At 35.5% G+C, this 141,893-nt stretch overlaps 8 protein-coding genes and 1 pseudogene across 13 annotated transcripts; 6 read left to right on the forward strand and 3 right to left on the reverse strand.

Annotated features, from left to right (window-relative positions):
• Window positions 1–4,432: 4,432 nt before the first annotated feature.
• On the reverse strand, window positions 4,433–19,767 carry LOC126716822 (uncharacterized). Of its 2 annotated transcripts, XR_007652298.1 has the most exons (10): window positions 19,626–19,767; window positions 18,727–18,954; window positions 17,883–18,618; window positions 16,749–16,813; window positions 16,589–16,656; window positions 14,615–14,718; window positions 6,479–6,551; window positions 6,215–6,395; window positions 5,620–5,944; window positions 4,433–5,186 (listed from the first exon to the last, which is right to left on the reverse strand). XR_007652298.1 is itself a non-coding variant. In XM_050417813.1 (9 exons), exons 2-9 carry the CDS (start codon window positions 18,932–18,934, stop codon window positions 5,859–5,861), a joined length of 1,521 nt encoding a protein of 506 aa, XP_050273770.1. In that variant the 5' UTR covers window positions 18,935–18,954; window positions 19,626–19,767; the 3' UTR covers window positions 5,277–5,858. The 2 variants fall into 2 exon arrangements, 1 of the variants encoding a protein (XP_050273770.1); XM_050417813.1 differs by lacking the exon at window positions 4,433–5,186 and having other exon boundaries at window positions 5,277–5,944.
• A 3,985-nt stretch (window positions 19,768–23,752) lies between these two features.
• On the forward strand, window positions 23,753–27,334 carry LOC126716823 (uncharacterized). 2 transcript variants are annotated; one of them, XM_050417814.1, is made up of 2 exons: window positions 23,753–23,920; window positions 26,396–27,334. In XM_050417814.1, exon 2 carries the CDS (start codon window positions 26,422–26,424, stop codon window positions 26,965–26,967), a length of 546 nt encoding a protein of 181 aa, XP_050273771.1. In that variant the 5' UTR covers window positions 23,753–23,920; window positions 26,396–26,421; the 3' UTR covers window positions 26,968–27,334. The 2 variants fall into 2 exon arrangements, with proteins under 2 accessions (XP_050273771.1, XP_050273772.1); XM_050417815.1 differs by having other exon boundaries at window positions 23,801–23,931.
• A 7,014-nt stretch (window positions 27,335–34,348) lies between these two features.
• LOC126716824 (eukaryotic translation initiation factor 3 subunit A-like) lies at window positions 34,349–43,264 on the forward strand. The gene is made up of 14 exons (XM_050417816.1): window positions 34,349–34,513; window positions 35,738–35,811; window positions 36,344–36,825; window positions 38,189–38,404; window positions 38,540–38,908; window positions 38,993–39,022; window positions 39,592–39,819; window positions 39,927–40,088; window positions 40,550–40,771; window positions 40,872–41,078; window positions 41,155–41,361; window positions 41,730–41,810; window positions 41,990–42,191; window positions 42,520–43,264. The coding sequence occupies exons 2-14, from the start codon at window positions 35,766–35,768 to the stop codon at window positions 42,990–42,992; spliced, it is 2,925 nt and encodes a 974-aa protein (XP_050273773.1). The 5' UTR covers window positions 34,349–34,513; window positions 35,738–35,765; the 3' UTR covers window positions 42,993–43,264.
• Window positions 43,265–44,677: 1,413 nt separating this feature from the next.
• LOC126716825 (single-stranded DNA-binding protein, mitochondrial) lies at window positions 44,678–47,783 on the forward strand. The gene is made up of 6 exons (XM_050417817.1): window positions 44,678–44,879; window positions 45,395–45,576; window positions 46,228–46,436; window positions 46,513–46,613; window positions 47,207–47,266; window positions 47,463–47,783. Exons 1-6 carry the CDS (start codon window positions 44,807–44,809, stop codon window positions 47,477–47,479), a joined length of 642 nt encoding a protein of 213 aa, XP_050273774.1. The 5' UTR covers window positions 44,678–44,806; the 3' UTR covers window positions 47,480–47,783.
• A 26,274-nt stretch (window positions 47,784–74,057) lies between these two features.
• Window positions 74,058–74,690, forward strand: LOC126719135 (wall-associated receptor kinase-like 20). The gene has a single exon (XM_050421723.1). The coding sequence runs from the start codon at window positions 74,058–74,060 to the stop codon at window positions 74,688–74,690; it is 633 nt and encodes a 210-aa protein (XP_050277680.1).
• An 8,472-nt stretch (window positions 74,691–83,162) lies between these two features.
• On the forward strand, window positions 83,163–84,105 carry LOC126720028 (wall-associated receptor kinase-like 20). Its single transcript, XM_050422511.1, has one exon. It carries the CDS (start codon window positions 83,196–83,198, stop codon window positions 83,808–83,810), a length of 615 nt encoding a protein of 204 aa, XP_050278468.1. The 5' UTR covers window positions 83,163–83,195; the 3' UTR covers window positions 83,811–84,105.
• An 11,409-nt stretch (window positions 84,106–95,514) lies between these two features.
• Window positions 95,515–98,007, forward strand: LOC126719136 (wall-associated receptor kinase-like 20; annotated as a pseudogene).
• Window positions 98,008–103,465: 5,458 nt separating this feature from the next.
• LOC126716826 (probable protein phosphatase 2C 5) lies at window positions 103,466–107,298 on the reverse strand. Of its 4 annotated transcripts, none has more exons than XM_050417821.1 (8): window positions 107,124–107,298; window positions 105,979–106,242; window positions 105,521–105,692; window positions 105,207–105,424; window positions 104,990–105,097; window positions 104,778–104,903; window positions 104,454–104,686; window positions 103,466–104,017 (listed from the first exon to the last, which is right to left on the reverse strand). In XM_050417821.1, exons 2-8 carry the CDS (start codon window positions 106,186–106,188, stop codon window positions 103,798–103,800), a joined length of 1,287 nt encoding a protein of 428 aa, XP_050273778.1. In that variant the 5' UTR covers window positions 106,189–106,242; window positions 107,124–107,298; the 3' UTR covers window positions 103,466–103,797. The 4 variants fall into 4 exon arrangements, with proteins under 4 accessions (XP_050273778.1, XP_050273777.1, XP_050273779.1 ...); XM_050417820.1 differs by having other exon boundaries at window positions 105,979–106,205; window positions 107,031–107,298; XM_050417822.1 differs by having other exon boundaries at window positions 105,225–105,424; window positions 107,031–107,298.
• An 18,653-nt stretch (window positions 107,299–125,951) lies between these two features.
• LOC126716827 (kinesin-like protein KIN-14G) lies at window positions 125,952–133,898 on the reverse strand. The gene is made up of 19 exons (XM_050417823.1): window positions 133,444–133,898; window positions 132,537–132,703; window positions 132,296–132,439; window positions 131,742–132,002; window positions 131,576–131,647; window positions 131,129–131,197; window positions 130,832–130,906; window positions 130,563–130,694; window positions 130,397–130,478; window positions 130,225–130,320; window positions 129,941–130,117; window positions 129,755–129,861; window positions 129,447–129,627; window positions 128,988–129,147; window positions 128,533–128,786; window positions 128,270–128,433; window positions 127,827–128,015; window positions 126,593–127,107; window positions 125,952–126,401 (listed from the first exon to the last, which is right to left on the reverse strand). Exons 1-19 carry the CDS (start codon window positions 133,559–133,561, stop codon window positions 126,269–126,271), a joined length of 3,096 nt encoding a protein of 1,031 aa, XP_050273780.1. The 5' UTR covers window positions 133,562–133,898; the 3' UTR covers window positions 125,952–126,268.
• Window positions 133,899–141,893: the final 7,995 nt, after the last annotated feature.

Genomic DNA, 141,893 nt, shown 5'->3' on the forward strand with positions numbered 1-141,893 from the left:
GATATCAGTTGGATATTCTGTGATAAGCGCGCGAATATCGTCCAAGGCTGATGATTTCTAAGCAATCCATCTGAGCAATCGACTGGGATATAGGGAACTCCGATGATGCTTTTGTGTATTTGGTTTCCCCACAGGCTTGGGTCCGAGGACCATGCAAGGCCTTGGTTCTGTCCAAAACTTGTGAGGTATCTTGTTTGTACTTGGTTTCCCCATAGGCTTGGGTCCGAGGACCATGCAATGCCTTGGTTCTGTCCAAAACTTTTTTGTATTTGGTTTCCCCATAGGCTTGAGTCCGAGGACCATGCAATGCCTTGGTTCTGTCCAAAACTTATAAGATCTCTTTTTTGTACTTGGTTTCCCCATAGGCTTGGGTCCAAGGACCATGCAAGGCCTTGGTTCTGTCCAAAACTTATGAGATCTCTTTTTTGTACTTGGTTTCCCCATAGGCTTGGGTCTGAGGACCATGCAAGGCCTTGGTTCTGTCCAAAACTTTTTTGTATTTGGTTTCCCCATAGGCTTGAGTCCGAGGACCATGCAATGCCTTGGTTCTGTCCAAAACTTTTTTGTATTTGGTTTCCCCATAGGCTTGAGTCCGAGGACCATGCAAGGCCTTGGTTCTGTCCAAAACTTTTTTTTATTCGGTTTCCCCATAGGCTTGAGTCCGAGGACCATGCAAGGCCTTGGTTCTGTCCAAAACTTTTTTTTTGTATTTGGTTTCCCCATAGGCTTGGGTCTGAGGACCATGCAAGGCCTTGGTTCTGTCCAAAACTTTTTTGTATTTGGTTTCCCCATAGGCTTGAGTCCGAGGACCATGCAATGCCTTGGTTCTGTCCAAAACTTTTTTGTATTTGGTTTCCCCATAGGCTTGAGTCCGAGGACCATGCAATGCCTTGATTCTGTCCAAAACTTTTTGTATTTGGTTTCCCCATAGGCTTGAGTCCGAGGACCATGCAAGGCCTTGGTTCTGTCCAAAACTTTTTTGTATTTGGTTTCCCCATAGGCTTGAGTCCGAGGACCATGCAAGGCCTTGGTTCTGTCCAAAACTTTTTTTTTGTATTTGGTTTCCCCATAGGCTTGGGTCTGAAGACCATGCAATGCCTTGGTTCTGTCCAAAACTTATAAGATCTCTTTTTTGTACTTGGTTTCCCCATAGGCTTGGGTCCGAGGACCATGCAAGGCCTTGGTTCTGTCCAAAACTTGTGAGATATCTTGTTTGTGTACTTGGTTTCCCCATAGGCTTGGGTCTGAGGACCATGCAAGGCCTTGGTTCTGTCCAAAACTTTTTTGTATTTGGTTTCCCCATAGGCTTGAGTCCGAGGACCATGCAAGGCCTTGGTTCTGTCCAAAACTTTTTTTTTGTATTTGATTTCCCCATAGGCTTGAGTCCGAGGACCATGCAATGCCTTGGTTCTGTCCAAAACTTGTGAGATATCTTGTTTGTGTACTTGGTTTCCCCATAGGCTTGGGTCTGAAGACCATGCAAGGCCTTGGTTCTGTCCAAGACTTATAAGATATCTTTTTTATGTACTTGGTTTCCCCATAGGCTTGGGTCCGAGGACCATGCAAGGCCTTGGTTCTGTCCAAGACTTATAAGATATCTTTTTTATGTACTTGGTTTCCCCATAGGCTTGGGTCCGAGGACCATGCAAGGCCTTGGTTCTGTCCAAAACTTGTGAGATATCTTGTTTGGAGGTCAGCCCCTTGGCCATGACGGGGGGAGCAGATTTGGGGTCGGAAGCCCCTAGAGAAACCCACGCCGTTAGCGGTGCAAGGCGTAACCCCTAGCAGAAGTTTATGGCGGAGCAACAACTGCACGTCGCCGGAAATGAGAAAGACTCGTGAATCTCCGCTTGCTAGAGAGCTGACTTATGCGCCACTCGCGCCAACGCGCAAGCCTTCCCACAGACGGCGCCAATTGTAAGGACACGATTCTCGAGCGGCCCAACGGTGGCGTTGGGCTCGCGCGTGATGGATCCCTCACAATAAATTTTGTAGAGAGTGGGCTTGAAAGGCTGGAGTTGGGTCACGGGACGTTAGTACAGGCCGGACATGAGACAAACCTAGACTGGAAAAAGCTTTAGTCCGGTTATCTAACCCATTAACTTTATGAATTGAGGGATTGGGCTCCTCGGATAATGTCCGAGGAGCACTAATGTATCCTCCGGTTACCCGTCGATGGGTTATCCCTGGTGGAGCATATATACTTTCCGGGCATTCTCATTCCTGGAGTCTTTCTTAGATAATGAGATGGATCCCCCTACTTTGTTACCTTGCGTTTTCTTTTATACTAGTCTACGTTCATTATCCCCCGTCCACGTGTAGGGTCGACTTTTCCAGGACAGAGATTTGTCCCATCAGTCTAATCCTGAAATTGTGGGAGATGGTCCATAAAGCCTAAGAATCCGGCTCTGTTAGGTGCGATGTCATGTCAATGAAGGGTATTAAGGACTATTTCCCTGAGATATTTTCTGATCTTTTAAGTTTGCTTGTATTCCACTTTCGTCAATGGGATTCTGGGTCTTCCGAGGACCGAGCAGTCCTCGGACGTATCTTTGGGCCACATCAGGCTCACTATTTTTGGGCTTGGGCCCTGGCCTCCTTTAGTTTGGGGCCTGTGGACTCCCTATAAGCGAGCGAGCCGGGCCCATAAACTATTGGGCCCCACATCACTAATAATATGATGTATGTTAAAGAGTCATTAAAATTATTAAAGATTAAAGGAAAATAATAAATTTGACATATGAAGAGGAAGGAATGTAGAAGTGACAGATACATTTGGATGGGCTTGGCAGATCAAGATAAGTGGGCCCAAGGTGAACGAATCCAGTGTGAACGGATCAGGATGGACGGACCAAAATGCCACGTGGTGCTAAAGTGGTCATTATGAGGTCTCCAAGAAATCCTAAATGGAGAAGACTTGCGTCCCACGATTAAGCCTAAAATCCCAATATGAATAGAATTTTAACACGAGGAGGATTCTGGAAGATACGCACATTGATGAAGATCTTCCCTATAAGGAAAAGACTTGATATGCAAGCATAGAAGTATGGTTTGACACTATTATAAAAGCCCAAAGACCCTCAGAAAACAGGTACGCATAATTGACCCCAGCTCTGGCACTCTAGAGTTGTGAAAAAAGTTATAACTTGACCTTCGAAGGGTATTTGGCCGGCACCACACCGGTGACATCTGATAGGTCTTCTTTTTTTGTTGTGCAAGTGTCGTTGAAAACGTGCAAAGACAGTGTGACTCATTGGTGATTTTTTCGGCATCATCAACGTAATATACATCTCTAATAACTACAAATAATTTTATATTTCTCATCACAAATTAATTAGAAAATACCAAATTACCAATATATGAGAAAAGAGTAACGTTTCATACTTTAAATTTATAATACCATAAATAAATAAAAATCATATATACACAACCTTTAACTATTAGATAAAAAGAATTTGATTCTCAAAAAAAAAAAAAAAAAAGATAAAAAGAATTTTTTTTTTTTTTTTTTTTTTGAATAAGAGAAAAATTTTAACTATGGACTTATTACCAATAGAATAAAATAAAATAAAAAGGTGTAGTGGCTTTTTGTTTTTGTTTTTCAGATCAATGTGGCACTCTAAGCTTCATAATATAAAATGGTGGCTAACTAAGAAACCAAAACTGTCACCTACCTCCATTCTCTTTTTCTCCTCTTCAATTTTAACTTTTACCTCCGACTCTCTCTTCTGCAAATACAAAAGACTGGAGCATCAACGGAGATTTTGAGGTTCAAACTCAAAAATATTACCCTCTGATTATGAGAGTGTCATGTTCTATTTTCCTCAAATCCACATTTGAAACAAGCCAAATATATATTCAAAATTTAGTGTTTTTTTCAAAATGTGGCTCCATCCCTAGGTGGGGACATAGCTATTTAAGTTAAGTTTTCAATCATATATTGCATTTTCTAAACCAATAGCTTCATATGGGTTATAGGATATAAGGGCCGATGACTAATTTTCCTATCAGACTAATAATGCATCCCAATAATACACCGCATGCACCCTAGCAAGGGTGGATGATGAACTATGTTGCATGTTGTTAACTTGGCTTTGCCATGTTCATCGTATTCATATCCTTTATTTATTTGCATCCTTAGTATGGAACATAACCTAATTGGAGAGGAATTTATTATTATTATTATTATTATTATTATTTTGAAATAATGAGAACATGGTAGTCATTTTTGGATGTGACAAAATTTGTTTCTCAACTTTAATTTTTAAAAATCCATTCGAGAAATGCATTTTAAACAAGGGGGGAGGCGGTGACCTTTCTTGGACAATGACTTTCTTGCATAATAAGTCAGGGATCCAACATGGGCTTTCCAAATTGCCAATACGCCGAGTTTCATAGTGTAAGCTAGCGATCAAGACAGACCAACAAAATCTGAAATCAATCATGTTTTGTCTTGTTATAATTTTCAGTTATTTGGTCGGGGTTTTTAACAAGCATACAAAAAGGATTGCTTGTAAGCTTCATGTTTGAGAACAATATTCAAGGAAATTTGTGTCTGGCCTTCTCGCTTAAGCTTGACAGAGATCTTAGCCACTGATCTTGCATTTGCTAAGGTACACACCATTAGCCCCCACATGCCATACCCATATTCATTTTGCATAAAGCAGAAGCGACCTGGGCCACATTATCCAAGAGATCCAGCAAGCTCGAGACACATTTGAGAACTGCACTTTCAAGCACTTGAACAGAGACCATAATAAAGTTGCACACGAGCTTGCTCACTTTGCCCGTGGAAATGAAAAAACCTTTATTTGGAAAGGGGTTACACCCCCAGTTGTATCATCTTTAATCCAATCTGATCTGCTGTAATGGTCCCAGCTGCTTGCTGGCTCCCTTCTGATGTACTCCTTTCTATTTGGTTTATGCTATAAGTTCCATTTCAAAAAAAAAAAAAAAAAAAAAAAGCAGGAGATCATCACTGGAGTAGATACACAGTGTCTGACCACTGCGATCAAAGGAAAATGGAAAGTATTCTTTACTTCACACCCATAATAGTTTCAGCTGGTATCTACATCAAGCAATTCACATATCTGGACTTCATTAGTGAGAGGACTTGTCAGTCTTTAACTGCCTGCCGACTGAAAATTTTATAATCCTTATGGATCTACAGTAATCCATATAGCATCCTGGATGGAAATGAATCAAATTATGAGTACGTAGAATTCATGACAACTTCATATTTTGCCTTTCAGAATTCCTCCAAAGCAAAGTTAAAATGAGAAAATACTTTTTTATACCTTCGACTAAATTGTTATATGCCACTCGGTTACAAGAATGATACAAATCGTGAAAAATATTTGTTCAAGAGTCCAATTAACATGTGTCCTTAGGACATTTATTAATGAACCATTTAAGGAAAGTTTTAATACCACTTTCATGTAAAATATGAAAAAGCTATTAAAAAAAAAGTCAGTTTAAAGACCTTTTAGCCAAAAAAAGATTTCAGTTCTTTCAATAAGGCCATATGACATTCTAAAAGATCACTATGGTCACATGCCAGGACTATGTTTCTTTACAACAACATAGAGTTGAAATCCGCAGCCAAGCAACAAAAATTACCTGGATTGTTACAGCATCTCTGCAGAGTTGGAATTCTACAACTAAGCATCATGAGTACAGAATTTCAATTGCAAAGGAAACAGCTGCTGCTATTGAGCAGTAAAGGAAGCTCAACTGCACACCACTGCCACCAATTAATTTATGGAACATATTTTCAGTTGGTGCTGAGAATCCTTGGTGTCTTTTCCAGAAATGCATAAAAAGCATATTGCCATCATCTTAATCCATACACTTCCAAGTCACATATCGGAGACAGACCAAAGATATGCTTCTGTTTCTGTAGCTCGTTTCTCATTCATCCTTTTGAACAATCCCTTCTCAAATCCTACAAGAGGTAAAACAACAGAAATTAATCACTTCTGATAGCTAAACATACTTTTCAAAATAATTTTTTTGCTTCTTTAGTGCATAAGAATCTTCCTGTGGCCAATGATCTCTCTCTCTCTCTCACTCACACAAGTTCACTATAAAGGGAAATGAGTAAATGATTGGGATCACCACATCATGGCACACAGGAAGATGATAAGACAAGATCCATAGCTTCTTGAGAAAAATAAAGAAACATCTGACTAAAGGATGATGGAAATGAACCAACCATTACTACGGTCAACTCCATCCCAATGTCTTCCTGGTCTTATACCATATCTATTTGGAGCAGCATCTAATCTTCGTTTTAACCAGCTGTGATCAGGAATGTCCTGAGGAACAACAAACCCTGATTCCTTCATTTTCTCATTGTCCCCTAGGTTTGGGAGAACTAGTTCAGGATGCTTTTTCTGCACCATGTCAAAGAGATATGTCAAATGAGTATTAAATTCTTTGATTTCAACAACAAAAAATAAGCAAGTCAATTACTTGCCTTCACCAAATGTGCCATGGGATCGCCATCTCTTATTCTCTCCCTCAGCATTTTGTCGAGTTCAGGATCATCTCTGCAAACAGAGAACACAGATGTTATTTATTTTTATTTTTTGATAAGTAGAGAACACAGATGTTATTTTTTACAAGGCACTAGGTGTACACATAGTAAGACCGGGAAATGAAAGTAGTATGCTGTCTCTGCCAAACAGAAGATGGGTAGATCTGTAGTGAAACACAGTTAATGTATTATTCATCAAATGGACGATTTAGATTTTTTTTTTTTTCCCTTTTTTTGGGTCACATGAGTAATCTATAATCAGTAAAAAACCTTAAACCCAGAGACAAATTCAGACACCATGCATGTCAGGTGCTTCATAAATGAACACAAAGCCTTAATCCCAAAATTTTCGGGTCAGCTATGGATCCTTGACAAATTAATTATGGTCAATCATATGCTTTCCTTTCTTCTTTATCTAAAGTCATACTCTCTATTACTCCATTAATTGACATGTCATTTTTTTATTACTTCAACTAATGTGCTTTTATTTTCGTTCCCTTAACTTAGCCCAACTCACTCTTTCTTACTAGTACATTAGTCGCTCTCCTCTAAACATGACCGAACCATCTTAAGCAATCCTCCCTCATCTTTTCATCAATAGGCACTACACCTATTTTTAAGTGAATTTCCTCATTTTGAATCCTATCTTTCCATGTATTTCCACTTATCCATCTTAACATTCTCATTTCAACTATACTCATTTTACAAATATGTCGCTTCATAATAGCTCAACATTTAGCTAATCGTATAGCAGTTTTATAAAATTTTCTCTTTAGCTTAATAAGTATTATACGATCGCACAACATTCTTGATGCGCTTCTCCGCTTCATCCACCCTACTCTAATGAGTCTTATCCTACGACTCACATCCTCTGCAATCTCTTTTTTTTTTATAAATAACGTAAGAATATTATTAATAATAAAAAGATTGCCAAACCGAGTACATTGGGGATGTACTATGGGGGCACAAGTCAGGAAACAAAAGAACAACGGTCAAGAAACAAAGAAAAGGAAGAACAAGAAAAATGAGAAAAAACCACACTCCATTCAAAGAGAGTGTGTAGGAAAAAAGACTTAAGCTCCAGTAAAGAGCGTTCACAACCCTCAAAACTTCTATCATTCCTTTCACGCCAAATGCACCAAATCAAGCAATGAGGCACCATTCTCCAAACATCAATGTGGCGATGTCGCACAAACTTTCCTTGCCAAGCCTCAAACAACTCAAGAACAGTATGAGACATAACCCATTGAATACCAAACAAACAGAAAACCATGGACCACAACTCCCAAGCTATGGAGCAATGAAGTAGAAGATGATCCACCGACTCCCCACTCCTCTTACACATATAGCACTAGTCAAGCACCATCACTCGTCTTTTACGAAGGTTATCTGTTGTTAAGATCTTACCCAAGGAAGCAGACCAAGAAAAGAACGCCACCCTTAGGGGAACCTTTGATTGCCATATCATTCTCCATGGAAAAGAAACAAAAGTAGGAGGGTAGAATGAGTTATAATAACCTCTAACCTCAAAACCTCTATTCCTTGCAGGTTTCCAACAAACCTTATCAGGACCAAACCCTTGCACCGTCGAAGAATAGACCAATTCCATAAACCGGTCAAAGGCTTCTTCTTCCCAATCTTGTGGTGGTCGACGAAATTGCACATTCCAATGAAACCTCCCAGCAGACCAATCCATAACTTCAGCCACCGAGGAATCCTTTGACCTACTAAGACGATAAAGCTCTGGAAATGCCTCTTGAAGAGTACCATCCCCACACCACACATGCTTCCAAAATTTCACTCTAGTACCATCCCCCACATCATAAACAAGGAATTTAGAGAAGTTCAACCAGCCACTTCTAATGTATCTCCACAGGCTGACTCCATAAGGACTTGTCACCTTTTTCGTACACCAACCACCCCTAATATTCCCATATTTTGCCTCTACAACCCTCCTCCATAAAGCATCAGTCTCCATGCCATACCTCCACAACCATTTACCTAGCAAGGCAGAATTAAAGTTCCGCAACCGTCGTATACCCAACCCCCCCACCTGCAAAGGCCTACAAACCTTGGCCCAATTAACTAAATGTATTTTAGGTTCACCACCAATCCCATTCCACAGAAAGTCTCTCTGTAATTTCTCCATACGCTTTGCCACCTTCCCTGGTAAAGGAAAAAGGGAAAGAAAGTATGTAGGTAAAGACGAGAGTGAGCTTTTAATGAGAGTCACCTTAACCCCCTTTAGATAAATACATTCTCTTCCAACCTGCTAATCTCCTCTCCATTCTCTCTAGGATAGGATTCCAAACAGATAAATCCTTAAATTTGGCACCTAAAGGAAGACCCAAATATTTCAAGGGCAAAGAAGACTGCCCACACCCCAACAAACCCACCAAATCCTCCAAATTGTGTACCCCACCAACAGGAACCAACTCAGACTTCCCCAAATTAATATGAAGCCCTGAGACCTCCTCAAATCTAGCAAGTATCGCCCTCAAATTAGCAATCTGAGAAGGTTCAACATCACAAAAAATCAGAGTGTCATCTGCAAATAAAAGGTGAGACACCATCACTGATGAACCAGCCGTACTACCCACAGAAAAACCTGAGAATTGCCCAGCGGAGGCAGCCACATCCAACATACGGCTTAGTGCCTCCATCACAATATCAAACAACAACGGAGATAAAGGATCCCCTTACCGAAGCCCCCTAGAGCTACCAAAGAAATCAGATGGGCTACCATTGATCAGAATAGAAAACTTTACAGTTGAAATGCAATACCATATCCATTTTCTCCATTTCTCAGAGAAACCACAACGCTGCAGCATATACATTAAAAAATCCCAGCACACATGATCATATGCCTTTTCCACATCCAATTTACATAACACACCTGGAACTCTTGACTTCAATCTACTATCAATACATTCAGAAGCAATCAGGACGGAATCCAAAATCTGTCTACCCTTCACAAAAGCATTTTGTGAATCCGAAATAAGCCCATGCACCACCCTACGAAGGCGATTAGCCAACACCTTAGAGATAATCTTATAAATCCCGCCAACTAAGCTAATGGGCCGAAAGTCCTTGACCTCCACAGCATCCACTTTCTTAGGAATAAGGGCAAGGAATGAGGCATTAAGACTCTTCTCAAACACCGCCTGAGTATGGAAGTTGTGGAACACAGCCATAATTTCTGTTTTCAAAACGCCCCAACAAGACTGGAAGAATGCCATTGAAAAGCCATCTGGACCAGGTGCCTTGTCACCATTGAAACCATTAATCACCTCAACCACCTCTTCTTCCTCAAAAGGCCTATCTAGCCAACTTGCATCTTCCACCGAGATACTAGCAAACTCCACATCATCTAATACGGGTCTATTAGCCACACTCTCCAAATAAAGCTGCTTATAAAACTGAGAGATACAGTCTGCTATAGCAGCCGGGTCCGAAGACAATACCCTATCCATCATAAGCCTCTCAATAGAATTAACCCTCCTATGAGAGTTAGCTATGCAATGAAAAAATTTAGTGCTCCTGTCACCTTCCTTAACACAAAGAACTCTAGATTTTTGCCTCCAACTAATTTCTTCCAACAGAGTAGCTTGTTCTAACTCATCACGGATTCTACCCATTTCTACCCTTTCCTCTGCTGATAAACCCCGACTCTCCTCCATATTCTCAAAAACACTTAGGTCCTTCCACAATTTTTTAATCCGAACTTCAACATGACCAAACACCTCAACATTTCATCTTTTCAAATCATTTTTTAAGAGCTTCAATTTACTGGCCAGAATGAAACTCGGTGCACCATGAACCTGATAGGAATCCCACCAAGACCGAACCCTATCCACAAAACCTTCATCCTTGAGCCACATATTCTCAAATATAAACGGCATACTCCCTCTTTGGAAGGATCCACCCTCAAGGACAGTTGGAAAATGATCCGAGCACAACCTAGACATCCGTCTTTGAGAAACTGTTGGAAACCTATCCTCCCAATCTGCAGAAAACAAGAATCTATCCAGCCTAGCCTTCGAGACAACTTCTCTAGAATTTGACCAAGTAAAAGAACCCCCTTGCAATGGCAAGTCAATGAGACCCTGATCCGAAATAAAATTGGAGAACTCCCGCATAGCAGTAGTGAAAGAATTAGACCCCAATCGTTCGGAAGGGAACCTAACCACATTGAAGTCCCCACCCACACACCATGGGACACTCCACCAACTATTCAAGCCACAAAGTTCCTCCCATAAAAACCTCCTGTCTCTGTGTAAATTAGGACCATAAACACCAGAAAACGCCCAAACAAACTGATCTGACACATTTGTAAACTTACAAGAAACCGAAAATCTCCCCACTGCTTCCTCCATTTTATTCACAACCCGAGTGTCCCACATCACTAACACCCCACCAGAAGCTCCACAAGAACCTAAGTAAGACCAATCAACATGTTGTCCACCCCACAAGCTACGAATCACCGCTCTATTAATCAACCCCATTTTGGTTTCTTGAAGACAAACCACATCTGGCCCCCACTTTCTAATCAAGTTTCTAACCCTGAGCCTTTTATCCTGCTCATTCAACCCTCTTACATTCCAAGAAATAATCTTCACATTCATTGATAAGACACTAGAGCCCGCTCAGAACTTACACTCCTTGCTTTATTTGGATCATACTCAACCTTCAAAGATGTCAACAGATTCTTCAACTCCCGTTGCCCTTTCTGGCCTGACTTGACCAACTTCATCTGATCACCCTCCTCACGTTTCTTTTTATCTTTCTTTTTGGCCTCAATGGCTAATAACAAACCAGTAATCTGCTCCTCAAAACCTTCCAATGAAGTGCCCACAGATTTCTTGAAAGCCTTTATCCTATTGGTTACCCACTGTGATAGTTGGCAACTATCCACACTCTCCTTACACCCAATCTCCTGCACTTGACTAGACTCCAACTCCGTCGGACCTTCCGTGGCCAAAGGTAACACAACTAATGGCTCATCACCATCCTCACACAAATTCAACGTTTCACCAACTTCCCACAACTCACTCTCTGACCTAGGAAAATAATCTACTAGCCCCGCACAGTCATCTGCCCAACTAACCCTCTGCCCTTCATAAGTACAAGAGTCATTACCTGGTACACAATCTCCCTCCAAACTAGAACTGACTGAAATACTATCTGGAGAACGATACAGAGACAATGGGAGCACTAGTTGCCTGCCATCACGTAATTGTAAAATCCAGTCTCTGGAATTTCCCCAAGACTTATCTAAGTCTCCCACCAAATCCTTTATAGTTGGGCCAGGTAATTGAGCTCCCTCAAAAACAAATTTACCCGGACCTTCCAAACCCACAAAATCCTCCTCCCCAACCACCGATGCCTCTGGAATATCCAAAGAAGCTTTCGCCGGTACTATCGGATTCGTTGCCGGTTCCGATATCATGCCCGATGGCCCAACCGGCACCAGTTTCGACCCACCCAGCTCTTTGATCGGCGACGTCAGAACGTGGGAGGCTTGAGCCACCACCGCTGGTCCAGTCGACACAGTGGGTGGCTGGGCTAGAGGGATCGTGATGTCCTCTTCTCCCTTGCCCGCCACTTCCGTCACTGCTAAGGATGGATTCATGGCCACCGATACCCACAACGGCGTCGCATGTTGCTCCGATACGGTGGGTGTGGTCCTTGAGCTCTCAACTTCCTTCGTGGCACTCCTACCTGAGCTCGGCATACTTAATCCAGTCTGATATGAAGCCTCCAGAGCCTTAAGTCCAGAAGTTGAACTCTCGCCAGCCTCAAAAGATAGTGGGCTTGACAGACCCAGGCCCAAAGTGGGTTCTTTTTTGCCCAACAAGGCTTGGGCATTCTGTTTGGCTGAGCCCAGACCCACACTAATATTATGGGGAGTCTTACTCACCCATTTTCCAGCCTGTTTAACACCTTTAACACCATCCCAAGATACCCGCCTCTTTCCAAATTCATTCACATTCACAATCAAACCTCTCCCTAGCCAACGTCCCTTCCTCTTATCACGTAACTTTCCAAACTCAAACATATTTGAATTCAAATTGGGCTTCAAGGAAATATTGCATTTATTACCTTCCGGGATTTTCTCCTTAAAATTATTCTTACCGTTAATACCATCTTTCCATCCCTCACCACCACCCACGGCTGACTGTGAACAACTACCAGCCTGAGTTCCAGAAACTGCTACCTGTGTGCAAGAATAATCACTTGGAAACTCCACAGAATTCATCACAGTACCAGCCTGAACTATTTCTTTGCGGAGGGGCTGCTGAACCTGCTTCAACCTTGCCTGTACTGGAACTTTGACAGCCTCCACATAAGACCTGGCAGGTTGATATTTTGGGGTTTGCTTAAACCTGAACGGTACAAATTTCGATCCACCCAACGCATATTGAGAAGGTTCCAGTAGCCTTCTTAATTCAATCCCAAAGGTTCTCCATCCTTGTTGTAATTTTCCGGCAGGAATAATAATAGTTCGCCGCAGCCCACCTAACTTAAGCTCTGTCACTGATAAGTACTGCCCATACGAGTTGGACCCCCGCTGCATCGTGTAAGCAATATCCCCTTCCCTGAACGTAAAGAATTGTTTAGGACTAACCCCACTCACGGTGTGTTCCAGATTCCGCATTGTCCAAAGAGCTGCACTCTTGCCCATAAACACCGATTGCATGTAGTATTTACCCCGTTCAAGAATCTTAAGGGAGAAAAAATTCCCACCTTCCTCAATCACCAACTGGAACAGCTTAGATTCAATAAAGAAACTACGAAATCCCCCCATACTATCCCTAGGAAATAAAACTAAAACAGGATTTGTGGCTAATTCGAGGTAGCCGGGCCTCCTCTCAAATCAGAGAGAGAGAGAGCATTTTTCTTGTTATCTATCTTTGTTCTAAATGGGATATATCCTCTGCAATCTCTCAATCTTTATGAATTATTGATCCAAGATATCAAAGACTATCGCTCTTTAGTATCTCTTGGCCATCAAGTCTTACCACCCCAATGTTTTTGTTTCTACTTTTACTAAACTTATATTCCATGTACTCTATTTTAGTCCTACTTAATCAAAAGCCTTTAGATTCTAGAGCGTCTCATCAAATTTCTAACTTGGCATTAATTCCACTTCTAATTTCATCCACTAAAATTATATCATTTGCAACCATCACTAGTGCAAAGAGATATAGACTTAATGCCAATCCTTATTTTTTCTGCATACCTATAATGATGGGAAACCCGATTGCGATTCCTCCAATTGTTCTCACACTAATCAACTTAACACTCAGTAAACTACCATTAAACAAAATATGTATTTCTAAAGCCAGAGGAAGACAGTTCCACTACAGAGAGGTCTACCAATTATAACAGCAAGCCCCGCCCCACCCCACCCCGCCCAAAAAAAAAAAAAAAAACTCAACTGATTGAAACGATGCAAGGGGAAATTAGGATGCGGTTAAACCAGCACTAACATTCTTGCATCTGCAGTTACCATCAAGTGACATTCCTTTTATGAGTAATCATAAATAAAATATCATATGTAAGACAGAAGGTGCCAAAAACCCTACTAGAAATCATAATAATAATAACAACGAAAAGTTCTATGGTTAATTTCATAGGCAAGTGGATTTCCACAATACCCTATGATTACAGCATCATTTGGAAATCAAAACCATAAAGATAGCACAACCCAATTGACTATCACCATGCCATTGTAAATCTCAAATTTGGTGAGGCACAATAGAGGAACAGACCACTGCAGGTCAGCACCTATATGCTTACCCACTTATTGTGCTGGATTATATTACACACTGAGAAAATCCATTTATCACAACTACTCAAGCAAAAAAAAAGAATCCTCTAAACATATTGTCAACCAAGATGCCCAAATGTCTGTGGCACAATAAAATGTATAGGAATTGGAAAAAAAAATTAACATGAAAGACACTAGAAAAAGAAACCTACAGCTACATCTATCAGAATATAGAACACATGTAAATATTTAAAATATATATTAATATATTACAATATGATATCTTGTATCATTAGTTTTACCTGGTCCGCGCAAATGGTTTGTCCTTCTCAGATTCCAATTCCTGCAGCCTAGCTTCGGCTTCCCGCTTTTGAGCCAAGCCCTTGCCCCACTCCAACTTAATCTCCTGACAAAAACATGCAGCAAATGCATATTAACTATCTACTAAATCCAGGAAAGAAGCCTATAAAAAATTTTCTAAAAGCCTTTGAAAACTTTACTTATCAATGAAAGAAGCTTTAAATACAAGCTAAAACATTTCAGAAAGAAAATAAATTAAAATTGCTCACTATTATCCCTAAGATCCTCAACCATGATGCAACCAATATGCCTAAAAGCCTTTACTTCTCAAATTTATGCAAGTTTTTATCTCCTCCTCTACAATATCACATTTTAAGCCTTTGAAAACAGAACTCAACCTCTGCCAAGCTTTGTAATAGTTTTTTTTTTTTGGGGGGCAGTCAGTAGTATTTGTAACCACCAACTTTTTTTTGACAACTTACAAACAACTATTACAATATTAATAAAATCTCACAAAAGATGAAAAAGGGATGACATAAAGTAAAATTTTCACAGCATCGATGAACATCATCAGCTTGCAATCAGTACAAGACTGGCTCTCTCCATAAACAATTTAGTTCTTACAAGAGATGAGAAATGTAAAGGGGGGAAAAAGAGGAAGAGAGAAGGGAAAACTATCATAGCTAGACAGCCTCATTTCTTTTTTTTCTTTTTTCTTTTTTCTTTTTTAACCAATCTCTCTACCATTTTAACTAAACATTAGTCAAAACCACAGATCTTTTGATTTTTCAGGAAAAAAAAAAATTAATAGATTATTCAGCCAAAGCCTAAATAGACATCACTTAAGCGAGCCAAAGCTAAAATAGGCATCACATAACTGAAGAAAACCTAGGAGCATGAATTACATTTCCCAAATTGTTGTGCAGACAACTACTCAACAGAAATAAATAGACAGTAAACTTTCTGCAAAGCCACATCTATAGCATTTAATTTGTGAATGAATGCAAAATATTTTATTTAGGGAATAAACATTAACATTATGATGCAAAAATATAATATAAAACCTAGTGAATTCAGAAGGGAAGCTTCCTACGGTCCTCCGAATTAGATCAGAATTAGATCACTCCAATGACACAACAAAAGAGCGACGGTAAAATATAACTAACGCAGAAAATTTGGGTAAGAAGGAAATTTAAAGTTGAATAGACTGTAGCTGATACTCATTGGCACTAATACTTTATCCTAAACAATTTAAAGCATGGAAACTTTGCAATTGCCATCAGAACAAGATTATGCAACATTTCTTGCTTGACCACCAAAATATGGGGAAAAAAGATACAGAAATTTTCATCAGCCACAGGGATGAACAATAAACACATAAATGAACTCTTGGACTCCTACATTATCAGTTAGAAACACAAATTTCATTCACTCACAAGAATCTAATTATTTTACTAAAACGAAATTCTTTTGACTATTTAGTACGACAAACACTGCAGAGCCACGGTTGCGCCAAAAGGTATTTTATGAGACCACCCTCTCACGTGTGAGTCCCATATGCTATGAGAGGGTGATAGTACCACAGTGCTGGCATAGCATCAAGCAGGCTTAAGATCAAGAAACGCTTGTTTTCATCTGTAGCTTTTTCAATGAAATTTGACACCTCCCTCACCAAAAAAAAAAAATCCAGAAATAATACCACGCACCACTCCCCGCAGCAAGCAAAGGAAGAAATTGTGACCCTAGTAGATAATAATAATTATTATTATAATAGTAGCAATAGTACTAGAAACAATAATAAATGATGACGATGACACCAATGAGCTCTAGCTCAAATGGCACTTCCTACACCCTCAGTAATGGGAAGAAGGGTAAGCTCACGTTTCAACTTTCAAGACAAACAAGATGCATGTAACTTACTAATCAAGTGTGTGTGTGTATAGGTATAACAAATTCAAGGTTTTTTTCCAAAGTACCTTGGGCTTCTCTTCTACTTTTACTTTCTTTCGCAGTTTTAAGAATTCCTCCTTCGATATACGTTCTCCTGCAGCATTAAGGAGTGAGACCCAATCAAGCATGTAAACATTATTAAGGAAGACATAACCTTATAATATTAAGAAATTTGTTTTTCTTCACCTTTCTTATCCCGATATGTAGGCTCCGCACCCCGACCACTTATAGAAGGATCCATCTCATTAAACCTACACAGGAATAATTATTGTTTAATAAGCACACAGGAATAAATATCAGACAATACACATCTTTGAACCAAAAATTAAACAAAAGCAGAATCATATAGCCTGAAACCTACATCTTATTTGTCCACCAAAACACCAAAATGATAAAAACTAATCATCGCCTATACTAATATAAATCGGTGATTCTATCACCTTGGACCCACCAAAAGAAAGACACATTATAAACAAAAAAAAATAATCACAGACCAAAACACCAACAAGGAGATAGATCTTCCAAAGAGCATGGTTTTTTTCCAAATAAGTTGATACATTTGGGCTTCTACAGATTCACCTTTTTTCCTATCAAAGATCAGCCCTTTGTATTTGTGTAATTCAAATCACATACGTGGAATGAGATGGGCCTTACATACTGTGAAGATTGTAAATCATGAGTATGTCACTTAATGCCTATGCACATATACACTCAGACAAAAGTAGACACTATACAAAATCATTTGTATGCTGTAACAGTTCCCTGGGGTTAGAGAAACCAAAAGAGTTAGAGAGAAATATCCCTAATTTTCAATTATAAAAGGAGAAGCCAATGTTTGGCAATTGCAGACTACATAGCCAACCCATGCATGCACAAGCTTAATACCGAGAATTCCATATATCACACAAGATCATAAGTGCAACCTCATGGAAGCCTGAATTAGGATACCGTACAGCTGACCAAGCTTCCTAGTTTGAGAACAACAAACTGAGTCCCTGTTACTAAGCTTGATAAATGGGAACTCGACCTGAGGTGTACACAGCCATGTTCATCGAGAATAACTCAAATGACTCCCTACTGGAGTATAGTATGGCCAAACACTTGAACCATAATATCATCAAAAGCACAATATCATTTTTGGCTACAGTAGAGCAGAAAAGGTCCCATATAAAACACAACTAATCAAAAATAAGCAACTACGTTCACAACTGATCAGGTTGTGAATGTGCATATAATAAAGATGGCAAACACAATTCATCAACCTTAAAAGTGGAAAAAGGAGGGTGGGGCAGTATTTTAACAGCTTAATGTAATTGTTACCTCAACAAATCATTCTTCTTAGTTCTGGCAATCTCTTCCCTCATATCTTTGCCAGAAATCAGACCTGTTTTTCGCTGTTCTTCCACAGTAGCTTCCTTTCGACTTTTCCTTGGTGGAGAAAGGTCAGGAAGCAAAGATGCATGTGAAGCATTGGTTTCAGTTGAGCGTCTACGTGGTGGTGAAAGGTCAGGTGACCCAGGTCTCCCAAGATCCTTCCTGCTTTTCCTTGGGGGTGAAAGGTCTGACCCCAGGGGAGCATGGAAGACATCTTGATATGGAGAACCACGACGACCCCGTCGTGGAGGAGAAATGTCAGGGTTACTCCTATCATTGTCTGCCAATACTTGGCGTCGACGAGGTGGAGACATATCAGAATTCAGCAAATCAGTTGAAAGCTTCACTCCAGGTTCTGGTGAAGGGCTATCATTTCGAACCCTCCGTTTCCGAGGTGGAGACATATCATTGTTCAGGTTTGGTCGTGGAGGAGACAAATCAATGTTATCTCTGCCAGAATCCTGCTCAGGTTCTGGTGAAGGTGTGTCATTTCGAATCCTCTGTTTACGAGGTGGAGACATATCAGAATTTGGGTCGTTAGAATTCAAGCATTTAGGAGAGAGCGAAACCCAACCACTGCCATCCTCTGATATGGCATTATATGCACGTCTGGCCCTCAACTGTTCAAGCCTCCTCATCCGCTTAACCTCAATGTCTTCATTAACTTGTGGCTTCTCTTCATCTACATGTTCAATAACATAATAATAGAACAATTAACCCAAAGTGGAAAAGGAAAACCATCAACTAGGAAAAAATTAAAAATCAAAATTTCAAAATGTTATTGATTTACCAGCTGAATCGCCGCTGTTTTCCTCTTCGAGATTGACTGTTTTCTGCCAAACTGGATCTTCATCCACAACTAAAAGACCCGTTGCATCTGGCTTACTTTGGACCTTCTTCTTCTTCTTCTTTTTCTTTTTATCCTCTTCATCATTGATTCCATATCTTTTCAGATATTCTTTAAGAGAGTTGGATCCCGAAGATGCAGCTGCCGCCATTATTCAATATCAATACCTCCCTAAAACAAAATTTAAACAAAATTCTTATTACCCCCAATTTGCTTTTATCAAACTCAACCCAAATACAAAAATTACTCCTTCATTAGATTCTAATTCTAGCAACATCAAAAGGGTTTTAGAGTTATGGCTCCATCACAATTATCTGCACAATAGCAAAGTCTAATACTGCTAAAATCAACTGTAACTAAATTTTTACAGTTTCCAAGTTTCCTAAGAAAAAAAAATCAAAAACACAAACCCGGCAATAAGGGTTCTAAGCTCAACCCCAATAAAACGTTACTCCAATAGATTCTACTTCTAACAACATCAAAAGGGTTTTAGAGTTTTAGCTCCAGCACAATAACGGCAAAGTCTAATAAAATTCAACAGTCTCCTAGGCAAAAAATCAAACACAAACCGGGCAATAACGAGTTCAAGTTGCACCCATGCTGATTCTAAGATTGAAATTTCATGGGTCTTGAAAAATCAGCAAAACCCTGACTAAGCCCCCAAAATTGAGCCTTTTAGAACAATCTAATTGCAATATGAATAGAGCATATCATTCATAATTCAACAACAACAACAATTCGTTTTTTCCTAAATGTTGATGCAATTAAGTTAATCCACACACATATATCTATAATGTCTCCATATATAAGAGAGAAGAGTGAGAAAGAGAGAAAGATCGTACCTGATACAGAGCTCTAGGGTTTTGGACTCTGCTCTACACGCTAACTTTCTTTTTCTCGCCGACTTTCAGATTTGCATTTGGTACAAATGGGTCGGATTAAGGTGGTTCCTTGGCTGGGTTTGTTTCGGTTTAAAAAAATATTTTATAAGTAAAAAGTAACTGATTTAAAAAAAAAAAATTTAAAAACTTTTTATATTTTCTTTAAAAATAGAATAAAAATTTCCTTAAAATTGTCCATTAATATAAAATATCATTTTATTTTCTTACATAAGAGAAGTGAAAACTTTACGTATGAATTATTTTAAAAAATTATGAAGTTAATGTACAATATTTTTAAAATTATTAATTAAATTATTTATGACATTATCATTTCAACTATTAATCTCACCAAAAAACCGATTCACTTTTCAGTTCTTTGTTCCCTCCGGTCTTTATGGTTTGAAAAAATGGTGATTATGTTTGCAATTTTGAGTTTGATTCATTATTTTGATAAATTAAGTATCTTCTTTGTGGCACAATCATCTTGTAATGAGTGTGAATATTTTTACTGTTCTAAATTGTTCATTTGCTTAGAAACTTTGTGCTCAAACTTTGTTAATGAAGAAAAGGAATGAAGGTAATAGAATGGTGGAAGTAAATTTTTAGTAGATTTTATTGAAGAAAGATGTAGTTCTCATTTTTTATATTTGAGACCTAGTGTTGTTTGGTTAGCTTATTTTTTGCCAACATATTTTATTATTTAGCTTAATTTTGCTACTATTCATGAGTCCCACTGCACTTTTTGGTACTATTTATGAGTCACACTGTGCTATTTTAACTAATATTTACCTTTCGCTATAATACTTTCAGCAAAAAAATTTCAATTTTCAGTAAAATAAGTGAATTTCAAACAGACTCCTATTATATATTAAATTATGTAACAAGAATATGGGTTGTTTCGATTCATCTTAATTTAGTTATTGAGGTTTCAAAATGATGGAACAACTATGCCTAGAGAGTATCTTTCTTTAGTGATCTACTAAGCAAGCATGGATATTTGATTCATCATATGTAGGTTGTGTTTGAGAACAGCTTATTTATCTGAAACTGAAAATTTTTTGCTGAAAGTACTGTAGATAAAACTAAAAGGTAACTAAAATAATACAGTGTAATCTATGAATAGTATCAAAAAGTACAATAGAACCCATGAATAGTAGTAAAAATAAGCTAAATAGTAAAAAAAAAAAAGGATTTTTAAGCCAATGCCAAACATACACATAGTCACTTTATGTTGGTTTCTTGCTATTCAGCGTATATTGCTAATTTTATGTTATGTTTGAACTGTGTAACCCTAGGCTAAACTTGGAGTCTTAATGTGGTTCTTTTGATTTTAGTAGGGGTTAAAACTACAAAGTTAAGCACCAATTGAGTTCTTACGTTGGCTTTTATGTTTGCGCTTGGTTTCTTAAATAAGAATTGTCTAGTCCATGTGTATGTGTGTATGTATGTATGTATATAGAGGGAACAAAATATTTGCATTTTTTTATGGTCCGGAGAGATCTGTGATTGACCTTAAGTTTTTTTTTTTTTTTTTTGGTGTTCTTTATTTCAATAAAATCTCTCATTATTTTATTATTATTTTTTTTAAATGGTGATTACCATGTTTTATGATGTACATTGAAAGTTTGTGAAATACTTTACCATTTTTTTTTTTTTTTGGAAATTGATCTCCTCGTACCTTTTCCTTTTGCATTTCTAGAGGCTATTTCTTAAAAATTTTATATTCTTGAAGATATGTACAAATTGGAAAATTTGTTTATGTGTGCCTATGATAGGTTAACGTTCAGGAAAATTTGTAGATCTAGGGTTTAGGAAGACCCCTTCTTTCTTTCTTTTTTATCATGAACGCTGTGATAAAGCGATCATGATATAGCGGTTATATATTTTTTCAATATGTGATTAAAGTTGACTTACTTGAGGTGTGATTCAATTTTTGGAACACAAAAATGTATCCTATCATGCATTTGAGGTTCAGGAAAGATAAATTAAAAGATAAACTTTTGGACTAATATGTTCAAATTTGAAGCAAGCATTTCACAGATACGGGCACGTGTACAAACACAAATAAAGTACGACAACACAACAATTTTAAAAAAACTAGGACATCAATAAGGTAGGAATACGTATAATTTTATTTATACATATATAATTTCAAAAATTTCAAAATTTGTTTTATAACAAAAATATTATTATTTTTACATAATTATTAAAAATTATTTTTAAAGCATATTAAAGCCTAGCCATTATATATATAATATATGCGCCTACTGTCTATCTAAATAGTGAAAAAAGAATTGTAAACAGATATTATTACTTGGTTTGATGGGCTGGATTTTAACTCGTAAAAGACAAAATTGAAAAGAAGCTAAAAGGGGAGAGCTTGCATACGGACATAATTTTTGTACATGTGTCTTCCTTGAGTTTTGTATGTGAAAAGTATCTCAGGAAAGTTTATTAAGTTGGCATTCTTAGAGCATTCACATACATGGATCTAAAAAAATACATATTTTACATTCTAAAAAATTATTTTATCTATTTTACCAACTCACTTGTTTTATAAAAAAAAAAGAAAAAAAACTCGCATGTGGCAGTCATTGTCTCATACCCCACTATACATTTGGGTAATCCCATGGGTACTACTAGCTCGAACTAGAGCTTGAAGACCTTGAACTCACACGCACCCCAAACTCTATTGGTTTATGGGACTTACTAGAAATTGCAATTACAATCCCTGCAAGAACTCGAACCTGGGATGTGGTGAAGTCTCAGTAGTCACTTACCAGTTGTACCACATCCACTGGTGGTATTTTACCAACTCACTTAACAATACATCAAAGTTCTTATTTTTACATTCAACCCAATCAAATAATAGAAACTAAAAAAATAATAACAAAAAACCACTCGGCTCTCTCTCTCGCTCGCGCTCGCTCGGTCGCTCTCTCTCTCTCTCTGGCTCTCTCTCTCTCTCCACAGCAACCAAAATCACTAACCACCATTGAAACACCAAACAACCAACCATCACACCAAAATTCCAAATCCACTAGACCTAAATCAGCCAGCCAAACCAAACCCAAATAACACACCCACCAAACAAATCACACCTAAAGAACTAAGCCAACTACCAATCCATCGCTGCCACAACCTCTCTGATCCACTGACACCATAGCTTCATCAAGCCACCACAGCCTTGCCAATCCACTGCCACCCAAAATCGAGAGAGAGAGAGAGTCAGGAATAAGAGAGAGAAAGCTAAGAGTAGAGAGAGTCAGAGAGTGTCTGAAAGTGAGGAAGAGAGAAGATAAGATTGAGAAAGTTTGAAAGTGTTTATAAGAAAGGAGAAATAGAAGAGAGAAAGAAAATAAAATATTTTTTTTTTTAGTTTTACATCCTTGCTATAGTGATTCCTATATATAGGATTTCACTGTTCATAGTCGCTAAAAGATTTAAACACCCAAGTAAAGCTCTTTTTAGTGTGTTTGTTACTAAAATAGCAAATTCAGGGATTTTACATCCCCATTGCTAATGCTTTCAGTAAGTGCTTTTGTCTGTTTGGTTAAATAAAATTTCAGACAAATTTTAGATACAAAATTACAACTTCCTTAAAAAAAGAACATTATTACATATTTTGAAAATCTAACCGTTGGATTCCATCATGCTTTTAATATATATGTCAAATTTTGTGCTAATTGTATATTATATATGCTTATATTTTATACATTTTTTTAGGGGAAAACATAATGCATTTCATTAAGAAAAACTAGCCATGTCAACATGGACAACATAAAGAAAACGTGGTAGCAAATTTTATGCATAATATTAAAGTGTAAAAACTTGCAATTTAAACAATTTATTAATGACATAACTATTGATCTTTAATTTTCTAAAATTTTTGCAAGCATGAAGAGTTATTAGAAGAAAATATAATCTAATAATAAATTTATCAAAATTTACTTCTAATAAAAAAATATTAAGTAAAATTGTAGCATAATTTTATAGTTTTTTTTTTTTTTTTTTTTTAAGGAACAGCATAGTTTTATAGTTAAAATTTCCCGTTTGTACTAAAACAAATAAAGATAAAAAAGCACACACACGGACAAAACAAAGCAAGGGAAAAGGGCAAAAGGGGAAAATAAAAAGGTCTGGCCCGAGCGATATAAGAAGAAGAAAGAGAAAAAGAAGAAGACAAGGGAGGAGATCGATCGGCGTGAGAAGAAGAAGAAGAAGAAGAAGAGGGAGGAAATCGACCGGCGCGAGAGGTGCGTTTCAGGTTTTCAGCTCTTACGTTTTTGAATTTTATACGCAAGTAAAGATTTGGAGGAGTCGTGGCAAAGAGATAGTGTTTTTATATTTTGCGAGGCCTCTGGGTTATGGATTTCAATTACATTGTTAAATTGGTTGAGACTTTAAAAAGATACACTTTTTTTTTACTTACTATGGAGGTAATTTTATTTTTGTGACCATCATGTGGCTTCTATTATGTGCTTTGTATGTTTTTTTTTTTACGTGGAATAGTTTCATAGGTTTTGAGTTGTTGGTTTTGTCATGTGCTTGAGTTCATAATAAGGCTATGGATTTTGGGTCATGACAATTTTGTTGAGATTTTTTATGCTTATTTGATAGGAAAAAAAATACTTGGGGTTTTAGGGATTGATAGTTAAGAGTAGTAAGAGTTTGACTTAAGGTTGTAAGGAAGAAGGAAATTATAGTGTTTAGGATGTGAATGATCTGCACTCGTGAACAGTAGCACAAGAAAGAGAAATGAAGAAAAGAACATATTTTTGCCTCCTGAGGATAAGCTACTTAGCCCATCAAGGGTGAAAAGCCGCTGGATTATCCGGAAACTGGTTCTGGCGGGTGGGGTCAGTTGCCCGTAGGAGTTTGATTAATAGTGAGGATTGTTGTACAATATGTTTTGTAACGTGCAACTAATCTAAGTAAAGCTAATTGGAGTGAAGTTCTCCTACATCATCCAAAAAAAAACATTTTTTTTTTATGGGTAATAAAACTTTTATTCAAGAAACTGAAAATTTTCACTATGGTGAACATTCTGAAGAAGAAACAAATACAACAAGTTCAAGAACTTAAGCTAACACTGTGTAAGAATTCATAAATGAAATACAACTCGGAAAACCCCCAAATACAAGCCCACTGAAACAAAGTACCGAAGAGAAGTGATTTTAAGAGGAAATGAAGAAAAGAACATAAAAAGACACAAGGAATGTTTCTTGTACTAGTGATATTACTAGTTAAGTAAAAAATTCTGTTAAGGTAATGATTGATAAAGACTTAACTCGGACTCAATAAAAAAGAAAAAGCTAAGATACTTAGGATTTCCTATAAAATTACCTAAGATACCCTATAATTCCTGCAACCCCCTTCAAATGAAGGAATTTGGGCCTTGACAGATCAAGCAGCTTGGATGGAGGAATTGGTTTGGTAAGCATTCTTCAGACATTTGGAATTTTAGTACTACCATGTTTGATGTGGTTAATGTGGAAGGAACGCAACTCTCAAACATTTAAAGACACTAAGAGAGATCCCTAGATCAATTAAAATGCTTATTGATTCATTCCTTGTTTAGTTGGTCTCGGGTTTGGGGTTTCACATGCTGAACTTCAATTTTTTACTTTCAAAATTCTCTTAAGAGTTTCGGTTTGATTCTACTTTGTGTTCCATCCTCATGAACATGAAGTAATTTCTCTTTTTCAATAGAACTTCTTTATTTACTCATCAAAAATAAATAAAAACCGGAATCAGAAATTGTTTTAACCTAGGAGAGACTTATAACTAGACTTTAAACCACATGACTTTTTACTTCAATTGGACTTCGCATGTGGATCCCATAAAATAAATCTTGAATAGTCGCATTTGCGTAATAACAAATTAATCTTCCTTCCATTGTTGCATCAATATGACTTACTAATAAATGCATTTTATTCACTCTGATAGATTTTCTGCTCTGAATTGTAGATTGTTATGTTGGGGAAGACTAATGGTGTAATATCCTAGCTCTGTGATTCATGAGACATAGGATACCCTCTACATGCATGCACATGTAAACTGCCATTATATGTCAATGACAGAGCAACATTGCCAGTTAACATTCATTTACCTCATGTAAAGTTTTGGCATGATATAATGTTCCGTTTTAAAAGTTCAGGTCTGATGGGATTGCCAATGATTTACCTTTCTTTTGTGCATTTAGAGACACCTGGATTATTTGACATTAATGATCAAAATGTACATCTGAGCATAGGGAATCATCAATGTTGGCCTCCTTTTGCCAAACTTAGTGAAGTCTTTTTCTTTCCCAATTTTCTGCGGTTTATGTTTGATTGGATGTGTGCCCTAGGCAGCATCCCTTTGATGTCTTTTGTAGATTTTATTGAATTCCTTTCTTTCTGATTTGTATTCTTTGAAAAGGGTCTGTTCATATCTATTTATGTGACATTCCCTTTTCCTTTTCTAATAAGATTTTTTACTTATAAAAAAAGGGTCGATTTCTTTCCCAATTACTCCTTGTAATGGTCACTACTCATTGCAAAGTTTCCTATGCATTTTGTGGGCTTGACTCTTGAGTCTTGAGGGCAGCTGTTTAATGTTCATTTTTCACTCTCTATATAATATGAGCTAAATTCCTAATGAAAGAATTCATAGCTGACAACAACATAATGAAAAGCTTGCATTATATGTTTCTAATACAACACAATCACTTGCTTGAATGTTTTCAGGTGCCTTTTGTGGGAGTTGCTTTGTTATGGGTGAGTTTTCAATTCAGATTAGCAGCGACCTTCTTAATCGGCTTTCTGATGACACTGAAAAGTTGAAGAAGAAAACTAAAAAATCTAAAAAAGCTAAGGTACCCCGAGAGCCTAGACAGCCCTCAGCTAAGGTAGATCAGAAGCAGATTTCTGATGAATCTGAAACATTTAAGGGGGCTGCTACTACAGGATGGCCACTGCAGACTCCATTATTTGTACCTGTAAACACTCCTGCACAATCTGCCTACACAGAGTTGGATGCAATTCGATCTGTCCTTCAAGATGGTGAGAGGGTTCTGGACAGGTTGCAGAAGCAGGAGGAAAATATGGTGCAGGAAGTAACACAAAGAGCCAAGGATCTCCGAGAAAAGGAGTTCAAGCTTCCATACCAGAAGCCTATGCCTTGCTTGGCTGAGAATAATGCTTGGTTGGAATGCTACAAGGAACATGCAAAAGACATCCTGAAATGTTCTCCTCTAGTTAAAAGCTTCGAAGATTGTATTCGCCGAGCTAGGCAGAACGTGAGTTCAGAAATGAAGTAGACATTCCTAGAAGAAATTTTTTCTGTTCACATACATGAGTGCAAGCTAATGTCCGGTTTAAGTGACACCTAGATTTTTGTGGTACAAATAATCACACACTCATCGATATCTCCATTAATGGATTGCATGGTTTTTTTTTTTTTTTTTTTTTTTTTTTTTAATTTTTAATAATAATATTAAAGAGTCATTAACAATTTTGTCAAATCTATTTCTCCTCATTTCTAAACTGTGTTATTGTTCATAAGCATAAGGTGACATGTTCACTGGAGGTCGACCTTTATTTAGACCAAGATGATGTGAAAAATGTTTCATTAGAGGTCTATCTATTTTAACTTAAGCCATCCATGATATGACTGTCATTAAATCTTTATCAGCAATTGTTTATTTCATTATATGCTATTATTCTCTAATCAGATATACCTTAATTCTTTGAATCTAATAGACAATTATTCGTCTGCCATTATCTTCAAGAAAAGATTTCTTCTGAACTCATATATCTTTTTTTCTGTTTTATTATGTGTCAGATTATTCTTGTGATTCAACATCTCATGTATTGGCTTCTCAAAAAAAAAAAAAAAAAAAAACTCTTGTTTTGAACTGCTATGCCTTCTTCTTCATTTTTTTGGAATCAGTGTGGGGATGGGTCTTAAAAGCACCAGCCCCGGGTGCTACTTTTTTTGGTAGCAAGTAAAAAAATTGTTGTTATAGAGGGATCCTGTGCTAAGAATTTAATTCCACTGGAATTTTGTCAAAATGTCAGCTAAAGTTTCTATATTCAGCTATCTCAGCGAAGTGTTTTTAAATTCTTATTAATTTCTGTCATTATTTGCTTCATGATGAGAAGAAGGCTGAAATATGGGCCGTGAAAGGAACAAAAATTAGGTTAAGTCAAAGGTAATGGTAATCTGTAGCTTCACAATTTCTTGAAAGTATGGATTGCATCACCGAATGCATAATGCCATTTGATAGTTGATACTAGATGGTAGTACTAATATAGAAGCATTAACCTTGTTCATAATGTCAAACGAGACTATGTGAGGCTAGATTGATTTAGTGGTGTCCTCAGGAAGTGGGTTCTCATGAATTGTTGTGCTTATGAACCCCAGCCATTAGTTAGAAAAATTAAAATGGGAGATGGCTGTGAGTGATACTTTGAGAGTCAAGTATACTTTCAAGATCCTTTATTTTTTTTTTTTTGTTTATAAAAAAGAGTATACTTTCTAGTTTCTAGTTTGAAATTATGCTTATATCTCACCTTGGTCTTCCTTCTTTCTTTTACTAAGCAAAAAATAAATAGAAAGTTGAAAACTAGGAAAAAATAAATAGAAAGTTAAGAAAGTAGAGCAAAAGTGATTGTCATGTACCCAAGTTGAACCGAGTATTAAAAACTCAAGTTATTCATTAAATTTTGTCTTTTTAGTTACAATTAGAACTTTATTCATTTTATTTTTTAAATTTAATAAACTCTTCCTAACAAGTAACAAGTGTTAAATAAAGTAATGGAAACAAAATTGTCAAAGAAAAAAAAAAAGAATCTCATGAAGGTGTTCATTTGGGAATTGTTTATTTCCTATAACTTATTTGTATAATACGAGACAAAAAGCTAAAAACTAGTTTGTTTCAAAAGGCTAGAAGTAAAATTATTTGAAGTAAAAAAAAACAAAACAAAAAGTAGTGTGGAATCCTATAAATAATAGATAATTTAAGCAAAATGCCAACTTATAATTTGGTTTCTAAGTCCACACTGTACTCATTATATCATCTTTTTTTTTTTTTTTTTTTTTTTTTTCTAGGTAATTGTTTATGCGGGTGCAGGAGCTCGAACTCCTGAGCTAAAGGTCACCATGGAGACCGGGTACCACTTGGGCCAAGAGGCCCGGTTACTCATTATATCATCTATTAGTGCATATTTGGTTCATCTTCTCGAACACAAATGCGTTTTTTAACTCCTATCATTATTATTATTATTTTATCTTTTTGTGTTTCGTGAGCATTTGAAATGGTGCGTTTTGGGTATAATTTAATTTCGTAGTTCAAAATTTTGATAATTCAAAATTTCAGATACATTGTGTGGGTATTGCATTATTCCGAATGACTAATTATTTAACTAATTTATTTATCTAAAAAAATATATATATTCCGAGTGGTTGATGACTCGATGTGAGAACATAAAGCCCACGCACGGATGAGGTCATGTGAAATAGAATAGTAGACAATTTCCATGCCTCCACCTACAGTCCTCGGACAGGCTAACAAGCAGCACAAATTTATCACCGTGTTTTCCCATTTCCTTAGCTCCTTTCCTTCCTCCAAATCTCTGATCTTAAAATTTGCCCAGATTTCAATAACTCCAACCTTTTCTCTCTCCACTCTTAAATCCTGACAACAACAATTTCTTCCTCATATCCCTCTCAAACTAGGTAATCTCTCTCTAATAATTTCAACCACAAATTATGGCCTTTTTGCCAACTAGCATAATTTTAGGGCAAAAAAAAAAAAGGAGAAACGCATCTTGGCAAACTTAGACTATGTTTGGTAACAATTTTTATTTTCTATTTTCAAAAACTTGTTTTTGGGAATATGAAGAAAAAACAATTTTCTTGTATTTTTAAAATCAAAAACATGTTTGGTTAGTTGAAATTTATAATATAGTTTTTTGAAAAAAAAAATAGAAAATACTAAAATAAGTTGTTACTAGGATTTGAATTCTAATACTAACTCATTAAATGAGACAGATTCATTAAATTAAATGCGTGCTTTCATTGACTTTTGAAAATTAGAAACTGAAAACAGCATTTTGCATGTTTTCAGTTTCTTTCACAAATTGAGTTTTGAGACAGTTTTTGTTTTTTATTCATTTTGAGTTGCCAAACAAGCTTTTTAGTCTCAAAAATAGAAAATTATTTTTTGAAACAAAAAATAAGGGAAAAAACAGTTACCAAACATACTCTTAATTAGTTATGTAGAACTTTTTTAGAACTTGAGTTTGTCGAACTCGAGTTCTAAGTAAAATTATGCTATTTGGCAAAATTCACTTCAATAACTCCAACCTTTTCTCTCTCCACTCTCAAATCCTGGCAACAACAATTTCTTTGTCATATCCCTCTCAAACTAGGTAATCTCTCTCTCTCTAATAATTTCAACCACAAATTATGGCCTTTTTGCCGAATAGCATAATTTTAGAAAAAAAAAAAAAAAAAAAAAAGGAGAAATGCATCTTGGCAAACTTATTTAGTTATGTAGAACTTTTTTGGAACTTGAGTTTGTCAAACTCAAGTTCTAAGTGAAATTATGCTATTTGGCAAAATTCACCTACAAATTATAGTTTAACTTTCTTTTTTCTTGGCTTAAAAAAAAAAAACTTTCCTTTTTCTTTAATTTGATGAGCTTTTATGTTTGAGCTTATTAATAACACTACCTCATTTCTGATTTGTTTCCTATTTTTTGGGTGGTTTGTTAGGCCGTTGATGATTTATATATTTGGCTACGAATGTAATAATGCTAACATGTTAGTGATAGTTTAACTTAGATATGTACACTAGTATGTCAATCAAGTACTTACTACTCATATGATCAAAAAATGTGGATTCTCAAAATAAATAAATAAATAAAAAGTTGACAAAAAATTGTAGTAACTTAGAATTGAGAGTTGTAGTAAAGAGTCTTGTAGCTCAACTAGTTGACACCTCTAAAGTTTTTAACGGTTTCATATAGGGTTCAAATCTCATCTCCTCATTGTAACTATCGAATTATCAAAAAAAAAAAAAAATCGATAATTTTATTTATAGTGAGAATATACGGGGGAACTTATCAAGGAATTAAAAAAAAATTAAAGAAAGAAGACGATAAGGAACCCAATTTGAGGGGTGGAACCTCTTGCTAGTTGCTAGCTAAGACCATATAGGGTCCGTTTGGATTGAGCTTATTTTTGCTGAAACTGAAAATTGAAACTGAAAATACTGTAGCAAAATAATTTTTAAATATGTAAATAGTATCATGAGACCCATTTTTAATGAAAAAGTTACTGAAAAGTGAAATTTGTGGGTCTATAAACAGTACACGAATGCACTGTTCACAGTGGACTTGGTCAAATAGTGCGGCTGAAAGATTAAAAAAAAAAAAAAAAAACTGGAAAACGCAACAAGGCATTCAGCCACTTTCAGCAATCCAAACGCCCTCAGCATTTGCAATACTTTATGGAGTTACTTTTCTTTCCCTTGATCGTATTTCCATATTTATGTTATAGCTGCATGTTACAATTATCGAAGTGTGCGAGTTTCTTAAGCATTATAATAATTGAAATTCTCTTCTTCAAACATATGTTTCTGTGTGTTAGTCTTTGTGCTTTGTGAGCACTCAAGGGCAAAACAGAGAATCTAACTGAATTTCTTACTTTCAAAGACAATGGCTCGAGGAAGAGATGCATGTTGGGAAAATTGCGTGCTTGTTGATGCAACCAGACGGAAGGTTAGGATGAAGTTTCACTTGGCTCAAATAAAGAACAGAGATATAGTCCCCTGTACAGAAACATAAGGTCAAGAAAATAGCCCTTCCATGGATATTTAGTGGACAGAATGGAAGCACCTGTCCATCTTTGTTATCTCCATGCCCTTAACGAGTGGACAGCCTACAGGCTACAGTAGATGATGCTCAAAAGCAAAAGCAGGATGATGCTGACAAAAGAATTGCTGTTTTTTTCTTCCACAATTCTATTCCTTTCGGTGCTGCTAAATCCATGTATTATCAGGATATGGTAAATGCCATAGCAGAGTGTGGGGTTGGCTACAATGCTCAGTTAGGAAACAAAGCAATGTAATTTATTTCTTATATTGTATCCAGGGCTAAAGCATTAAAATTGTAGTCAATTGACACACATATCAAATATCAATAATACAAAAGTACCTTTTTACAAAAAAAAAAAAAAAAAAAAAGAAGAAGAAAAGTTTTCTTATTTTCCCTCGTACTTAAATAAGTGGCGATTCCACATAAAATCCTTGATTCAGGGGCAAATACAGTTTTACAGTGAACTTGATATTTTGAGCATCACGATCCCATCCGTTTGTGCGGGTTAGGCTCAATTTGAGAAAAATTGGTGGGCCGGGTTGCAATTACTCACAATATGTACATACTTTTACCCAATTTCCATGACTTATCAAGATTTTAAAACCTTAATCCTTGACGGTAATAGATATGATACAAATTTTAATTTTTTATGAATCAATAACTATGAATTTTTTCCCTGTTTATGAATCAATGATGTGGAGCCTAAGCTTTTGATTTAATCTGATTGTCACAACTAATTTTGTAATGAATGGAAAGTAAATAATTCACTAAGAGATTTGAATAGGAGAATAAATTGAATAATATGGGTTTGTTATTGATAAAATATGTAGCTCTATTCTTGTCGAGGATACATCCAAAGGCAGACACAAAGAGCACGTTTGGTTTGTCAGTTTAAACATTAGTGTTCAGTGTTTAAACACTGAACACTAGTGTCCAAAAACAAAAAAAGGCGTTTGGTATGCCATTCCTGTTCAGGCGTTTGGAAAACATTGTTCAAAAATCAGTGTTCAAAATGATGGTTTTTGAAATCATCTCCGGCCTGTTTTTAAACAACAAAAATTAGTGTTCAGTGGTAGTTGTGTAATTATCTTGAACACTGTATGGCCCACTTGCTCAAACATCAAAAGCTGTATTGTCTCCTCAATCTCACCCACATAGTCCCACTGGCATTAAAAAAATGTTTTTTGAATAAACAAAATGTTTATTTTGGTCAAAGGTGTCAGTTTTTTTTTTTAAATCAAACACACATACCAAACACATTTTTATGTTTTTTGAACACTAAAACATGTTATTTAAACCATGATACCAAACATATTTTTTGTTTTATAAACATTAAAAATACGTTTTTCAACAATATTTTTTAAACTACAATTTTCACATCTTTTTAAATAACAATTTTTGAACTCCATGACCAAACGGGCCCAAATTCTTTAAACTCTTTTACTCTAATATTTTCACATGCCCCCTTTAAGTGTGTGTGAAGGCTCTATTTATACTAAAGGGCCTTCTTCTCAGTAGAAGGCGGTCACGATAAGGATTAGAAGATACTTGTCCTATCAAATATCTCCTCCCCCATTTTGATGATGAAAATGGACTTTTGGGATGTGAAGTACCATTTAGGTCGATCATTCAGTAATAAATGCGGTTTATGTCAGGTGGAAACACCTAATTAATGCAGAGGTGATTGTTGTTTGGTTTAGGAGTTACCTTCCCAAGTTCCTTGGACATCTTTGATGAGTTTGGGCTTGCTACCTTCCCAGAACTCCTTGGTTGACGTTTTCCGAGGGGTTATATCTTATCGGTGTCAATCAGAGGACGTGGGGTCACTTCCTTGGTTGGGCCCTTGGTCCATTTACCAGGTCTAGGACCTTTTTCCCAGTGTATCTGGATTTAACCTATTCTCTCGATTCACCTTATCTCTCAATGGGCTTCTAGTCCATGGCCCGTGGAGCCCTACTAGAAGACCACCCCCTACAAATGACTATGGATTATAATATTCATAATGGACCACAATATTTGCGGATTTTGCAAAATACTAGAATGTCCACCTTAATATTATAGAATATGATTTTAGAGTGTTTTCGGGTGGGGGGATTGTTGTTAAATTTTTGAATTTGGCCTTGGCCCTTGGGAGTTGAGGGTTGGTACTTCGAAGCGAGAAACTATGCTTAGGCATAACAATTGGCAATCGTGCTCGAGCTGAGTTATGGGTAAATAGTTTAGTTTAACATGTGATGTGTTTACTAGTTTTCTCTTAGAAAAAAAAGTGTTTATTAGTCAATTTAGTGTCAGTTTGGGAATAACTTATTTAGTTTTAATTATTTTTTTTTCCTAAAAGTTTGCTAAAGTATACTTATATGGTAATATTATGAAAAAAGTGAGAAGAAAAAGATAAAAAATGAAAATTTTAAAAGCTCGACATAAAAGTTAAAAGTTAATGCTAAAAACCGATGCCAAACAGAGCTGAATTTGACAGGGTAACCTAAGTGGAAAAAAAAAACTTATATTATCTTTTGAGTTGTGTTAACGGGCACCGTAAGGTGTCTGTTAACAACAACTTTTGACTTTTTTTAGTACATTTTTTTGTCTTTTTCTGCAGTTTTATGTCATTTTTTTCCAGTGTAAGACCAACTTTATAGAAAGAAAAAAATATTAAAATAACCAAAAACACTAGTTTTATGTCATTTTCTTTTATTTATTTAATTTTTTTATTAAATAGGACCTATTTTAATACAACCTTAACAAGCACCAAGCCGTGCTTGTTAACGTTTGCCTTATCTTTTTTTTTTCTTTTTTTTTAAGGAACAAAAACATGTCGGTCTAGAAGCCCAATTCATCACTGCGCCAAGGGCCCAATAAAGCTCACCTCCGTCTTTTTGAGTTATCCATCCGAACAAAACCCAACAAAGCTAAAACCCTAAGAAAAACGTTCTCTGCTCTCCCATTGAGAAAGATTGCGGCCACTGAAATCTCTAGCTTCCAGGTACTCTCTCTCTCTCTCGCTCTCGCTATCTTAGTATTCGGAGAATTTGGATCGTACATATGTGTGTGTAAAGTGATTGTTTTTTGTTTTGCTGAGTATTTTTATAGAACCGTTGGTTTGAAACGATTTATGGATTGCTGATATACGTGTTGGTTGCAAAATTGATTGAATATCTTAGTGTTTTGGTTTAAATTTGGATCTGGGTTTGGCTTGGTTAGTGTGGATTCGATGTAAAAATTAAAAATTTGTGAAATTTTTTTGGGGTTGGAGAGTGGGGATAGATTTGTGTGGTGGTGAGTGAGGAACTGTTTGATTTGGCATGTTGAGGGTATTTGGTTTTGTTCTGGTGAAAGATCGGGGCTGACCCGGAATTGGGTTAATTGGTAATTTGGATGGTATTGTTGTGTTGGATGTGAATTGTATGAGAGAGTGTAGGAAATACGTTGATGGTTTCGGTTGAAAGTTGTGATTTTTGAAAGAGGAAAAGACACCGATTTGGCCGAAAAATTTGGTGTGTGTGTGCATGTGTGTAGTTTTTAAACTTTGAAGAAGAAAAAAGACAACTATGTATGAAAAATTCTGATGCTTCTGGTTGAAATTTGTAATTTTTGAAGAAGAAAAAGGAATTGGATTTAGGTATGTAATGTGGTGTGTGTGCGTGTGAGGATATATGTAAAATTCTGATGCTTAAGTTATTATTTAAAAAATAAAAATAAAAACTGTATGCATGCTTTAGGTCAATTTTTATTTTTTATTATATTATATTTGAAAATAAAGAGCCATTCACCCATCCCTTTTGCTATGAAACGCGCACACACACACACACACACACACACACACACACACACACACACACACACACACACACACACACACACACACACACATACACATACACATACACAAATGTATAGGTTAGAAATAAGAAAAATATACTTTTGCTGGCATCATGAGTCATGACTCTTTGGTTGGTACAGAAGGACGTTTAGACTAAGTGCAGGCTTTTAGCTTTTGGTGATTTCTTATTACAATTGTAGAAATGATGAAAATCTTCACTCTTTTTTTTGGAGCTTTGATATTTAGTTTATGATGTGATACCGTGCTTCTATGCACTTGCCTTTGAGTTTGGGTCTGCTGGTAGATAAATAAATTTAGATTTTACTTTCCTTTTTATCTTTTTTTTTTTGCTCCCGAAAACTTGATTTATATTCATCTTTCTTTCAGGTGATTGCTGATTTGATATTGTGATGATATGACGACTTTTGCCAAACCAGAGAATGCTTTAAAGCGAGCTGAAGGTGACTTGAAATCTTTTACCTCTCTTTTTAAGTGTTGATACCATTTTTTTTTCTTTAAAAAATGGATGCTATCATGATGTGCAAGCGTTGCATGTATCTGCCTGGAACTTGGATTGAGTAAAAAATTTCTCTTCATCTTTCTTTGCATTACTCTCTTTAACAAGTTGAGTTTAACATTCAACCCAAAATAAATCCCCTTAGCTGGTTTCAGCTTAAGTTGTCTGAAAAATAATGTTGAATGCTGACCGTGTGTCAGTAATATTTTTTTTGGTGGTGGGTGTGAGGAGGGTGTGAAATTTTTGTTGTTAAACACTGTGGGTTGATCAATTTCAAATGCTATGTTGCTGATGTATGTTATACAAATGGGAAAGATATCATGTAAAGTAGGAGAATGCATATTGGCTTTATGCTTTCAGCATTTTTATCACATGTATTGTTGTCAATACTTTAAAAAATACTGTCATACTTATGTCGCTTCTGTCTTGATCCTGTGTGAGATATTTGGACTGACTTTTGTTATCCATGGATGCAGAGCTGATAAATGTTGGGCAGAAACAAAATGCCTTGCAAGCCCTTCATGACCTTATAACATCAAGGAGGTATCGAGCATGGCAAAAGACACTTGAAAGGATTATGTTTAAATATGTAGAGCTCTGTGTTGACATGCGGAGGGGTAGGTTTGCCAAGGATGGTCTGATTCAATACCGCATTGTGTGTCAGCAAGTCAATGTTAATTCTTTGGAGGAGGTGATAAAACACTTCATGCACCTGTCCACTGAGAAAGCTGAGCAGGCTCGTAGTCAGGCAGAAGCCCTAGAAGAAGCTCTAGATGTAGATGACCTAGAAGCAGATAAAAGGCCAGAAGATTTGATGCTAAGTTATGTCAGTGGAGAGAAGGGAAAGGATAGGTCTGATCGCGAACTTGTTACCCCTTGGTTCAAGTTTTTGTGGGAGACCTATAGAACAGTGCTTGAAATCTTACGTAACAACTCAAAGTTGGAAGCACTTTACGCGGTAGTTCCTGCCTCAAACAGAATTTCTCTTAAAGCTTTATTTCACTCATATAAATATTCATGTGTGAATTTTGGCATGGTATTATCATTGAATTTAATAATTCAATAATATGATAGATGTCCTTTAGAATTATGTTAATTGTTGGGATTCTATAGCATTTTACTTCTGGCATAGAAGATTTGAGTTTCTTGTAGTTTATCCATGGGTACTTTGTCTTAATGACCGAGCAAGAGGGAGTAGTATAGACTCTAGTAGGTCCCACCTCAAACAGAATTTCTTTTGGCATGGTGTTGTCAACGAATTTAAGAAATTCAATAGTGTGATAGTTTTATTTATATTTGTGATAATGTTTTTTTTTGGGGGGGGGATTCTTTAGCATTTATATATGGTTTAGAAGATTTTTGTTTCTTGTAGTTTATCCATGGGTAACTTTGGGGGTGTTTGGTAGTGTATTTTGAACAACAATTTTCAGTGTTTAAACAACATTACACGTATTTCTACACACTTTTTCACCAACACGTATTTCCAAAAAATACAAACAACATTACTAGAACAACATTATCAAACGGGCCCTTTGTCTGAATGACTAATCAAGAAGGAGTAGTCTAGATGTATTTGAAAGCCTGTTCTTGTGGGAATTTGCCAAATTAACACTGCAGACGGTAGTATATTATTTTAGAATTTGTTCCCCTTATTTCTCTCTTTTCTTTCTTGAACACTGCCAGACAATAATATATTATGTTATGGTTAAATTTTAAATAATTTGAGGGTTTCTTTGCTTCCCATTGATAAATTTATTCAGATATATTTTGGACTTATATTTGTGCTATTGCACAATAAATCAATATTTTTTATTTTTTAAAACTTTTCTTCTTCTTGCATCTTTCTCTTGGAAACAATTTATACATTGCTTTTCAAAAACACTTGCTTTAACTTGTTCTGGCATGCCTGGGCTTTTTACCTAGGCTCCATGAGGCCTCTGCCCCAAAGTGCACCTATGAGCTTTTAGGTCTTTATTTTGCCAGACTCTACTAGATTTCTCAGGCATGATATTTTTGTTTGTAATTTGTTGGCAGATGAAAAGTATTGGGTAAAAAAAAAAGTGATGTTGACTTTCTGTTCCTCTCAATATATTTTATTCTTATACCAGGTCTTCTCTCATATTCTTATTGGACGGTGGGTTGTCCATCACTAAACTACTGCCATATTTATTACTATGAATGAGCATTACATACATTCATTGTTGAGTGTGGTTTTATGGTTTGTGTCATGAACATTACATGCCATATTGATGTAAAAAAAATACGCGTCTTATTAATGGAAAAAGAGATGTTATCTTAGAGTTTTCAAATGTGGTCTGTAGATGACAGCACACCGGGCTTTCCAGTTTTGCAAGCAATACAAACGGACAACAGAGTTTCGTAGGTTGTGTGAAATTATCAGGAATCATCTATCTAATCTTAACAAATACAGAGACCAAAGGGACCGGCCTGACCTGTCTGCACCTGAGAGCTTGCAGCTGTATCTTGATACAAGATTTGAACAGCTAAAGATTGCTACTGAACTTGAACTGTGGCAGGTATCTGTTATTTTTCTGTTTGTATTTCTGTATTTTTAGAGGGGAGACAATAATTCATGCACAAAATTGTCAATTTGTATTTTGTGATGGGCACGTCTTATCTCTCTCACAATATTGTCATTTTGTTTGCTGCAGGAAGCTTTTCGTTCTGTGGAAGATATTCATGGATTGATGTGCATGGTTAAGAAAACCCCCAAGTCATCTTTAATGGTGGTTTATTATGCCAAGCTAACAGAAATTTTCTGGATCTCATCTAGCCATCTATATCATGCTTATGCGTGGTTGAAGCTTTTTACCCTTCAGAAAAGCTTCAATAAGAATTTAAGTCAGAAGGATTTGCAATTGATAGCATCATCTGTTGTATTGGCTGCACTCTCAGTGCCGCCCTATACTCACAGACGCGGTTCATCCCATTTGGAACTTCAAAATGAGAAGGAACGCAACTTGAGGATGGCTAATCTTATAGGATTCAATCTTGATCCTAAAGTTGATGGTGGAGAAGTGGTAATCTGATTTGTTCCATTGAATTTGCTTTCATTTGATATCTATTATCAACATTTTCTCATCCTGACAATGTACTCTTTGCAGCTATCACGGTCAAACATTCTCTCAGAACTGGTAAGCTCGAAATAATTGCTTTACTGAGGTGTAGTTTTGTTTGGTGTTATTTATTGTTTCTCTCGATTATGGTCTTCTTATGCATGTTCAAAATGCTTAATTGTCCAAGACCTTTGATTTCTTTAGTTTATGGAATCAACTTCTTTAGTTATGTAATTTATTAGGTGATAGATTTGTATTTTCTAAATTGCCAGCCGAACATGTAGATTATCTTTTTATTCCATATTCTACTCACCTATATCCTGATTATTTTTTTGTGCTATCATCTCCTCAGCCAATCATTATAAATTCCTTGATATTTTAATTTTCTTTTAGAGAAAAAACAATGTCTATATATGTTGTCATTAATGTTTGAAGAATAGGTATTGATAAGTTATTTTTCATGGTTACAATCATAAGTATCTAGACAGATCTGTCACTATTGACATATGAAATTTTGGAATATCTTGTTTGAGTTATTGAAATGCATCTGTCGTGCATGTGTTGGTACGTTTTATAAGATATCTTGGATGAATATTCTGTACATGATGGTTTGCTTTCAATATTTCTGATTTTGCTGATGATTTCAGGTGTTGAAAGGTGTATTGAGCTGTGCTACTCAGGAAGTAAAAGATCTTTATCATCTACTGGAGCATGAGTTTCTCCCTTTGGATCTTGCATCAAAGATACAGCCCTTGTTGGTTAAAATTTCAAAGCTTGGGGGTAAGCTTTCTTCAGCTTCCTCTGTTCATGAAGTTCAACTGTCTCAATATGCTCCTGCCCTGGAAAAGCTTGCTACCTTGAGGTTGCTTCAGCAGGTGCACTCTTGTGTTTAGTGTCTTGTTGTTTTTATGTGCATTATACCCAACCTCGTGCTCAGAATTTTAGTTTTCCTTTTACTAATTTTTCTCTGGTTTTTCCCCAGGTGTCTCGGGTGTATCAAACACTGAAAATTGAGAGTTTATCTCAGATGATCCCCTTTTTTGATTTTCCCGTTGTTGAGAAGATCTCTGTAGATGCTGTTAAACATAATTTCATAGCTATGAAAGTTGACCATATTAAGGGTGTTGTATTGTTTGGTAATTTGGTAAGTTAACACTTAACAACCAAACTCTGTCTCTGCTAATTTCTTTTCCTGACAACAATATACATTTGCTAATTAACTATATATATATCATTAGAACTTAGAAATATATTTTGGAAAACTCAGATTTTGACTGACCCAAGTATTAGAATCTGATTCTGATGAAATATCTTTTAATATTGTTACTTGGGATATTCATCGAGGAGTTTAAAACAGGTGATAGAATTCTTTCAGCTAAACAGTTCTCTAATCAGCTTGTTTCTTAAGTTTCTGCCATTTGGTTGGGTTCTAATAAACATATTTTAATGCTAATATTGGTAATTGGCACGTGAAATAATTATTTTAGCGTTACCAAGCTCCATCTGATTTGCTTTTTGGGTGATATTTCTTTCGTTCTTGCTGACAAAGGTAGTGTAATAGTTCTGGTTAGAATTTGATTGATCTCATTGGATTTAATCTTGCAGGGCCTTGAATCTGATGGCTTCCAGGATCACTTGACAGTCTTTGCTGGTTCATTAGATAAAGCAAGGACCATGATTTATCCACCTGTAAAGAAGGCATCAAAGCTAGGAGAAATGTTGCCTGGTTTGGCGGATCTTGTGGATAAGGAACACAAGAGACTTCTTGCTCGAAAATCAATCATTGAGAAAAGGAAGGAAGAGCAAGAACTTCTACTTTTGGAAATGGTACATCAAAACTGCTATCTGAGATGGTGTGTTTAATTTGAATCATTTTTCCAAATCTGAAAATGAGTTAAATTTTTGTTAAATTTTGTGTGCTTCCAAGGAACGAAATGCAGAGTTGAAAAGGAGAAAGCAACAGCAGATTGCTGAAGAGGAAGAGAAGAAGAGGCTTGCATCTGAGGTTGAAAAGAGGAAGAATCAAATGATCCTTGAGGAAATTAGAGACAAGGAGCTTGAGCAAGCAAAAGCTCTACTTGAGGATGTTGGAAAGCAGCGCAAGAAGAAGATAAAGAAGTCATTTTTAGACGGAGTGAGTTAAAATTTGGTCTCATGTTATCTGTATGTGGCTGGTATGAGCATATGTTAATGATTGTATGTGTACACAGGAAAATGTTACAAAGCAAGCTATAATGGAGATGGCCCTGAGTGAACAGCTGAGGGAGAGACAGGAAACAGAGAAGAAATTACTAAAACTAGCTAAAACCATGGATCATTTAGAAAGAGCAAAAAGAGAAGAGGCAGCTCCCTTGATTGAAGCTGCATTTCAGCAGCGTTTGGTGGAAGAGAAGGTGCTTCATGAACGTGAGCAGCAGGTACTTTAATTCTCTCTCTCTCTCTCTCTCTCTCTCTCTCTCTATATATATATATATATATATATATATATATGGGATGGGAATAAAAAATTTCCTCTCCCAAACCCCACAGAAGGGGAGCCTTGTGCATTGTATATAACTTTTATATGTACGAATGTACACATATATGCTTGCACACAGTAGTAGCCTTTATCTCAATAATTTAGTCATTCCTCCACTTCCCAGTCCTTTTGCCCTAGCTGCTTGTAGATATGTACTGTATATGAAGAAGCTGTCTTTTCATTTGTTGTGATATTTTATGTTCCAGGTTGCAATATAAAAGATTGTTGTCCAATATACTCACTTTAATTCTTTGTGCTGCTTTGCAGCTAGAGGTTGAACTTAGCAGGCAGCACCATGATGGGGACCTCAAGGAGAAGAATAGGTTGGCAAGGATGTTGGAGAATAAGGTCAGTTGAGTTTTAACTGATCTGTCTAGTCCTGATATCGGTGGAAATATGCTTTTAGTCTGCTTGCGTGCATGTTCATATCTGGCCTTTGTGTTGGCATGCCATCTTTCTGATAATGTTTTTCAGCATGAGTGACTTTGACGCTCAGTAAAATTCAATATTTATCCTTTCTTGCACAGACAATATTCCAGGAAAAGGTGGTGCAACGTCGGCAATCAGAGTTTGACCGACTTAGGGAGGAGAGAGACAGGCAAATCCAGCAAATGCTTCAGGCCCGTCGGCAGGAGAGGGATGCTATTAGAAAGAAAATATTTTATGTGCGGACTGAGGAGGAAAAACAGAGAAAGCTGCAGGAAGAGGAGGAAGCTCGCAAGCGGGAAGGTAGTTTTTTATACAAAATAATATATATGTTGATGAAAACTTTCTGAGAAGAATTTAAAACTTCTTATGGGAGCGATTTTGCTTCAGAGAAGTCTTAACAGTTACTTTTCATTAATTCAATTGCTGCATTCCCTAATTATTTTCAGGGAATGCTTTCCCTTCGAAAATCCTGAGATTTTCCAAGTAAATACTGTGTTAGATTATTTGGCGCTGAATGATTCTCTAATACTCGAACTGTTAATAGGATTCTCACACTGTCTAGGTTTTTTTTTTTTTTTTTTTTCCTGTGTTTTGAATGTATTTTTAACTGGCATCATCAAACATGCAGAGGCTGAGAGGCAAAGGAAGATAGAAGAGGAACGCAGGGCAAAATTGGACGAGATTGCTGAGAAGCAAAGGCAAAGAGAGCGGGAATTAGAGGAAAAAGAAAGGCAGAGGAGAGAAGCTCTCTTGGGTAGATCAACTGACGGGCCTTCTAGGCCTTCTGAGCCTGTTGGCTCCCACCCATCTGAGCCAGTAGCTACAGCTCCCGCTGCTGCTGCTGCAGCTGCAACGGGTGCTGGTGCTCCACCATCTGCTGGAAAATATGTGCCTAGGTTCCGGAGACCTGAAGTCTCTGCGCAGGCTCCTCCTCCAGAACCAGATCGATGGGGCAGCAGCCGGCCGGATGATCGCACGTCCCAACCTGGTGATAGGTGGCGGAGTGATGACCGCAGGCCCTCTTTTGGTGCTGGTGGTGGCTCAAAGTCCACTTGGTCCTCATCTAGAGTCCCTCCACGTGGCGGTGGATCAGCACGCTGATCATTGAGGATCTTATTTGATTTGCATGAACAAAGGTCAATTTTGATTCCATCAACACATGGACGGTTTATTGCAAGCCAGAGAAAATAATCCCTGTGCTTTATTTTTAGCACCTCCAGACCTGGTTGAGTTGTTTCATCTCTTTGTTTTTACAATGTAGTTATCTTTCCCTCGCTGTTTTCATGTCAAGGCAACCTACTGAAATATTTATTGTAATCTTGAAGCTTCAAACTTGATAGAGTTATCTATTTTAATTATTATTTTCATCCTTATTTTCTTCTCTTTCTTATTGGGTTCATATATCTCTGTATTATTTCATTTTATGTGCCATTGGAAAGAGCGAACTTCTTGTCAGCCATTTCTTGTAATTTTATGAATTTATATGGGGGGAGGGAGATTTGAATCTTGGTTCTCCTCATAAAGGAAGGAGACTAGATAATCAAGTGCCTTTTACTTCCAGCATTAATCTGCTACATGCTTGAACCTTGCGCTATATAATTCAACCTCTAAATCACATAATCCTAATCAATAAGCAAGTTAATGGCACAAATCATAGATACTTGAGGATCATTGTTCCCTCACAATGAGTGGAGATGATAAACTTCTAATTAATGATTCTTCCATCTCTATGCACAAAAAAAAAAAACATTTTTCTTTCCACTTGAGGATCATTTTGTTTCCAACTAGTAAAAAAAAAGGAAAGAAAGAGAGATGGTTCTTTTTCTATTGATGGTCCATTTCGCCTATAGGCTTACTATACGATGGGAGCTGAGCCTTTTTCCTTTTCCCAAAGCCTCCATTATTGGATGATGTAAAGTTGTAAACCCGTCATATGTCAATTGCCTGGTGCTCTTCAACTTATTGTGAATCAATGTTGGGTTATTAATGCATACGTAAAGGATGCAAAAAATGTGGAAAACCAAAATGTCTTTCTTATGTGACTTCTTTCGAATTATTTGACTACAATGTCCACGGAAAATATGTCAGTAAGTACAAATGTACTAGAAAAATTAGAAACAATTCAAGTACTTGAAAAGACCAGTTACATTAAAGCAGTTTTTTTTTTAAAGGTATATACTATAGTTTTGTTGGATAAACAAGATTCGATTTTATTTGTCCCACTCTTTTGGGTTGGTAGAGCATATTTTCATTAATTTATTGGGCTTAAGTAATTATACTGAGCAAAAATATAACTGTACTTATAAAAAAGAAAAAAGAATAAAGCCTAAAGAGTTATAAGTTCAATAAACTAACTTTTAGCCCTTTTTTTTAAAATAAAGTTGTTCTTAGTATTTTTTCACACATTTAGCATTAAACGCAGTAAAATATTTTATTTTTTTTATCTCATATTTAACAAATAAGCAAATAAATTTAATAAACTAACTTTTAGTCTTTTTTTTATTATTAAATAAAGTTGTTTTTAGCATTTGTCCTATATAGTTTATCTCATATTTAACAAATAAGCGACTGGGATACTAAAATAGCCTACCAACTAAAGATAAGATTTTAAGAAATGCCTGCAATCCCTTTCAAAAAAAGAAAAAGAAGAAATGCCTGCAATCTATATTGATTGTACTTGGCCCAATTTTAATTGAAAATTGGGTCCATATAAGAGGCCTATAAATGGTCCAAATTTCACTAGAGCCCTGGCTGATTCTTAAAACTTAAAAGTTAAAAACTCAAAATCCGGGTAAGAACAAACCCATACCCAATACAAAACGGGCCATCCATGACCCGAAACTCTCCACCCAAAACCCTCCTTCAACCCTTCGCTCTTTTGGCACTGCCACTGAGCTGAGTTCTTTGCTGAAAAAATGAGTTCACTCGCTGTTCGATTCTCAAAGCTTCTCAGACCCTCTAATTCTACCACACCCACTTCTTCTCTTGGTTCTCTCTCTCTCTCTCTCTCTCTCTCTCTCTCTCTCATTTTTATATACATGTTTGTTTGTATGTTACATATATATGAAATGGGTAGCTTTTGTTTTGATCATTTAGGTGATATAGACTTGATTATGATACTTTTTGTGTAAATGGCTGTCTTTTGTTTTACATTGAAAGCACCATTTTACGTGAAAATTTCAACTCAAACACACACAATACATGTATGTAGAAGTGGATGACTTTGTTTGTTAATTAAATGATAAAAAGTTGAAATTCGTGTACTTTTCTTCACGGGGGTTTTTTGGGTTTAGCTCAAATTTCTTTTTTAAGTTAAGTCTTTTGTAGTGTTGGACATAATCATCATGTTGGTACTTAGAGGACTTTTATCAAGTACTTGATACGCACAAAAAAAAAATATTGAGGTTTTCTTTTAAATTTTGGTAATGCGCTGAAATTTGAGAATTATTGGAAATGAGTGTGTTGGGTTGACATTGTATGATGTTTATGTCTTATGGCTTTAGTTGTTAGCATGCAAGGATGCTCAAAGTCCTGGTATTCGACTATGTCATTTGATGGTGATAATGATGGTGGAAAGAAGGATGAACTGGAAGAAGATTTTGATGACTTGCTTGGTGACAAGACAGAGTTACAACCCCAAGGTGTGGATCCTAGAAGGGGTTGGGGCTTCCGCGGCGTGCACAAGGTATTTGATATTAATTTTCAGTTAAGAAATAGAAATGGTTTATCTAGAAATTGAATGGCTCTATTGCATTTTACTTAACCTTTGAGAGTGTAAAATAAAAGCCTTGTGTTGGAAACTGTTGAAAAATATGATTTGTGGACACTAAGGATGGTAGGAGATAATTATTGGGTTGCCATGGGGTGATCAAAATACTGTTTCATTTGTGTGTGTGTATACATATTTGCCATTGTGTTCATGATTTGTGACAAAGACAACTGTTTTCTGTGATTGGACCACTCTTAGATCTGATCTGTACAAAAGTGATACATAAAGCATGAAAAATAATTCCATTTTTATGGGTCATAGGAATATGTCCTTATCCCTTTTGCTGGTTGCTAAGAAAATTGTGGAAAAGATAAGCATTGAATATTGTGAAATTTCCTTTGCTTTAGAAGTTAGAACCTTAACAAAGAGAATTACACTAAATCAAACCTAAGAAATTTTTTTTTTTGGCCATTTGAGTTGTTAGGACACCAAAACCACATAAGACATGAGACATGATATTTGATATTCACTCTTTTTTCCCTCATGTTTGAAAATGGGTTAGGCATTCTGCTCACATGTGTTCTATCCAGTGGATAATTTGACCCACTATGTAGTGTTTGTATACAGGCAATTATATGTGGAAAAGTTGGGCAAGCCCCTGTGCAGAAGATCTTGAGAAATGGTCGAATGGTAACTATCTTTACGGTTGGTACGGGGGGCATGTTTGACCAAAGAATTGTAGGAACAAAAGACTTGCCTAAACCAGCACAGTGGCATCGAATTGCTGTGCATAATGAACCACTGGGGGCTTATGCGGTACAACAACTTGTTAAAAAGTATGCACCCATTCTTTTGAGAAAAACTGAATTCATCATTTAATGTGTCTATCTAATGCTTGGATCTTTAATGCAGCTCTTCAGTTTATGTTGAGGGGGATATTGAGACTAGAGTGTACAATGATAGCATCAATGGCGAGGTTAAAAACATCCCAGAGATATGTATTCGTCGTGATGGTATGTAAACCTGTATGCATTTGTTTTCTTCTATTGATTCTATTTCTTGGTAATTTAACTCACACCCCACTGGATACAAACCTGTGAACTCTAACCCGCCGTCTCATACCTAATGGGGGCAGAAGTGCCATTCAGGCTAAAGCCCATTGGCTGCTCTGTTATTCCTTTATAAGAGACAAATTTTGATTGTTCTCAGTTTTCTATGGTCTAATTTGATGTCTCTGGTGCCCCTTTCATACATGATATACCCATTTGTTCATTATCTTATTGGAAGGGAAAAAAAACACGTATACATCCATTTTGCTTATGTTTATCTAACTGTTATTCTCGCCAAAGAAACTAGGGATAAAGAGTTTATGAATTTACTTTAACTATTGTGGATCTTTGAAGTGTGTCAATACTAAACATGTTTGACAAATGCATATTGAAGGACAAAACATGTTTTACACACACAGACACACACAAAAGAAGAGAAAAGAAAAGGAAGACAAAGTTTAAGAGTGTCCTTGGGTTGTCGATGGAACTCATTCATTTATTCTCTTTGATATTAAAAAGTAACATGGAAGTCCTTATCATGTGGTTTTACCCTACAGGGAAGATTCGCCTTATAAAGACCGGTGAAAGTCTCAGCAGTATATCCTTGGATGATCTTCGTAAGCTTTCTTGTTTTACCTAATGTTCACTTTGTGAAATGCTCCACTAGTACTGTGAAACTTACTCAATTATGATATCTATATTGGGAAATAAATATTCTGCGGAAGACTTTTTTAGTTTTTATTCCATTATTGTTGTTGTGTGGCATAACTTCTGTTTATATATATAATCAACGTCTCCATCCGTTGCCGACAGGAGAAGGATTGCTTTAGTTTAGAGCCAATATGCATGTTCTGGATACGACATTCTTGGAAAAGTGAGCAGTTGAAGCCTCTAACTTCTGTAAGAAGCATTCTGTAACCAGGGTCTCTGACCTGGTTTTTAAGCTGGTCCCTTTTTTTCCTGACTATTTAATGAACGCTTTGTTTAAGTTAATAGAAACCTCAAGAGCTTGAAAGAACATTGGATTTCTGGCTGAGATTACCAGTTTGACCCCCGTTTTACACCTCTATGTAATGCTTTGATTCTCTGTAAATTATATCTTATACTATTTCCTTACACAGTTCTGCATTTTTATGTGTAATGCCTTAAATTGTGTGAATTGGATTGTATGACTGTTTGTTGCGTTGAACGTGTGTTGAGTCCTAGGAGTACTAATTTGACTTTTCCTTTTTGAGGTACAAGGTAGATATGGTTTGAGTCATGGCAAATAGAGTATAGAGCTAACATGGTAAAACCGTGTGGCTCAGGGACACTAAGTGCAACGTGGCCCCTGATGAGGAAGTCTAGGATTAAGTAAGGGGGATTGTGATACATAGACTGGATTGTTTGTATTTTGTAACTTCGATCCTTTGTGTCCAGCATCGTGAACTCAAAGCTCTTTTCTTTCTAATTAATAAAAGTGCAGTACTTACCTATAATAAAAATAAACAAAAAAATCTAGACTGTGTGGATTGGATTGGGTTGTATGAGTGTGTTGCACAAGTGTGTAGAGTTACACATTGGACATGTACTAGATTAATTTGAGCTAAAAAAACGATTATTAGGACCCCCTAAGTTGACTAGTCCTAGGGTATAGGCTATAGTGTAGATGAGGCCAATGCTTTCTTCGGGTCATAACAATAAGCTTTTTGGTTAGTTTAATGTGGAATCAACCTTTTCCTAGTATAATATAGTTGAGATGTATGCAGTTTGGATTGAACAAGAATGAAAAAAAAAATCATTTGATCCTTTAGTCTATTGTATGAGATATCTTTAATCCTTAAGCATTTTCTTTTTCCTTTTGTCTCTCTTGGCGAATGTCTTAATGCAAGTTCTAATACTTAATGGCCAATTATTGGATGGATTTTCTTGGTTCAAGAGGGGAAGAAATGGAAATGCTTGAAAAATGACACCCACATATATATATATATATATATATATTAAACACAAATCTGAAAATAGTTATTATTGAAAATAGATAACAGTACTTACAGCAGTAGTAGTTACATGATTGAAACAATTTAATAGTACAAGGCTTGAAACTAGTTCTAGTTACAAGATTTGAAAGGAAATAGTGGTAGTAGTGGAAATTCTAGAGAGAAATTCTAAAGGAGAGAAGTAGGCCTAAAGGAAATTTTGGCTCTAGAGAATTCTCTGATTAACATAAGGGACATCCCCTCTTAAATAGGCATAAAAAAGCGTAATGAACAGTAACAGTGAACAGTAATCATGAATAGTAACAATGAACAGTAATCAAAAAGAGTAAAAAAGTGAACATTAATTTTTCACTTTTTGACTCTAATCAACATGAGAAAGAACAGAGTGGAACTTCAATTTAGACTTCATCATTTGGCTTTTTATGTCGAAAGTAACATGAGGAATCTTCAAAAACAGCACCATTTGCATGGGCCAGTAGTGTAATACAATAGTGGGATCTTTTACCAGGGGTAAACATTGTAGCATTTTGGCCGTTGTGCAAGCCAGACAAATAGGAGAATCAATCCTTTACCAAATCAGGAGTGTTTTCTTCATCATGACCAAACCATTCTTGATTGTAGGGGTAGTAAGGGTTTTTTGTAATAGATGCTTCAGAGGACCATTCATCTTCTAAATCATTAGCAGCTTCTTTTTCCCTTGATATCATCTTGAGGAGGGCATATAGAGCATCAGGGTCCTTGCGAATTTCATCTAAAGGGGAACCCTTCTTTCTAGGCTTAGTAGAGGGTTTAACAGTTTTAGTAGATGTAGAAGCAGGTGCATCAGCTATTTGCACAGGGGTATTGATCTTAACCGTAGGTAAAGTATTTAGGGAAGGGAATTATCTGGTGACATTGTTAACAATTGCTTGTGTGTGAGGAAACTTATCCCACCACTTAACATACTAGCGGCGAGTGAGAACATCACCTTCCTCATCATATTGCCATTTCAAGATCCAAGGAACCTTATATTTTTTAATGAAATGGAGCAAAGGAGGGAATTTAGCACCATAAGGATCAACTTTGAACACACTTGCAAAATATTGGAAAGAATCCTTCAATGGAACTAGGAATATTTCAACAGCAAAGCCAAACTGGGTCCACCAGCGGATGAACTAGAGGGGCAAGTTAGAATTGAAATCCTTATCAAAATTAACAAACCATGAATGAGACATGTTTTCATTCTGATGAAGCATGAATTTGAACCAGGCAGTGAGATAATCATGATATGAATAAAGGACAGGGGAGGTTGGAATTCTTCTTGTGGAGGCAAGGTTGGGGCCCCACATTTCTTCAAAAATAATATGATTCAGGAAAATACTGTGATAAATAATTTTAGTAGTGTTGGTCTTATTAGTTATGGCTTTAATAGTGATTGATTTCTCATAGCGCAAAATATCAGAATAATATTGTACAGTTTTCTCACTATGTTCAGGGATCCAATGAAACCTTGAGGGAAAGTAGTTGGTAGCAAGTGTAAAGGGATCAGTAATGGAAGCCCTATTTGGCTCAATGGAAAACAGGTTTTGAAAACATTGTTTTTTAACATACTGCGAACACAGCACTGAAGGCGGAAGCACAGTAATATTATGTTGAAAGTAAAATAATCAAAGTAAAACTAGCCAAGAAGGCAGTAGTGCAAGATATAATCAAAGTAATTTAAAACAATAATAAGGCAATAGAACCAACCAAATAGTATATCAAAACAATTTAAAATATAAAACCGACCAAGAAGGCGGTAGCAGCAAATATATTAAACACAAAGCTGAAAGTAGTAATTTTTCATTTCCAGAGTTATGCTTCAGAAAGATTATTATAAGCTTTATTAGAAAGAAAAGTTTATTGATGGTCTGCCTCCTATCTTTGCTCATAAGGTAAAACAAGAATTAATTGGTAAAAATGATTCTATTGATTATGATAATACAACTTATGGTGATATTTTAAGCACTATTAAGAAACTTGGTATTAATATGTGCAATGATGAAAAAATGTTAAAATACCAATTAAAGAATAAAAGAAAAGCTAAATATGAAATGGGTAAGCTACTACCTTCTTGGTCGGTTTTATACTTTAAATTGTTTTGATATACTACTTGGCTGGTTCTACCGCCTTATTATTATTTTAAATTACTTTGATTATATCTTGCACTACCACCTTCTTGGCTAGTTTTACTTTGATTATTTTACATTCAACATAATATTACTATGCTTCCGCCTTCTGATATTGTAAATAAAGAAGATCACACTATTGAAGAAAATGAGTTTTTGGATTTCCAGAAATGGAATATCCCCAAAGTTGATACTAAAGTTGTTTACGAAACTAGTTGGGCTGAAAATACTTTTTATTCTGCTTACAAAGTAAGAATTGTTGAACAATATCTTGATGGAATTGTTAAAATAAGCTTTCATGACCAAACAATTCCTGATTGTAGGGGAAATATGGGTTTTGCTTCAAAAGACAGTTTATCTTTTGAAACATAATTGTTAGCAGCCTCGAACATCATCAGGAGGAAATATCATCAATAGGGCTTAGTGGGTTTATCAGGCGCATTGGCTGCACTGGCATGGCTTAATCAGTATCAGGGGCATCAGATGGGTAGCCGTCATAAGGATCCCATGGGGGATTCATCATTAAATTCATGCTCATGGTAAATAGCATACTCATTACAGAATCCGCAGTATAGAAGTGATAATTATATATATATATATATATTATATAGCTGAAGCGTATTATTTATTGTAGCTATGCTTATATTGCACCACCTCATCTGTCATGTCATTAGCCATATAATTACTATTTTTCTTATTAATTTTTTATTCCTAAATTTTGTTGACAATATTTTATATATATATATATATATAGATTAAATTTACACATTCATCTTAAACAGTTTTAACTTTACATATTCATCTACTTTAATTTAGATATTTATAACTAAAATATAAAATCAATGAATAATCAAAATCCAAAAACAATGTCTATACATATTTATCTATACTATATATAAAATAGAAGCTTTACAATAAATTTATAAATCTATTTTTATACCACGTCATTAGCATCCTTTTTTTTTGGTAATTTTTACTTTATTTAACTTTCCATCTTTTTCAACCATTGTCTTCTTAGTTCAACCTTTCATCTCCTCCGATCATTGTCTTTTTAAAATTTTCATTTGATTCTTTTATAAATTTTTAAATTTTCTCCATCTTCTTAAATTCTAGTGTTTCTAAATTTTCTCAATCATTGTATTTTTAATTTTTAACCATTCATCTTCCATCTTAATGTTCTTATAAATTTCCTTTTACTTCATTTTCACCTTTCTCCCCTATTCCTTCCAAGTTGTTCATGGCAACAAAGGTCAATACTCTCTCTCTCTCTCTCTCTCTCTCCAATTTTGTTTCTCTTTTGGTGGATTCTTTTATTGTTTCAACCATTTTTTCCCCCGTTAATGGTGCTTTTTCTTATTATTGATTTAATTTTCACATCACATTTGTTTCTCTTTTTGAAAAATTTGTATCAACTTTTATGCATATTTATGTATTTAGGTATTCAAATTCCCGATCACACGTTCGCTTTTTTTATCCCATTGGTTTGATTTGATTTGGGTTAAAAATTAATTATTTTGCAAGTTAGAATTTGATTTTTTTAAAGTAATCCACTTAAATGTTACACTAAGAGAATTTACTATTTTTTTTTTTTGGGCGATCAAATTTGTAGTGTTTGTAGAGAAAGTACTCTTAATAGTGTTAGCCAAACAAAAATAATTGGATGAGTGACATATTTTAGCTTTTACAATTGTATTTTCACTATTATTATTATATAAGGATGCATATAAAAACTTAATTGTGAGATTTTGCTAATAATTGTTTTTTTGTAATATTTTTGGGTGGACAATTTTGCAGTTTTTGCAGAGAATATAATCTCAATAAATTATCAATAAAAAATTGTTTTCCTAATTGGTCAAATTAATCATTGTTAAACGACAATTGATATGATATTTTGTTTGCTTGCAAAGCATTTTTATATGGGTATATTTTGATTTGGTATATATTTATGAATGTATTAAGATAAGTACTGTATTAAAGAAGAAAGATCATGATCCTACTTTGTACACTTCAAAAGAGATAAAGATAAGTTGAATTTTTTTTTTTAATGGTGAGAAAAATCTATTTTTATCATTCATTTCTAACTATTATTATTGAAAAAACTTAAATCCCCCTTTGTATTCTATCACTAGCAAATTCGCTCATAATACGAGAAGATGAAAATTTTAATATAAAAAGAAAAGTAAATAATATATATTATTTTTTATTTATAAAATTCTTTGTTTTAAAAAAGAAAGCAATATGACATTTTTTATTTTAGAAAAAGAAATTATTGCCCTTTGTTAGCTTGGTAAAGGGTTATATATATATATATATATATAACATTTCTTAATTAATAGTTTACTACATCTAAAATTAAATTCTCTTATGAGGAAAATGTTTTATTATAGATTACTAATCCTAATATATGATTTTACGAATTTTTTAGAAAATAAATTATATATTACAATTTAAGCCACCCCTTATCCTATTTTTCAAGAACAATGAGCTCTAACTCAAATGCCTTGTCTTCCCCATTTTAAGAGCAAGGTAAAAGGTAAGGTCATGAGTTCAATATCGGTGCATTTGTAACAATTAAACACAAAAAAAAAAAAAAGAAGTTAGAAAATAGGAAGAAGTTTATCCAAAACCTTTTTAGATTTTAAAATTTTATTGCAAAATGTAGTAAGATGAACATAATATATTTTGCTGTAAGATATATTGAGATTTATCTTTTCAAATCGTAGGTATGCAGTACTGGAAACAAAATAAACTAGAGAATTCACTGCATGCAGGGTGATAGATATGATTGAGAATGATATGTGGGATACACACGTCGATATTTTGATATCTTGCCAAAAATAATCATGTTTCAATCTTTTCTTGTTCCCCCTATAAATTTCCAAAAAATGAATTCAAAGAAGTCCTCTATTTCCATTATTTTCCAATAAAAGGTTTCTGCAAATCTAGGCCATTTCTTTGATATTTGATTTGAACTTTCACTTCCATGGTAATTCCATTTACTTTCATCTTTATTCAAACAATGGCAGACAATGACCATTTTTCTTTTGTCTGCATAAGCAATGTAAGACAATGACACTTAGGCTTGTGAAGAAGTTCTCACTAAGCTAAGCTGGATGCAATGTACATGTGAGTCTTTAGTCATTTAATGATAGATATGAAGGACTGGTTCCCTTAGTAGGCTTTTGTTTTTAATGGTGTTAAATAATCGATTATGTACTTGTTTCCAAATTTAATTGATTTTAAGATAGGAACTTTCACTTCCCTGTATTTGGCCGGATCTGAAGCTTCAGAGATTCAACTCAAATGAGCTATAATGGTCACCCACTTGCACTCATTGTTATTATATAACACAGTTTCCCGCCAGGTTTAAATTATTTATATAACAACTGTCATTGTAGTACTGTTGCTCACTTTTTCTTCTTTCAAATTAATAAAACTTTGCCAACTTCTTGTCTAGACTCTTCTCTAGTATCTATTTGATAACCTTCCTATGTACTTGGCTGGATTCGAATCTTCAGAGACTCAACTTGAAGGACCTATAATGGTTACTCATCACTTCCATTCAGGTTTACTTTAACATATTTATAACAACTATCATTGTAGTGTTCTCACTTTTTTTTCTTTCAAAAAATTTCTTTAATTAATAAAAATTTGACAACATGTAGTCTAATATTCCATTTAGTGTGTTTGCTCTTTCTCCATAAACTAGGTTTGTCCTTATTGGACATTGCATTTTTTTTTTTCTTTTAAGTACCATAGAAACCATTTCTGTTAATTATTTATGTTGATTTGTTGTTGACTGTTATTGCAGACTCATCCTCTGTTTTTAAATCTTTCATGAATGTTTAACTACAATGCTTTGTGGTGATTAACATAAGTGGCGTCAAGGAATATTGTCCTTTTTTTAAAAGAAAAAATAAATACTATAATTACTTTATTTTGATTTGAATAAGGAAACAGATAACGTCATAACGAGGTTAAACACTTTGATGATATAACTAAACCTAATCATTAACCCGTTAAATGCACGTGAAAGTTTGACGAAAAATATTTATATGTGGTACATTTTAATGAATAAGTATTAATAAATAAAAATTTAAATTAGAAATTTTTTTGAAAAGAACATACCTAATTTAATTGTAACTTTTTTAGAGAAAATAAAATCTAATTTAATCAAAATTTGTTTAGTATGGGCTTCTTTTATCCAAAAAGACAGTGAGTTTTAATTATTTTATACAAATATTAGATTTTTTATTTTATTTTATCCTCTGTCGTGCACTTTGTGATGAATGTTTTTTACCATTAAGTTAAAATTAGCTGAATTCCCACACGATGTGCGATGCAACTTATTATTAGTTTTCTCTGATATTTCATTAAATTTTACCAAGAATCTTGTAGCTTTCAATAGAGACATTCATGATTTAAATCCCCCAACTATCGATGTATAAAAAGATTTCAATAAATTTCCTTATAAAAATTGTAATATTTAGTTATTTTATAGAGAAAATAGAAAATAGAAAGATTGCATGATATAGTGGTTAATATTGATAAGCATGTTTCATGCCTACTAAAAAAATGCATATATCATTCAATTTTTTTTTTTAATTTTTTTTTTTACGTTCTTGATTGTGTATTACTAATTTTTCCCCATTTTTGTTGGAGCTTCAATTGTTGCATGATATAGTGTTTCAATTGTTTCTCACATTAAAAAAAAATATTGTTTCTCGTATAAATCTTAGAAAAATGATATTAAAATTTCATTATGCTATAGCAAAATAAATATATTTATTCTAACACACACACACACACACACTCACACATACATACATACATATATATATATATATATATATATCACATGTGACTAAAAGGAGTTAGGAAATTTAAAGGATTAAGATTAATTTTAGTGAATTCACAAATATTTAATTTTTTATGGCTTTTGTGTTAATTGTCGTTAAAGCAACTAAACATAAGTAAGAATGTTATATTCTAAATTTATTATTATTATTGTTATTCCAACTAAAAATTATCTCTTATATAGAGTTTATAAAAATAATCATATAAATTCATTTAATTAATGCACAACTATAGATAATTAATATATGCATTTACTCTAATGGCTAATTCAGGAATTAATACTTTGATATAAATGCAAACTTTGTTGATTTAGAAGCCTAAATAAAGAAAATTTCAAGGAATGCGCCACATGGTAAAATTTCATACTTTCCTATATGAGATTTCTGCTTTTATAAATATATTGACTGATTGATTGACTAGCTTGTAACTCATGCATATGTATTGATATACTTAAAAGATATACATTAAGATGCATAGTATAATTCTTACATATATAGTTTAAATATTATTGATAATCATTGTTATTTTTTTAATACTTTAAAAGATCTTGTAAGAATATTAATAGGTAGAAAATGTAAATTGTCCATTTTTTTTTCATTTTTTTATGTTCATTAATTCTAGGCACTATGGTTTTTGTATGCAATAACTCAGTTGAATGAATATTTATGATGTGGTCTCACATTTAACTCCAAAATTAAGAAATAAAATTCTCTCTAAAAATAAATAATTTAGGATACATGGTGCAAAATTGGATTTCAATTGTAAAATCTAATCGAATTTTCTTTAAGTTTTGCCTATTAATATATACTAGCCTCATCACAAGCGCTTCGCACGTGCGATGAAGTTTTTTTTTTTAGTGTTATAATTTTTTATTCATTCCAATTTAAGGTTTACATGTTTTCTCATTAATATTATGTATTTAGAATTTATGAGTGGATAAAGTAATTTGAAAATTAACAAGAGAATGACCCTATTTTTTAGGTAATATTTTAGTGGAAGTTAGAGTTGTATTTTTATCAGATTTTCTTTTAGTTTTGTCTCTACTTTAACATAGGGGTGTAAGGGTATTTTTGAATAAAAAAATGAGGATCCCAAACAGGGGAAGTCCCTTAAATAATAGTATAGAATATATAGATACCAATAAGTTTCTTTTTGGTGTAGGCTAAATATCCTTACTCATGATAAAAAACTTTACCGGTCGAGCTAATTAGAAACCACATGGTTTAGCACTATTTGTAATACTTAAAATCAAATTAAAACATATATAGTAAAAAAATGGTGTGGAAAATTGTGGCCTTTTAAAATTTTGAGAAATAATATTAAAATGTCAACAAAAGGTCACAGGGTGTAAATAAAAACTATCCTCTGACTCATAGGCTCTTTATTTTTATTTTTTTCTAAATATTAATAATTTTCAACCAGTAAAAAAATGCTAAAAAAAGATTGAAAAATTCCCAGGAAAGAAAGTCTAAAAATACTTTGAAGATGAATTTTTATTAGAAAGAAGAAGCAAACCCAACGAAATAAAATAAAAAGAATATATCAAAAAAAAATTTAAAAGTCCTGAACTCACATAGTAAAATAATTAAAAAATTTAAGGCGGCTACCCACAAAAATTGTTAGATCCCCTTGCCATTTTTTTTTTATTTTTTTATTTGACATAATCTACTACTTTCTTCTTATAGAGTGCCTTCTTCTTTTTGTCAAAAGTACTTTTAAAATTATCACAATTTTTTGGTTGTAATTTTTATAGCAAATGATTGTGGGAAGTTGTGATAATAAAACGTATATGATAACTGATGAGTAATTTTTTTTTTTTTTTAACACTAACTAAGTAAGTGGATTTTTTTTATTAAAAAAAAGAAATAGATAACCGCTTAAAAAAAAAAAAAAAAAACTTGTCTCATATAAATATTTTTGATAAGTAGTAAAAAGTGGATGGCAAGGCAATGTGGGATTTTAACGTGGGTTATTTAAAATAAAATAAAAAAAAAGATAGCTTTTTAGAAAAAAATATTGCAGCCAATTCAAAAAAAAAAAAAAATGTAAAGGTGGAGTCATTGAAAACCAACGGAAGAGTTTACAACATATTTATAACAACTATCACTGTAGTGTTCTCGCTTTTTCTTCTTTCAAAATTTTCTTTAATATTAATAAAAAATTTCCCACATGTAGTCTAATCTTCCCTTTAGTGTGTTTGCATTTTCTCCATAAACTAGGTTTATCCTTAATGCTTCTTAAAAAAAAAAAGAAAAGAAAAATAGATTGTCCTTACTGAAATAGGAAGGATGAAAAAAAAAAAAAAAAAAAAAAAAAAAGAGAGAAAAGTGGAGAAATGATGTTTTTAGTCGGTGTTTGGTTGGAAGGAAAGGAGGAAAATAAATTGATAGAGTCCAGGTATTTTTTCCCTGATCCCACCAAAATGTTTTCTCCCCAAATGAAAAGATAACAAGAAAGAAAATATTTAGACAAAAAACACCCCTTGTTGTGCTAACGTTTCTACCGTTCACAATTTTTTTTTTTCCCTACCCCTTCTCTCTTTTTTTTATTTATTTATTTTTATTTTTTTTTAATACACGTTTTGTCATTTTTTTGATACGTGTCAACTGTTTTTTTTTAGTTTTTTTTTGTCGTTTTCCTTCTTTTTTTTTCCTTTCTTTAGCTTTTTTTTTTTGTCCTTTGCTGCACTGTTCATTCTGTTGTTGCTTTTATTTTTTATTCATCCTTTTATTATTATTTTTTTCTTATTTGTTACTTTTTCTTATCCATTAGGGGCACTTTTTATTTATTTATTTATTTATCATTAAATTTATATCAACTATATTTTCTATTTCTTCACTTTTTTACTCTCAAATCAAACACCATGAAGGAAAACTAAAAACTTTTCTATCCTTCCATTTTTTCACTCTTCCAATCAAATGGATCCTTAGTACCATAGAAACCATTTTCATTAATGATTTATGTTGATTTGTTGTTGACTGTAATTGTAGACTCATCACCTGTTTTTAAATCTTTCATGAATGTTCTACAGCAATACTTTGTGGTGATTAACAGTTAATTAACATAAGTGGCGTCAAGGAATATTGTCATTTTTTTCATAGAAAAAATAAATACTACAATTACTTTATTTTGATTTGGATAAGGAAATATGTTAATGTCAAAATGAGGTTAAACATGTTGATGACATAACTAAATTTAGTCACTAACCCATAAAATGCATGTGAAAGTTTGACGAAAAATATTTATATGTGGTACATTTTAATGAATAAATATTAATAAATAAAAATTTTAATTAGAAAATTTGTAGAAAAGAACATACCCATGGGCGGCGCTACACTATTCTCAGGGGGTTCAAATGAACCCCCTGACTTCCCAAAAAATAAAAATTATATATAAAAAAAAATATTTTTTAGTTTAATACTATAATTTTTTTCTTAAAAATATATTTACACTCCCTGACTTAAATTTTACACACTCTTATTACAAGTATTTTCAACTCTAAGAATAAAAAGTTAGTATTTGTGAATTGTAAGGGTCACTATTTTTATAAATTTATGTTATGTGTATGAGTGTGTCTAATATTAATTGTGTGCATTATTTTTTGTTATAATATTATTTGTGTGAATTATGATGTGTGTGAATGTTTGTATGTACATTATAATATAAATATATATAATTTAATAATTAGGAAATAGATATGGTTTGTTACATGTGTGTATATTGCTATCATGTTATAATAACTTTTTGTTATAAAATTGGTAAAATTCAAAAAGAAAAAAAAGAAAAAGAAAAGTTAGTGATTGTCCAAGCATTTGATTGGTTAAGTAGACACTAGTGTATAATTTTATGTATAAATGAGTGTAGTTGTGTGCACCAATAATTAATACAAAACCAATGAGTTTAGTTTAGTCATTTAGTTTAAAATATTTTTATAAAAATAATAAAAAATAGATTATAAAAATTGCATAAAAATAAAAATGTTAGATAAACTTAACAAAATAAAATGATTTTAGGCTCATAGCTACCCACATTGGCAATAGATACTTATAATAAACTATCATTTAACAATTCAAAATTTGAATACTTGTAGAAGGAAATTGTAAAACTTCATGTATTAAATTTTTTTTTTTTTTTGTTGATAACTCGATATATTCAAGTTCTTTTTTTATTAATTTTTTAATGACCCCCCTAAATAAAATTTCTGGAGCCGCCACTGAACATACCTAATTAAATTTAAATTTTTTAGAGAAAATAAAATCTAATTTAATTAAAATTTGTTTAGTATGGGCCTAATTTATCCAAAAGACAATTGAGTTCTAATTAGTTTATACTAATATTAGATTTTTTAATTTTATTTTATCCTTTGATGTGCATTTTGTGATGATTGATTTTTACTATTAAGTTAAAATGCCAACAAGTTTCTTTTTGGTGTAGGCTAGATTCAATCTCATGCTCATATCCCTTATTCATGATAATAAACCTTACCGATCGAGCTAATTAGAAACCACATAGTTTACCACTATTTGTAATACTTAAAATCAAATTAAAACATGTATAGTAAAAAATGGTGTGGAAAATTGTGGCCTTTTAAAATTTTGAGAAATACCACTGCATATCTTTGGGGCAGTGGTCATTCCACAAGTATAAGTATTTGTGGGGTGTGGGAGGCAAAAGCTGAGGTTTAAGTTTCCAAGAGGGAACTTCACACACATATACACTTAGATTAGGTTAGAGTAGAATCTCTATCTTGTATAAAAAAAAAAAAATTGGAGAAATAATATTAAAATGTCAACAAAAGGTCAAAGGGTTTAAATAAAAACTAGCCTCTGACTCAGAGGCCCTTCTATTTTTTTCTTCTTCTAAATATTAATAATTTTCAACCAGTAAAAAAAAAAAAAGCTAAAAAAAGGTTGAAAAATTCCCAGGAAATAAAGTATGAAAAGACTTTGAAGATGAATTTTTATTACATCAATATTGTAAAAATAGAAAGAAGCAGCAAACCCAAAAATAAAAAAAGATATCAACAAAAAATTTAAAAGTCCTGAAACTCACATAGTAAAATAATTAAAAAAAAAAAATTTGAGGCAGCCACCCACAAAAATTGTTAGATCCCATTGCATTTTTTTTTTCCCTTCTATTTGACATAATCTACTACTTTCTTCTTATAGAGTACCTTCTTCTTTTTGTTAGAAGCACTTTTAATTAAAATTATTACAATTTTTTTGTTGTAATTTTTATAGCAAATGGTTGTGGGAAGTTGTTAGAATAACACGTACATGATAACTGATAAGTAATTTTTTTTTAACACTAACAAAGTAAGTGGTTTTTTTTTTTTTTTTAAATTATTAAAAAAAGAAAAAGAAATAGATAACCGTTTAGAAAAAAAAAACACTCATCTTATAAAATTTTTTTTTTTTTGATAAGTAGTAAAAAGTGGGTGGCAAGACAATGTGGGGTTTTAACGTGGGTATTTAAAAATAATAATAGATAGCTGTTTAGAAAGAAAAAAAAAATTGCAGCCCATTGAAAAAAAAAAAAAAAAAATGTAAACGTGGAGTCATTGAAAACCAACAGAGTTTACTTTAACATATTTATAACTACTATCATTGTAGTGTTCTCACTTTTTCTTCTTTCAACATAACACCCTTGGTGTGATGGTAACTCTACAAGTATAAGTGCTTGTAGAGTGTGGGGGGTAAGGGCCGGGGTTCAAGTCTCCAAGAGGGAACTTCACACACATATACACTTAGATTAGGCTAGAGTAGAATTCTATCTTGTATAAAAAAAAAAAAAAAAAAAAAAAAAATCTTTAAAATTAATAATAAAATTCCCACATGTAGTCTAATCTTCCCTTTAGTGTGTTTACTCTCTCCATAAACTAGGTTTGTCCTAATTGGACATTGCATTTGTTCTTATACTACCATAGAAACCATTTCTGTTAATGATTTGTGTTGATTTATTGTTGACTGTGATTGCAGACTTATCCCCTGTTTTTAAATCTTTCATGAATGTTCTACGACAATGTTTTGTGGTGATTGACAGTTAATTAACAAAAGTGGGGTCCAGGAATATTGTGCTTTTTTCTAAGGAAAAAAAAAACTATAATTACATTATTTTGATTTGAATAAGGAAATCAGTAAATGTCATAATGTTTATTCAGCAAAAAAAAAAAAATAGAAAAAAAAAAGTCATAATATACTGTTAAACACCTTCATGATATAAATAAACCTAGTCGTTAATCTGTGAAATGCATTGAAAATTTGATGAAAAATATTTAGATATGGTACATTTTAATGAACAAGTATTAATAAATAAAAATAAAAATTAGAAAATTTGTAGAAACAAAGTTAACTAATTTAATTAGAATTTTTTTAGAGAAAGTAAAATCTAATTTAGTCAAAATTTGTTTACCATGGGGTCCAAAAAGTTGCTGGTGGGTTCTAATTAGTTTAAACTAATATAGTTTAAATTTTTGGATTTGAACCTATGACATACACTTCATGATGATTACTTTTTACTATTAGGTAAAAATACCAAGATTTTTTTTTTTTCCTCAAGGTGTAGGCAGGATTCAATCTCATTCTCATATCCTGTATTCAATGATAAGAAACTTTATCAGTCGAGCTAATTAGAATCCATATAGTTTAACGCTATTTTTAATATTTAAAATCAAATTAAAACATATATAGTAAAAAGATGTCGTGGAAAATTGTGAGCTTTCAAAAATTTGGTTTGATAATATTAGAAAGTCAACAAAAGGTGAAGGATATAAGTAAAATTGATCTCATTTGTATTTAAATTGGGCTTTGATTTTGTGTTAGTAGATAATATAGTGCATTATAGGCCGACATGTGGCCGACCTATATTTATAAGTACGTCATGGCACCATGTTTATTTTGGTTGTAAACATGCACTATTAAAGTTCAATTAACCTGGGGACATGAGAATATCTACACTTTAATGGCTAATGTTAAGAGATCTTATATGACACTTAATGGCCATATCACTTAAACCTGCCCCAACATTATATTATGATTTGAGACCACTTAAAGAAATGGGGGAGGTACCTAAAAAACTCTATACAAGGAAAGTGGGATTGGGATGTCATGTTATTTTAAATCCCACTGTTTTAACATGACATCTGATAGCCATTAACTCTGTGGTGGGGATTGATTGGCCAACTTTCTTAGTTCTCTTTCTTAATTAGAGCACTTTTGTACTAGCTAGCTTAGACATCCTCTTTCATAAATTTTGATCAAGACTTTGATAAGGTAGGTTTTCATTTGATATCCTGTCCCAATGATATTTCTGTCTCAAGATTCATAAGGGGTTGAAGTAGAGATCATGGCCATTTTGTGGTGACCTTAAATATGTTGGACACCATTTTTTTGACCTTGTTGTTTATGTGACACTTTGTGTTGGCCCAAATAATAAGACTTATTTTTTTAACATGTAAAGGATTGTTCTTAAACATCTCCTTTCTTTTTCCATAGTCACGTGGCTGTCTACTTATCATTGGCTCTAGTTAAATGATAAGTAGAGCATATCTAGTTTGTATTCACCTACTCTACTCATCATGGTTGTATGGGCCAGAATAAAATTGTTGGTCAAAATTATCTATAAATATTGTATCTTAGATTTTTTCAATTAAATTTAAGTATATGGTTGTATTGACCAATACAATGCAAGCACTGTATTATTATTTTTAAAAACGAATAAATTCAACCATAAGATTTATTGGCAAATATAAACATACATGATTAAATAACATAGAATATCTATTGATGATGCCGAAAATATCACCAATAGGTCACACAGCACTCATGACTCGAAGCGAACCTGCACAACAAAAACAATCGAAAGAAAACCTTAGAGAGCACCAGTGTGGTGCCGGCCAAATACTCTCTGAAGGTCAAGTTAGAACTATTCTCACAACTCTAGAGTGCTAGAGAGGGTAAATTATGCGTACCTTGATTTACGAGGGTATTGAAGCTTTTATAGTAGAAGAAAATCGGCTTCCCTTCCTTGGACTAGAAGTCTTTTCCTTATGGGACTCTTCCTCTAACAATCCCAAGCGTGATGGACAAGTATTTCCTTGTAGAGTGGGTTTTTCACTAAGGCGGATCTTCTAGAATTCTCTTTGTGCGAACATCCTGATTTTCCTAGGGTTCCCTCGGATTCCAAACGTGTACACCAAGTATTTTGAGTGACGCTAAGTCCTCGGCCCACGCTTAATATTGGCCCATGAGTCTGAGTCCGTCAGGCCCAATGTTCCGCGATTTCTTACCCCATCAGTTGCCCCCTTCACCCTATGGTTCGTCATGTTTTTAAGTGGTCGGATCATTAGGGTGACAGTTAAATATAACTGGGCATGACGATCAAGGATTGCTAATGTTGACGGTTGAAAACTATGACGTTCCCAGATGGAACATATTGACGGATGAAGATTCATGAAGTTGACGGCTCCTTAAAGGGTACGATCCGTGGACGCGTGTTGCCAGGTTGTCACATTAATGAAGCAGGCCACGTGTCATTCTTGGATTGGATGGTGTATCGGATCGAAGCGTCGCTTCGTCTTCCGTGCATTTCTCATATATATAGCGTACCTCTCTTCCCTCATTTCCAATATTTTCAGCAAGACATCGTTGTTAGAGAGGAGTCGTCAGCCTTGTCAGAGCACTCCGTTGAGAATCTATACCCGTCGGCTATTTCATCCGTCAACTACTCTTTGCCCAGTGTGGTAAGTGCTTCATTCTCGTTTTTCATCATCATTTTTTCAATGTTACATTTTGTGTCTACATTTTTGTTAGACCTACACACCCGTCAACAATTTTAGACCCATCAGTCTTAGGTTTTATCGTCAATTTGTAGGAAATGTCTAGTGCGTCAAGTAACCAGTCAGTGGTCCGTGACGGGACGGAATACGAGGAGGTATACCCGTCTGGTCATAAAGACCAAGAGAGTCTCGGTGAAGATAGGAGTCCGTCTGCTTCTTCTTCATCCTCAACAGATGAGGATATGGAGATGGTTGAGGAAGAAGGTTCTTCTAGTGACGACGGGGATCAAGCACTGGGACCCGTTGTTGGTGCTGGTGGACTTAGGAGTTCATCATGCTACCAGAGTGGACGGTGCATAGATTCACATCCGTCATCAAGGAGAGACACTTCAGCACTTTTAGGACAAACTTCCAAATTCCAGACAACATTTCCATCCGTCTACCATATGTGTCGAAGAAGTGTTACTACGATGGTGTAGAAGGTGTCGGAGTGTACGAGCAGATGCTGAAGGCAGGACTTCGGTTTCCGCTAAGTACACTTCGTAGAGAACTCTTATATTATCTGGGACTGTCCATCACCCAGATATCTCCAAACGCCTGGAGGGTCTTCATAGCGATGGAAATCCTCTATGGAGCAATGACGGACGGACGTAGGAGGTTGACGGTGCGTGAATTCCTTCATTGCTACCGTCCAGATGAGATCGATAGATTAAGGGGGATGTACAGTTTTGCTAGTAGAAGCCCTTTGTTGAAGGTCATCTTTGAGACTCCCGACTCAAATAGAGACTGGAAGAGTTATTACTTTTTTCTAGAGGGTAACACGTGGATGAACCGTCCTGGGGAGACGGAGTACATGCCTGTTGACACAACTTGGGGAGTAATACACCCTTCATGTATGCACCCGTCCGAACTTTATAATCTTTTTCATACCGTCCATTATAATTTTTATAACCGTCTATTTCTCTGCAGGTAGACGGCACCCACAAGTTAGTGTTGAGGAATTTGGTTTCCTTGAAAAGATTTTCCAGAAGACTAAGCCGGAAGAAAGGACCTGGGCCAAGTTAGTGAACCCAAAAACAATACACTGGTATTGTGACGGTCCCGAACCTACCCGTGAAGCCATTATATACGACGAAAGAGTCCACAGACGTAAGTCCGTCAACTTTTACTTTTCGAAATTAGTCTTTAACTTGTGTAAATAGCTTCATCCGTCCTGTATTACAGAAATGGATGACGCAAAGAGGAGGGCACTGATAAAATCGCTAGCCGTCAAACAAAAGGAGACAGGCGAAGTTGTGGTTCCCAAGGGGTTGGGGTCGTCGGCGAAGAGGAAACAGCCGCCTAAGTCTGACCGTCCATATAAGCAGCAGAAGGTTCCTTTGGAACCCGTTGTGGGCTTGATGTCTGAGGGAGCGAAGACCGTCACCCCAGCAAAACATGGATCCGGCAAGGGCTTAATGCAGGCCCCATCCACCAGCCAGGAGAAGCCTCCTCCTCTTCTCTGTGATGACTCGAAATTTGCGTTGGAGAAACTTTCGTCGATAATTTCCACGGAGGATTACGAGGATCTGGGAAATCATTCAACAGAGGCAATGGGGGAGATGGGTTTGTTCGCCGTTGCACAGGTAATTTTTATCCGTCAATATGTGTCCGTCCACTTTTCTTAGCCTTCTGTTTAACACCCTTTTAACTTGTTTATTTCAGTCCTTGGTTATGATGAAGGGCTTGATGGACCGGTGCCTAAACCGTGAGGCGGCTCTGGAACGTGTACGGGCAAAAGCTGAGCAGACGGAGGACGAACTCGGTCAACTTCATAAGTGGAAGTCCACAATGGAGAAGAAGTTCGACCTGTCTGAGAAGACTAGGAAAGAGCTTGAGCAGAGGACGGAGGAAGCTGGGAAGGCCTTGAAGGGTAAAGACGAGGAGATTAAGGACTTGAAGGAAAAGCTCCGTCAAGCCAAGGAGGACGCTGTCAGTGAGTATTGAGACTCCGAGGCTTTGTTGAAAGAGCTGGGGGGATCGTTCCTTCAAGGCTTCGACGATGCACTCCGTTAGCTTAAAAAAGCCTACCCTGACCTGGACTTGTCAATGATAACCGTTAATGATCAAGATCAGACATTTGCTCTGCCCGCCGCTTTAGAGAATACGGACGACCTTTTTGGTGAAGATGTTGTTCAGGGTGACGGAGAATCTGTCCTGTAATTATGTTCATTGTTTTGGTGATCCGTCCGCTTGGAAGACAGTTTTATATCACCTTAGTGACCGTCCACTTTATGGACTTGTAATTATTTTCACCTTTTTGGTGATTCGTCCACTTTATGGACAGTTTTATACCACATTAGTGACCGTCCACTTTGTGGACTTGTAATTATGATCATCGTTTTGGTGATCCGTCCACTTTGAGGACTTGTAAATATGTTCACCATTTTGGTGATTCGTCCACTTTGTGGAGAATGTAAATTATACCACCGTTTAGGTGATCCGTCCACTTTGTGGATAGTTCTTTCACGCTGTTGGTGATCCGTCCACTCTGTGGACTTATTTTGAATTTGTCCATTTTGGATTTCCAATCGTCATCCTCGTGGGATGGTCCGTCCATTTTATGGTCGTGTTTTATATCCATCCATTTTGGACTACATTCGTCACCCTTGTAGGGTGATCCGTCCACTTCGTGGACTGATTTTGGACTCATCCATTCTGGACTTCCAATCGTCATCCTCGTGGGATGGTCCGTCCATTTTATGGTCGTGTGTTATATCCGTCCATTTTGGACTACATTCGTCACCCTTGTAGGGCGATCCGTCCACTTTGTGGACTTGCTTTTGTATTCGTCCTGTTGGGACTATATTCGTCCCCCTCGTGGGATGATCCGTCCATCTTGCAGACTTATTTTGTGTCTGTCCCTTTTGGACTTCATGTTGTCACCCTCGTAGGATGATCCGTCCATCTTGTGGACTATAATAATAACAAATCCATGTAGAAAATCAAAATTGTATCTGATTATTATTCTAAATAGAAATGCATAAGGGAAAAGTGCCTGCCCCCTTGGGCTTTAAAAAGGCACTACTAGATTGTAGCAAAAAATAGTTGAAGAAAAACTAATAATTAAAAAACTTAAAATAAACTGGTCAATCGGGGGCCGTTGCTGTTCGCCGTGTTACTATCACTGGTAGTACTTTCTCAAGTGCTCGACGTTCCATGGATGAGGCAGCTTCTTTCCGTCTGTTGTCTCCAGGTGGTAGGTTCCTTTCCTTTGCCATGACGTAACTCGGTATGGTCCTTCGCAATTGGGGCCGAGCTTTCCCTGTGTAGGGTCTCTAGCAACTCCCATGACCTTCCTGAGTACGAGATCTCCTACTTGGAAGTCTCTGTGTCGGACCCGAGAGTTGTAGTGTCTGGCCATGCGATCCTGGTATCTAGCGAGCCTTTGCTCCGTCGCTGACCTAACCTCGTCTATCAGGTCCAACTGTAGCCGCATTGTTTCGTCATTCCTGCTCTCATCATGGTTGTGAACCCTGTAACTTGTGAACCCAACTTCAGTTGGGATGACCGCCTCGCTCCCGTACGTTAGTCGGAATGGCGTCTCTCCAGTTGGGGTCCTCGCCGTTGTCCTGTATGCCCATAGTAAACTTGGCAATTCTTCAGGCCATATGCTCTTTGCCCCCTCGAGCCGAGTCTTGATAATTTTAAGCAAAGATCGGTTTGTGACTTCAACCTGGCCATTAGCCTGAGGATGGGCGGGTGACGAGTAGTGGTTTTTTATTCCTAGCTGGGAGCAAAACTCCCGGAAGTAGTCGTTGTCGAACTGCCTCCCGTTATCTGAGACAAGGACTCTAGGAATACCAAACCTGCATATGATGCACCTTCAGACAAAACTTCTAATGTTCTTCTCCGTGATGGTGGCCAAAGCTTCCGCCTCTACCCATTTTGTAAAGTAGTCAATACCCACTACCAAGAACTTGGCAATTCTTCAGGCCATATGCTCTTTACCCCCTCGAGCCGAGTCTTAATAATTTTAAGCAGGGATCGGTTTGTGACTTCAACCTGGCCATTAGCCTGAGGATGGGCGGGTGACGAGTAGTGGTTTTTTATTCCTAGCTGGGAGCAAAACTCCCAGAAGTAGTCATTGTCGAACTGCCTCCCGTTATCTGAGATAAGGACTCTAGGAATACCAAACCTGCATATGATGCACCTTCAGACAAAACTTCTAATGTTCTTCTCCGTGATGGTGGCCAAAGCTTCCGCCTCTACCCATTTTGTAAAGTAGTCAATACCCACTACCAAGAACTTCAGCTGTCGTACCGCCGTTGGGAAAGGTCCCATAATGTCTAGTACCCACTGAGCGAACGGCCATGGAGCCGTCATCAGGGTCAGCTCCTCGGTTGGCTGTCTAATAATATTGCTGAATCTCTGGCATTTGTCGCAGCTCTTAACGTAAGACTCAGCATCCTTCTGCATGGTTGGCCAGTAATTCCCAGCTCGTACTAGTTTGTGCACCAACGACCTCGATCCAGAATGGTTCCCGCATATCCCTTCGTGTATTTCCCTCATTACATAGTCTGCCTCTTCAGCTCCCAGGCATCTTAGATATGGACGGGAGAAACCTCTCTTGTACAGGATGTCTTTTATCAAGACGAACCTCGCCGCCTGGACCTTTAGTTTCCTTGCCGCCTCCTTCTCGTCCGGCAGTAACCCGTTCTTCAAGTATGAAATTATCGGTGTGGTCCAGTTACTTTCGGAGCATATCTCCTGCATGTTGCCAGGGTCTATTAGTGGAGAAAGTTGAACAAAAGAAAGTACATTACCCGGTGTTATCATATGATCTGCTGAAGCGGTTTTGGCCAACCGGTCGGCGAGCTCATTTTCTTCCCTGGGAATTTGGATGACCTTGGCTTCTAGGTCGTTGATTCTCGCCCTTACTTGATCAAGATATCTCTTCATCCTTTCCCCCTTGCATTCATAATCTCCGTTCACATGATTGGTTACGACCTGAGAGTCGCAGTAAATGATTACGCTCTTGGCTCCTGCGACTTTGGCTAGGTCAAGGCCTGCTACCACTGCTTCGTATTCCGCTTCATTGTTGGTGGTGGGGAAGTCTAGACGGACCATACATTCAATCCTGTCTCTTTCAGGGGACAACAATACGATGCCGGCTCCCCCGGCTCGCCTATTGGATGATTCGTCGGTATATATGCTCCACTGAGGGGACTCTTCTGCCCCCTTGTCTACATCATGAGTAAATTTTGCTATGAAGTCGGCTACGATCTGTCCTTTAATGGCAGCACGTGGGCGGTATTTGATATCAAATTCGGTCAACTCTATCGCCCACAACGTCAGTCGACCCGCAGCTTCAGGATTGCTCAATGCCCTTCGCAAGGGCTTGTCGGTCATTACGTTCACGGTATGGGCTTGAAAGTAGGGCTTGAGCTTGCGAGTCGCCGTGACTAACGCAAAAGCGAGCTTCTCTATAGGTGGGTATCTTTCTTCGGCACCGCGGAGCTCCCGGCTGGCGTAGTATACAGGCTTCTGTACCCTGTCCTCTTCTCTGATTAAGGCCGCGCTGACTGCGACAGGGGAGACAGCCAAGTAGAGGAAGAGTTCTTCACCTGGTTGCGAGGGACTCAGTAGAGGTGGTGAGGATAGATAGGCTTTTAACTCTTCGAATGCTCGTTGACACTCGTCTGTCCACTCGAAAGACTTCTTTAACGTGCGGAAGAAGGGAAAACACTTATCCGTGGCTCTCGACACGAATCTATTTAATGCCGCTATCTTTCCGTTAAGGCTTTGTACTTCCTTCACATTTCTCGGGGGTGCCATCTCTATTATGGCTCGGATTTTGTCTGGATTAGCCTCAATCCCCCTTTGAGATACCATGAATCCCAGGAATTTTCCTGCTGTTACACCGAATGCGCACTTTCCCGAATTGAGTTTCATGTTATAGGATCGAAGCGTGCCGAATGTTTCCCTAAGATCTTCCAGGTGGTCTTCCTCCTTCCAGCTCTTCACTAGCATGTCTTCGACGTAGACCTGGACATTCCTCCCGATTTGCTGCGTGAACATCTTGTTCATCAGCCTTTGGTATGTCGCTCCCGCATTTTTTAGGCCAAATGACATTACCTTGTAGCAGAAGAGGCCTTGATTGGTCACGAACGAAGTCTTCTCCTGATCGGCCTCGTGCATGCGGATCTGGTTATAACCTGAGAAAGCGTCTATGAAGCTCAGTAACTGGTGTTGGGCCGTCGAGTCTATTAGGACGTCGACCCTTGGAAGGGGATAGCTATCTTTGAGACACGCCTTGTTAAGATCGGTGAAGTCCACGCACATCCACCACTTGCCGTTCGCTTTTTTAACCATTACTACGTTCGCTAACCAATCGAGATAGTAGACTTCCTTAATGAAGCTTGCCTCTTGTAGTTTGCGGACTTCTTCCGCTATTGCTTGGTCTCTTTTCGGGGCGAACACTCTTTTCTTCTGTCGGACGGGTGGAAAAGAGGGCAATACATTCAATTTATGTACCATGACCGAAGGATCGATTCTTGGCATGTCGTCATGACTCCAGACGAACACATCTTGATTGCTCTTTAAGAAAGCTATGAGCTCTTGGCGGATTGCGGGTTTGGCGAGCGTTCCAATCTTGGTTGTTCGGTCCGGATTGGAGCTGTCGAGAGTTATCTCCTCTAGCTTCTTTGTTGGTTCTGCCACCGTTCGGTGCTCTTCTATGTTCAAGGCCTGGATTTGGTCTTCCATCTCCACCATTGCCACATAGCATTCCTGTGCGGCCATTTGACTTCCGCGGAGCTCTCCTACTCCATAATCCGTAGGAAATTTGATCATTAGGTGGTAAGTTGATGTCACCGCCTTCCACGAGTTGAGCGTGGGTCGTCCGAGGATAGCATTGTATGCGGACGAGCAATCGACCACCAGGAAGGTTACGTCCCTGGTGATTTGCTGGGGATAATCGCCTACCGTCACTGGTAACGTGACCGCGCCCAAAAGGAATACCCGGCTCCCTCCGAAACCAACGAGCGGGGCATTCGTCGGCATCAATCGCTCCTTGTCAATCCTCATTTGCTGGAACGTCGGATAGTACAAGATATCGGCTGAGTTGCCGTTGTCGACCAACACCCGGTGCATGTTGTAGTCTCCTACCCGCATGCTGACGACGAGGGCATCATCGTGTGGATGGTGTAGGCGTCGTGCATCTTCTTCTGAGAACCCGATAATGGGGCCTTCTTTCCTTGCTATCTTCGGCACGGTGCCCGTCAGCTGGACGCTCTGCACCATCCGGAGGTACATTTTGCGAGCCTTTTTTGAAGACCCGGCTGCAACTGTTCCTCCAATTATCATCCTTATGTCCCCTATGGGAGGTCTTGGTCGCTCGTTCTCTCGCCGGGGGTGTTGTTCTTGTGGGGGTGGATCCGTTCTCTCCTTACTGACGAACTTTTGCAGCTTTCCTTGTCGGATAAGGGCTTCAATTTGCTGCTTCAAGTCGTAGCAATCGGCTGTGTCGTGACCATGGTCACGGTGGAAGTGGCAATATTTGTCCCTGGATTGTTTGTTGGGATCACTCTTTAGCTTTCCCGGGAACGTCAAGGCCCCTTTGTCCTTAATCTGCATTAGGACTTGGTCTATCGGGGCGGTTAACGGGGTGAAACTTGTGAACCTTTCGCCCATGGGTTTAGGGCGTCTCTCCTCCCTTCGGTCTCCCATCCTGCCTTTCTTCCGCCCCTGGTCCTGTCGGGGGTCTTCTTGCCTGTCTCTTTTCTTGGGCCTATCTTCTCGGGCTAATAGCGCATCTTCAGCGTTCATATATTTGGTGGCCCTGTAAAGCACCTCTGACATGGTCTTTGGGTCGTTTTTGTATAGGGAGAACAAAAACTTACCCCCCTTCAGCCCATTCATGAATGCTGCTACTAGTATCTTGTCGTCGGCTTCGTCGATCGAGAGCGCCTCTTTATTGAAGCGTGATATGTAGACCCTTAATGTCTCCTCCTCTCGCTGCTTGATATTCATTAAACAAGCTGTGGACTTCTTATACCGATGTCCTCCAATGAAGTGCGTAGTAAATTGAGCGCTTAGCTCCTTGAAGGTGCTGATGGAGTTGGGTGCTAGCCGCTGAACCAAATCTTTGCTACGCCCTTTAGGGTTGTAGGAAAGGCCCTGCACATAATCGCGTCTGCCACTCCCTGAAGGTGCATCAGGGTCTTGAAGGTCTCTAGGTGATCTAGAGAGTCCTTGACCCCATCATAACTATCCATATTTGGCATGCGGAACTTACTTGGCAGGGGGAAGGAGTTGATGGTTGTCGTAAATGGCGAGTCAGTCCGGTTTACAAGGTCGTCAAGATCACTGGACACTCGTCCCTTGAGAGCGTTCATCATCACTTTCATCTGTTCTTTCATCGCCTGCATCTCCGCGATGATGGGTGGCGGAGCCGTATTTGCCAGAGAAGGAATGCTAATGTCCCGTCACTCTGGTCTGCTTGGGGCGTTGCTGGCCTATGGTCCTTCGTGATTCCTCCTTTTAGCGCTGGTCCCTTCTTGATCTGCTCCTTGGTTATTGGGAGCCGCATTTTTCTGGTTCAGCTGCTCTTCTAGGTCGTGGTTTTGTTTGGTGAGGCGCTCCATGGTTGTGGCGAGCGTCCTGACCTGTCTCTCAAGAGCAGTCGTAGGGGCTTCTTCTTCTTGAACGTCGTTAGTGGTCGCCATTAAGCGAGTGAGTACCATGTAACTCTTTTGTCTAGGAAGCGATAATGTGCTACGCTTCCCACAGACGGCGCCAACTGATGATGCCGAAAATATCATCAATAGGTCACACAGCACTCACGACTCGAAGCGAACCTGCACAACAAAAACAATCGAAAGAAAACCTTAGAGAGCATCGGTGTGGTGCCGACCAAATACTCTCCGAAGGTCAAGTTAGAACTATTCTAACAACTCTAGAGTGCTAGAGAGGGTAAATTATGTGTACCTTGATTTGCGAGGGTATTGAAGCTTTTATAGTAGAAGAAAATCGGCTTCCCTTCCTTGGACTAGAAGTCTTTTCCTTATGGGACTCTTCCTCTAACAATCCCAAGCGTGATGGACAAGTATTTCCTTGTAGAGTGGGTTTTTCACTAAGACAGATCTTCTAGAATTCTCTTTGTGCGAACATCCTGATTTTCCTAGGGTTCCCTCGGATTCCAAACGTGTACACCAAGTATTTTAAGTGACGCTAAGTCCTCGGCCCACGCTTAATATTGGCCCATGAGTCCGAATCCGTCAGGCCCAATGTTCTGCGATTTCTTACCCCATCATCTATGAAACTGTATCTAAATTTTATCCTAATTTGTTTGCTTCAAATGTCTCGTTTGAACGGTAATTGTTTTTAATCACTATGAGTGGGGGAGTTGGATTCAATGCAACTCTTAGTCTCTCCAATAAAAGCTGAAGGAGGAGGGGCACGATTCTTGCCATTCATAGGGTGGTAATGCACCTCCATTGGATTTCCAGATTTAATGGTTTCCATAGTGTACTATTTGATATTTTTATATTTTAATGGTCCCACAAAGGTTTACTTAGCTGACCTTTAATTTGTGAATTTCGATTCTATATATAGACCCTTTCCTCTTTGAACTTCTTGCTTCCCTTAAGTTTTTTCCCTAGTCTTAACAATGAACACTTTAGTGAGGATAGTTATGATGTTTCTTTTTCTCATTTTAGTAACCCATGTGTCAGAAGCATACAATACTTGCCCTAAATGTGGCAGCATTGATGTTCCATACCCTCTTAGCACTGATGACAACTGTGGAGACCCTAGGTATAAAGTCTATTGCAACAATGGCATTCTTGAGTTCTTGTCAGCTAGAGGGTTTTACTACAAGATCCTCAGTATTAATCCAAGAGCTTATAAGCTCATTATAAGCCCACCCCCAATACAGAAAGGCACATGTTATTCTTCTGATTTCAGTTCAGAAGGGTTAAAGCTTGATGAGAACTTGCCCTTCAACATATCAACTGATAACACTGTCACGTTGTTTAATTGCACTGACCGCCTTCTTTACTCGCCTCTGAATTGTTCTTCAACCAGCTTTTGTAGGCAGTTTGAAGACAATGTGGAGGAGGGAATTGGGTGTAAGAATACCCTTTGCTGCCATTGCTTGAAAGATTCTGCCATGACTTCACATATGATAAGGATCAGGGCTATAGGGTGCACTGCTTATACTTCAATGGTGAATATGAAGCCTGGATCTTCCTTTGATTCATGGACTTATGGTATTGGGCTTCAATGGGTGCCCCTCAATTGAGTTTCGCTATAAGACCTCAAAAAGGTATGTTGTGCATCTGACATATATATCATCTCTCTTATGAATATGTAGGGTTTCATAGCATGAAACTCACATATTATGAGAAAGATTATGTATATATATAAGATGCATAGGATAATGATAAATATTAATTATGATTCACCAAATAAAGTAAGAGGTGTCTAAAAATAAGGTTGTTGGTATTTTAATTCTATGCTTTTGTTGTCATGGTATTAGTGGACCAATATTTGCTAGTTAGATTTTGTACTTCATGATTGGCCACAACCACATAAAAGTGGGAAATAGGGGAGCCAAAAACCTAGTATTACGTTGGCTTTTGCAATTATGTAGTGTTTGATGTGTTACCTGCTGCGTCTCAATCACGTGGATTTGGCTTTTTCTAATGTTGGCAGTCAAATAAATTACTATTTCCTTCGTAACTTGTCGTGTACTTTGCAATTATGATAACACAGTGTGCATTAGATGATCGATGTGCTGAATTGATCCCAACAATGCATGGGGTTAACCATCTAGTCTTTATCACTATTATCATTTGACAAATGGCTAAAAGAATTGGTTTTTTCACATCTTGGCACTATTATATATTTACATAAGAGAAAACCTTGATACACTCGTTATTGCACATTTTATACACACTTCCTTTGAAATCGTATTTTGAAAACATTGTTTCAGTTAAAATTATGAAATGATGAAATTTTATTTCGAAAACATGATTTCACAATTTTAACTAGAATTGTGTTTTCAAAACACGATTTCAGCCCACGTGGCAGTGTGTACGATGAGTTTAAAATAGTAAATTTACAATTTTAACTAAAATCATGCTTTGAAAACATGATTTTAGCCCACGTGACAGTGCGTGTATGATGAGTGTGCAATAGTGATGCAGATTGGATAAGAGAAAAAAATATTTTAGGTTGTTTTCTCTTTCCTAGTGGAATTAGGATTTATTTGCCTTTTCAAGTTGAGTTAAGATCTTTTTCCTAATTGAATTAGGAATTTATTGTCTTTCTTTTTCTAATTAAATTTTTTTTTCTTTCTCTAGTAGAAATAGGTTTATTATTTTTTTTTCCTAAGGCTTCGTTTGGGAGTTCATAAAGGAATGGAATGAAATGAAATAATTATAAGAGAATGGAAAGGAGTGGAATGAAATAGAATGTATTTAAGTAAGGGAAATGAATAGAAAAGAATGGAATGGAATGGAATTAAGTAACCTTGGTTGGATGTTTTAAAATAAAGAAATGGAAAGAAATGAAAATGAATGGAATGTAAGTAATCTTGTTTGGGAGAAATATGGAGGGAATTGAATGAAATCATTTTATGACAATATTACTATTAGATCCCTATTTTAAAATAAATGATTGAATATATAGGGGTATTTTGAAAGTTTCAGTAAAAAAATCATTAAATCTAATTTCATTCCCTCTCATTCCTCTCAATTTCGGGGGGAATGAAAATTTGAGATTTTAAAGAAATAGAGAGGAATGAGTTCTCGTTCCTACCTATTCCATTCCCTCCCACTTAAACTCCCAAATAAGGGAATGGACTTTCCATTCACTCCATTCAAACTTCCAAACAAGGAAATGGAAGAATATTCTAAAATTATTCATTTCCATTCCATTTCATTCCTTCCTCCCAAACGAGGCCTAAAAGGAGTATGAAAATTTTTATTCCTATAAATACTTTTTATAGGAGGTGGATTATTATTATTTGGTTATTAATGAAATTTTGTTTGAGAGATTTTCTCAATTATTTTTCCTACTAGCATAGTGTTCTTATAGAACTTAGGTTTTATGGAAAAGTTATAGTAATTGTGTGTTATAGATTTTGCTTCTAGGAAAAGGATCTTAACTAAAATTCAAAAAGCAAATAAATCTAATTCCACTAGGAAAGAGAAAATAATATAAAATATTAAAATATTTTCTTTTTCCTTAACCAATCTGCATCATATTCTCAGGGTTGGGGAAAAGTTGTCCTCGAGTTTTAGTGGCAATCTTCTACGATCTATTGGAACCCTAAATAGCCCTCTCCATCCTATTCTTTTTAGTAAGACAAGACGAATCAATATGTTACTTATCAGTCTTTCCTCACTCATAATAAATCTTGATGAACGAATTTTTGTACTTGATCTCTTTTGCCATAGTGGGATACATGAAGCAAGTACTAAAAAGGAATCCATGCACACATCCATAAACTTCATATTGACTCCTCCACAAAGATTAATTAAAATCACTCATTCATGCCTCTTATTGACCTCTATTAATTCTTGTTCAATAAAATCCTCCCAAAAGGGATCAATAATGTTTTCCATTAATCTTTCCAAATTAATACTAACTGAATTACTAGGAAAATTTGAGAGAAGCTCATCAACCCCAATGAAATCAAATTGTTTAATGTGTTCAGGTTCAAGCTTTATTAGATTGAAACTCCATTCATCAATAGAGAACTCATCTACTGCTAAACAAACCAGTTGTTGACGTATGATTGCAATCAATAAAATCAATAACCTCTTGTTCTTGAATGTCGAAAGTTCCATCAATGGTGTGAGTTATGGGTATGGGGGCACCTCGTGTGTGTGTGTGTGTGTGTGTGTGTATGACTTTATTTTCATCAAGCCCAATCTTGTCTCCTTGACTATAATCTTTAGGATAGTCATCATAAATTGGTGGAGAATCCTAATTTACTATACAAATTCTTTCAATGTATTCATCCTCCTTTTCGATATTGTAGTCCTCCTCCTCAACATCAAAATACTCCAACACCTCCACATAACATGGATTTGGATGGTAGGTTTGATGTTGGTTTTCAACGGCTAAGGGGGCAAGTTGCTTTGAAAGCGTATCAAACCACTCCTCCATTCGTTGAAAGAACATCTCTAATTGTGCATCATGTGAAACCTCATCGCGTTCATACTTGTCATCTATGGCAACAAGTCTTCCCCCACGTACTCCTTTTTGTGCCATGATAGGAACCTAGTCTTGCTCTTATACCAATTGATGTAGCGTAAGCGTGTAGAAGTAGAATCTATAACACACAATTACAACAACCCTTCCATAAAACCGAAGTTCTATAAGAACACTAGGCTAGTAGGCAAAATAATTGAGAAAACTTCTCAAACAAACTTTTATTAATAATCACATAATAATAATCCACCTCCTATAAAGAGTATTTATAGGAATAGAATTTCACCTACTCCTTTTAGGAAAAGAAATAATAAACCCATTTCTACTAGAGAAAGGAAAAACAATTTAACTAGGGAAAGAAAAATAATAAAATCCTAATTCAAATTGGAAAATTATATTAACTCAACTTGAAAAAGCAAATAAATCATACTTCCACTAGTAAATAGAAAACAACATAAAATATTAAATATTTTCTTCTCCCTTAACATCAAATAGTGAGTGTGTGATAATTATTACCCTTTGCAAAACTATAGTTTTGGTCCATTATATTTGTCAAAGTTTCAATTTCGTCTTTATACATTTCAATTTTATCTATCAACCGGCATAATAAAATCAATTTTATTCTTAATCATTGTGAAGGGAACATTTCCATTGAGATGGCAAGAAATTTGGTTTCATGTGAAAACATTTTACTAAGGTCATGCTCCAAGATAAATATATAAATAGATAAATAATGCTGAACAAATTAATTTGATTGCTTTCAAAAGCGAACATGCAGGAATATTTCCCTTCATTTCCCCTCTAATGCTATGTGGCGTTATAGAATGGATTCTAAAGTTTACAAATAGATAGCAAAAAAATATTACCATGTCAACAAAATACGTAATACAAAAAGTGCTAAAATGGAGCAATTTTCAAGTTAAACAATAGGTAAAGTGTTTTCCCTCTAGATTCCTTTCCACTCTAAGAGTTCTGCGAGTTTATTTTTGTTTCCCGATATTCCAGACGTTTTTTTTTTTCTTTTTTTGGTTAGAAAATACTTTCCTTATAATAAATAATATTCAGCAATAATAAAGAGGAAAGTTATATTGCATTTATCAAACTCAAAATCTATTCAACCGAAGCAAGGTCATGATTAATTTTTCATAAGTATATTAAATAGTTTTTTTGAATACAAAATAGAAATTCTACTCTAATCTAATCTAAGTATATATATGTATGAAGCTTTTTTCTGAAGACTTGAACCCCGACCTTTATCTCCCACACCCCACAAGCACTTATACTTGTAGAGTGATCATCGCAACAAGGGTATGCGGTGGTAGTATATTGAATAGTTATAGCTAAACTATTTGCATGAGAGAGAGAGAGAGAGAGAAACACAATGCTTTAAGAATTTATATTTCTTCATGTAGGACCCTTTTTTTTTTGACAAAAATATGAGGCCCAGTACTGCAAATTTCCTATCCAAATGTTCCTGGACCCACTTTTCTTATTTTTCTCTACCTCTCCATATGGCCAGTGCTTATATGTTTTTCTTCATACACCCTTGGGCTCAATGAAATAAATTGTAAGTGGGCTTGGAACATTTGCAGGACTCATGAGCCCAATGGTGATACAAGTGCAAGCCAAGCACATGGTGAAGAGTGAAGTTGGCTTAATTTTGTTGTAACACACATGATTTTTAGCAAATATACAACCCACCATAAATGCTTGCCCATCACCATCAATGTACTAACACAATCCCTCGAATTTAGTAACTTCATAGGGTGTTCCACCGCACACCCTTGGTGCGATGGTCACTCCACAAGTATAAGTGCTTGTGGGGTGTGGGGGGTAAGGGCCGGGGTTCAAATCTCTAGGAGGGAGCTTCACACACATATACATTTAGATTAAGCTAGAGTAGAATTCTATCTTGTATCAAAAAAAGTAACTTCACAGGGTGTCAATCCTTTTAGGGAAACAAACTAAGAAGGATTTGGCTTACCAATTTACCCAAACTATTAATGGGTCAGCACGATGCGCGGATAATGCTGTAAGCTGTTACGTGAGAAAATTATGTAGAATGTTCAAAATATTTTTAAGTAATAACATAAAGTAGTGTTGGGATAATATGAAGAGGTTTTTTTTGTTTAATTAATGATGTAATACAAAATTAAGGGGATGAAGAATTTAGATTATAGAGTAAAGGTCAAATAAATTAGAAATTAGTTATTATGTGGTGTAACTAAATAAGTTGATTGTTTGTTTAATCTTGGTTTTTGTTTCTTCAATTCATTGGATTAGTATAGAATTTTTGTAATATCATGTTAATATTTAGTTGGCTTATGGAAATATCATAGAAAATTTATGATATCACATTTATGTTATTGAATTATGATAGTGGTAAGCTAAACACCCACTGCATGGATAAGCTCACGCCAACCTGTCAATTTGGGATCCAATTCGGGATTTTCCTTAGAAAAGTACCAAGAAGGAATTGGAATGTAATATCTATTCATACTGATACAAAAGAAAAGGTTCTCTATTGATTCAAACGCTGTGCCTATAGGATAGGGATAGAGAAAGAGGAAAAAAACTGAAGATTTCACATAATACTTGTGATCAAAAAGAAATTTTATTTATTTCGTACCTTTCACTCAATGAGAATATGGGCTAGATTCTACAGGATCAAACCTATGGAACTTAATAAGGAATGATGGAAGGGAAAAAAAAAAAAAAAAAAGAGAGGGAAAAAGATTCAAAAAAATAATTAAATCAAAATAAAGTAGAAGAGCCCATATTCCAAATGAGTGAAAATCAAAATAGTAATATCCTACTAATACATGCACACTCCTAGTACATATATCTGATGCATGAGATATTTTCTCCCTATGTCACAACTTATTTATGTACATGAGAACATAAAAGAATAGCTCACAGTGAGAGCTCAAAAGAGAATGGACCTTGAAATGAGACGGTAGAGAAAGAAAAAGTGCCTAAAACACACATGCAAGCTAAGTTACAAGGCCGTCCAAGGTGGCCTAATTCCTCTGGCTTATGCATTTAACAATGGAGAAAACTCAAGTTTTCTTTATTGTGTCTAGTTCATTGCTTTGGCTCGTCACCTTTGTAACCAATGTGTATACCACTGTTTTCCCCTTCTAATACTGCCACTGTAGTTACTCCTCGTGATTTCTATCATTTCTTTAAGGAACGTGTTCGACTGGGATCCTGCTGACGTATTTCAAAGTATTGTGATTTTTCAGTCACATGCTTCGGAGAAGTTATCCTCCGTAAGCAAATTCAAGTGAAATTATCCTCAGCGAGTATAGTTGGTCTGAACTAAGCTCTTTGGTATGATTATTGACTCGTTGGGACTTGTAATGACCCCACCCCACCTGTGTAGATATTGTCCGCTTTAGGGCCTCATACCCTTCACGGATTTGTTCTCCCCCAAAGCACACAGCAGTGGGGGAAAAGGCCTCTACACATTGAAGAGAGGTCATTCCTTATAAATACATTTCCATGTGCTTTCCTAGGCGATATGGGATTCCATAGAATGTAAGACCCCTCCTTTTTGGGTCACTACAGGACTAGCTTGAGTAGGCCTCTTTTCTCTATCGGGCCTTCTCTATTTTTCATTGGGCCTTTAGCTAACGGCCTAATATTGGTAGGACAATTTATTACCCCGCATGCATCATGGGAATATGCAACTCCCCACTCACATTGGAGTGGGCTCCATAAGTGTAGGATAGACCCTATACAAGTGGGAAAATTATTGAATACTCCGAGAGTATCATAAATGCGTATTCCTTCCTCTCACATGAATTGTAGGTCCTACCATAAATCTAATTAGTGAGACCCATAGTTATGTGAGAAGAAGGAGTACGCATTTATGGTACTCCTAGAATATCCAATAATTACCCATACAAGTGGGTTGTTATATATCTTGCTAATGAAAAATACCGCCTCTCTACTTAACAAGAAAGCAGCGCGTGAGACGGGTTCATACAAGATTTTTCCCTACTTAACAATTTCTAGAGTCCGAGAAAATTAATATTTGGTACAACAGCAGCAGCCAATATCCTGCTCTATGAACTATTTCATAACAGAGAAATTTATAACCATGAAGGTAGCATGGCCTAATAATGTTAGGCACTGGCCACTAAAAATGTAACTTTCTGCAAGCATTGCAGAACCCTCTTCAAACAACTCCTCCACAACCCCAACAGCAGAAAGCTTCTTTGTTGATTTGTTTATAAAATTCTGAGCTTTCTTCCCAAAGAGTAGAGAGCGGAGCATATTATATGACACAGACCACTTTAAGAAATGGGGGAGGCAACTAAAAACTCTATACAAGGAAAGTGGGATTGGGATCTCATATTCTCATGTTATCTTAAATCCCACTTTTTTTTTTTTTTTTTTACATGTGTCATCTGATAGCCATTAACTGTGGTGGGGACTGATTGGCCAACTTTCTTAGAGCACTTTTGTACTAGCTTAGTCATCCTCTTTCATAAATTTTGATCAAGACTTTTATAAGGTTGGTTTTCATTTGATATCCTGTCCCAATATGATATTTCTGTTTCAGGTTTCATAAGGGTTGAAGTGGAAATCATGGTCCATTTAGTGGTGACCTTAAAGATGTTGGACACCATTTTCTTGACCTTGTTGATTATGTGACTCTTTGTGTTGGCCCAAATGATAAGTCTTTTTTAACCTGTAAAAGGATTGTTCTTATTTTAAACATCTCCTTTCTTTTTCCATAGTCATGTTTGTCGACTTATCATTGGCTCTAGTTAAATGGCAGGTACAGCATGTCTAGTTTTGTATTCACCGACTCTACTCATCATTGTTGTATGGGCTAGTGTAAAATTGTAGGCCAAAATTTTCTTTAGATGTTGTTGTATCTTAGGTTCTTTAATCAAATTCAATTATGTGGTTATATTGACCAATATAGTACAAGCAATATATTATTTTTTCTAAGAATGAATAAATTCAACTATGTGATTTATTAACCAATATAAACATATGATTAAATTTAATTGAGAATTTAAAGATACAATGATGTTGTATCTTAGGTTCTTCAATCAAATTCAATTATGTGGTTGAATTGACCAAAGTGCAAGCAATGTATTATTTTTTTCAAGAATGAATAAATTCAACCATGTGATTTATTAACCAATGTAAACACATGATTAAATTTAATTGTGAACTTAAAGATACAATACTAAAGAATTGTGCGTAAGTGAGTAGAACAGCTAACTTGTTTGCTTCAAATGCCACGTTGAACTTGGTAATTATTTTATCATCTCTATGAGTGGGGGAGTTGTATATTCAAAGCAGCTCTCAGTCTCTCCAATAAAAGCTGGAGGGGCACGCGTCTTACCACTCATAGGACAGGTAGTAATGCACTTCCTTTGGATTTCAAGATTTATGGGTTTCAATAGTGTACTACTTGATATTTTTATATTTTAATGGTCCCCCAAAGGTTTACTTTGGACTGCCCTTTGTGAATTTCTATACATAGACACTTTCCTCTTTGAACTTCTTACTTCCCTTAAGTGTTTTCCCTATAGTCTTGACAGTGAATACTTTAGTGAGGATGGTTATGATGTTTCTTTTTCTCATTTTAGGAACCCATGTGTTAGAAGCATACAATACTTGCCCTACCTGTGGCAGCATTGATGTTCCATACCCTCTTAGCACTGATGACAACTGTGGAGACCCTAGGTATAAAGTCTACTGCAACAATGGCATTCTTGAGTTCTTGTCAGCTGCAGGGTTTTCCTACAAGATCCTTAGTATTAATCCAAGTGCTTATAAGCTCATTATAAGCCCACCCCCAATACAGAAAGGCACATGTTATTCTTCCGATTTCAGTTCAGAAGGTTTAAAGCTTGATGAGAACTTGCCCTTCAACATATCAACTCATAACACTGTCATGTTGTTTAATTGTTCTGACCACATTCTTTTCTCACCCTTGAATTGTTCTTCAATCAGCTTTTGTAGGCAGTTTGAGGACAATGTGGAGGAGGGAATTGGGTGTAAGAATACCCTTTGCTGCCATTACTTGAAAGATTCTGCCATGACTTCACATATGATTAGGATCCGGGCGGTAGGGTGCACTGCTTATACTTCAATGGTGAATATGAAGCCTGGATCTTCCTTTGATTCATGGACCTATGGTATTGAGCTGCAATGGGTGCCCCCCAATTGAGTTTGGCTATAAGGCCTTGAGAAGGTATGCTGTGCATCTGACATATATATCATTTCTCTTACATACATGTGGGCTCTTCACAACATGAAACTCACATATTATGAGAGAATATGTATACATGAGATGCATGGAAAAATTATTGATTCGGCCACATACCTACTAAACATAGTAAGAATTGTGCCAAAAAATAAGGCTGTTGGTATTTCAATTCTATGCTTTTATTGTCATAGTATTAGTGGACCAGTGTTTTCTAGTTAGATTTTGTGGTTCATGATTGATCACAAGTCACATAAAAGTGGGAAATTGGGGAGCCAAAAACCTAGTATTACGTTGGCTTTTGCAATTATGTAGTGTTTGATGTGTTACCTATTGTGTCTCTTTCACGTGGACTTTTTGCTTCTTTCGGCTTGCTCTCTATAGTATGGATTTTCTTGTCTTGCTTTTTTTAATGTTGGTAGTCAAATAAAGTACTATTTCCTTCATAACTCCTCGTGTACTTTTTAATTATAATATCAGTGTACATTAGATGATCGATGAGCTAATTCACTCCCAACAATGCAGTTATATTTGTATAAGAGAAAATCTTGTTACATATTTCGTTGACACCTTCTTTAAAGTCATGTTTTGAAAACATTATTTTAGTCAAAATTAGGAAGTAGTGAAATTATTTTTTGAAAACATGAGTTCACAATTTTCAAAACACAATTTCAGCTCACGCGATAATGTGTGTACTGAGTGTGCAATTGTAATTGTGTGATAACCATTACCCTTTGCAGAGCTATAGTTTTGGTCTACTATATTTGTCATAGTTTCAATTTCGTTTTTATATAATTAACTATTTCAATATTATTTATCATCCGGCAAAATAAAATGCTTGGAGATTTAAGGGAGAAAGAGCGAGCTTTCTAGTAGAATTAGTATCTCCCCATGCACAAAGTGTTTGGAGGTCTAAGGGGGAAAATGGTTCAAACTAGCTATGGGATTAACATCATATTGTAATTATCTCTAAAAAGATAAAACCTGCAAAACAAAATCAATTTTATTCTTAATCGTTGTGAAGAGCAAATCCCCATTGAGTTGGCAAGAAATATGGTTTGATGTGAAAACATTTTCCTAATGCCATGCGCCAAAGATAAATACATATATAAATAAATAATGAACAAATTTGATTGCTTTCAAGAGCGAACATGCAGGAATATTTTCCTCAATTTTCCCTCTAATGTTACTTGGGGTTACAGAAAGGATTCTAAAGTTTACAAATTGATTCCAAAAAAAATATAACCATGTCAACAAAATATGTAACACATATGTGCTGAAATGGAGCAATTTTCAAGTTAAACAATTGTAAAGTTTTTCCCCCTCTAAATAGTAAATTCCTTTCCACTCTCCCAAGAGTTCTGCGAGTGTACTTTTATTTCCTCTTATTCCGGTCATTTTCAATTAACTTTTTGTTAGAAAATACTTTCCCTATAATAAATAATATTCAGCAATAATAAAGAGGAAAGTTATATTGCATTTATCAAACTCAAAATCTATTCAACCTCGGCAACGTTATGATTAATTTTTCATAAGTATATTGAATAGTTACAGGCTTACAGCTAAACCATTCGTATGCCAAAGTAATGCTTAATAAGTTTGCTGATGACCAGTAAAAATTCTACTAATTCCATGATGGAGCCCTTACTCTGTCACTGCAGGAATTTACTCCTCCAAATCAAGCACAAATGACTACCCCATGTCTTTAGAAAAGCAAACTAATGTGTAGATGCATTGGCGAAACAGAAATCTCATTGCAAACTAATAATATTATTTTGTATGACATTCTACTGCCTGTGGTGGTTAATCTGCGACTTTTCACAAGGCTGAGCTCTTTTGCTCTAAAACTGTTTATGTTTAATGTTATTCTCCTTAATTATTATATATATTAAATCAGGAAATTCAATCATCTAACCAATTACTCATCGTTCCATGTGAAATACTCTCATATTTTTGCAAAGAAAGCGCACATATCTACCATAGATGACATGTCAATGATATTAATCAAAGAAAAACCCAAATTTGATTTTTTTTTTTTTTTTTCATGATTTCATGTAATGAAAACTTGAAATGCATGTTGGAATTTTGATGAATGATGACTTAACATATGATCTCATGAGCTAAAGTTGCCGCTACAAAAGTTTTCAGAGTAATATATTTAGTTTTAAAAATAATATGACTTTTAAGACTAATTCATAAGCTTTTAGAAAAACCAATTATCTTTTAAGAATTAGTTTTTTTTCTGTTTCAGAAAATAACATCCACATATTATGATCAAGTACATCTCATCTTAATTTAAAATTTGCACAAATTCTTCATTAATAGAACCAAAAGCTACAAACTCTTCCATGCATCAATTGAGCCAAATAAACGGTTGGAAGTCTAAGGAGGTGTAGTCGTCAAAACTAGGTGAATGAGTGAGTGCAAAAGAAAAAGAAAAATATCGGAATATTGCTGAATGGAATATTTTTACTTTTTTTATAATGAAAATGGGGAGTGTATTTGGAATTTTTTGGTAATAATGGACATTCGCACAACAGTTTTTTTTTTTTTTTTTAATGGATATTCCCACAAAAATTTTAAGTACGGTGTCTCATGATTTTAAACCATAGAAAACTTTTCGTCTAAATTTACACCTTCTTTGGACTCTCTTATTTAACCACTAGATCATGGACCTCTTCATTTTTATACTCCCGTTGAAAAAATTTGGATACAAGTTTCATCAACTCTAAACTAGCCTTTTAAGCATATATTCCAAAAAATTATTTTATCTACAAATGCAAAAATCCCATAACACCTCTAAGTATTGTTGTGATTGAAGAATGCATCAACCTTGAATTATGATAATTGAAATTTATTAACATTTACATTTAAATAAATAAAAAAGAGAGCCTCTAAGCATACATGCACGTGAGCACGTGGTTTGAGGCTGCTACCAGGGGTGGCGCTATGTATGATTCAGGGTGGTCACAAGACCACCCTGACCTTGGGAATTTTTTTAATACCTTAAAAAATAAATTTTAAATTAATATGGGTTGTTGACCAACCTAGAAAAAAAACTTGAGCATCCTAAATAAAAATTTGTGTCTATTAAAAATAAATTTTAACCTCTCCAAAATTTTGGTCCGTTAAAGATTGAACCAAAAAATTGTGAAAAATGCTATATTCACAACATTTTCACAACAAATCCTAAGTAGTAGGTTGTTACCGGTGAACAAAAAAACAATTTTAGTGATATGTAAATTAGAACCAATAACAATTGTCAACTAGGATTTGTTGTGAAAATTTTGTGGAAATAAAATTTCTCAAATTCTATCCAAACAAATAAATTAGCCTAAAAGATCAAATCAAATGTTTAATTGTGATATTTTAAATTATTTTTTCAAAAGATGTATTTTTAAATTGCTATATTTATATATAAAAAATGCATATTTTCCAATAGCTAGTTGGTTAATGCTTACTTTAGTCTTTCATGAGAATGTCATACACGCCTCTACAATGGCATTATGCCACTAGTTAAATAAGAAAAATATACAAAGATTGTAGTGACCCAAAGGGGGGTCTTGCAATCCACGGAATCCCACATCGCCTAGGGAAGCACATGGGGATGTGCTTATAAGGAGTGACCTTCCTTTAATGTGTAGAGGCCTTTTACCTCACTGCTGTGTGCTTTGAGGGAGAACAAAACCGTGAGAGGTATGGACCCCAAAGCGGACAATATCTACACAGTTGGGGCGAGGTCGTTACAGATGGTATCAGAGCCATGCTCTAGTCGGAAATGTGGGTCCCACACGCGAGAAAGTGTGTGCTCATAAGGGGGGTGGATTGTAGTGACCTAAAGGGGGGTCTTGCAATCCATGGAATCCCACATCGCCTAGGGAAGCACATGAGAATGTGCTTATAAGGAGTGACCTTCCTTTAATGTGTAGAGGCCTTTTCCCCCACTGATGTGTGCTTTAAGAGAGAACAAAACTGTGAGGAGTATAAGCCCTAAAGTGGACAATATCTACACAGTTGAGGCGGGGTCGTTACAAAGATCGTGTAGGGATAAGAATAAGAAGACAATATTTACATATTTTAAACAAATAAAAAGTTCAGCAAATGTTAAGTTTGATGATGAACTAAATTTCTAGATATTGTTGATACTTACATGTAATTATATACACTTTAAAAAATTATTAAACTCCAAACTATTTAGACGAAGACAACAACTACAAACCATTAAAATGCACAACTTGAATATGTCAAGGAAGTGTACAAGCGTTAGTAATGAGATACATCGAACATGTATAGTGATAGGTAGTAATCAAATGCACATGGATCATTGCACATGCGTTTGTACTGTTAGACATAACCAGACACCCACAAGTAACTATAACATACTAGCATGCTTGATGTGTTACATCACACCTATTCATATGCATGTAAATAATTATACAAACTTTTGCAATAGTCAGTTTGATGCGTAATGGCAAATCAACTATACAAACGGTTGTACTAGCCTTTTTGAATTGTCATATCTAGCCAATTCAATACATCCAAATGAACCAGAATGATGACAAAGACTTTTTTACTATCCAACTTTAACAGATAGAGACAAACAACTAATACTATGAATTCAATGAGGATAAATGTGATGATACACTGCCCTTCAATTACTAATGGTTTTAATCCTATATATATGTATATGCAGGTCATCTCCATAAACCACACTACTAGGCCTGTCCATGGGTCAGTTCGGATCGGGTTTGGGCTTAACTTGCATTCGACTTGACCAAATTAGATGGAACAACCATCAACCGACTACCGACTGAGAGGATGATTGGATCGGGTTGGTCGAAGCTTCACCAGATGTCAGGGGAATCAGTCAGGGTCAAAAATTTGGAAAATGGCAAGAATCTAGTGAGAAAAAGTTGAAAAACGGTCGAAATCTAGCGAAACAAAGGTGAAAAAATGTCGAAATTTGGTGATCTTGCCAAATCCAGCAAGATCTTAGTCATTTTCAGCAAGATCTCGGCTAGATTTGGCGAATCTCTCGCCAGATCTAGTCAAGATCTAACCAAAAAATAACCCAAATCTCATTGGATCTATCACATCTCGGTGGAAAAACATATGGGTCGGTCGGTTCGAGTTGCTCAAGTTTGAGAGGAGGAGAACCAACATCTAACCACCTTTCTCAATTTTTGGAAAAATAAACATGTTGCCAACCGCCAGAGAAGTTGGTTCGATCAGTTGCAAGTTAGGTTTAGTCAGTGGTGGCGAGTGGGTGGGTGCACAGATAGCCCTACACATTGCCCTTCACTCACTCATAACACACTACAACTCACTCACTTGTAAACCACACTGCCATTCACACCTTACAATGCTTATATGCAATTGGCTACTACCTTGTTTTCCTAATAACTATGCAAGGGTGAGAAATTCTGATGTAAACGCATACTATGCCGAACTGTGGCGTGAGTGAAAGTTAGCATGAACAAGTCAAATGCTTTGCACAATGATGTCATATTTCCTGGAGCACCTTTGGTGGACCGTATCTCACTTACCAAGCCGAGGCGCAATGTCGATGAATGAAGACGTGCAGTCCACTGAATATGCAAGGAGAACAAGTTGATGTTACTCCGTAGGTCCAGATATTACATATTGTAGCTTGTAGAAGAGCTCGCGATAGCCACCAATAGGCAACTCACACCTCGTGAGCAAAACAGCAACTTAAACTACGAATCGTACCTATCGGAATGAATGAGTTGTTCATACCTATCAGTGAAGGAGCTATTGATGCGTCATTATGTCAATTTCATTTTGCACCATTTGTGTTTAGTGTACATCTTATGTAATGTTTAGCTTTATTTATGTGGAGTGTGTAACTTGTGTTATGTTTAAGGTTTTTTTTTTTTTTTTTTTGGTAACTCGCTATCTTATGTTATGTGTAACTTTATGTCAATACCATTTATGTTAAGTTTCTAATTTATATTATGTGTGAGTTAATGGTCTTATTGTTAATGTTTAATATGTCGTACATGCATATTTACGGAATCACAAGTATGAATTTTTTTCGTTCGTATGTTATGCATCTAATGATGTGGTATCTAGTGTTTAACATGTCATCAACGATATTAGTAATTCCTAAATATTTGTTACAAATTAATACTATAAGATATAAATAATAAGATGCGTATTTGTTCCAAACATAATAACGTTTACATTGTCCCCTTAAATAGATACAATAGTGACATATATCGTGCTAATAGAACAATAGTTCATCATAAATATAAAACTACAACATAACAATTGCGACCACAGTTTATCCCATAATTACCCTTCATCTAACATATCTGACATCTCCACGTCCGACTGGTGAATGGCATCTACAAGAAGTGATTGCATTTAGCATGCTTGGTTGTATAACTGCAACTCAACTAATTCACAAGTCTCGACCTGTGTCCAATATCAATTTAGGAATATCTTCATTCGATCGCTTTCATCTCTGATACGGTTTAATGCCTATGAAGTCCATTTATAGTGTCTATTGGCATTTGAGTTGCACATCGATGAGGCACTAACAAGTGACAATTGATAACCGACTAACTCCTCATGAAACATTTCTTGTTGTTGAACAAACCAAGCCCACTCCTGCCTCATTGTGTTGTGAACTCGTCTACTATTTTGCAAATTGGGATCAATCGGATAATTGAACTCATCTTTCAGTACCCAATGACGACCTATAGCTCTAAATACGTCATTGAGCTTGTAAATTGAATAATCAAGTGTCATTTGCCTGCAATGACATATCAATTGCAATAGTTCGTAAATAATTTAAATTTGCATAAATGGTTAATAGTACAACATTAAAGTTTACATAACGTATAGTTTCACTAAATACCGTCTCTGCACAAAGTTGCATAATCTGGTCTATCATATAGATATTCATAATAAAAAGCTTCACAAATTTAAATAAATGAATAGTACATTCATTCCATTAAATATTGACATCAACATGTGGTAAAAAAAAAAAAAAAAAAAAACACTCAATTATTTACGTGTAATAGTGCGGATAGATAATGGATGCATACTTATGACCTATGCATTTCATTAAATAAAGACATCATAAATGAGTCTCTGTTAAAGTACGAAGCATAATGTGACATGACGACTGAATTAAAGGTTCACGTGACATGACATGACAAAGTCCGGACTCCAATAAAATTTGTTGTTATTGATAAATATGACAAACCTGTGACATGTCATAGCTATTGCACACAATATGAATAGTCAACGTAACTATTGTTTTAGACAAATTATTGTTTGTCTAGAACAGTAGTTTCAGACAAACTATTATTTTACTAGCTTCCATTGACATGACCACACAAATCCTTTGGCACTGGCGACCATAAGATGTGGTCATAAATTCGTCAAACATTTCAATGGTTTCTTTCAAACCCACCAGCACTGTAGGTTGAATTAGAAATGAGTTCCAACACTTCAAAATCACATCATGCATTGAGAAAATTTTTTGGATCTAGTTCTACATGTGCATCATCAAAAAATTCAACAGAGCCACAACTGCAGACATACACAGACCACTATGGGCTGACGGTGACATGGGTTGAAAAGAAGAAAGATTTTGTTAATGCTCCAATAGACACGAACAATAAACTTGGTAGTGTCGGATACATCATGGTTGGTGAACCTAGACAACTAGGTGCAAATAACACCACCATAGACGCCACCATAGAAGTATAACCATGGTCAAAGCTATATGAGAAATAGTGTGAGTTGGAGGTGTATTGTAAATGGCATGGGTTAAGAGTTCCAAAAGCACATTCAGCAGAGTTACCTAGAGATGAATAAAAAAAGATACTTACACGCCTTGAAAGAGAGAACAATCAAATGCAAAGGTAACTAGACCATTTCCATGCAATCCAAAAGGCTAGAAAACATCTTAGGAGAAAGGCACAAGAACGAGCCATCAAGTCCATTAACGAAATTACAAACCTAGATGATGACAAAGAGATTTCAGACTTTTCATATTCAAGCAACGACGATTTTCAAAAATTTCTACCTAGAAACTTAAGACATTGTTGTTAACATGTAACAAAAGGTGATTATGTAAGCTAAACTTTTGTAACTTAAGCAATTAGGCTAGCTACCGATAAACATTTTCAAAGGTTCTTCTACATTGTCATTTGCACAAGGAATTTTAGGGGAACTTAGATATTTTTGTCTTGTTGGGTTAATTTTTAACGTTATCAAACCTAGGGCTGTCCAGATTGATTCGGTAACCCGACCCACCCGAAGAACCAATTGGATCCGACTCGAATCCGGCCGACTTCGGCGGCGGGTCTTCACCACCAGAAACCGATTCTGGCGGATTGGTTTCGGTTTTTCTCCCCTAAAACTCGAAAAACCCGAACCGACCGAAAGATTTCCAGATTCCGACAAAATTTCCAAAATCCGGCGAATATTTCCCTTAGATCCGGTGATATTTTGACCGGATCTGGCGAAATCTCATTAAATCCGATGAGATTTTCGCCGGATCTGGCAAAATCTCACCGGATCTAAGGGAAATATCGCTAGAATCTGGAAAACTATCGTTGAAATCTATGTTTCTTTGCCGGATCTGTGTTTTTTTCACCGTTTTTTTGTCGTCTTCTCAGATCTATGACTCCGACTGACTCGCCCGCCACCCGTTGATGGTCTGAACCGCCCGACCCGATTACTCAGGCAGGTCGGCGGCGGGTGCATTTTTTTCCCACCCGATTCCGATGGGTCAGTTCCGGGTTGGGAACAAACCCGACCCGGACCGACCCGTGGACAGCCCTAATCAAACCTTATCTTTTGATTATCCATGATGTTGAATTCATCAAATTCCAAATATTGAATAAAATCTAACAATAGTAAAAGTTCCATCTCACGTAATTAGTTTGCATAATTGTTCATTTCCCAATTTAATATAACTAGTGTCGCTTAACACAACAACATGCTGAACTAACTTCACTATAACCATATACATCTAAATTGCTGTAATATAACGTCGAGTTATATACATCCAAATTAAAATTAGAATTATTTAAATGAAATATTTGTTTACTAATTAATATGAAAAATTATTTTTCAACAATATACATCCAAATTTTAACAAAATACACCCAAATTAACTAAAAAATTGTTTTTCAACAATACTACAATGTCAATGGTTTATTTTAGCTTCAACTTCATTTTAGCATCAATGTTAACAAGTAAAATTAAATGAAACCCACTGCACTTAAGAATCATACCTTTCGGTGTTAAATAAGATGGATCAGATTTGCAAGGAGGAGACAGAATGAGTGACCGTAGTAGGATTTTGGTTTCCGATGAGATGAGAGGTAGAGAGAGATGGATCTGATTTCAATGGTGAGCAGGCAGAAATGTAGCTCAGAAACCTGGACTGATAGGAGGGGGGAGAGTGACTAAAAGGGAGATGGCTAGTTCCATAACGTTCTTTCTAAAAAATTTACTCATAACTCGATTTACAGATGCTCAAGTTTGATAATGTTCTTTTTAAATATTTATACAAAACTCGATTTCATTAAAATCGAGTTTGCCTTACACATAACTCAAGTTCCACGTGGCACCTTTTATTTCTAGAATCCATATCACCAGTGCCATCGTGGCACTTCACTAATTGAAATCGATTTCTATTAACTCCAGTTACATATAAAACTCGAGTTTCATAAACTCGAGTTTTAAAAGGGTGGTATTCTCCAAATTATTTCACGAATAGTGGTATCTTGCAGCATATTTCACCAAATAGTGCTATTTGAACATTTTTTCCGCAATCAAACTATCATAAACATATCTAGTAGATGTCCTTTGTTAGTCAAATCCAATAGTTGAGCACAAATAGAACTGCCACAAACTTTCAACAATCTCCAGAACACCTACTCCCTATATTTCTACCTTATTTCTGACACTCATCTATAATGACAATTTCCAAAGTGGAAAACCAAATATGCTCACGCTGCCAGAGAAAAAAAATATATCAATTTTTACTTTTATCAAACAAATTAGTATGAGGCCACTGTGGGTTTGCTCACACTTTTTCCTTCCATGGCATCTTTCTTCTTCCAATAGTTAGCACAAAGGAAGGGGCCTTCCCATGGTTTCGATGTTGGAGAGAAGAAAGGCCCTGAATTTACTAATAATCCATTAGTAGGGGCTTGATCAACTTGGCAAACTGCCCACCAGAAAAGCCCAAAATTTGTGTTCTCAAGAAAATCCTTACCCAGCCTGCATACATTTTCATTTAGAAGATGAACTGTGATACTCTAATTTAATTGATTGTGTGATGTGTGTGGGTATGTGATGAGTCTCACATCGGGTATTTATTAGGTAGATTTAGGCTTTATTAACAACTACAAGGAGCCTCAATTATGACTAGTCCTTTTGAGGTATATCACAGATGTGGCTAGTGCTTTTCCTTGGGTCGTTACATATGGTATTAGAGCCGGCCTAGTAACTCCATGTGGGCTCAAAGACACTACCCCACAAAGTGGGCCCTAACGAGGACGTTAGGGATTTAAGTGGGGGAGATTGTAATGCCCTAATTTAATTGATTGTGTGATGTGTGTGGGTGTGTGATGAGTCCCACATCAGGTATTTATTAGGTAGATTTGGGCTTTATTAACAACTATAAGGAGCCTCAATTGTGACTAGTCATTTTGAGGTATAGCGCAGATGTAGCTGGCGTTTTTCCTTGGGTCGTTACATATGGTATCAGAGCCGGCCTGGTAATCCCGTGTGGGCTCAAAGACACTACCCCACAAAGTGGGCCCTAACGAGAACGTTAGGGATTTAAGTAGGGGAGGTTGTGATGCCCCAATTTAATTGATTGTGTGATGTTTGTGGGTGTGTGATGAGTCCCACATCGGATAATTACTAGGTTGAACTGGGTTTTATTAACAACTGCAAAGAGCCTCAATTGTGACTAGTCCTTTTGAGGTATAGCGCAGATGTGGCTGGCGCTTTTTCTTAGGTCGTTACATGAACTAAGGACTACAATCAAAATGAGAAAACTGAAGAACCCCCTAGTTAAATATTTCAAACAAGTAGAGTCACATCATTCAAGAATAAGATAGAATAATCAAGAAGAAATCATTTGGCCTAGATTTGGGAAAAAATGTCTATTAAGTAATGTGCTAACTACACATTAAGTATGGGAAAAAATTTACATGTGGCCATCTACTTATCAAAATTTTATTTTGTATTGTGGGAGTCAAACCAACTTGGATTGGGCTTAACGTGTGTCACAACTTATTTGTATATATGGGAACGGTAAAGAATAGCTCACAATGAGAGATCCAAAGAGAATGGACCTTGAAATGAGGTGGTAGAGAGAGAAAGAAAAAAATGCATGAAACACACATGCAAGCTAAGCTACAGGGCCGTCTGAGGTGGCCTAGTTCCTCTAGCTTACGCACCCTATGATGGAGAAAACTCAGGTTTTCTTTGTTCTCTCTCCCTCATTTTTCTAGAACCCTTTATTATATGTCATCTTTCCCTATTTACATATGTGTAAGTAGTGGGCTTGTAATGGAGACATGTGTCAGGTGTCCCATCACCCTTTTAGAATCATAGTGGAGATATGTGTCTAGTTCACTGCGTTGGCTGCTCACCTTAGCAATCAATGTGTGGACCCTTGTTGTCCCTTTCTAATACCACCAATGTAGTTGTTCCTCATGATTTGTATCATTTCATTGAGGAATGTGCTCGATGGAGGAAGTATTTCCAAGTACGGTGATTTTTCGATCACATGCCTCAGAGAAGTTATCCTTCGCAAGCCAATTCCAATGAAATTATCCTCGGTGAGTGTAGTTGGTCCGAACTAAGCTCCTTGGTATGACTCTTGGCTCGATGGGCCTGGCCTGAGCAGACCTCTTTTCTCTGTTGGGCCTTCTCTATTTTTCATTAGACCTTTAGCTAACAGCCTAATATTGTTAGGACAATTTATTACCCCCCCCCCCCACGTGTATCATGGGAATATACAACACCTCACTCAAATTAGAGTGGACCCCACATGTGTGGGATCGACCCTATGCAAGTGGGATGTTATATATCCTATTGATAGAAAATACCGCCTCTCTACTTAACAAGTCTAGAGTAATATATATATATATATATATATATATATATAGTACAACAGCAGCAGCCAATATCCAGCTCTATGAACTATTTCATAATAGAGAAATTTATAACCAAGATGGCCACTAAAAAATGTTAGGCAATGGCCACTAAAAAATGTACCTTTCTGCAAGCATTGCAGAACCCTCTTCAAACAACTCCTCCACAACCCCAACAGCAGAAAGCTTATTTGTTGATTTGTTTATAAAATTCTGAGCTTTCTTCCCAAAGAGTAGAGAGCGGAGCATATTATATGATGCAAACCACTTTAAGAAATGGGGGAGGCAACTACAAACTCTATACAAAGAAAGTGGGATTGGGATCTCATATTCTCATGTTATCTGATAGCCATTAACTGTGGTGTGGACTGATTGGCCAACTTTTTATTTCTCTTTCTTATAACACTTTTGTACTAGCTTATGTATCCTCTCTCATAAATTTTGATCAAGACTTTTATAAGGTAGGATTTCATTTGATATCCTGTCCCGATCTTATTTCTGTTTCAAGTTTCATAAGGGGTTGAAGTAGAAATCATGATCCATTTTGTGGTGACCTTAAAAATGTTGGACACCATTTTTTTTTACCTTGTTGATTATGTGACACTTTGTGTTGGCCCAAATAATAAGACTTTTTTTTAACATTTTAAGGATTGTTCTTATCTTAAACATCTCCCTCCTTTTTCCATAGTCATGTCTGTCTACTTATCATTGGCTTTAATTAAATGACAGGTAGAGCATATCTAGTTTTGTATTCACCGACTCTACTCATCATGGTTGTACGGGCTAGTATAAAATTGTTGGCCAAAATTTTCTTCAGAAGTTGTATTTTAGGTTATTCAATCAAATTCAATTACATGGTTGTATTGACCAATATAGTGCAAGCAATGTATTATTTTTTCCTAGGATGAATAAATTTAACTATATGATTTATTGACCAATGTAAACACATGATTAAATTTAATTGAGAACTTAAGTACAATATATTAGGAACTGTGCATAGGTGAGTAGAACAGCTAACTTGTTTGCTTCAAACGTCACGTTGAATTTGGTAATTATTTTATCATCTCAATGAGTGGGGGGTTGAATGTTCAATGCAGCTCTTTAGTCTCTCCAATAAAAGCTGGAGGGGCACGCTTCTTACCACTCATAGCATAGGTGGTAATGCACTTCCTTTTGATTTCTAGATTTATGGGTTTCTATTTTCTTTTTCTTTCTTTTTTTTTCTTTTTTTTTTGGATGAAGATTTATGGGTTTCAACAGTGTACTATTTGATATTTTTATATTTTAATGGTCCCCCAAAGGTTTACTTAGGACTGAACTCTGTGAATTTCTATATAGACACTTTCCTCTTTGTACTTCTTGCTTCCCTTAAGTGTTTTCCCTATAGTCTTAACAATGAACACTTTAGTGAGGATAGTTATGATGTTTCTTTTTCTCATTTTAGTAACCCATGATGTGGCAGCATTGATGTTCCATACCCTCTTAGCACTGATGACAACTGTGGAGACCCTAGGTATAAAGTCTATTGCAACAATGGCATTGTTGAGTTCTTGTCAGCTAGAGGGTTTTACTACAAGATCCTCAGTATTAATCCAATTGCTTATAAGCTCATTATAAGCCCACCCCCAATACAGAAAGGCACATGTTATTCTTCTGATTTCAGTTCAGAAGGGTTAAAGCCCGATAAGAACTTGCCCTTCAATATATCAGCTCATAACACTGTCATGTTGTTTAATTGCACTGAACCCCTTTACTATGTGGCTCTGAATTTTACTTCAACCAGCTTTTGTAGGCAGTTTGAGGACAATGTGGAGGAGGGAATTGGGTGTAAGAATACCCTTTGCTGCCATTACTTGAAAGATTCTTCCTTTACTTAACACACGATTAGGATCAGGGCTATAGGGTGCACTGCTTATACTTCAGTGGTGAATATGAAGCCCGGATCTTCCTTTGAGTCACGGACCTACAGAATTGAGTTGCAATGGTTGCCCCCCAATTGAGTTTGGGGCCAAGGCCACCAAAAGGTATGTTGTCCATCTAACACATATCCTCTCTTTTACAAACATGTGGGGCACTCATAGCATGAAACTCACATATTATGAGAAAGATAATGTATATGTGTAATGCACGGAGTAAGTATTGATTATGGCTCATGACTACTAAACATAGTAAGGGCATCTGCATCCCATATTTTCAATCTATTCTATTTTACCATCTCAAAAAACTACTTTACCTATTATACCATACTATTTTACAATATACCCAACATCCCGACTTTTATTTTAAAATACAATACATTAAAATTATAAATTATACAATAAAATAATAAAAAAATTCTCTATCTCTCATCTGACTCTAATTTCTATCACTGCCTCTCTATCTCAAGCACACCACCACCGGCAGAAGCACCACCACACCAAAACCACCATCACAGCAAACCCGTCGTGACCCAAGAACCAAGTAGCAAACCCACTGTGACCCACCCAAACAAAACCCAAAAACCGCCTGCCACCACCATCACCACTGTGAACCCATAGATGACCCATAACAAAAACCCACCACCACCACCACGACGGCAACCCCCACCTCCACCATTATGAACCCACAAAAAAATCCAATCCAAAATCAGCATCTGCCTTGCATTTGATCTAGCCAATCAAAATTCAATGTCAAAAATCAAGCAAAAAAAAAATCAACAAGTGCACATTACATGACCAAAGACCAAAAAAAAAAAAAAAAAAGATGAAATCACAAAGAGAAAAACCAAAAAGACATGCAGCGATTGCCCCATCGGAATCCACCCTTCACTAGAGAGGGCGATTAGACAGAGAGGGAGGAGAGAGAGCAAGATCTGGAGAAGTGGAAAGAGAAAAGAAGAGAGTAGGGAGAGAGAGGAGATGAGAGGTTGAAGAGAGAGAAAGAAGAATATATTTTAGGAAAAAGGAAAATAAATTTATTATTTTGGTTTTGCAAGTTGCTACAGTAGATTCTAAATGTAGAATACTATTGTAGCTCGATTGTATATTTTTTTACAATTGGCATGTCGAGTGCTGAGACGTTTTTGTGTTTTGATGGTAAAATATATCTACATTTGGCATATGATAGTCCAGATATGAATGCTCTAAGAAGCGTAAAAAAATATAGGTTTTTTTTTTTAAAAAAAAGAAGAAGAATCTGTTGGTATTTTAATTCTATGAGTTTGTTGTCATAATATTAGTGGAAAAGTGTTTTCTAGTTAGGTTTTGTGCTTCATGATTGTTCACAAGCCACATAAAAGTGGGAAATTGGGAAGCCAAAAACCTAATATTTCGTTGGTTTTTGCAATTATGTAGTGTTTGATGTGTTACCGCTATTGTGTCTAAATCACGTGGATTTGTTGGTTCTTTCCACTTGCTCTCTATAGTATGGGTCTTCTTGTTTAGCTTTTTTCCTTTTTTTTCCTTTTTTTTTTTTTTTTCTTTTTTAATGCTGGAAGTCAAATAAATTACTATTTCCTTCATAACTTCTTGTGTACTTTTTAATTATAATACCACAGTATGCTTTAGATGATCGATGTGCTGAATCACTTCCAACAATGCATATATGGGGTTAATTTTGTAGTCTTTATCTTTGCACTGTTATATATTTGTATAAGAGAAAATCTTGTTACACACTTGTTATTGCATATTTTGTACACACTTTCTTTGAAATCATGTTTTAAAACACAATTTCAATTAAAATTATGAAATGGTGAAATCGTATTTTGAAAAAAAAAATCACAATTTTAACTAAAATTGTGTTTTGAAAACACGATTTCAACCCACATGGCAATATTTATGAGAGTTTGCAAGAATGATTTTTCAATTTCAACTATAATCGTGTTTTCAAAATACAATTTCAATTCATGTGAAAATGTGCGTACGATAAGTATACAATAATAAGTGTGTGATAACTATTACCTTTTGTAGAACTATAGTTTTGGTCCGCTACTTTTGTCATGGTTTCAATTATTGTTTCAATTTTATCAATCAACCGTCAAAATAAAATCAATTTAATAGGGCAAATTTTCATTGAGTTGGCAAGAAATTTTGTTTCATGTGAAAACATTTTACTAAGGTCATGCACCAAAGATATATATACAAATAAATAATGAACAAATTTGATTGCTTACAAGAGCGAAATATTTCCCTTCATTTTCCCTCTAATGCTATGTGGCGTTACAAAATGGATTCTAAAGTTTAGATTGCAAAAAAATATCCCATGTCAACAAAATATGTAATAAATTAGTGCTGAAATGGAGCAATTTTCAAGTTAAACAATAGGTAAAGTGTTTTCCCTCTAAATTACTTTCCACTCTCTCAAGAGTTCTGCGTGTACTTTTATTTCCTGTAATTCCAATCTCCAGACGTTTTGAGTTAACTTTTTGTTAGAAAATAGTCAAAATATCTTCCTTATAATAAATAATATGCAGCAATAAAGAGGAAGTTATATTGTATTTATCAAACTCAAAAATTTATTCAACCGCGGCAACGTTATGATTAACTTTTCATAAGTATATTGAATAGTTACAGCTAAACAATTTGCATGAGAGAGAGAGAGAGAGAGAAACATGATGCTAATATAGTTTCTTTTTGGTAGGGCCCATTTTTTTCACAAAATATGAGGCCCAATATTGCAAATTTCCTATCCAAATGTTCTGGGCCCACTATTCTTATTTTTATCTACCTCTCCATATGGCCAATGCTCGGATGAGAAGCCTATTTGAAAATTTGGGGAGATGTGGTTTGGAAGGCAAAAGAGAGATTTTTTTTCATGCACCCTTGGAGTCAAATAAATAAGTTATAAATGGGCTTGGAACACTTGCAAGACTCAAGAGCCCATTGGTGATGCAAGTGCAAGCCTAGTACATGGTGAAGCTGGCTTAATTCTATTGTAACACCCATGAATTTCAGCAAAAAAACCGAAACACCCAAATGCTTGCCCATCACTATTAATGCTTACTAAACACAATCCCTTTAATTTAGTAGCTTCATAGGGTGTCAATCATTTTAGGGAAACAAACTAAGAAGGATTTGGCTAACCAATTTACCCAAATTGGCATCAATCCATATTGTTTCAATCTCTCATCAAACCCACTACTCAAGGTTGCAAAACCCTTAAAAAAAATCCAAGAATTGAAAACAACCCTTACTTCTTGTGATTTTTTACATTTTTTTTGTACTTTTATAAATGCATAGCAAATGGAAGCATTAACTCAAGATTTCACTTATCAAATATATTGCATTTACTCTCTCTCTCTCTCTCTCTCTCTCTCTCTCTCTCTCTCTCACTAAAATTATCCTCTTCATGGTCTATTAAAGCAAATCATAGTTGTTAGTGGGTTATGGGATTAACTTCATCATTTGTGAGCTTATTGATGTGAGTAGCAAGCTTGGCTCTCTAGTTTAAGCCTAGGTCCATAAACTAAGTGTGTGTTTGGGAAGTGCGTTTTGTGCTTCCCAGACGCATGTTCGCATTTCTGCCCTTCTTTTTTTTTTTTTTTTTTTTAGCCGAAAAGTTTGACTTTTCAACCAATTTTCAGCCACATGTGGGTCCCGTGCACTATTCACGGACCTGCAAATTTCACTTTTCAGCAACTTTTTCATTAAAAATGGGTCCTATGATACTATTTACACATTTAAAATTATTTTGCTACAGTGTTTTTTAGTTTTCAGTTTTCAGCTGTATCCAAACGGACCCTAAGTCCATCTAAACACGACATATGAAGAGGTGACAAAATGACCTTAAAACTTATAATATGTATTCATTTATTTCATAGGAACCACTAAGATTTTGGACGTTGTTGAGATAGAACATCAAAGCCAACAATTCTATGTGACTTTTATACTCAAGTGATCATGATGTCAATTTTACAAAGCATCCTCACCTAGTCAATAATGTCAAAAAAAAAAAAATGTTATTATACTCCACATAATATTTAAGGCATTTTAACACCTTTTTTCCTTTTTTTTTAAGCAACAAGCATTTAACACTTGTAACCAAATAATAATTATTTCATGTATTTTGTATGTATGTAATCTCTTTTATAATATGTGAATCTCACATTGTGTGTAATTCATATATTTGTAAGAAATATAATACATATATCGGATGCATGAGATACTTTCTCCGTGACCATGACCATAACCATAACCGTACATTTTTCTCCTTTTATATAAGAAAGGAATAATATAATAGTTCGGGTTTGAGGTAAGTCTAAACAGGTCTCCACAGTTCAGATGTTAATTGCCATGGCTATAGACAGTCACTTTCAAATACCCTCCTTGACCATTGGTTGCAATTGTCAATAACCCCAACAATTCTGAATTCCTCACGAACTAGAGGAGCTGCCCCATCAGTGTACTTCCTTACAAATGAGATTACAGAGTAGTCTGGCTATTACTAAGACTGGGCCCAGGCCTTTTGGGTTTTGGAACAAATTTCCTTATCGATAGGAATCTGTGAGTGCATGACCTCAGGATAATTGCATAACAGGCTTTATGGGCCAGTCTAGTACTTGATATTTTCACAATTTGAGAATTGTGCTACACTTTGAATGGCAATGAGGATTGAGTAGGACCCTAATGATGTCTCTCATTTTTCCCCCCTTGCAGATGATAAAATAAATTGATATTTTTTTTTTTTGTCTTTCCATATCTTTATAAAGGGCATAGAAAAAATGCAAGTGATTGATCCAAATTAGGATCCGCTGCAATATTGTGCAATAGTTAGAGATACTGCACCATGCAGAGATTAGAGTACAATCTTTTCCTTTTAAAATTTAAAAAAAAGAAAAAAAAAGAAAAAGAAAAAGAAAAGAGCTTTGAAAAAAAAAATGACAAAAAGAAGATAAAGGTAAAGAAAACATGAAGGCCTCAACGGGAGATTTGGAAGTAGTGAACGTGGGCATATGGGGACTGCTCTAAATTGAAACCGTTCAATTTATGTTTTTTTAAAAGAGATTAAATTCTGTAAAAATGTATAAAACTCATGCTTTAACTTTCCAATCTTAACATGTCATATTATCTTACTACATATTTAAGAATAAACACAATTAATTCTAATACCCCATATATAAATCCAACTAAATTGGGAGTTTATTCATATGTTATTAGATATGGTAGAATGTATTAAAATTTAAATAAGATGTTATTATGGCAATCTCTTATTAAAATTTAAATAAAATATAGATTTTACAATTCATCCTTACCAAATTCAAACTCTTTCTAAAATCAAGAATTTTGAAAATTTAGTAAATATGACTTATTTTTCCACATTAATTAATGTTATGTGTGAGGGAAATTGGGACAGATAAAAAGTCAAGCGCCAACAGTAAAATCCTATTATTAGTATATATTACTACTAAATATAGGATGCACATTGCGTTCCAATAAAATGACATTCAGAAAGCAAATGAAAAGGGAAAAAGGCATCTTGCCATGACTTCCAACTACAAGCAGAAAAAACTGCTGAAACATAGCTTATCATTACGGAATCTTCGTTTTTACTTACAAATTCAAGCTGTTAGCAATCAAACTATCACAAACATATCTAGTAGATACCATGTTTGTCCTCTGTCAGTCAGTCCAACAGTCGAGCACAAACAGAACTGCCACAAACTTTCAACAATCTCCAAAACACCTACTCTCTGTATTTCTACCTCATTTCTTACACACATCTATAACGACAATTTCCGATGAGGAAAACCAAGCATGCTCACACTGCCAGAGAAAAAAAAAATATCAATATTTACTATTTTACCAGACAAATTACTATGAGATCACTGTGGGTATGCCCGCCCTTTTTCCTTCCATGGCATCTTTCTTCTTCCGACAATTAGCACAAAGGAAGGGGCCTTCCCATGGTTTCGATGCTGGAGAGAAGAAAGGCCCTGAATTTACTGATAATCCATCAGCGGGGGCTTGATCAACTTGGCAGACTGCACACCGGAAAAGCCCAGAATTTGTGTTTGCAGGAAAATCCTTACCCAGCCTGCATTTTCATGCAGAAGAAGATGAACTAAGAACTACAACCAGAATAAGAAAACTGAAGAACCCCCTAATTAACTCTTTAAAACAAGATACCACATCATTAAAGTAGGAGATAGAATAATCAGGCAGAAATAATTTGGCCTAGATTTGGCAAACAATGTCTATTAAGTAATGTGTTAAATGCACATTATGGGAGAAAATTTGCACGTGGCCATCTAGTCAACAAATTTTTATTATCACGGGGATATACTTGTGGGATCCACCCCTCTGCAAGTGGGATGTTATATATCCTGGTGATACCCGATTCAAAGAAAACTAATATTTGGAACGGGAGCAGCCAATATCCTTCTCTATGAACTATTTCATAATAGCGAAATTTATAACAATGATGGTAACATAGCCAAATAATGTTAGGCAAGGGCCACTAAAAATTGTACCTTTCTGCAAGCATTGCAGAACCCTCTTCAAACAACTCCTCCACAACCCCCACAGAAGAAAGCTTATTTGTTGATTTGTTCGTAAAACTCTGAGATTTCTTCCCAAAGAGTAGAGAACGGAGCATATTCTGTTTCTTCCTTGGTGTTGGTGGTAAAACAGGCTGGTCACAGGGGATGATATCAACAACAAGGCAGGTTGTATCATCCTTCAGGCCCCTTGACCTTAGAGCTTCCTAAGAAATGGAACAAACAAGTGTTAAGCCACACAGGTAAAACTTAAGTATCATCTTGGACTTAAAAGAAGAATCCCATTCTAGACATCACCTTCACAACCAGCTTTGCAGCAAGCTCTGCAGGTAAACCCCGACAAGACTTGGCAGCCATATCAGAAGATAAAGCATCCCAGATACCATCAGAAGCAATTATAAGTCTTCCTCCAGCATTTGAAATCTAAACAACAAGAATGAGGTTTCTCAACTTCATTAAACATGAACAAAATTCAAACAAAACCATCATCAATAAGACAACAAACTCACCTTCACTTGCTTAACATGTGGTATTGGTACAATGAATTCTCCAACATCTGTGTCACCAATAGACCTAGAAAGGCATAATCCACCAGGCCAGCATCGAAGGGGGCCAACCTATGAACCATATACAGATGGGAACCAATAAGATAGTAGAAATGGTACATAATGCATGGAAGCTTCTAGCTTCTTAGTAGCATAGTGAACAAAAATAATCAAAGTAAACCTCATTTCCCCCATATACATTGAGTCTTCCTACTTCACCCCCACTAGCAGTGACACGCTCTCTCTCCTCTACATTCTCCTCCAGCCTGTGATCAACGGTCAAGAGAGAAACCACACCCCCCTGGGTGTCCAATATGCATCGTGAATCCCCCACAGATGCAACAGTTATAGTCCAATCATCAATCACAACAAATGTCACTGTTGTCCCAGAAGTCTCTCCTGTCATTAACAACCAAATGTAAAATATAAGTACACAAAAGAAAATGCCTAAAACGAAGAACATATAAACATAACAACAAACTCCCCGGTGCTCACCTTTCTGCTGAAATTCTATGTCAGTTTTCACAAAACCTGCAACTAATGCCCGAGGAAGGGCTTGAAGCCACTCTTCCCTACTGCTTTCTTGAGGAATCGCACTCAAAACATTATCCAGTAAGTTCTCCTTTGCAAAGATAGCAGCTGATATACCATTATGTCCATCAAAAATCTGCCAAGAAGAATCCAGTGCGTATTATATCCATTAGGGGATTATATTGACGCTCCATTTGGTCGCTGAGAAAAGGATGGAAAAGATAAGAAACCAGACTTTCGAATGATAAACTTCCCACAGTTGAGACCACTGAAAACCAAGACTTCTATTCAACAGCACCTAATTCAGCTTCTAAGTTGGCTTTAAATGTTTTTTTTTTTTTTTTCTCAGCAACCAAATGAAGGGTATTTAATTATTTCGCAAAGCAGTTGATGAGTTAGTATATATGGGAAGGAAATAATACCGCAAAAACAGAAAATGATGTCGACGGATTTCCTGGCACCCGCAAGCAATCGGGTTTTATCAGGAAATAATCCTCCCCTTTCTTTGCCAAAGCAGCCTGTCCATACTTCAAGAAAGGCTTCTCAAGCTTCTCGTTCCTAAGCTCTCGACCAATCAGAGTCCCAAGCGGAACAAGAGGAGACCTCATCCTTGACACTTCCGCCCGGCTCATCTTACTCTCATCTTAATCTAAATTTCAACATTTCCAAGAACCAAATGCCAAAACCTTAAATAACCCAAAATAACCATTTAGATTCTCTTTATAATACTTCTACACTTAGATCATAAACACATAAAAATAAAATAAAATAAAAAACTAAAAACTAAAAAAACCTTGCACATACAAAGCCTAATCACCCAAAGCAACCATTTACATTCTCTAACAACTTCACCACTTCAATCATAAACACCTTAAAGAAAAACAAAAATTGCACATGCAATGCAATCCTATGAATATTTCAAAAACTAAAACTTCCACACATCCCATAGTTATACTACCATATTCTTCATTACCCATCAAATAAACTTAAACCAATTAATCAAAATTGCCCCAACATAATTTCAAAATCCCAACCAAAATCACCCAAATTACCACTTCACTAATCAGCAAAACACATTACATTTCAGAGTAAAAAACAGAGACCCAAAAACCCCAAATTACTCAAAACCAAGAATCACTAAAAGCTACCAAAGTCAATGACATTTCCAACCTCCACTCCCAAAATACAAACCAATCACACTTTCAAACCCACAACCCAAAACCCAATTTTCTTTTACCAAAAAAAACCCACCATCTGATCTGAATTTTTTTGCACACACATGCATAAACAGTAGAGCTAATGCAAATCAAATAATCAGTAAAATCTGCAAATAAATAAACAAATAATACCACAATGTGCAAAAATAAAAAAGATTAAAACTTTTTATAATTAGCATAAATCTATAGCTAGATTTAGACCAAAACTGAAATAAAAAATAGTTTTTTTTTTTAGGGAAAAATAGTAAAAAACGCACCGTTTAGGAGTAGATCGAAGAGAGAGAAAGGCACATTGAAGAAAGAGAGGTTTTGAAGCAAAAAAGAAAAAAATCTACAATCTACAAGAAGACCTGCATTTGTGTGTTTTTTGAAACAACTTCTTCGATCAAGAATGCCCTCTTCAAAAACCCTAAAAAGTTAGAGAGAGAAAGTTAGAGAGAGAGAGAGAGGTATCTGTGTGATTTGATTGGGAGAGAAATCTAGAGCTAGAGAGAGAGAGAGAGAGAGAGAGAAAGAGAGAGAGTGTATTTGTTTGTGTAGTGGCCTGTAGTGTGTGTGTGTGTGTGTGTGTTTTTTTTAGAGAGAGAAAACGCGGAAAAGGCGTGATTTTTGTGAGGGTGGTGGGGCAAAGACTTCATTGATAATGACGTTTCCTGTCATTATTCCAACTCCTTCTTTGCGAAATTAGTGTGAAATTACGGAAATCTCCTTGGGTTTTGTGTGCTTTGGTTTTTGGTTTTGACTTTTGACTTTTTCTTTTTTTAAAAAAATTGTGACTTTTGTTTAAAAAATTATTATTATTAAATTATCTTTCTATTTTGAAATTAGTATATTGAATTATGATAAATCAATTTTGAAATAAGTTGATCAATGATTTAAATTGAAAGCATATCTATTTATTTTAAAATGAGTGAATTGAATTATGTAATATTATTAATAATTTAAATAGATAAAAAAATAATAATGATATACAATGTTTCTTTAAAAGTTGATGAATTTAAAAATGTAATTCATTCATTTATTTTTAAACGGATGTAAGAATTTTATGATAAAGTTAGCTGTATATTAGACAATCACGATATTATTCTATTTTGTTGCTTAAGTTGTGTGTTAGTGTGTGTGTGTTTTTGTGGATGATAAAATAGTAGAGTTGTGTGTTTTTATGATATTAGTAGTGGTCGTGTGTTAATTTGTTTTAGAAGTTTATCAAATCAAGGTTTGATCATGGAATTTCATTTTGGTTTTTAGATTTTTTTTTTAATTAAAGGTTTACATCTTTTTGTGTACGATATCCTTTCGTTAAATAAAGAGCTATCATCCTAGTTTTGTATTGTTTGATTTGATATTATTGAGTTATTTTATTGAATTAGGATATGATTGTAAGTAACTTGCTAGAATTTCAATTCCATTTACATTATATTAATTAAAGACCTTTTAGGTGTGATTTTCCTTTCGTTAAATAAAGAGGTAGAATAATTGGTTATAATTTAATCTTATCATCCTAATTTTTGTATTGTTTCAAAAAAAAAAAAAAAAAAAAAAAAAAGATGTTTTGTGTGTAATCTCATGCAATCCAACTCATTCTTTGTTTAAATAAGAATTGCGAATTTGATTTTATATTAGTCACAATCCAATGATGTTACATATAACGTGCCTCTCACGATCTAGAACAGTTTTACATGATGAAAACCATGGCCCATCTGAAATTGAGGTTTCATCTAATGTCAAAACTCTAGAATTCCAACTCCCTGAATCTATGATTATGATTGATAATTATGGGTTGGTAAAGTGGGTTTTGATTTTTTTTTTTTTTCATACATTTTTGTAATATAAAGTATCTATCTTTGGGGTTCAGTCTAGAAAGGTAATTTTGTTGGGATATTGACTTATAAAAGAAATCTAATATGGTCCTCCACAGAGGATAAATAATCCCTCCATCTATATTCAATATTACACAGACAGTGCTGTGTCTTGGTTGGCAAAAATTAGATGGATTAAGACAGCATGTAGTTTTGGTGGATCAGGACAAAATATATTGGTAATCTACCTAGACTATGTAAGCCAACTATGTATGTGCTTGTCTTTTTAATTTATTTTTTTAATCTTAATTCGAGAGAGAGAGAGAGGTGACAAATGGAGCAAATGAACCATGCAACCAGACCAATTTTGACATGTTCTCTGTTTTATTTCTGTGTCTTTCTCTGAAACTATTCTGCATCTTAAGTCTCAACATATTTGAGAACTTTTAATCAAAAAAAGAATAATAAAAAAAAAACATATTTGAGTACTTGGTTATTAAAAAAAAAAAAAAAAAAAAAAAAAAAAGCCCACTAACAGTTCAGATGCAAAATTCATTTGGGTCAACTTCAATTTCATCATCATCAGGGTATATTTCTATTGAAAACTGAAAAGGGAACCCCCAAAAAAAAAGAAGCTAATTTGAGTCTGCATCTCAAGTCTCATCAAACTCAAATAATTTTTTTTTCTTCTTTCTTTCTTTTGAAACAAAAATCACTGATTAAATTTGTGCAACATGTATCATTTTAGGCATAATAAGTCAGCTCACTAAAATTTCAGTTGCAAAATAAATTTGGGTCAACTTTAATATCATCATAATGGGGTATATTTCTATGCGAAAAAAGAGATTTAAAAAAAGATTAATATATGTGTAACATGTATTAATTTAGGCATCATAAGTAATCCCACTAAAAGTTCGGACGCAAAATTCATTTGGGTCAACTTCAATTTCATCATCATCAGGGCATATTTCTATTGAAAACTGAAAAGGGAACCCAAATAAAAAAAAAAAGGCTAATTTGAGTCTGCATCTCAAGTCTCAACAAACTCAAAAAAAAAAAAAAAAATTCTTCTTTCTTTCTTTTGAAACAAAAATCACTGATTAAATTTGTGCAGCATGTATTATTTTAGGCATTAATAAATTATAGGTCAGCTCACTAAAAGTTCAGTTGCAAAATTAATTTGGGTCAACTTTAATATCATCATAATGGGATATGGTTCTATGGGAAAAAAGAGGGAGACTTAAAAAGAAAAGAAATGATGGAGAATCCACATTAGTTTGATTATAACTTACATGGAAAAAGCATGTACTGCAATTTGTATACTGTCTTATTGAACAAATTGAGAATTCATCATGAAGTCAAAACAAGTAGTGGCAACAATATTGTATTTTTATGTTTTTGCTTGTCTTTAGTATTTAATGAATGGTTTGCAATGATTACACAACAACTGCAACTTGCAAACTTTAAACTCCAGTTCTTGCTTATACGTAGCACCATAAATATATAATGACACTTTTTAGAAATAGTTTTAAATCTTTTTATTTTTCTCAATTTTCTTTCACTCCCTAGGCAAATCCTATTTGATTCAAGTCACAACTCATAATGAATTACTATAATGGGATATTACATTTTATTGATCATTGTTTAAATTTTATTTTGTTTGCATTTAAAATTAATATATATATATATATATATAAATAAAGTTTATCAATCAAATATTAAATTATATTGGAATAATATGAAATTTATCATACATAAAAACAATGAAATTGTGTAATTCTGTGGTATAACTTGATGTTATGCCTCTCTCTCTCTCTCTATAGAAATATTTTTCAATATATATAATACATACTTTTTTTTTTGGCTGAATAATAAAAAAAAGAGTTTCTAATGTAGACTCATCAATCCCACGATACATGACGACAATTAGTAATACCAAATGTACCACACGATTCTTGCTAAAATTATTGCTCGAATCACTCCTTTCTAAGTGCTGGGATAAAAACTCCTACCATTAAACCACAACCGTGTAGATATTTTTCAAATTCTTCTCAAATTTTCCATTTCTTTTTTCTCTTTTTTTTTTTTTTTTAACTTTAGTTTTTTTTAGGAGGGCAAGACTTATTAAGAGTTGTGGATATTCTCAAATAAAAGCTTTTGCTGACGTGGCCATGTGTATATTGGGACCCACTTACCATTTTAGCCACTCATTTTGAAAGGGTCCGGATCCAACTGGAAAGGTAGTAGTTTGATGCCTCCACAAGTGGATGTTGTTTGCAAAACTTGCTAAAATCATCAACAGGTGTAGCTAACAATGCGTACTTTCTATGCCCATAATTGACACTTGTCCAAGAAGCAACCTAAAAGGCCTCAGCTCTCAAACTTGTGCTTACTGATGAGATATTCTTTATGATCTTTTGAGCTTTTACTTGTCCCCATATATTGATATATATATATATATATATATACCATAACAACAACTTTAGAGGCAACAAATCTTGCTTCTAACATGCTCTTAACATGAACTTCTTCTTTAATTTTTTTATTGATCAACTCAGTTTAACTCAATTAAGCTTTAATCTCAAGTTTTTCTTTAAATAATCCAACCTCTTTAATCTTTGTATACTACTAACTTTTGCAACATGCACCTAAAGTGTTATTTGATATTCATAACACTTATAAGATCCCCGATCTACATTAAAGGTTGGTTTGGATTGGCATCTGTGTTGCAAACATCTGCATTTCAGCCCCTTTTTTTTTTGTACTAACCTAGAGCCTCTTGGACATGAACAGTGCAGAAAAGCAAGTGAACAATAATTTTCTTAGAAACAATAATCTAAAATTTTTTTTTTTAATTGTTTTCAGTTTTCAGTTTTCAACAAAATAAATTGTATCCAAATACACACTAAAGTTCTTACAAGCTACAAAGGGAAAAAGTGCCATTTGAATTAATGCTCACCAGCAATAATATGCATTAAAATTGGTTACAATTAAGCACAGGCCAATTGAAGTCTCATGGGATGGTTTTCAACATGATAAAATTGTGCCCTATTCATTACTTGGAACTCTTAATTGTATGATATATTGCTTTGCTTGGAGCTAGATGTCACATTATTTGTGAACTTTCAGAGGTGACTTAGCTAGTTTTCCTTCTGTGACGTGGCTAGAATTTTTATGGGCTCAAAATGGCCCATCATTATTGTTCTGGCAAGTGATTGTCTGCGTGCATGTAGAGCTGCACTGAAAGGAAGGAACTGAGTAAGTGTTTGCTATTAGAGATGGAGTGATACTAGAAACTACGAAATTTACCATGTGAATACTTAACAAATTGACGAGTTATTGAAGTGGCACAATTATATCTATTATTATGTCAATTTGTAAACTTTTTATAGTAAAATTAGTGTGCATTTGGGAAGAGATTAAAAATGAAAATTATTTCACTATTTAGCTTATTTTTGCTACTATTTATGGGTTTCACTACACTTTTTGGCATTATTTATAAACTTCACTGTACTATTTCAACTAATTTTTACCTTTATTTACAATACTTTCAACAATAATTTTTCAATTTCAACAAAATAAGTGGTATCTAAACACACCCTTAGTAGTAGTTTCCATAAAAATTATTCAAAAATGGCACATCATCTGTCAAGCAACAACTTCGAGAATTTTAGAATAAACCAATTAACGTAGGGAACATGACCAACATTGTCTCGGATATTTTTCATAGTTGTAATCTCACTAAAATTTCATTTTTGAATTTTGGATTTCATGTTAGATTTCACTTTTAATGTTTGAATTTTAACTTAATTTTGTTGAGGATTTTTGCTGCAACTAAGATTAGGATGGCTACTTCATTTGTGCATATCAGCTGAGCATATCAATAGAAGGAATTGTGTTATTTGACCTTCATCTTCTTTTTTATTAGTTTGTTTGGACATAATGAGTCTTTTCACATGTTAAAGAAATATTAGCCTCTAAGTACATGCTCATGTGTATGCTCGGAAGCTCTTCTATTTTTTTTTGTTAAGATTAATAATTTTCAACCTTTAAACTCATCACATATATATAAAGTGAATACACAAATAAGTAAATTGCAAGAATATGCTAAAAAGAAGACTGGAAAATTCTCCAAGAAAGAATTTCTGAGAAATAATCATAACATTTGAGGTAGCCACCCACAAAAATTTTTGGATCTCATTACATTTCTTTTTTTCTCTGATTGATATAATCTACCACGCTTTCTTCTCGTAATGCACCTTCCTTCTCTTTGTCAAAAGTTTGTGGTGGTTAACATTAAACATTATCACAATATCTTGTTGTAATTTTTATAGCAAATGATTGTGGGAAGTTTTGAAAATAACACTTATATTATAATTGGTATGTAGTGTTTTTTTTTTTTTTTTTGAAAATTTATTTAACATTGAAAAAGTATGTGGGTAAGAAATGCAAGTGAGTGGGATCTTAAAATGTAACACAATTTTACATATTTATCCTAAGTGAGTAGGAATATAGGATAAATATAGATAGATAAATAAGCAGTAAAAAAAACATGAAAACGATTTTTTTTTTTTTTTTGGGAAAGACGTAAACATGCGTTTTTAACATGTTAATTTTTTTTTTTTTTTTTTTTTTTTTTTTAAGTATCCTTATTCTTATCCTATATTTCTATGTAGTTTTATTTTTCCATGTAGTTAAAAGAATATCCAGTTTTTGGCAAAGAAACAAGGTGAAAAAATAAATTGTTTTTTATTTATTTTAAAATTTACTTAAAATTTAGAAGATTTTAAATTAGTAATTTTAGTATTTTACTTATCTAACCTTATTATTTAAACATTTTAAATGGTTGGATTTGAGGGTACTTTAATGGGGATGGATGAGAATCGTAGGGGAATGTATGGAAATTGCAGGGAAATTAACTTAATTCAAAGTAGTCACCTAGAAATATTAAGAGTGAGAGGAAATTCACTAAGTAATCAATTGGTTTATTCTTCAATATGAATGGAAATGTGATTATAAGTAGGTATTTATAGAAACATAAAACTATTTTATTGGCAATGGTGGCTCTAGAAATTTTTTCTAAAGTCGTCATTATGAAACTTAAATTATACAAAATATAATAAAAATAGAATTTCATATATTGACCAAAAAAAAAAACACGCAAATACATAAGATCTTACAATTTTCTTTTACAAATTTTCTTATTTTGAAATTGTTGCACAATAATCTTATTATCAATACTATAAATTAGATCTCTTTCAAAATTTTAGTTCAATAAAAATTTTCTTAGGCTTTTCCTTTTTGTTTGTAAAGGGAACCAAAGTTTGGCTAAAAACTTAGTTGTAGTTTAAGGCTACAACTCTCACTAAAAAAAATTAACATAGTTACATATTTTGAAAATTTAACGGTTGAATTGTATTTTCTTTATGTTCTTTAAACACATGCCAAATTTAATGTCAATTGGATGTTATTTACTATTCGATCCATAAAATTATTTTTTATGTATAATTTTATACTAAAAACACTTAAAATTTAAACATTTGATTGATGAAATAGCTGTTGATATTTGATTTTATTGATATTTTGCAAGCATAGATGATATAATAAGAAAATGTAATCCAACGGTGGATTTTATTTGTCAAAATTCACGTTCAATAAAAAAATATTAAGTAAAGTTTTAGTTTAATCTACAACAAAGTTTGTTGCTAAACTTTGTCCAAAGTTTATTAATGGTGGTCCTAGAAAACTTTAGGTGGTCACAAATATTTTTTTAAAGGTAAAAAGTCATAAAATTTTAAAATTTATATATAATAATTATTATTTTTTTCTAGGTCAAGGTGTTCCTGTGACTACCCTAACATCAATGTAGAGCCGCCCCTATTTATTGTCTCACATGGTCTTATCCTAATGGTTATATTATTCTCTATGTGTATTAATAATTCCAATATGTATTAAGTGTCTGTTTGAAATTTGTTTATTTTACTAAAACTGAAATTTTTTTGTTAAAAGTACTTTAGATAAAGGTAAAAGTTAGCTGAAATAGTGCAGTGGATTAATTTTGATGCTATGAATAGTATTAAAAAGTGCAGTGAGACCCATGAATAGTAGCAAAAATAAGCTAAATAGTAAAATAAGTTGGCAAAAATAATTTTTGTCAAGTGCACACTAAATTTGATTAACATGCTTGGAATTGTAACTAACTAACCAACTAACTTGGAATTGTAACTAACTAACTAACTAACTAAATGTCTGACTAACTAAATGCAATATTAAAACAATTATTATCTATATATTTCTTGTAAGGACACGTTTTGCAGTCCAAATCCAAGATGTATGAGATCTTAGCCCAGTGAGCCCAATATAATAAATTTGTAAAGAGTGGGTCAAAGAACTATGCCCTAATGAATTGGACAATGGCTAGTATGGATTTAAATGATGATCAAACAATAACAAAAAGCACTGATCTGAATCAATTCACTGTCCAACGAGGTAAGTCTTTATATAAATCAACTAGACTGAATACAAGTATAATTTTGATGGCTATAGTGTTTTCTTTCTATTTTTCCGATTCCTTCCCCATGAATAGTAGCAAAAATAAGCTAAATAGTAAAATAAGTTGGCAAAAATAATTTTTGTCAAATGCACACTAAATTTGATTAACATGCTTGGAATTGTAACTAACTAACTAACTAAATGCCTGACTAACTAAATGCAATATTATAACAATTATTATCTATATATTTCTTGTAAGGACACGTTTTGCAGTCCAAGCCCAAGATGTATGAGATCTTAGCCCAGTGAACCCAGTATAATAAATTTGTAGAGAGTGGGTCAAAGAACTAGGCCCTAATGAATTGGACAATGGCTAGTATGGATATAAATGATGATCAAACAAGAACAAAAAGCACTGATCTTAATCAATTCACTATCCAAGGAGGTAAGTCTTTATATAAATCAACTAGACTGAATACAAGTATAATTTTGATGGCTACAGTGTTTTCTTTCTATTTTTCCAATTCCTTCCTCATGGAGGGTCTCTTACATTATATAGTTCCCTTTGGACTATCTTGATCCTACACTTGTTAGTCATCTGAGCCCTTATTTGAGTATCTGTCTCATCAGACGACTTCTTTGGCTTTTTGTGAGTTGTGGTAGCCAAGATAGCATTGTTCAAAGGTCTTCTCCACATAAATGCGGCCAGAAAAGTAGCTACAGTGCATTCAATGCGGTTATAGTAGCTTTCCCTTAAATATTTTTGGGTTCCCCTCTTTCTCGTATGTTCATGATGCACGTCCCTATCACTGGAGCTTCATGGAAGGCCACTCTGATCATTGGAATACATATTTGAGCTGTATTTATCGTATATGATGAGATATTCCTCCTCAGACAACCTTCCCATTTGTATCTTGCTCATTAAATCCTGAGCCTAAACCGTTTATTACCATTCGTTCCTCCTCAGACCACTCACGCTCTCGGCTAAGGCCCAAGGCCCAAGGCCCAATATATAATTTGGGCCCTTAATCCTACATTTGTTTTCCCTCAACTTCTCTCTCTCTATCTTTATTTCTCTTTATCTTTTTATTTCTCTGTTGTTGTTCTTTGATTTATGGCCAAAAGTTTCTCTTTTTATTGCCTGCTTGTTTATGGGTTTGGGGATTTGGTTTCTTTTTGGGGTTTAATGATTTGAAAAAATAAGGGATTTTGATTTTGGTTTGGGGGTGTAAGAAAGAAAGGATTTTTGTTTCAAGTTTTAGGTGTTCAAAAGGTTGGATTTTTGGCTTGGGTGTGGCTATGTTTTTGCGTTGGGATTTTGGCGCTTTGGGTTTTCTATGGCTGGAGGTGTGTGTGCTATGTTTTATGTAATGCTTGTGAAGTGTGAACACGAGTAAAATCATCACATGAACACAGCACACAGCGGTGGCGGCTATTGGTTCAACCGTGGAGTTTCGACCATGACAGTGGTGTTGGTGGCTTATGTAGAGCTTTGAAGCTTCGGCCATGGAAGTCGTGGGTTTGATTCAGAGATGAAGAGATCAGGTGAGGAGAGAAGAGAAAGAGAGGGAGAGAGGCTTAAGGCTTAATCTTTTTTGTTGAAAAAAAAAAGTTAGTGCTTGTGTTGAGCTTTGAAGCTTCGACCATGGAGGTCATAGGTTTGATCCAGAGATGGAGAGACCGAGTGAGGAGAGAAGAGAAAGAAAGGGAGAGAGGGTTAAGGGCTTAAGGCTTAATCTTTTTTGTTGAAAAAAAAAAAAAAATCTAGTGACATGGCGGGTCAGGATTGGCTGGTGTAAAACACACCCTTTACACCCGTTCTGACACAATCTATTCTCATAGATGACACTAAAGTTATTCCTATGACTTTTTTCACGAACATTACAAGTGTAACCAAAAAGCACACAGCCCACTTGTTCAGCCAACTAAAGGCCTGTTGGACATTGTCCATGGTTGGATCATGGGCCAGGATATTTCTTTTCATCCCAGCCCATTGTTGACCCTTGAATATAGGATTTGGTTAGCCCCATAGGCTTTTTGCCTTTCAATTGACAAGTCCAAGCCCATGCTAGGCCTAACCCTTCCATCTTTTCAGGTTCATAAGGTATTTTCAGCGTCGAGATGTATTTCTCATTTTGGGTAAAAGTATTCAAAAGAAGATATTTCAATTTCAAATTTTAGTTTAAACTAATGTGTAACCCGTGAATATGCACGGATACAATTAAAAATAATTATAATTATACAATTTAAATTATACATTTTTTCGAAAAAAAAATGTTCAAATTATACATGAAATTAGCTTATACATTTTTTAAACCATACCTTTCTAAAATATGCAATAGTTTTTCATTATATATATATATATATATATATATTGTGGGGCCCAATAGTTTATGGGCCAGGCCCACTTGCTCATGAGAAATCCAAAGGCCCAAGCCGAAAAAGGTTATGGCCCAAGCTCAAAATATAAGACAAAAAATGGCCCAGAGATGCAGCCGAGGACAGTTTAGTCCTCGGCAGACCCAAAAGCTCCCTTGAGAAGAAGGATAAAAAAGAAGTATAGGAACAAATCTGTAAGGAGATCTAAAATATCTTGGGAAATTTACCCTTACTACCCTTCCCAGATAAGACTCTGCACCTAACAGAGCCGTACTCTTCAGCTTTATCAACCATCCCCAACAATTCTGGGATTAGACTGACGAGACAAATATCAGTCTTGTAAAGGTTGACCCTACACGTGGACGAAGGACAGCGAACGCAGGCTAGTATAAAAGGAAAAGTAAGTAAATCTGGAAAGGGGAGATCCATCCCATCTCCAAGAAAAAAGACTCCAAGGAGGAAAACACCTGAACTGTGTACGCACACCACAAAGACACTCACCGCCGGGTTACCGGGGAAAGACCTTAATGCTCCTCGGAACAAGTCCGAGGAGCCCAATCCTTCAGGCTACGAAGCTGTAGGGTTTGGGTGTCCAAGCTGAACCCTTTTCTACGTAAATTCCCCTAAAATCAAGACTGGATCATCGCCCCGTGATCAATGGCTAGCCTTTCAAGCCCACTCTTTACAAATCATATTGTGAGGGATCTTTCATGTATGAGCCCAACGTCATTATTGGGCCGTTAAAGAAATCGTGTCCCTACAATTGGCGCCGTCTGTGGGAAGGTTTGCGTGTTGGCACAGGTGGCGTTTGAGTCAACTCTCTAGCAAGCAGAGATTCGTGGGTTTTCCCCCATCTCCGGCGACACGCAGTTGTTGCTCCGACATAAACTTGTGCCAGGGCTTACGTCTTGTAGTGCCAACGGCACGGGCAGCTCTAGGGGCTTCCGACCTCAAGTCAGCTCTCCCCGCCCTGGTCAAGGGGCTGACCTGCGAAAAAGCAAATAAGTACAAAAAGTACTCAAAACTCAAAAAAGTTTTGGACAGAACCAAGGCCTTGCATGGTCCTCGGACTCAAGCCTATGGGGAAACCAAAACTCAAAAAAGTTTTGGACAGAACCAAGGCCTTGCATGGTCCTCGGACTCAAGCCTATGGGGAAACCAAGTACTCAAAAAAGTTTTGGACAGAACCAAGGCCTTGCATGGTCCTCGGACTCAAGCCTATGGGGAAACCAAGTACTCAAAAAAGTTTTGGACAGAACCAAGGCCTTGCATGGTCCTCGGACTCAAGCCTATGGGGAAACCAAAACTCAAAAAAGTTTTGGACAGAACCAAGGTCTTGCATGGTCCTCGGACTCAAGCCTATAAGGAAACCAAGTACTCAAAAAAGTTTTGGACAGACCAAGGCCTTGCATGGTCCTCGGACTCAAGCCTATGGGGAAACCAAGTACTCAAAAAAGTTTTGGACAGAACCAAGGCCTTGCATGGTCCTCGGACTCAAGCCTATGGGGAAACCAAGTACTCAAAAAAGTTGTGGACAGAACCAAGGCGTTGCGAAGTCCTCGGACTCAAGCCTATGGGGAAACCAAGTACTCAAAAAAGTTTTGGACAGAACCAAGGCCTTGCATGGTCCTCGGACTCAAGCCTATGGGGAAACCAAGTACTCAAAAAAGTTTTGGACAGAACCAAGGCCTTGCATGGTCCTCGGACTCAAGCCTATGGGGAAACCAAGTACTCAAAAAGTTTTGGACAGAACCAAGGCCTTGCATGGTCCTCGGACTCAAGCCTATGGGGAAACCAAGTACTCAAAAAAGTTTTGGACAGAACCAAAGCCTTGCATGGTCCTCGGACTCAAGCCTATGGGGAAACCAAGTACTCAAAAAAGTTTTGGACAGAACCAAGGCCTTGCATGGTCCTCGGACTCAATCCTATGGGGAAACCAAGTACTCAAAAAAGTTGTGGACAGAACCAAGGCGTTGCGAAGTCCTCGGACTCAAGCCTATGGGGAAACCAAGTACTCAAAAAAGTTTTGGACAGAACCAAGGCCTTGCATGGTCCTCGGACTCAAGCCTATGGGGAAACCAAGTACTCAAAAAAGTTTTGGACAGAACCAAGGCCTTGCATGGTCCTCGGACTCAAGCTTATGGGGAAACCAAGTACTCAAAAAGTCTTGGACAGAACCAAGGCGTTGTGAAGTCCTCGGACTCAAGCCTATTGGGACGCCAACTACTCGGATGGGGAAAGTCCTCGGCTCAAATACGGTAAAATGTTAAGGCCAACAAAAGTGTTAGGATGAGGGCGGTCCGCCCCACTACTCGGTAGCTTAAGGGGGCTGTTCATTTGTGCGGGTGATATGCCTTCGGATGATTACTTCCTACACCGCATAGAGCATCCAGTTCTAATCTCGGCATTGTTTCGGGTAAGTATCGTTATTCACAGGTACGCATTGCCATGTCAAACGATTCTATTAAAGTTATGGTGACATATTTGTATTATCAAGTATTTTGGCCTTAGTTGTTATTGATTCAAATGCTATATTATTGTGCCGAGCAGCGCTTGCAAATTTGTAAAAATGTAGACAGAACATGTAAAGTAAAATAACAACAATTCTTATTAATATGAAAAATTATTACAACGTACAAAGAAGGGCTTAAACAAGCCTATACAAAAGGTGAACTGCCGAAGCAACAATAACATCCGTAATACAGATAAGTAAACAGTCAGGTGTCTTTTAAACTCGTCTTCAAATTCTCTCCAATCTCTGCCTCAGTATTGCTCATATTGAGAGAAGAACCTTCTTTAGAAAAAGATGAAGGAGAAGGAAGAAGAAGATGGAGGAGATGAATGAGGAAGATGAAGGAGAAGGAAGAAGAAGATGGAGGAGATGAATGAGGAAGATGGAGGAGATGAATGAGGAAGATGGAGGACATGAGTAAAAGAAGGAGGAGAAGAAGAGGGAAAAGATGAGAAGGAAGAAAGAGAGGCAAAAGGAGGCCCCAGTGAACGAAGAGAGGAAGAAGCAGGGGCACTTAGTCCCTACCTCAGTCCTGACTCCTAACACACTGGAGCCATATTAGATATGCTCATGAGAGAGTGGGTGGTACTGATGATGTGCTTCCTCGGCTCAGTCACGTCGAAAGTGTGACGTGACGAGTCCCTGCTTCGGATTTTGGCTGAAAGGAAGGCGAGACAAATCTTGAGTCTCCGCCATCCTTGCCCTGACCAAGCCATTTCGAGCTTCGTTAGAACCTGGTGTTTCTGGGAAGGGAATGATTTTTTCATTGCTTATTACTACGGTGAGCGTATTTCAGGTTAAAGTATAACCGGAGAGTAAAAGTAAACCCAGGAAGGAATCCGAGGGTTTCAAATTTTGGTGGGATTGAAGGGATTCCTCTGTGGGAGAAACAACTCTTGTTTCTTCCCTTTATATAGGGGACGAAGAGGAAAGTGCTTAATGCGTTCAGATCTCCAAGGAAATCTGCAAACAAGAATACGTCCGTTTCATTCCCCCACGCCATCAAAAACCGTTGAATCTGGGAGGTCTCGTAAAGGGAAGATATTAAAGACGCGCTTTGGATATCCAAACGGCGTAAACGCATCGTGCGCAAATTAAGGGGAACATCTTGCGGACCGGCGCACTTCCTGGGCAGGTGAAGAGTCGCCAGCGTCAGTCAAGGGATGAATTAAATGAGCCATAATAAAGGCTCGGTATTACCAAAACCCCCCTCTCCAACCAGGATGTTGGACAGCAAGGTTTTGAGGGGCTATTGTGGGGCCCAATAGTTTATGGGCCAGGCCCACTTGCTCATGAGAAATCCAAAGGCCCAAGCCGAAAAAGGTTATGGCCCAAGCTCAAAATATAAGACAAAAAATGGCTCAGAGATGCAGCCGAGGACAGTTTAGTCCTCGGCAGACCCAAAAGCTCCCTTGAGAAGAAGGATAAAAAAGAAGTATAGGAACAAATCTGTAAGGAGATCTAAAATATCTTGGGAAATTTACCCTTACTACCCTTCCCAGATAAGACTCTGCACCTAACAGAGCCGTACTCTTCAGCTTTATCAACCATCCCCAACAATTCTGGGATTAGACTGACGGGACAAATATCAGTCTTGTAAAGGTTGACCCTACACGTGGATGAAGGACAGCGAACGCAGGCTAGTATAAAAGGAAAAGTAAGTAAATCTGGAAAGGGGAGATTCATCCCATCTCCAAGAAAAAATACTCCAAGGAGGAAAACACCTGAACTGTGTACGCACACCACAAAGACACTCACCGCCGGGTTACCGGGGAAAGACCTTAATGCTCCTCAGAACAAGTCCGAGGAGCCCAATCCTTCAGGCTACGAAGCTGTAGGGTTTGGGTGTCCAAGCTGAACCCTTTTTCTACGTAAGTTCCCCTAAAATCAGGACCGGATCATCGCCCCGTGATCAATGGCTAGCCTTTCAAGCCCACTCTCTACAAATCATATTATGAGGGATCTTTCATGTATGAGCCCAACGTCATTATTGGGCCGTTAAAGAAATCGTGTCCCTACATATATATATATATATATATGTGTGTGTGTGTGTGTGTGTGTGTGTAAGGACTTAATTTGTAACGATCCCAAATTCGTATTGGGTTCGAACGTTAAAGGCTCAAACAATAAATTTGTAAAGCATGGATATTAAAGAACTAGGTTAACTCCAAAAGAAAAACGATTTTTCTTTAGCGTTTATAGATGGATTAGCCCTAATATAACGATCAATTTTTCCTTGGAACAAGTTCAGTTCTGTCTTTCAGATGGTTTTCTTCTCAGTATTTTTTGTTTTTAAGTTTCGATCCCTCTCCCTCAATGCCTTCTTTTATGTTATATACTGTTTTCTTCATATCATCTTCACCACACACGTGTAGATTGGGTTTGGGGGATCTCTTTCTGTCCCATCTAACACCTTCTGGAACCTCCAACCAGTAGCTGTAAGGCTGCTTCATCACTGTTCAGCATCACCTCCACATTAATGCAGCCAAAAAGTTGGTTGAGAGGCAATTAATACGGAGGCATCTGTTGTCATAGATATTTGTTTACCTTTTCTTTCTTACCCTTGGTCCCATATCCCACTTTTAGTGGTAACGTAGCTCCGAAGTATGTTTATAACAAGGTGGCGTTCAGGTCGTCCTCGAACTCATATTGCTGAGAAGGATTTTGTCCTCGGACGAATACTGAACTCATCTTACGTGATATCTACTCTCCCTTTCGTTTGGTTACCCTTACAACCTGATTTGGGCCTCCTCGGACAGTTTTACTTCCTTGGATGGGCCACAGGCCCAATTTACACGATTTTAATAATTTATTGATTAACCGGCCCCCACAATATGAAATTTAAAATTTAATTGGATTTATACTATCAGTTTTTACATCCAATAATTTACTTGCCACAAAAATTAAAAGATTAGATGGATATGTAGCACAAAATTGGATTTCAATTGAAATCCAATTTAAAATATAATTGGATTTATATTCTTCGATTTTTACACTCAATAATTCACTTGACACGAAAATTAAAAATTAAATAGGACACGTGGAGCAAAATTGAAAATCCAATTAAAATCTAATTGAATTTTCTCTTAGATTGGCTTTTAATATATACCTAGATGACTTGAAAAATAGAAAAGAGCCGGTGCAATTTTTATAATGGGTGGATTGGAGTTTTATTAATAGGTGGATTTGAAATTTTACTGATCAGATTTAAATGCCATTTTAAATCCATTACATCATAAATGTTTTTTTTTTTTTTTATCACAACAAAATTCCAACAACTCAAATTATCTTGCATTATTAAATTTATTCAACACAAGACAATCGGTTAGAGATGATATCCAAGCTATTTTTGGGGCTAGGGGTCATGGAGGACTTGAGACTTATCTTGGATTGCCTAAGGTTGGTGGAAAATCAAAGGATAACACATTTAAAGGCCTTCAAGAAAAAATAACAAAAAGAATGATGAGTTAGAAGGAAAAATTTATCTCTAAAGCAGGAGAAATTATAGAGTCCTTTGGTGGACCATGTCATTTGTACACCATTCCACTAATAGACTTTCACTTGTTTAAAATTACTGAGTCAATAATCAGTTTCTATTTTAAAAAAATTTCTAACTCAAAAATTTGAACAGGTGGAAGTTTTTTAGTAGAATGATGAATCACATTACTTGTCCACCATAAGAACTTTATAATTTCTTAGCAGGAAGGAAGATCCTTATTTCTCCTAAAGCAGTAAGGGAGATCTTTATTAAAATGGTGTCCCAAGCAATACCTACCTACACTATGGGAATCTTCAAAATCTCTAAGGCCTTATGTGACACGATAAATTCAACACTTGCAAAATATTGGTGGGGCTAGACAAAGGATGAGAAGAAAATATACTGGATCAATTGGAGGAAGTTGTGCAATCCAAAAGATAGAAGTGGGATGGGATTTAGAGATGTCCAAGCTTTCAACTTAGCATTACTAGCAAAGCAAGCTCGGAGGCTGATTCACAACACCCATTCACTATTTTTCAAGGTGTACAAATCAAGGTATTTTCCTAACTGCTCTTTTATGGATGCTGAATTGGGGAGTAATCCTTCTTATGTATGGAGGAGCCTGTTGGCTGCAAGGGAAATTCTTTGGGGGATGGTAATACTATTGGAGTAACCACACATAAGTGGCTCTCTCATAGGCCGGTCTTCTTGGGGGAGTAGCAGATGGGACACAAGGTAAAAGACTTGATAGACAGCAACACAATGCAATGGGATAGGGAGAAGATTTTTGATCTCTTTGCACACAAGACACGAATGGAAATTATGTCTATCCCTTTGCAACAAAATACAGCAGGTCGGGATGTATTGGTTTGGAAAGAAAATCAGTCTCAATCGTTCTCAGTGAAAAATCTGCCTATCACGTCGCTGTTAGGATGAAGGAGTAGACACGGATTGAGCACTCCACAGCAAACACTGAAAGGCCAATATGGAGGAAGTTATGGAAGCTGAATGTGCCTCCAAAAGTCAGGATGTTTCTTGGGTGTGCTTGTGCAAATGTCCTACCAACCAAGGAAAACATGAAGCTAGCTGCAACAAACCTCGGCTTGACTGGACGGTGTTATTGTTTATTAATGTATGGTAGTCTCTCCCCCTGTTCTGGTAGTGGCTGAACCGGGTATACATTGATACGGTGTAAATGGTTTTGGATTAAATTTCAATAAAGTTCTATCTTTTATCTCCAAAAAATATATATATATATATTCATATGAAGAACTTTATACTGGCTCCTATTTTTTTTTTTTTTAAAAGTACTTTATAGTTTATACTAGAAATTATTCGTTAAATCCCTTAATTTTAAATCCTCACGGCCAAACACTAAAAGTCGAAGTAGTGGTAAATTCATCGTAATTTCCCATTTACATGCTGAGATTGAATGGCAAAAAATATCTTTTCCTTATCTAAATTTTCAGAAGTGAGAGTTTTTAAGCACCACTCTTTATTTTGTGTGTGTGGATTTGTTTTCATTAACCTATAAATGCAAGAGTAAAAAAGAAATACAGTTTGCTATTTTCTTACCACCAAATATGTTGTCCTATTATATATTTTTTTTCCAGCAATCAATGCAGCTACTTGAGCTAGGCATAGAATAGAAGAGGGTGATATAATTACTTATTCAAAATATTCGAAGGAAATAGTATTTGCCTGTTGCCGTTGGGGTATACTTTTGAATACATGCATATATTTAACTCTGGCTTGAAAGGTTATTTGATTTATTGGTTTTTTTTTTTTATTATATTTTTTTATAGTAATTTGTTAATTATGTTGTGATGCCAGATATACTTATAATTATAGGTTCAATTTGGAGGTTCTTGCAATTCAACATAGGACATAATGGAGCTTGTCTTTTGTTGTGAAATTTTTGTTGCAATTTTAAAAAAAGATGCTTCTTATTTGAATGATATGGATATTTGAGCCCAAATCTCATATCCCATGCTTTTTGTTCTATTCTATATTCCACCCAACCAAACATAGTGTAAATCCTCCCATTATGACTTTTCTTATTTTAACTACCTAAAATAAAATAAAATAACCCAACACCTCCCTACCACCACCATCAATCAACCTTGGCAAGTTTTTATTGGTGGAGTATAAAATGAAACAAGAAAAATTAGAAGATTTTGACTCAAGAAAGGTACAAATGTTTGTCATTTGAAATTATTTTGTACATTAGATATACTATGCCTCTCACATTATAGTACGTTTCATGTGGGAATCCACAAGTAAACCTATCCTTATATAATAAGAGGGTGTATCGATGTACTGTACTGAGTGCACTGAATAATTTCACTAATGTCATTAGAAACCTTTCAACTTGCCTTTGATGCCTAGTTTGTTAAAGTCTTTATTGGCTGATACTCATGTTGAATCCCTTCAATTCTTCCCATTGCATGAACTGTACACAAAAGTTTGCTAACTTTGCCAATGAAAGGAGGGAAGCAAAAGAAAAATACAAAATATGTATGTAAATCAACTGTTTTTCTTTCATTTTGCATCTTTTTCATTCTTTTTTTTTTCCTCAGTAGGAAAAAACACTTGTTTTAGAAGGAAAAAAAAAAAAAAACTCAATATCAGCACCCCTATAGACACATTAAAACTGGCTAGGAGGGACTTATACAACTCATGATCACTATTGGAGAAATGCAGGCAACTGGATTTATTGCCAATCAATATAGAAAACCTCTCTCTCTCTCTCTCTATACACAACTACATAATGAATACACATATAAGAAAAAAAAATCATGGAGCAACTTTCATCAAAACCCCATAACAATATTCTCACTTAGCATTCCCAGTTTTCCTCTTTCCATCAGTTCGAACAGCCAGCCTTCCAGGTTTTTGCAAAGCTTGACTAATCCCATTGGGTGGTTTGATCCGAGATGGTGCAGGAATCAGTGATGGAATTAAACTCCTGGTTACAAGCACATAATTCAAAACATTCTATTAGAAACATGAAAAATGGCAAGCCTAGGTGTAACCAATGCAAGTTTGCTAGTATGTGGAAAGGGAAGCATTATTTCACTCCACATTGCAGCACAAAGAAAATTCAGAATTCTGCTTAAAGAAGAACATTGTAAAATATAAGCATTTAAGACAGGTTACCTTGATTCTTGGTTCTTTGCTGGCTTGGGATTTGTTTTCTTTAGTTTTGACTTCAAGCCATTGGAAATATTGGTAAGTTTAGGAAGATTCTGTTGCCAATGCATGTCTGGCTCTGAGGAATCACTAGTTGCAGCCTCAAGCTCATCAGAATCATCAGTGGCCACTTCATACCGAGGTACATCATAGTCCTGGATGTCCTTTTTGTTGGCTGTTAGTTTATTGAGAGCTTGTTCTGGGTATATTTTTGAAGGAGCTGAGATAAAACTCTCACCAAACATCTCAGGAGACAGTCTGTTGTCTACTTCCCAATGTCTCACCAGAGTTTCATCTCCACTTGCACTGTCATGCTTGTTCACCATGATCTTATCAACCCATTCACCAGAAACAAAATCCTTGTCATCCTCTTTTCCAATTAGTGTAGGACTGCCAACAAGTGGCCAGGGAGTTGAACTCATCAACATGTCGTGAAAATCTAGGCTACATCTTTTTGGTTTTAGTTTGGAATTACTCCGAGCCTGCAAATATGACCATGAACTGCATTTTATAAAGGTATTAAATAAAAGTAATCGTTAGATTTTAGGCACCACACTTTAGTTCTATCGTTGTAGAAATGAGTCAATTTTCAGCTTTTTAATCAAATTTAAGACTAATTTATTTCACTGATGCTGTTTAAACCTTTTCTTATAATCTTCTGGTGATGACTATAGTCTAAAATAACTCCTTATTTCCATGCGATTTAATATTCCTTTTCTATTTGGAGAAGACTTAATTTTGCCTCAAATGGTATCAAATATAAAATAGAACAATTTCCTCTAAAAATGCTGCCAGTTCTCAATAACAACTTTCTAAAACTGATAGGAAAGCAAATTGAAGTTCAAATAAAGTCCTAGTAGAGTGAACTCCACCAAATAGCTGGTCAAAGATTCAAACCCAAAATGAAACTTTGATGAAGGATGAAGCTATCATGGGATCTAAGCCAATTGTTCTATCCTTTCAACTTTTCATTATCTCTATGCTTCATTAATTATCACATTTTACAATGCCAAAAGATTATAAAATATATCACTGGAGACAGAAAAATGTAACAGTAAGAATGACAAAAAAAGATGACTTCAATCCAGACTTTGGTACATATGGCATTCCTGAGATGAATCCATAGTGCTCAGACAAAATCAATTTACGTAGCTAACATGAAATCATGGCCTATCAACCAGTTATGACATTTGGTTCATACCTCTAAGTTACCCACATTGTCCATTGCTTGCCTACGACCTGCTGAGAAGTCTCCAAAACTTCTCCAACTAGGATGGGAAGGAGAAGATCCACATGACTTCATTTTTGATCTTTCTGGGCTAGATTGAGAGCTTCGAATACTCTCTGTTTCTCCCTCCTTCCTTGATAAGGCGGCTTTAAGGCTAGCAATCTAAAAAGAGAATAAACAAGACACATTTATTTTTCAACACAATTATCAAAGTATACAAGACATATGTGTCAACTTATTAATTTATAATACAGAAATATAAATAAAAACAAAAACAAATAGGCAGCCTAAAAATAAGCCATCTGAAATAAAATTAACAATTACTAGACCTAACATGTTTGAGACTGGGAGCAGAGAAGTAAGGAATTTTCTCAAACTCATCAAGCAAAACAAACAGAAAAATGACGAGTAAAAACCTGTTCTTTAAGTTCTTTCACTTCTGAACCATCTTTGTTGACCCGTGCAGCACCAAGCTCAACGGTGGAAACCCTTTCAGCAAATTTGAGAGTACTAATTGTTTCTCCAAGAGCTTCAGGCTCCGGACTAATGTGAACAAACATGAGAGTCTTTGCTTGCCCTCCTAATAGATACAAAAAACAATAAATTAACAACAAAGGAAATTACTGTGGAAATATGGAAGAGGATGTCTCTATAGGCAAGAGGACATTGAGAACCTCACCAAGTGAATCTTGGAGCAGTTGCGTGAGTTTGCTGTTCCTATAAGGAACATGTGAACTCTTTTGTGCAAGAGAGTAGATCACATCTCCCAAGGCTGATAGAGATTTGTTGATATGTTGTGCCTCCTTTAATCTATCTCCGGTCACCTCTGATTTGTCAACCCTTTCACTTCCTGCCAGGTCAACTAGATGCATACAACCACGGAGAATAGAACCAGATGTCAAGTCTCTTCCTTGAACATGAACTGTAAGGCAGCTGGAAATAGATAACATACAGAAGTTAGTATCCATTTTCGCATATGGGAAGACTATAATCAATGTTCTCAAAATCAGGAGATGATGAAAAATAGATATGATATTATCATTCTTCGTTCATGTAAGAAACAATAACTAAATGGAAATTTTTAAAAAGAAAAATTGCTCTATTCTAAAACTTATAAGACAAAATTAACTATACCTGTGGGAACGACTACTCCGATCATTCATGGCTGTAGCACCCACTGAACGATTCTTTTGCCCAAGGTTCATCAAATTTATGACATCAGATGTTGTTGATACTGGTACAAGGTTTGCTTCAGGTACATTGATTCCGTTTTGAGAACTGTTACGAATTTCTAATGTACTTTGGAGTTAAGGACACATAAAGGAGTAAGAGGTGCATTGAACAAGGCATACAATCTGTTTGGATAAAGCTTTTTGCTGAAAGATTTTTTCTTTTCTTTTTGATAAGCAAGAAAGATTTTATTATACAGAAAGCTTATTTGTTTATTTGCTAAGAGTTAGTTAAAGTATAGTAATACCTCAAATGGTGAGGCTTTAAACAGTTGAATATAAGAAAATAAGTTAAAAAGCTAAAAGAAAAAGTTGTTGTCAAATGCACATTAAAATAAAGATATAAACTAGTGTCGCGAAGGATATCTTTTGTTGACACCATCTGACACAAGGAGATCCTTAACTTGCTCATTGTAAATTTCAAGCATCTGTACAGAAATATCATAGCAAATGGTGTCTTCCCTCTGTTCTGAGAGGAGAAATAGATCACCCAATGCTCTATAATTTACACCTTGACCTTCCTCTGTAAGCTCTCTGGGTCCACTCTGGTTTGACAGATAAGACAAATCAATAAAACTAATAGAAATGATAAATGTTCATTGGAAAACATAAATCAAAGCCTTATAGTGAAAGAAATTATCAAATATGATGAGGATGTGGTGAATCTCTTACCATAGTATAAGTTTTCCCTGATCCTGTTTGTCCATAAGCAAATATACAAACATTGTAACCATCAAGAACAGACCGAATCAGAGGTTGGGTGTCTGCAAATACCTCCTCTACAAAAAATGATAGCAGCTGTAAGGAAACTTGACAAAATAATACTTTGTTCAAAATACCTCCTCTGCAAAAACATACCTTGGGTTGCTGAAGGACCAAATACTTTGTTGAAAGTGAATGATTTCTTGCCCTCTCTGCTATATTTTAAAGGGGCAATAATTGAAATATTTCCTTCCTCTATGTGATCCACAGAACTCGAACGGTTTGGTTGGCCAGGCAGGAAAGGCCTCACTCGGCAGTATACCCTAATATTTCCTAATCAAACATAATAGATGTATGTCCATTAGATCTTGTTGAGAAATTTAATTAAGTGTTAATGACTGAAGTCATTAAGTTAAACTTTAAATCAATTGGAATGTCACCTTTCAGGTCCTGCACTTGATTGTATAGCTTGCGGTTTTCTTCAAGAACTCTCTGGTATCCAGAAGCAGCATGAGCCAGACCATGCAGGTGCTTACCTATCAAGGGAAGCTAGTATATCATTCCTCCTTCAAGAACTTTATAAAACCATGCAAGTTTTGATTTATAATGTACCTAGATTGTTGAATTCCTCCTGGTACTTTGCCTGCAAAAATTGCATTCCTGCTTTTGTACTATGTAGAATATGTTTCAGCTCCTACAGGATTTAGAAAGCAAAGTCACTAATTGCATGCAGATTAACAGCTTTCTAGCCAGCAAGTTTGATACTACTGCAACTTACCAGAATATCTCTTTGTTGTTGTTCAACAAACATATGCTGTTTCAAAAACAGACTTTTTGATCCCTCATCAAGATCATACTTCCGATCATAACTTTCCTCCTCTTTATATTGCATGCCAGATTTTTCTTCCACCTTAATCATATTGAGAGAATAGGTTACTTATATGTGCCGATACAACAAAGAAATTAACTTGCTTGTCGAAACTATATATTTTGAGTGTGACAAATTTATCACTTGCATTTTAAACTTTCTATGACATGTGTAAATACCTTTATATCATCAGAAGTTTTGGATAGAGAATCATCAGGACCAGATTCTGCCATATCTTTCGCAGTTGTTTTCATCTGTCAGATTACCAGAAACATTAATATCACCGACAATTATTTTTAATAAAAAAAAGAAAAAGAAAATGAGTTTTCTATAGGAAGAACATGATTTCTGTACTAGCATCAGCAGAAATTAGGATCCTGACCCTTCACATAAATCATAGTCAAAGGCAGCAAGGATCTTTGCTAGGCAAACACCATGTGTATGAGGTGGAATACCAATAAAAAGCCAACATTTACCTGTTCATTTTGGCTTTCCAAGCGACGGTTGAACTCCTCCATGACTTTATTAAGCATAGATTCTACAATCTGTGACAGGCTCAAGAGTCAGTTGTTACTCTAGTAACAATTACAAAAATACATATAACTAGTTATAAGTTATTACAAAGAATGCTCAGACCAGACAAGAAGACTAAAAGAATGAACGTGTAGGCAAATATTGTGAGACCCAACACAAACTAAGGTTGGATTTTACATATAAACTTAGTTTGTGGACGAATCTCAAATGGTTAGTGTCATCCAACTAGGACAATATATTCTCTAAAATGTATCCATGGTTGGAGTTGGTAATTTTTTTAACTACTGCAAATTCCTGCTTAGTGCATACTTTGCAGAATTGTAAGCAGTCTCCTCAAAATCTATTTATATCAGGACAATTCAAAACAAAGAAAGCACCAGTACACTTACAATTGGAATTTCTTCTTGCTTCTTATTGGAGAGAACTTCACGGACTAGCATATTTAAGGAACGAGAGGAACCCTGCAGAAAAGAACACATATAAAAACTTTGGTGTCATGCTACTATGAAAAGTAAAAATTAATATAAAAAGAACAGAAATTCAAAGCTCACTAACTGCTTCATTGAGGTCATGGCCGATATCATTGTATGAAGATAGATCACTAGACAGACTCTGTAGAGACTTCTCATTCAATGATGAGGCCCTTGAAAAAGAATTCATGAATGGTTCTGAATTTTTTCGTACAAAGGATTTCACACAGATAGGTGCTTTCAAATTTGCACCAGGTTTCCATGATCCATTCCTTCCTCCTTCTTTCCATTCACTATATGATTTGATTGCTAGAACACAGTTCACAATCCTTGCAGATTTTCCTCCCTGTACAGTCAGGAGATTAAAACAATGTAACATCAGACTGACAACTCTCTCAAAGTAATTATGTGCCATATTGGTTCATCATCAACCCAAAATAAACACTTTTTCCCCCAAGTGTAAGCTACATCCAAAAAAGAGACAAGGACAGGCAAGTTTGAAATGGCATTATACAGCTTTTCCTTTTTTCTTTTTTCTTCTTTCTTTTTGACTAAGTTAACTAAAGGCAAGAGGGGTGTAGAATCTGAAGATGAATCCCATTATACAGATTTTCCTATTCATGTAACTACATCACACACCTGTTCCAAATCAGAGGCTTCAAAAGTTGGAAGCCCCAATTCTTCCACAGCTACAAGGAAATTTCTGACATTTTCAAAGTACTGGAATGCAGATAGAGCTGCCCCATCAGGAATAACAAGAGAATCACAAGGACCCTCAACCACCTAAATTAGTCAATAAACATCATCAAAACCAACTAAAATATGCATGAACAGACATGTGAAAAGCTGAAAAGAAAATGAAAACCTTGCTGAATCATACCTTTGGCACAGCTCCAGGCTGAACCTTGTTAAGAACATAGCATAGGATTTTTCCACTTCTCAACCCAAGCCTGAATTCTTCTTCAGAAGGCTCAGCAGGCAATTCCTTACCCCCACCCACTCCAACCACCCTTCTGAGCCATCCGGCTGCTTCATATCTTCTCAAGGCTACACAATGATGCAGCAACATTACATTACTTTTCTTATTAATCACATCTCAAGCTAAGAGAAGCCACATTTCACCAACAAACACCAATATAAAGAAGGTTAGAGCCTTAGAGGACCAGATAGCAAAATCTTGATTTTACTGCAGAATTCATTTTGTTGATTTCAGCTCCATCTTATCTAGAATCCTTTCCAAATTCATTGGAGCATAAAGCAATTGAGTAATAAGCTTTTCAAAATTTAAGGATTTGAGCTGGGACCTCCTATTCTAATTCTAACTTCATCGCTATAATTCCATGCAACAAAAATGTTAAGCATTTATCCATGATAAAGTTCCAAAACTTCTTGGGAATGAGAATTGAAAAGAAAAGAAAAATTAATGCAATGAGAAAGATGATACAAAAAATGAGATTATTGGACAATGAAAAATCATATCATAATTAAGACATTTTTTTGTGTAAATTTATAAAATTTACATAAGATTGTAATCACATGATTATCCCCCCACATAATTCATTGCCACTATAACATGTACATCAAATCAACCTTATACTTTACAAAATTTTCATTGTCATAAAATATATGCTAAAGCCATAATCTGTATAGAAACAATTTACAAGAAATGCTTCCTCTGCTTGTCAAAGAAACCATTATATCCAAAATTCAATCAATTTTTATAGAGAAAAAAAAAAAAAAAAAAACATTGAAGTGCAAATAAAATTCAAGAAATGATTTGATCATACAAGTTTCCTCAGCCTTCCTTGAAGCCAATCCCATATCGCTTGATCTGGTACTATGTTTTTGAAGAACATCTTCCACCATTGAAGCTACAGAGAAAGGCAATTCTTGCTCTGTTGCCATTGCTTTCTTTATCACACACCAACCCAGAAAATATTTTTTATCACAAACTCAGATTTCAAATCATACCCATTAACTCAAAGGCCTTAAAACTTCCAAAAACAACTTCAATTCAGCAATTTACATAGAAATTAACAAAAATTTCAAATTTTTTTGTTTGTGGTGTTAAATTTAGGAAAAAAAATTTATTTTAGCTGAATTCTCAGGGAAATGGAGGAATAAGAGACTAGGGTTTTGATGAGTTGATCTGTGAGGAGAGAGAGATTTGTGCAAAGTGAAGAGAGAGAGAAGAGAAATTTTCTTAGCTCTTTCCCTTACTTTCCCTCTGTTTCTCTCACAGTTTTCTTGCTCTTTCTAGTTTTTCTTTTTCTCTCTCTGTCTAATATTAGTGGAAAAAAGGTTAACCGAACCTGGCTCCGAGCCTCTCGGCATGGACTTGATGGTATATATTTTTCCTATATAATTATTTCTAAATTTTTTATAAGCAATTTTTGTTTTTAAAATTCTTTTCCTTGAGAGGAAAAAAAAAAAAAAAAAGAAGTTCTTTTTAAGCTGTATATATATATATATATATATATATATTAAATTTCTTATAACTAATTAGAATTTAATTTTGACAATGGACCTATTATGAAGTTCTTAAAATCTCAATTATTTATCAGAAAGTATTCAAGTAATTGATGAGATGATAAAATCTGAACGATTTATTTAATAATGAATGGTTGGAATTTTAAAGAATTCAATGCTTATAGTTATTTAGAAAACTTTCAAGATCCTAATCTGGTTTTTAGTTCAAATCAGCTATATGTATATTTATCTTTTCAAATCCAAGAACTTCTTTTGGTAAAATTAATAATAATAAAAAAGAGTATTTTTTTGGGTACAACAAAATATCATAATATTTTCACAACAAAATAAGGTATCAATTTACCATTAGTCAAAATAAAATAATAAATATTGTATTATGACCCATCCGAACAGAAAACAAGTATGTAGAAATGTTATGACATTTTATTATGCATCTGTACTTTCTCATGAAATCTAGGACCCTAGATTTTTAGGTGCTTTTATTTTTTTCAATAAATTTGGGTGCAATGGTCAAATTAATCTCTAATTTGTGTGTATATGCAATGAATCGGAGGCATCCATTTGATGGGTTTTTTTTATTATTATTATAACAAAAGTTTTAAAAAATGGGTTCAGAATAAACTTTTTATTTTTATTTTTTTGCTAATAACAAAATAAACTTTTTATTGTTGTTCTATTAATTGCAATTTGGATTTAACTATGATACACCCATTCATGATATGTGAAAATAAAATATGGGTACATCATTGAATTGCAACATCAAATCAATCCTTGCATCATTTTGGTAAGATAATCTTTTTAATATCAATTTCACTTGTTGCTCTTTCTTGAATATTCTGTTCTTGATTTTGGTTTAATGTCAAAGGCCCAAAAATCTCCAATTTATTTGAGAAATTTATGGAAACAATATAAACGCACCTTAGATGGGTTTTTTTTTTTTTTTTTTTTTTTTTTTTTTTTTTTTTTTTTCATCAGATAGGAACCTTAGATGGTGTTGAGGTTGCAAAGAGTGTAATTGGTGGTCTAGATTCTAATACAAAGTTTATTTTTATTGGCCTTGCAGAGGGGAGCTTATTTCATTGATTTATTGGGAGCTTACAAAATAAGTAGGACAAAAGTACAACTGTCCATTAAAATAGTAAAGTTTAAAAAGAATTATAATTAAAAAGTAGTTTAAAACGAATTATAAATAAGTTAATAAGTTGAATAAATAAAACCGTCTATCCAAATAATCAACCAAATGCAAAAAAAAATTGAGAAGTGCTATGTCCATAACAAATTATAAATGGTAAGTTGTCATTGGTTCTGATATAAACTTATCACTAAAATTATTTTTTAGTCAATCAGTAATAACCAATAATAACTTGTCACTTAAAATTTATTGTGAAAATATTGTAGACATAACATTTAACCAAAAAAACTAATTTTTTATTTATTTTTTATTTTATTTTATTTTTTTCAATTTGCTTGCAAATCCTTAAAATACTGCTTTTAACATTATCAATAAACCTTTGTTGTAAGTGCATAACAAAATTAATGTTAATATTTTATCTGATTTGCATGCAAAAATATCATTGAGAAGGTACCGTGTGTCTTCTCTAGAAAATAGACAGAGCTTACTTCACTGACTTTAAGGCAAAATAATACAGTAATTATGTAGTTTTAAGCACCAGTTCTAGGTGGGTTTGACGTGAATTTTACACTTGTGCCGTCATTACATAATATATTATTATTCTTAAAGGCTCAGTGAGCTAGGTGATTTGCTTCTTAACCAAATGTCTCCTTTATTAATCCAAAATGATCTTCAATTTGTTGAGTTATTCTTACATTTAACGTTACTTAGGTCCCTTTTAAGCTTAGTTGTGCGTGACATTGCTTTGTCCCTTTCAGATTTGAAAGATTACCTTGGTGGATTCGTATTAAATTCCGCCAAAATGTGCCTATTCCATCCCTAAGTAACATGCCCTCTTCTTCTTTCGGGCAACTTAAGAGTTTAAAGGAATTTTATAAAATAGTCAATTGATTTCATTTTTTTTGGATCCTCACATGACTTTATTATATGTTTGAGAATCTAACATGCTTAAGTTAGCCCAAGCTTTTAACAGCCCCATTAGTATATGTAGGAATATACAACTATAGATTGCATCATATGTGAGTAATCTTATTTTAGATTACACGGGGTGTGGTTTGTTGGTAAGAGTTTTTATCCTAGTACCCAAAGAGGATCGGTTTGAGCGATAGTCTTAACAAGACTTGTGTGGTACATATGGTATTATTTATTGTCGTCACGTGATGTGGGGTTGATGAGTCTACCCCAGAGACCAAAAAAAAGAGTAATATTATTTTAGAAGAAATATGATGAAAAGAAAAATTAATGGCTCACTCAAGTGAGGCCAAGGTGCAAGAAATTGTGTGATCGGCAAACTAAGTACGTCAAACGAGAAACAAAATAGTTATATCAGCACTTAACCAAGTCCACTCATACGAGTTACGAGAGTTGAGCAAAGAATGAGCAACGCATTAGTGAGGATGAGTGGATATAAGTGAGGTTAGTCTCGCACGATATCCGCTCGAGTGAGGTTAGTCTAGCTCGAGCAAGACAACTACAAAATGTGCAGATTTTGCTACTAAAGAAAAACAACAACAACAAGAAGTTAACAACAACACCGAGGAATGAGATATTTTATGTCTATAATGGCAAGTTACAGCCACATGCTTTTTCAAAGGCAATTTTTCATTGTCTATATATACATAGAGCTTCCATATTTAGATTTTTTTTTTCCTATTGATTTCACACCATTAGAGAGAAATTAACAAAATATTTCAAGTTTGTTACTCGAAGAATTCTGACTTAAAAACTCTTTTGAGTTTGGGCAAAATATTGTATTAAAGATAGTAACTTCATTCGTGCCTCTAAGCCATTAAGGTCTTATGTTCTTTTATTGTGAATATATGTAATTAAAGATTAGGTGTTGTTGTGTACAATAAGATGAGTGACTTTGTGGCTGAACTAAGAGCTTCTTGACTTCACTATGTATTTCCTTTGTTAATGCCTTCATGATGCCATAATATTCTTCTAATAATAATGAATAACCAATCACTTTGCTTATTTGTAAAGGCTAAACATGTCATCATGATTAGATTACTCAACTTTAAAATCAAAAACAAATACTTAAAAGATTAAGAAAGGTTAAGATGATCATTAGCACCATTGTACTTGTGAGCAAAAGAAACTTAATCTTTTCATGATATTACTTGAAAAATGCAATGCCCTCGTCCATTCATTTCCACTTGAAAGCTTCTTTGCATCCAATCCATGTTTATGATTATGAGTCTTTTAAAACCACATAGTATGGGATTTTTTTTTTATACCCCTTCTTATACCCCATGCACACCACTTTTTAAATTAACTAGTACTTTACAACTTTAAATGAATACCATATAGTAAGAGCATCACCATCATATAATTCTTCTGGTAAAATTAGGCAGTTGGTCATTTTCAATGATCAATACACTAGTTAAAATTGGTCATTAGTCTAATCCAAAATGAGTCCTTGTCACAAATTTAACAAAAAAAAGATTATAAAACAATTATGGCATTGTATTTTTTTTTGTTATTTTTCAAAAGTTGTTTCTTTTTTCAAAGGGTTTTTGAGCATATTTTGTTAAAAGTCCCCAAGAAAATGCATGTTCCTTTTATACTTTAGCTTTCTTTTTTTTCCCTCCCCTCTCTCTCTCCCCCTTGATGCACAAGAGCATCCTTGAAATTACATGAAAGTGAGCAAGTAGAGGAAAAAGAAGCAAAAAAAAAAAAAAAGAGTGGGGCTGGCCAAGCAGACCAACTTAAGTTAGCCCTCAAGAGAGAAAAGAAGGGAGGGGCAGAAAAGCAGCTTATCTTTCATGCCATTTGTCACTGATTGGTGATGGGCAACCAGTAAGCAATTCATGTACAGAGTAAGTAGGAGGAGCACATGATATGTGCACCATCTCATGATTTAGGCCACTATTAACCATTTGTTTAAAGAATGTCTGTATATCAGGAGCTTCCGGGGCAGAACAAGAGATTTTTGCCCCAAACATTTGGATGCTTGCTAGCAAGGTAATCTCATAAATGTTTTATTTCAAAGAAGAAATATTGCTATGAGAATTGTTGGAAGGAAAATTCTCTGATAAGATATGAAACAAATTACAAGTAGGTTGTTGAACAAATGATAGGCCAAATTTGAGATAACTAGTTTAAGATGATTCTATTTGTGTCTGTATTTAATGTCATATATTTTGTTTATAATCAGTCTTAAATTCAAAAAAAAGGAAAAAGAAAATAATTATACTAGGTTGATGATCAATATAAAATTTAGTTGCTTTATTATGAAATGAGAATATAAATAATGTAGATCTTAAGAATCTAAGGGACTTCATTTTAAAGATTTTATTTAGGGTAATTATTATTTTAAAAGCCATACTATCCATTCGTGAAACTGTCAAAAGATAAATTGTACATATCTACAACCAAGTTTCTTTAATTGACAGTACTTTGCAACCTATAAATACAATCTTTGTCAGTAAATTCTTGATATTTTTCCAAAGAGTTCGATAACTTTGTCGTAAAACATATTGTCCTCTACTTTTTTTTTTCCTTTGCAATATTATGTATGTGATCATCTGCAAAACACGTATATTTGATAATGACATGTTAAGGGATTAAGACTTATAATTGATAATCCAGAGTTCCAACCAATTGTATATGTGTCATAATTCTTAAATAAATCCTGTAAGGTAAAATGCTTGTTTCAAAAAGGATAATTAGTCTAAATTTTAATCCTCATAACCATATATTAGGTGTCATATCTTCATTCTTCAGTAGCTATAATATAGATTGCATGTATTTGAAACTTATATACATGTCTTATTGGCAAAATTACACCAATCTCCTTTAGGACCTATTTAGTTGGGAGGATAGAAATTTTCGACATTGACCTTCAAAGTTTCAAAAATGGTAGTCCCCATCTTGAATTTTAATAAATCTAGTGATATGAAATTGTCAACAACTTTTCTCATAATTACATGACCTAGAATTGTTCAGGCTTTGAATAAAGATGGTCTCAGGCTCAGTTCTTCTGGATGCTTTCTGTTTTTTCTTGATCAATAAAATATTTATACCAAAAAAAAAAAAAAAAACTAATGTGACCTATTTGTGATTGATAAATAAAAGTGGTGTTAGTGGGCCTTCATGAAAGTAATGTTGCTCAAATCGTAACTTCCTTCCTTAAAATGTTGTGCAAAAGTTTGTGTCTCTGTCATTGCTTTTATGATAAATATAAGAAATACAATGGAATCCCTATTCCCCTTAAGTTATCTGATTAACTTAATTTACCAAAAGTTAGGAATGTTGATTGGATAACTCAAGTTTAAAATAAGCATGTTTATCACAAACCTCAAGGAGGAAAATGTGTTAACAAAACGTTTGGAGTTATCTTATGTCTCAAGAGACATTAGTGCAATTTTCCCTGTGGGGGCCGTTCGATCGATAGGCCCATTAAGTTCAGGATGGGCCTGTGGCCCATTCGAGGATGCATATCCGTTCGAGGAGGCCAAGTCAGGTCATAAGGTAATTACTGAAGGGGGTGGTAGTCAATATCACAAGGGTAGAGTTCTGTATTTGTCCGAGGACGCCATACTCCTCGGCAGTATGCGTCCGAGGACAATCAGGACGCGATCTTGTTGCAACCAGACCTCAGAACTAAGTCACCACTGAAGATAGAATAACCGATCAAGGATGAAAGAGATAAGGCAAACAAATATCTATAACTACAGCTGCCTCCGCATTAATGGCCTCTCAACCAACTCTCTGGCCGCATTAATGTGGAGGTGATACCTGAACAGTAAGGAAGCAGCCTTACAGCTGCCTATAGGAAGTTCCAGGAGGTACTAGATGGGACAGAAAGAAATCCTCCGAACCCAACCTACACGTGTGCGGTGAGGATGAAACACAAAGGGGGGTATATAAATTGAAAGAAGAACATGCAGAAAGGGGCATCGAAACAGAAAAGAAAAGAAAGAAAAACACAGACAAAAGAAGAAGAGCAAAAAGAGAGAAAAAGAACTGTATCGATGACCAAAGAGAACGATCGTTGTACCAACTCTAGACTTTCAACGTACGTGAGAGTGAATCTTTTTATTATACAAAAGTTAACCTAGTTCTTTACACCCACGCTCTACAAATCATATTGTTTGGGCCTTTTTACGTGCGAACCCAACAATGTTACGGGTCGTTACAAATCGTGTCCTTACATTCCCTATTTGTATTTGTTCCTCATTGAATTACCAACCAAATAGCTTGTTTATAGCTTAAAGCATTAATGTTGTAAATGAGCTGAGCTAAGCAAAGTATTAAAAATTCAGGATTCTTTACTTTTTTTTTTCCCTTAAACATAATCTGATCTCGAACTTATTACCAAATCAAATTGTATTTAAGTTTGGTTCATTTTATTATCAAATTAACTCGTACTTGTTCACGAACTACTTTATCAACGTATTCTTTTTTTCCACATACAATAAACACTACATTTAAAATTATTTACTCATTCGTAAATCTATACCAATTGTTAATAACTAAATTGTAGTTAGAATTATATTATTTGAGTTAATAAGACATAATGATTTTTGTTTATGAAATTATGAAAATCAAATCCACTAACCTTGTAGTCTATTTACTACAAAAATAGGTTGTTTTCATTACTGATGAATTATAAATCATAACTTGATATTTTATAGATTTATTTACAAATTTATACAATCTAATTTCAAATCTATATAAATATATTTTTATACATACATATATATATATATATATATATTTATTTACATAATACTTGCAAGTACATTATTATGTTTGAACTTTGAACTTAGATTGTCTATTAGTTGAGCCTAAATATACACTTAAATTTGAATCATCCGTTAAATAAATGAACACAAACAAACTTTTCTCGAACATGATCCGAACTCTGAAGTCTCGGTTCAATTACATTACAAGCCAGGTAAAGCACAACAATTTATAAAAGGCCACAAGGGTCTTACCGTCAATTAAGTTGGGATGTCTCGCTCCAACGTTCAAAAATATTTAAACCCATGGTTCGGAGCCGAACCTAAAAGAAGGTTAGGGGTTAGAGATAAAGTGAATTTCTAATAAATTTCAGTGTTGCTCCTGAAAATATGGAAGTGGGCCCAAAAAGAAGAGTTGAAATGGTGGGACCCACCCAAAGTTAGTATGCGGCATGTGTGTTAGTTAAGGAAATAAGGCTGCCGGCCCAAGCCCAACCCTTGTAACAAGTGGGCTCCACTGGCTCAGCTAAAGACCATCCAAAACATGTTGATAAAGAGAGATGAAGAAAAAAAAAAGTAAATTAATTAATTAAAGGAGGACAACAATTAAATTAAATCAAAAGGCTTAAGAGTGAAATTATTTTTCTAGTTTGCTTTTTCTGCCACTGTATATAAAATATGTTGATTAAAAATGATGTTGGAACTCAAGTTAGAGGCTATAAATATATATATTTTTAAAAGTTGATTAGAGATTATTTTTGTTTTAACTGAAGTTGAAGGTTAAGATTTTTATTTTTATTTTTAAAAAGGTTGAAGGTTATAAGATGGTCCCTAATTTCATTAGGAATAGAATTTTTTTTTTTTTAAATGGCTAAATGATTTAAGGGCATCCAACCCTCTATGTGGGGGTTTAATTCAGAGTATG

The sequence above is a fragment of the Quercus robur genome, chromosome 3 (assembly GCF_932294415.1).
Source record: "Quercus robur chromosome 3, dhQueRobu3.1, whole genome shotgun sequence".
NCBI classification, from domain to species: domain Eukaryota; kingdom Viridiplantae; phylum Streptophyta; class Magnoliopsida; order Fagales; family Fagaceae; genus Quercus; species Quercus robur.

Excerpts from the sequence above, each read along its gene's own strand:
- LOC126716825 (XM_050417817.1), top strand. The coding sequence starts at position 44,807 with ATGAGTTCACTCGCTGTTCGATTCTCAAAGCTTCTCAGACCCTCTAAT. Across the intron at positions 44,880-45,394 it reads CACACCCACTTCTTCTCTTG|TTGTTAGCATGCAAGGATGC; the intron begins GTTCTCTCTCTC and ends TTATGGCTTTAG. Across the intron at positions 46,614-47,206 it reads GATATGTATTCGTCGTGATG|GGAAGATTCGCCTTATAAAG; the intron begins GTATGTAAACCT and ends TTTACCCTACAG.
- LOC126716823 (XM_050417814.1), top strand. The coding sequence starts at position 26,422 with ATGGGTGAGTTTTCAATTCAGATTAGCAGCGACCTTCTTAATCGGCTT.
- LOC126716824 (XM_050417816.1), top strand. The coding sequence starts at position 35,766 with ATGACGACTTTTGCCAAACCAGAGAATGCTTTAAAGCGAGCTGAAG. Across the intron at positions 41,811-41,989 it reads CAAGGATGTTGGAGAATAAG|ACAATATTCCAGGAAAAGGT; the intron begins GTCAGTTGAGTT and ends TTTCTTGCACAG. Across the intron at positions 42,192-42,519 it reads GGAAGCTCGCAAGCGGGAAG|AGGCTGAGAGGCAAAGGAAG; the intron begins GTAGTTTTTTAT and ends TCAAACATGCAG.
- LOC126720028 (XM_050422511.1), top strand. The coding sequence starts at position 83,196 with ATGGTTATGATGTTTCTTTTTCTCATTTTAGGAACCCATGTGTTAGAA.
- LOC126719135 (XM_050421723.1), top strand. The coding sequence starts at position 74,058 with ATGAACACTTTAGTGAGGATAGTTATGATGTTTCTTTTTCTCATTTTA.
- LOC126716826 (XM_050417821.1), bottom strand. The coding sequence starts at position 106,188 with ATGAGCCGGGCGGAAGTGTCAAGGATGAGGTCTCCTCTTGTTCCGCTT. Across the intron at positions 104,687-104,777 it reads CTGCAAAGCTGGTTGTGAAG|GAAGCTCTAAGGTCAAGGGG; the intron begins GTGATGTCTAGA and ends TCCATTTCTTAG. Across the intron at positions 104,018-104,453 it reads TCTGCAATGCTTGCAGAAAG|GCTGGGTAAGGATTTTCCTG; the intron begins GTACAATTTTTA and ends ATGAAAATGCAG.
- LOC126716827 (XM_050417823.1), bottom strand. The coding sequence starts at position 133,561 with ATGGCAACAGAGCAAGAATTGCCTTTCTCTGTAGCTTCAATGGTGGAA. Across the intron at positions 128,016-128,269 it reads TGAAAGAACTTAAAGAACAG|ATTGCTAGCCTTAAAGCCGC; the intron begins GTTTTTACTCGT and ends TTCTCTTTTTAG. Across the intron at positions 127,108-127,826 it reads ACAATGTGGGTAACTTAGAG|GCTCGGAGTAATTCCAAACT; the intron begins GTATGAACCAAA and ends TCATATTTGCAG.
- LOC126716822 (XM_050417813.1), bottom strand. The coding sequence starts at position 18,934 with ATGGCGGCAGCTGCATCTTCGGGATCCAACTCTCTTAAAGAATATCTG. Across the intron at positions 18,619-18,726 it reads AAACAGCGGCGATTCAGCTG|ATGAAGAGAAGCCACAAGTT; the intron begins GTAAATCAATAA and ends TTGAACATGTAG. Across the intron at positions 6,396-6,478 it reads CCATGGCACATTTGGTGAAG|AAAAAGCATCCTGAACTAGT; the intron begins GCAAGTAATTGA and ends GACATGGTGCAG.